The sequence below is a fragment of the Dermacentor variabilis genome, chromosome 6 (genome assembly GCF_050947875.1).
Source record: "Dermacentor variabilis isolate Ectoservices chromosome 6, ASM5094787v1, whole genome shotgun sequence".
Classification (NCBI taxonomy): domain Eukaryota; kingdom Metazoa; phylum Arthropoda; class Arachnida; order Ixodida; family Ixodidae; genus Dermacentor; species Dermacentor variabilis.
Genome location: NC_134573.1, coordinates 50,253,560 through 50,397,738, shown reverse-complemented (window position 1 = coordinate 50,397,738; position 144,179 = coordinate 50,253,560). Strand labels below are relative to the sequence as shown.

At 46.8% G+C, this 144,179-nt stretch overlaps 1 protein-coding gene across 4 annotated transcripts; it reads right to left on the bottom strand.

The window, feature by feature from the left end:
* Window positions 1-50,261: 50,261 nt before the first annotated feature.
* On the bottom strand, window positions 50,262-94,682 carry LOC142584790 (decapping and exoribonuclease protein-like). 4 transcript variants are annotated; one of them, XM_075695054.1, is made up of 6 exons: window positions 94,176-94,675; window positions 83,158-83,291; window positions 66,208-66,430; window positions 63,432-63,567; window positions 55,417-55,502; window positions 50,262-50,575 (listed from the first exon to the last, which is right to left on the bottom strand). In XM_075695054.1, the coding sequence occupies exons 1-6, from the start codon at window positions 94,493-94,495 to the stop codon at window positions 50,455-50,457; spliced, it is 1,020 nt and encodes a 339-aa protein (XP_075551169.1). In that variant the 5' UTR covers window positions 94,496-94,675; the 3' UTR covers window positions 50,262-50,454. The 4 variants fall into 4 exon arrangements, with proteins under 4 accessions (XP_075551169.1, XP_075551168.1, XP_075551171.1 ...); XM_075695053.1 differs by having other exon boundaries at window positions 83,158-83,387; window positions 94,176-94,673; XM_075695056.1 differs by lacking the exon at window positions 63,432-63,567 and having other exon boundaries at window positions 83,158-83,387; window positions 94,176-94,682.
* Between the last annotated feature and the right edge of the window lie 49,497 nt (window positions 94,683-144,179).

The window sequence follows — 144,179 nt, the reverse complement described above, 5'->3', positions numbered from 1 at the left end:
TAGTACGAGCATCCTTGTAGCACATCCTTCCCTGTATTAGAAGGGTCTTGTTGCTTACTGCTTAGTTGGTGTTATGCATTGTCCACTTCTATGGTGTTGATGCCCAAGATCTCTACAAAACAGAACCTCTTTGGTACAGTCTTGTGGCTGCTTGTGTTCTCCCTTAGCCAGAGGCATGAAGGGGGGTTCACGGTCACTGACCAAGTCTGATGTATAACCCGACGTTTAGGAACTGCATACGGGTTCCTTGTTCACTGAGTTGGACAGGAAATCGTCGTCACTTGTGTAGCCAGCACGTGATGTAACGAACATGCGTGAATGGCAGGCATAGTCCCTGGTGTCCGGTTCATCGTAGCTGGCGCCGATTGAATGATTAGCGATTCTAGCAGCAGCCGGGATGACATGTTCTTTTCTTTGGCAACAACAGTGGCATTGTCCCAGTCAATATTGTGACTGTGTTCCTGCGCATGCTCGGCAAATAATAGTCGTGTGACTAATATTTCTTCGATCACGTTTTTTTCTCTTTTCCATGCCTGACCAGACGAACTTCCATCGAACAGTTGAGCAAGCGGCAGGGGCACTGGTTGTGTCCTGTTTGAGATGAATGGTCCTTTTTTCCGTGTCTATCCACTATGACCTGGGCTTATCTCCTGGCTGCTGAAGCGTTACTGCATTTTCCAGGTCAACTACTCGGACATTAATGTCCGGATGCAAATTGGGTAGATCTTGCATGCCATGCCCAACATCAGAGTAAGTTTTCTGTTTGTGCCAGCACTTTTGCTCATGTGCTTTCATTTTCCTCCGGTCCGGGAGTTGTGGAAAGAAGCTGTCTGCAGTAGCTGGAAGTGTAGTCCTAAGCCATCGGCTCGTAAGCATTTGCACTAGCAAGAAGCTATTTTTCAGAAGGCTCAGTCTATAATCGTGTGCCTTGTAGACATCACCTGACGTCTCAAGGGAGTTCTTGGATAAGTTTACAGTGGCTTCTGTGAGATCATCGCGCTGTTGGTAGTGTGGACTGCATGCCATTTGTTGGAATTCTTATGAATTCTGCGAACAGCGAGCTGCGTCCTTTTGCAAGCTACAGTTTGTTGCGGTTCACGACCACTACACTATTGCAGGCCTTGTGAAAACAATGAGGCATTGAGTCGCAACCACAGGTCCTGTCAAACTAGCTAGTACTAGCTCAGGATACCCTTACTAGTATTTTGTGATGACGAGCCACCGCACCCCTCCAATAGAAAATATGTCCATTGTGAACTTCTGTAACAGCTTTTCTCAGAATCCCAGTTGCAGGAGTGTCACCCTTCTCTTAGCCCTGTGGTGCTAGCATGTATGACTTGACTTGAAGACGGTTGCTGTTTGTATGTATTTATGATGCAGTACTTTGTCGTCTTGCTAGGCATTTATTGATTCCAAAGTGGCCTTCAAGTGAGAAGCGCTGGGTGGGTGAGCTCCTGTAGCTTCTTGGGCGCGATGGTTTTGTTGCCAAAATATCAACATGTCTTGGACTACATCGTCCTTGTGAAGCCAGATTTCTTTCAGACTTTGCAACACCTTGTCCAGCTCTTTCGAGTGAAGATGCGAAGTTGGCAGCAGCATTAATCTAGCACTTGTTTTTCTTCAGTTCTTGTAAAGAAGGTGGGGAGAGGCAGCATGCATAGCCTTCAATCTTGGTAGGCCCTTCTGGTGCCTGTTATTCTCCTTCACATGAGAACTTGACAGTGTATCAGCTAAGGGAAAGCCTTTGCCTAAGAGTTACATTATGCCTCATAATGTATCAATCATGTATGCATTTTATGATTTGGGAAACAAATTGTTGTCCCATTTATAGAATTTATCTCAAGCTTGCCAGAAATAAAGCACTTCTTTCTGTATCTAGGCATAGCCAGGCATTCTGTCTCTGCAAAATATCTTGAGGCGTATCTAGTAACATGTTGCCCATCGTCTTGCTTTTGGCTGAGCACAGCAACTAGACCACAGCACAAAGCATCAGCTGTGATTAGCAGCTGGTTTCTCATCTTGAGGAGTACCAGCCAAGCACTGGATCTGAAGAAAGTATTTCTGTCCATATTGAGAATTCTTGAACCTGTGTGGGTTTCAGATAAACCATGCTTTGAAAACTGCATGCTGGACAATGGGTGTAGTGTTTCTCATGTTAGGAGCGAATAAACCTAGATAGGTGGTCATGCCCATTAGCAGCTGTAGTTCTGGAGGATGGTCTTGGCATGTCTGTGACAGCTTTGAGCTTGTTTTCGTTCACGATATGCCCCAAGTAGGATATTACTTTGATGCCAAACTTGCATTTCTCTTTGTTGATGGCAGCTCTTGCACAGTGGGTGCCCTCAAATGTACTGCAGAGTTCGTTGTGTTGCTGTTTAGTTGAGCACCAACTGATAACCTCGACCATATGACAAGCAACACATATAAGTTCTGGATGAATATCATTCATATACCATTGTATTTGATTGGGGCACGCCAGATACCAAATCGCATGAGCAGTTAAAGCGAAACCAACGGAATGGTGCTGTAAAGGTGGTCAAGAACTTTCCGTCATTTCTCAGGGATTTGCCAAAACCCTGAATTTGGGCATCAATTTTTTATACACCAAGCTATGACTCGTAGTATCTGAAGGGTATGCTCTACTGCAGCAATTGGATATGATACTCATAGAACTTGCTGGTTCAGTTTTTGTGTAATCCACAAAAGTGTGGAGTGCTCCTGGTGGCTTCATCACCACTACCATAAGCGTGCGCCAAGGAGTTGGCTCTCTCATAGCTGTCGTAAAACCAATCTTAAACCTGGAGAAGTTTGGCTTTCGTCTTCTATAAAAGTAGCCATACAAAACTGTGAAATATTAGTCCAAAGGACACAGGCTTGAGTTTCAACATTGTCATGCAAGCTGCGCAAATTATTTGAGGATGCGGCTTTGAATCTCCTCAACCATTAACATTCTCAAACTGTAAGCGCTTGACTTCACCTTCACAATCACCTCTGTGACCTAGTTAGCAAATTTATTTGGAAATAGCAGCATTCTGCCTGATACGCGAGATGGAACTTGACGTTGTGCTAGTCGCTTTACAGACTTACCACAGTAACTTGGAGATCACCACCGGCACGCCGGGACAAACGCATATAACGCGTCAGAGCACTAAGAAACTCCTCCCCCGTAGTGCCTAGGCAGTCATATATTCAAGAAGCAAAAGCCCCTATATCTTCTCTCGCGTATGCTCTTATACATGTGCACAAACGTCCGGCGCCTCCGAAAGTTCCGCACGCTGCTGTACTTACTAGCAATTGTAATATCGCTGCCCGGCCCGCAGCCATCGGCGATGTGTACGGAGTCCACAGAGTGAAAGAGCAACTAACGATCGCCAGCTCACTCTCGAGCACCATATACGGAGGAACACGGAATAACGCAGGAGGGAGGGATGGAGGGCGGCTTCGACTCCGCCAACATGGGCATAGTTCGCATGGTCGCACGCGCTGTGTCTTAAAAGGGATCTGCAGACAGCTCATACTTTTGCGCGCGCTGTGTTCTCGACGCACTTGCGTTGATGCAATAGACCGCACGGTCACTTTGCTGGGTGCTGCTGCCGCGCTTCCTCACACCAGTGTTTTCACAGCGACTTTCGGTGCTCATTGAGTGTGATGTGTTCATGTTTGCTTGTGCGCGCTGACACCATGCTTGTTAATTCAGTTAGTAAGCAAATGTTTTCAAGTTTATATGGCCGATAAAGCTATTATCCTTAATTTGTATAGCTGTCCAACCAATCTGCTATTGAAATCGATGCTTCACTTTTCGGGCGAAACTGATACTTTTTTTATGTATATAGCAACTGACGCCATAAATACCTCTGCGTTTCCCGCGCCGACGAAGGTCTCTCCTCATACGGTGAAGGCGTCACCACTTTGTCCTTGTAGACATTAACTCAACGGAGTTGCTAATGAGTTACAGTTACCTTATTTCTGCGCACTGCATCTTGATTTCATTCGCGATGCCACGTAATTGGCTCACGCAGGTACCTCTTTTGAACGGCACCATCTATATAATCGCGGCTTTCTCCTTGCATATGAAAATGACCAACCTGGAGTCTCATACCCCGGACAGCCAACCTCTCGAGAGTGCGTCACGCACGGCTGTGACCACGACGTGTTCACCATGGGGGCTAGACATGTCCCGCGGTGAAGTGCGTCCACCGCCGAACCTTCGCAACCACCACTGGCCATCTTGTACCCCAACTTGCCACACTTGCGCTTCGACGCGTCCTGCCTGACCCTATATGCTCCGCCGCGATGTGTGCGCGCACTGGCGAAGGGCTCCTGTAAGAGAAATGTTGTTTATCTCAACGCGATCAAAGTATTGCATTCGCCTCTCGATGGTAACGAACAAAGGCGATTAGCTCAAGCAAGTCAGGCAGTTTAATGCTCTTGCACTTGGACCCAACCTTTACAGCGCGCCTACTTTAAGCTGCAGCACTTATTCCTTCATTATTATTTTAAAATCTAATTCTCTCTCTGTGCACGTCATGAAGTATTCCGTTGTCACTGCTCAATCTTCGTCTGCATTACTTGAGCTGCCCGCCTTCTAGACAAAGACCTCAGCTTTCATTCTGCTTCACAACAAGGAATCAATGTTCGATTCGAAGCACTGCGAAGTGATAGTTGCAGTTTCGTTTTACGTGTGTGCATGTGTGCGCGTGTGTGCGAGCAGAGTGCATGCGCTAACATGAGAAAGGAGAAAGACGGAAAGAGAACAGAATGCCTAGTACTCAGAATCTCGTGCACCGCCGAAGGAAGAAGAACGGCATAGAATACGATTTGGTGTTTGTCCCACCCGTAACAATTCCTTGTGCCACTGCCACCCATTGTACTAAAGAATGAATACCTGTCCGCAAATGACAAATTCATCAGTGAGAGCATACTAGTCGCACGGCTCCTCTCGAACTTTCTGCATCATGTTAAGTTTGGTGGTGACAATCACATGGAAATACATGGTATGCCAGCACAATTGATAGCATAAAAATAGATTCGTTCACATAAACCGCACTGACACCCTCGTTTTGTTGTGATAGCACTTATATGGACACTCCAAGCCAATTTCCACCATCGCAGTAATGTTCGGTGTCGAGTCCAAGTGCGATAACATCGTGGTCACGCGCCGCATGCTGTAGGTATAGCCAACTAGAAGGCTTTCTAGTGGCGCGACCGAAGCGCGCTCCGGTTGTGTAATGCCCCAACCACTGGCACGCGTCGGCAAGCTTCGGCGCGCGCCGACAAGCGAATGCTTCGCTTCGCGTTGGTCGGAGGAAGAGGACACGCAACCACTGGACAGAAGCTCTGACGCGCGCCGAAGCTCGCTCCTTGGCTGCGGAGCACTGTTGCTGGACTATTTTGTCTTCATCCGTCAAAGCCCGGCCTAAAACAGCCTGCTGTAAACTAAGCTTGAAACAACAAGTTGGTGATCTCTATGCGCTTTTAGATGTAAAAAACACTTTTGAATAATGAATATACGCCTGCCGTAACAGCTTGTTTTTATTTTTGAAGTAAAAATAGTGCACAAAATATCGACATCAGCGCTCGCGCGTCTGCCTGCAAGATCGCTTTGCAAACACCTGCACGACGATGCCATATCATATAAAAACTATTGTACCATTTCATTTTTTCGTAGCTCATTACACAGCCAACTATGTAAGAATTAGGCGTGCAAAGTATCACTGAAAAAATCTGTGTTGGAAATATTGTCACGTAGTAGTGACGGTAAATAAATAGTGCAGACTCAATCACAACGATACCGGTGAGCAATGTCGGCAATCGTCGAAAATCTCACCTGCGGGTCAAGCGCATCGGTTTGCATACATCAGTCGTCGAAAGTTGCACCCTATTCGCTGGTGCCCGCGCGCCTTCCTGAAACTAGTATACAATTCGTGTCGCGTATGCAATCAGATTAACAGGGTTCGTCGACAACAGACAGAACCATCGATAACATTCGAGAAACTTCCGATACGTTCAGGCGCATCCTGCACGAAGCGATAACGTTTAACATATTTTAGCCGGTGAAATACGGTAACCAGATACAGATAAAGCATCCGTGTCAATATAATAATGCTTGTTGGTGCATGAAATAAACGTGAAAAAGTGGGTTGAAAATCAGCAACAAGGAATTGAAACACTTGTAGCACTCACAAAAAAAAAAATCTAGAATAGCTAAGATTTATGCAATTCGTAGCTTGTCTCCCCTCCCCCTCCCCCCCCCCGATTCTTGATTCTGTAAAATCTAGCCCATGGAGCACCTCTATTATTCTAGCTTGATTTGATGCATTAACACCGCATCCGGAGACCTTCACATTGAGTGTATTGCTACAAAACATTTTCACAGTGTAAGGGCCATTTTCTATTGTAACTGGTTTCCACATGTCAAGTTTGTCTTTCTTTACATTAATGAAATGGCATACCGTCAGATAATACAAGCTTGAGAATTGGAGGGTTTTAATAGGGGTCTTTCGTTGCCCTTTGCCAAGTCGTACTATTGAAGCACTTATTCGAATGTATGGGAGCAGCTCATTTGTATAGTATAAGAAATATATAAACAGGTTATTTTCATAATTTATACACTTCGTCAGCACAAAAAAAAATCGCAGTTTGTTTTTCAGTCTGCTATGAAGTTTTGACTGAGAAAGATATATTCAATTTGTTCTGCGAGGCACACAATAATTGCTGTAGCATATTATTTTATTGCACAACACTGGATACAGTAGCCAGCCATTATTCAAACTCAGAAGAAATTAATAACAATGCATATGATCAGGCACATAGCATATTATTCATGCCCTTTTTTTATTTGCACAAAAGCTACTGCACTGAAATAGTATACTAGTACATGCTTAAAAAGCACTATTTTATACTACGATAATAATCAATCCTTCAAATGTTTATTGTAGTTCCCAGGAACAGCTAGAGAGCCTTTGTACTGGTGTACTTAACGAGCGCTATGTGAGACAAAATGTACAGAAAACATGAATGTCGTAGACAAAAAAAATGCAAGATAGAGAAACAAATAAGGAAAAAAGGAAACGAGAAAAAGTAAAAGGGAGTTAACCCTACGTGATTATCTACAGATACACAAAACACAGGAAATGAACTCTGAAGTATGTTTTGGAGTCGAGTCTTACACAGCACAATCTTGCAACAAGGCCAGGCAACGAATGTGGAATGCTACCTGGTATACTGTTGCGGCACGAATAAATGCATGAAGCTTTATGATGAAGCTTTAGGGAATGTATAATGTTATGGACCACCTTATACAGGAACAAAAGGTGTGATTAATTAAGTCTTGAATCTAGAGGTGCGAGTTGAAGTATATTTGAGAAGGCTCAACTGTGGTCGCCAGAATGGCAAAAGTGGTGTTTTAAGATAGATATCAATTTATTCTGGATGCGTTCAATGAGATCAGAATTAGACTTGCGCGTTGCACCCCCTCCTACAGAGGCATACTCTAGTAGTTGGTGGCATACAGCAGAATTTCAGAAACACAATAAGCGAATGAAAATCATGCAATATATGGCATGCAATTCTAAGAGCGTAAAGGGCTTGTTGTGTAATTATCTATGTGAAGAGAAGCTTAGTATTTTGTCGAAGTACACACCAAGATCTTTCATTTCATCGACTATAAGGAGTGGAGCATCACGTAGGGTGTATCAAAATTTCACAAGGTGCGTTTTCTGCATATAACTTAATGCCATAGTAGTGGAAGCATTTAAGAGTACTTATTGTTGCAGCACCAGTTTGAGAGTGAAAAAATTTCTTTTTGGAAGTCGATGCAGTGGTGAACACTGTTGACAGTCTCAAATAGTTTTAAGTTGTCGGCACACAAAGTCATGCTGTTCATTTATTAAAATGCTCTTAGCACTAACAGAAAGCAAGGAATCCAATATCGATTCAAACACTTTTGCAGCACTTCAGAGGATAGATATAGGTCGGCAGTTACTAAGTGCACATCTAGCACCTGATTTGTGCATGGGCAATGTCCATGCTACCTTCCGAGTGCTAGAAAAGGTACTAGAATTTAGGGAACTATTGAAGATGTTTATGAGAACGGGGAACAAGTATGCTTCCGCACGTCTTAACCCTTTCAGATGCCACTTTATCCCGTTGATTGAAAAGTTGCTTTCACCACATCTCTTGCACCTTCAGAATCGTAGAAAGTGTACAGCTGCAGAAAATATTAAGAATTTTCAATTGTTTAGCGAATTTTGTCAAGTTTACAAAATTTCGACTCCATGCGAAAGCTCACTACAGGAACACAAAATATGAGAACATGTACTATTTCATGTTTTGAAAAGCTTGAAAAGCACTTATCCAGCCACTTGAAAATTAGGCCTGGAACATGACATTGTAAAGAACAATGAAAGAAGTGAACCCGCTACATACAACATACTGACACAGTAAAAACAGCATGCCGTCTACCTTCCCACTCATTTTGCTAAAACATTCTGCACGTTATTCAACATTGCAGCACAGTTTCAATTATGAGTGTTTCAAGATGCATGAAATACATTTTAAATACCATTACTTTCATCGGTGCTTTTGCTATTGATGCACTCTCCTGCTGTGCACAATTGTATAGACAGTGTCTCAAAGTGTTAAGCTCTGCGGAAGAAATACCATCAGCACCACAAGAAAGGGAAAGTTTAAGGCACTTCATACACTTGAGAACAAGGTTTTCATTGACTGATAGCGTACACACTGTGCAAGATTGAGAAGGAAGGTTACTTGAGTCATCTTTCACACCATATACAAACATAAATGTTCTGAAAAGGCATCAGCAGCGTTCGAGACAACACCACTCTTTTCATGAAGAAGATGTACATCTTTGGCACTGTCTTTAGAAGAGTGACAGCACATGAAGCTCCAGAAATATTTTGAATTATGCGTCACGCTGGCTTCAACACAATCAATGTGGTCGTAGTGGTGATCCTAATAATATTAATAATAATAATAATAATAATAACCTTAATGGTAATTTGGCACTCTAGACTAAAAAAAAGGCTGATGCCTGTATGTTAGAGCATCTGATAACCAGCCATTTAGAGCAGGAATTTGCAGGATGCAGAAGACACCTCCTTCTCCTCCATGTGCACACACACGCACACACTTGCTCAATCACACAGCACGGCACACACGCACACATTCGACGGGCGCACAACACACAGGAGTGCCGATTCCGTCTGGTTCCAAGGAAGGAGAATCCAAATGGCCAAAGGGGGTGAAGAGAAAACTCTATGCCAGATATAATCATGGAGTTGGGGTGTCGGGCCACAGAGGCACGATGAGGGCTCGGGCTGTGCTGACCACTTGTTTAGACAAACTGAAGAAAGATTAGTGCTGTTCAGAGAGCCATCAAGCATCCTGCAGTATAGACTAGTGCAATGTTGCGCTGGTATTGCAGGGTGTGCTACTTGAAGGGTTTGAGGCAATCCTCATAGGCTGGCATGAGCTTGTGACAACCGAAAAGACGGGAGTAGAGGGTGTGTTGTCCAGCACTGAACAAGCTTAAATTTGTTAGCGTCGCGAGTTTGGTACGGGAACTATACTGATGAGCAATACTCAAGTTGTGACAGAATGATAGAAGCGTAGAGTGCTCGGAAAACCTTACGTCATCAGGGAAGGGAGACACGGGACACAAACCCAAGAATGGGCCGAGGCTTCGATACAGTGCTGGTGACCTGCGGAGAAGTTGAGAGAAGAGCTGAATGTTGCACCCAGAATGGGTAGGGCCCGAACCGTATTTATAGAGATGCCTCCAAGGAGGTAGGTTGGACGTGCAGCAGTTTTGTTGTGGCTGATACTCATGGCAGCACTTTTTGCAGTGCTACTACAAAGTTTGTTATTGTAGGTCCAGTCGTTCACCTTTACGGAATGTATTTATTGCAAGAACATATGCTGTGCATCAGCACATTGTTGCTGTGGAAGTGTTAATTTGTTAATCAAACACATTATGTGCAGATGCATTAACTTGGTTTTGAGTAGATCTTTGTCCCGACTACAATTTATAGTATCGCAGCAAGAAACATTTTAGTAGAAGCTGAACGGATTCCAGCAGTTTAAGCTTACCGACTGCACTCACACAATGCACTCGCACCATCTACACTTTCCATAAACAAAAAATTAGATAAAAAATCAATTACAGTTTCACTGACTCAGTACTTGCTGCTTCTGAAGCATGCATCAAAGCAATTATGGTATACGCTGCTACATGCATAGGTCTTGCATGATGCAGGTCCTGCTATGCACTGCACATGGGGCACACGTTGCAAACAGATTCATTTTTGCACTGCTCAAGTATAAGGACACACTGACTCAAACATGACGGCGTTGTCATATCTGCTTCAGTGCGTCAGTGTTCTTGATTTCTACATGAGCGATTTATCTCCAACTAGCCCGAAAGACAGATGCACTTGAAATAAGTGAGTGAACGACCACCAGGGCGTCCACTAAATTGACATATCCAAATTCCCTGAGATTTCCAGGTTTTCCCTGAGTGATGCAGAACTATGTTTTATGTCAAGACGGGCTGAAACCATATCGCCCGATGCTGTCTCTCTTTAGTAAGCAGATGAAAAAAGTTTTAAAAAAAGACTTAATCCAATTTGAATGCTAAGGAGTACTGTTTATGCCATTCAAAAAGAGTATAGAAGGGAAGGGTTAGTAAAATGTACAGCAAATAAAATGCCTTAAAGAATGGCAAATCCAGTCGGGCATTCTCAAATACGAATAAAAAGGATATGCATATAGAGGCAAACATTTTCGAATATGAGCTACTTATATCAACTTATAGCAAGCTCAGTGGTGTCAGGCCCGAACTTTGTCACAATTGAGATTCTCTCTCAAAAGCTCGTATCATCATCATCATCATCATCATCATCATCAGCCTAGTTACGCCCACTGCAGGGCAAAGGCTTCTCCCATACTTCTCCAACTACCCCGGTCATGTACTAATTGTGGCCATGTTGTCCCTGCAAACGTCTTAATGTCATCCGCCCACATAACTTTCTGCCGCCCCCTGCTACGCTTCCCTTCCCTTGGAATCCAGTCCGTCACCCTTAATGACCATCGGTTATCTTCCCTCCTGATTACATGTCCGGCCCATGCCCATTTCTTTTTCTTGATTTCAACTAAGATGTCATTTACCCGCGTTTGTTGCCTCACTTAATGTGCTCTTTTCTTATCCCTTAACGTTACACCCATCATTCTTCTTTCCATAGCTCGTTGCGTCGTCCTCAATTTCAGCAGAACCCTTTTCGTAAGCCTCCAGGTTTCTGCCCCATATGTGAGTACTGGTAACACACAGCTGTTATACACTTTCCTTTTGAGGGATAGTGGCAACCTGCTGTTCATGATTTGAGAATGCCTGCCAAACGCACCCCAGCCCATTCTTATTCTTTTGGTTATTTCAGTGTCATGATCCGGATCCGTGGTCACTCCCTGCCCTAAGTAGATGTATTCCCTTACCACTTCCAGTGCATCCCTACCTATCGTAAACTGCCGTTTTCTTCCGAGACTGTTAAAGATTACTTTAGTTTTCTGCAGATTAATTTTCAGACCCACCCTTCTGCTTTCCCTCTCCAGGTCAGTGAGCATGCATTGCAATTGGTCTCCTGAGTTACTAAGCAAGGCAATATCATCAGCGAATCGCAAGTTGCTAAGGTATTCTCCATCAACTTTTATCCCCAATTCTTCCCACTCCAGGTCTCTGAATACCTCCTGTAAACATGCTGTGAATAGCATTGGAGAGATCGTATCTCCCTGTCTGACGCCTTTCTTTATTGGGATTTTGTTGCTTTCTTTGTGGAGGACTACGGTGGCTGTGGAGCCGCTATAGACATCTTCCAGTATTTTTACATATGGCTCATCTACACCCTGATTCCGTAATGCCTCCATGACTGCTGAGGTTTCGACCGAATCAAACGCTTTCTCGTAATCAATGAAAGCTATATATAAGGGTTGGTTATATTCTGCACATTTCTCTATCACTTGATTGATAGTGTGAATATGGTCTATTGCTGAGTAGCCTTTACGGAATCCTGCCTGGTCCTTTGGTTGACAGAAGTCTAAGGTGTTCCTGATTCTATTTGCTATTACCTTAGTAAATACTTTGTAGGCAACGGACAGTAAGCTGATCGGTCTATAATTTTTCAAGTCTTTGGCGTCCCCTTTCTTATGGATTAGGATTATGTTAGCGTTCTTCCAAGATTCCGGTACGCTCGAAGTTATGAGGCATTGCGTATACAGGGTGGACAGTTTCTCTAGAACAATCCGACTACCATCCTTCAACAAATCTGCTGTTACCTGATCCTCCCCAGCTGCCTTCCCCCTTTGCATAGCTCCTAAGGCTTTCTTTACTTCTTCTGGCGTTACCTGTGGGATTTCGAATTCCTCTAGGCTATTCTCTCTTCCACTATCGTCGTGGGTGCCACTGGTACTGTGTAAATCTCTATAGAACTCCTCACCCATTTGAACTATCCCATCCATATTAGTAACGATATTGCCGGCTTTGTCTCTTAACGCACACATCTGATTCTTGCCTATTCCTAGTTTCTTCTTCACTGTTTTTAGGCTTCCTCCGTTCCTGAGAGCCTGTTCAATTATATCCATATTATAGTACCTGATGTCCGCTGTCTTACGCTTGTTGATTAACTAAGAAAGTTCTGCCAGTTCTATTCTAGCTTTAGGGTTAGAGGCTTTCATACATTGGCGTTTCTTGATCAGATGTTTCGTTTCCTGCGATAGCTTACTGTCTTCCTGTCTAACGGAGTTACCACCGACTTCTATTGCGCACTCCTTAATGATGCCCATGAGATTATCGTTCATTGCTTCAACACTAAGGTACTCTTCCTGAGTTAAAGCCGAATACCTGTTCTGTAGCTTGATCCGGAATTCCTCTAGTTCCCCTCTTACCGCTAACTCATTGATTGGCTTCTTGTGTACCAGTTTCTTCCGTTCCCTCCTCAAGTCTAGGCTAATTCGAGTTCTTACCATCCTATGGTCACTGCAGCGTACCTTGCCGAGCACGTCTACATCTTGTATGATGCCAGGGTTCGCGCAGAGTATGAAGTCGATTTCATTTCTAGTCTCACCATTCGGGCTCCTCCACGTCCACTTTCGGCTAACCCGCTTGCGGAGAAGGTATTCATTATCCGCATATTATTCTGTTCTGCAAACTCTACTAATAACTATCCTCTGCTATTCCTAGAGCCCATGCCATATTCCCCCACTGACTTGTCTCCAGCCTGCTTCTTGCCTACCCTGGCATTGAAGTCGCCCATCAGTATAGTGTATTTTGTTTTGAATTTACCCATCACCGATTCCACGTCTTCATAAAAGCTTTCGACTTCCTGGTCATCATGACTGCATGTAGGGGCATAGACTTGTACCACCTTCAATTTGTACCTCTTATTAAGTTTCACAACAAAACCTGCCACCCTCTCGTTAATGCTATAGAATTCCTGTATGTTACCAGCTATTTCCTTATTAATCAGGTATCCGACTCCTAGTTCTCGTCTCTCCGCTAAGCCCCGGTAGCACAGTACGTGCCCGCTTTTTAGCACTGTATATGCTTCTTTTGTCCTCCTAACCTCACTGAGCCCTATTATATCCCATTTACTACCCTCTAATTCCTCCAATAACACTGCTAGACTCGCCTCACTAGATAACGTTCTAACGTTAAACGTTGCCAGGTTCAGATTCCAATGGCGGCCAGTCCGGAGCCTGGTATTCTTAGCACCCTCTGCTGCGTCACAGATCTGACTACCGCCGTGGTCAGTTGCGTCGCGTCTGCTGGGGACTGAGGGCCGGGGTTTGATTGTTGTATTCATATAGGAGGTTGTGGCCAACTACTGCACCAGGGTGGCCAATCCTGCTCTGGTGAGAGAGTGCGTTACCGGTTCTGGTCACCAGGATCAGGCCGCACTCCAGGCCTGTTTGTGTAATTTTCTCAACACACGGGTTTTTTTTATTTTCCAGTGGAGAATTGCGCGGCACCGGGATTTGAACCACGGTCCTCTTGCACGGGAGGCGGGTACTCTACTGTCCCCGCAGGAGTTAAATTAAAAAATAAATTATGGGGTTTTACGTGACAAAACCACTTTCTGATAATGAGGCACGCCGTAGTGGAGGACTCCGGAAATTTCGACCACCTGGGGTTCTTTAACGTGCACCTAATTCTAAGTACACGGGTGTTTTCGCATTTCGCCCCCATCAAAATGCGGCCGCCGTGGCCGGGATCCGATCCCGCGACCTCGTGCTCAGCAGTCTAACACCATAGCCACTGAGCAACCACGGCGGGTCCCGCAGGAGTTGTACGCCTCATTTAACCTACAGTGGTGCCCTATTTGATCAGTCAAGGTGGACCAATCTGAGCTCGGTTATACCGCACGGATGGCACTCGGCTAGAGAACCTGGTATTTATGACCTGCACATGTGTGGCCATACATAATTGAGGATATATATAATTTTTAGGAGGGTTCCCGTACAGTGATAAAATAAAGGAAAAGACATTAAAAGGAAAGAAAAAAGAAAAAAAAGGGGGGGGAAGGAACATAATAGGTGATTTGAACTCGTGACCCTTGGATGTTGCCCGGAAAGATAGCTCAGTCGGTTGGTTCGTCAGGCCCCAGGTTACTTTCAAGCGCCATAGCTCCTGCTCCGAGCCTCATACTTACGTGAAAAGGGACTGATGATGTCCGCGATAGTCGAGGAAAGCATACTTTTTTTGGAAAATGGCCGCCCGAGGAGAAGAGCGAACTCGAGCGGCTTTAGAGACTAGGAAAACTGCCTTAAAATATTTAGACTTGAGGGAAAGCTTCGTTAACAAACCATAACACTGCAATCAGCACTCGAATACGACGAGAGAAATTATTGAGACGTGGAAAATTCCCTTGAAATAAATATGGTTTGCGAGACAAATGCTTGTAAGTATTGAACCTCTTAAAAGATGAGGGGGAATAAGCGCTCACCGAGAGGGCATCGTCCGCATGAGACCACCACCAGGCACCTTACTGAGACGTGGAGGGCTGTGCGGCCGGAACAAAGCCTCCCTTCTCCGCCGGCCAAGAGGGCCAAAAGCTCGTAAGTCAACCTCAACTGTCCTGACATACTCTCAGCCCGTGCACGACGCCTCAGTGTTGCGTTTCACTGCTTTAAAGAGTTGATTTTGGTTTGGATGAGGGACACCTGCATCTCAGCATCAGCCAACACTGTTTTTTGAGCTCAAGCTCCTTCAAAACGGCGGCAGCATGCTTCTTTTCCCGTTCATTCCTCAATGCGTAGGTGCTTTCTGTTCTTGTCCTCCTTCCGCCACTCGCTCGCCCCACAGACCATTTGGAGCATCTTCTTGCTCAGTTGCATAGTCCACGTCCGATTTTTCAAACAGCCTAGGGTCCGCGAAAACGTCCGAAAAATCGGCCAGTTGGAAAAAATAAATGCGCGTCATTTACTGCCCGTAAGGGCTCGAACCGCCCCAGGCACATTCGAAAACGGTCTGAATGCCTGTCGGTACACGTATCAGGCATATCGGCGCTCGTACTGTGACAGGAAACACCAGGTGAACGCGTGTATAATTAAGGAACACATACTGCGTCCCGTGGCAACAGCCCCTTCCCACGCTTGTTATGCTTCACTGCAATACTTTTGCGTATGCTTTCGCAAGTAACATTGCTGTGCAGAGGCAAAGCTGACTTTCGGGAAAAGGCATTATGCGACGCACCGTGCTTTCCAAGCTTTTAAGCCAATCGCGAGAACCACAAAGGCGGAGTCCGTGCTATTGTTGACAGCAGCGAATTCTTTCAATAAAAAACACGGCACCCAACGGCAAGAAGCTTCATAGCGAACGTCGAAGCAGCTAGGCCTAGCGTTGCCGCAGTGGTGGCTACGGTTGCCAGCGGACTGCGTGCGAGAGCGCCGGTTCAAGGCGGCGAGGTTAATAAAAATGGCAGCAGTAGTGGCTTTGATTAATGCAGTTTCGAACCTGCGGTCACGGCAAAACGTTCGGAAAATTGGACGGTGAAAAGTTCTTGCGTCCGAAATTTCAGACGTTCTGATACATTGAATCTATGAGGTGCGTGGTGGTGCCGCGAAGCCGCCCAAATTATCGGGAATCCGGACAGTCGGTCACTGACTGGGCACTGGCAACTTTACAGCCGACGACAGCGCGTCAAAGACGACTCATTACGATTCCTGTCTGTTACTCGGGCCAGTATTCGTGACTTTCGACCCTTTCAATAAAATTACAGCTAATTTTCCCTGATAGAGGCACAAATTCCCTGAGTGTTCCCTGAGTTTTTCCAGACTACTCAATATCCCTGAGCATTCCCGGTTTTCCCGGTTGGTAGACACCCTGAGCACAGTGACCTTGTAGTGAACTGGATTCACAAGCCGAATAGAAGAGCGCAGTGTTAGCTGAAACGGGCGGCACGGAAGTACTTCCCATAGTTCGGCTACTAGTGTCTTTCGCTTTTGGAAGTTATCTTTGCCACTGGAAACAGCGCAGAGCTTGCCCGTTAAACTTGAGTCACCCGACACCACACGAAACACGGCGCGGCTGACCACCCAAGTTCCACACGGTTCGTTCACCACGTCACACATCACACGAAGTCTGGAGTGCCATATTTTAAATCACTGCAGCACCAAACGTACCTGAAAATTCATTTCCTTCGACAGATTTTCTCAGCTTGGTTCGTTCACTCGGCAGTTACGAACTCAATGGACGTGCTAGGGCTACGCGTAACGTAAACATCAGTGATAGGCGAGTGCTGATTATCCAGACTTCGGAGCTCGTGAACATGTTTCCATTCGGTTTGAGCATAACAAAATACACATACAGCAAGCACAGACGTCGCGGCAATCGTGATTCGGTTGGCTGTTTTAGCATACGATCGTACCGAGCCCGGCGGAACCCAGTGGGCAGGTTGGATTAGTCGGCGTCGTTCGAAGTCACTGCGGATCCACGTCACACTGCCACAACCCACGGTCGTCGGTCGGTCGGTCGTGTCGTTGTCGGGCTACTATTACAACACTGCCTTTCAGGAACACTGTCGCGCGCATCGTGCGTCCAAAGAACTCGGACGATCATTGGTGCCGGCGCCTTCGCATGGGCGGTCATCATAGGCATAGCAGCCGGAGGATTCACAGCCTCCGATTGGTTGACGCTTGCGACGCGTCGCAGCCTCTCATTGGTACAGGCCAGCGCAGCTTCGCCGCGTGTCGGCAAGCTTCTAGCATTGGCAGTAGACATAAGGGAGTTTTAGAATAGGGGCCCCAATAGTTTGGGGCCCCAAAGAGCTTTGCGGGGGTTAGCGTTGGGGTACGTAGGAGTAAAGAGTTTAAAAATTGGGTTTGACGTTTGCGGATAGCGTCTTGCGCTGACAGCGCCACTACGGCGTCAAAGAAAAACTATTAGAAATATTTAAATGGAATAGTAATTTTTACTTGAGTGTATTCGCGTTTAAGTACAATTTAGAGGTTATTCTCTGTAAGCAGCCAACAATTAGTTACGCTTAGTTTTGAGCAAACCAATTTTACTAGCCTTCACCAGCCAAGCTTAGCCGTGTTAGGCCTACGAGCCATAAAATCCACAATCGAATTCAAAATCAGCGGCGTCTAATGAGTCAATCTTAATAACACACGCTAATTGAGAGAAAGCGATAACCGCACTCACTTCTCCTAGCTTGCGAACTTCACGCGTTACCGCGAATCGAACCCAGTTTTGTGCTAGGTTAGACCCGTCACTTTGTTGGGTGCCGCCATGTTTGCCGACGCAAAGCTTTTGGGGCCGCTATTTGGGCTTCCGCTAAATCGGTGAAATAGCGTTCCCAACGCAAAACCCAAACGGAGTTTGCGTCTTGCGCATGCGCAGTGGCGTCGACGCTATTTCTTTGGGGCCCCAAAACGTTCGGGGCCCCTATTCTAAAACTCTCTATAATTGCTGCGCGTCGTCACGCTTCGGCGTGTTTCTCAGCAACGCTTTTGACGCTTTGGCGCGTGCCGAAGCTTTCCGACGCGTGCCAGTGGTTGGGGCATAAGGTCGCTGTGAATGTTCGCCTTAGTTAAACTCATGCGTGCATTTTTTTCGTTTGGTTGAAGTGCGTGCTTGCTCGACTTCTCTGGGGTCTACTCTGTGGTTGTGTATCTGTTACATTGCAATGTTGTGCTGTTGGCTCTCACCCGGGCCGCTTCCGGAGAACGCCTGCTTTGGGAAGGTGGTGGCCGGACGCTGTTCGGCGAAAAAGGGAACGGCAGGGGTTTCCGCGAACTGGACCTGGCGGGCGCCATAAATTGTGCAGCGAGCCACTGTATTGGCATCTGGAGAAGGGAGTCTATGGGGAATGTTTGGGTTGAGCAGTGGCCACCGCCAGTGCGAGTTACACAGCCCAGACAGCGGGTCCTGCGGCTGGGGGTGAGAATGTGCGCGGCTGAGTGGCCAGTGTGGTTGAGATTTGAGAGACGACGGATTGATCTTGTCGGGTGCCCGATCGGAGCGACGGACTGCTCAGAGGCCTTTGCTCAGCTGCATTCGTAAATACGAACCCGTTTTCTTTGTTTAGTATATACTGATATATGTTCCAGTGTGGTCTGAGACTTGAGAGACGACTAACCAATCTCGTCAGGTGCCCAAACGGAGCGATGGACTGCTCTGAGGCCTTTGCTGAGCCGCATTCGTAAATGCAAACCCGTTTTCCTTGTTTAGTATATACTGATATGTTCCAGTGCGGCCTGAGACTCGAGAGACAAAGAACCGATCTCATCAAGTGCCCGATCGGAGCGACAGACTGCTCCGAGGCCTTTGCTCAGCCACATTCGTTAATGTGAACTCGTTTCCTTGTTTATTATATACTCAGTGTAACAAGTAATGTTTGCCTGTAAATAAATTCAGTTGAAATTGTTGGCATCCAGCATCTTTAGTCCCAGAATACCGAAGCAGAGAACAGTGCAGCGGCTTAGGAAAAGCCGAGAACGAACGAAAACGCGAAGAACCCGGCGGAGGAAGAAAAACTTTACTCTTGGCTGGCCCCTGTCCAAGCTTGTGGCGAAAGTAGTGGCGGCGCTGTCATCGCCCACTCTTCCCATTTAGTTTGCTCTGTGGCACAGCTGACATGCCTTTTTCCGTGAAGTGGGCTTGTTTATGCTGGCGAGACGGCTGAAAAAGCATCTAAACCATTGTTATGCACCAGGTTGCACAACTGGATATGCGCATGTGCAAAGAAGTTGTAAGTTATATCTTTTAATGCCCCGAAAGAGGAAGAACGACGACTTCTTTGGGAATATAATCTCAATTGGCTTGACAACTTAAGCCGCTTGATGCGAGTTACACCTTGAACTGCATTTTATTTCGAGAGGCTACATGCATACCATCAATGGTGCTGAAGTTTGAATGCCAAGGGGAACGTCAATGCTTGCCCCTTATGCAGTTCTGACGATTTTGCACAACCTGCCTGCATATTTGACACGAGAAACTCCGGAGCCGCAAAGCAGCGTTAATTGCTATTAATTGCCTTACCTATTACAATCTTGCCAAGGGCGTCATTGGATCAAACGTTCAAGAGTAAGTTGTAAGCTCGCTTTTGACAGCTGTAGACCAGACGGCTACATCATACAAGCAGCAGCAGTCGATTGACTTGTTGCTTGAAGAGGGAGATATTGAAAAAGCCAAAGGCTGGCTTGATAGCAGCTCTCCCACTGTGCTGGACCGCCCATACATACTTACTTATTATGTGGCAGGCTTTGTCGGAAGGAAGCATGTACTGAAAACAAAGTGTAGTGCATGCATGAACCAGCTCCTGCTGCCTGCCTCAGATGGAAAGTCCTTAAATGCTGCCGTTTTCAAGAAATCTTGCGACTTCACTGGTCTTCTTTACCCTTACCTGAAGCTTTTCGTGTTTATCGGTGAACACGAACACATTTTCACTCGCTGCTTTAGCAAGAGTTAGCTACAACCAACAGCACTGGTGGTGTTGGTTGTGGTGCACATTGCAAGGTATTAACCATGAAGTTGATCGGTTTTTTTACGTTTTCACACGAATGCGCTTCTACATCACGGGTCTGCATAAGTCTCATGATGAGAAATGAAGTGCACAGCTGCAACTGAAGTCGATTATAAATGGCTGCAGTGTCATAAATGCATGCTGCAATTCTTGTGCCTATTCTAACGTGCTGCGCTAATTTTTAAATTATTCTGCAAATAACAAACTGTCTTCGAACAATGTAAATAACATGTGCTTTTGTTCCCACGTCTGATGACCGCAAGCTGGGAGAAATGGGAAACGAGATGTGTACACTATAGTGTTGTATTTCTTAAACGCCACCCGTAAACCTAGAGCAGTGTATGAACACATTCGAGTAGCATATTGGCAAAAAGAATTATCTATTGAAATATAGTTTATCTGGTCGCATCTGCGACAAGTTGTCATAACTGGGCAGCGGTGACAGCAAAGTAGCAGGTCGTAAAAGCTGGCAGAGAGTGATCATGCAATGGATACCTACTCAGTACACATGGAAGTGAGCTGCAGTTTTTAGCATGTGGACATGGAAATTTAAAGTCACGCTATAATTTTATTGATCGAATAGTGTTTTACACGCCAGCCCGGCCAGTTACGTGCACGGAACTTCTAAAATGAAGGGATGGTACAGTGTGCACCTATTCAGTCATTTTGCACAGAGAACAGAAAACATGAGGAAAAGAATGGGTGTAAGGAAATGTGATAGAATGTCTGGTGGGTGACGCGGCAACGCATTCATACTACCGCGACAACTTGGTCACATTTAAGTTGCGCGCCTATCGTATTGGACACTGTGCACGCCGTACCGTGTTGTTCAGCAGCAACAGGCAGAGATCTTCATGGCATGTGTAGCCAGTTGGACCCGGCTCACATGCGCCACGCACACAAGGTATCACGCGGGAAGAAATAAGCCAATTTGAGGCCAGCTTTAGAATACGACTGCCGGGGATTTCTTCATGACTGCAGTGACTTTTAGTTGTGGGCACAGGTTCGCCCTTAATAAATGCCGTTGGAAGGAAAAAACCAGTCAAAAAACACAAAGGACAAGAAGAGAGATTGTTGTTGTGTGAACCTCTCTTCTTGTCCTGTGTATTTTTTTACTGGTTTTTTCCGTCAACTATGTACCAACTGGCCCGGATTTCAACACTTCTGCTAAATATCGCTGCTTTGTTAACCTGTGTTCCTCAACATCATTACATTTCTGGGGGAGGTGTGAGGTATAAGTCGAAGCCCCACGAACGAAAGTCAGCGTAGCCCCGACAACCAGCGAGTCCATACCGTGGAACTGACACCTGTACACCAGCGGACCAGCCGCCATCTTCGAGGTGACTCACCCGAATTTGGCCCTCTTCTCTTCACGCCAAGAGGAACTCAGACAACGGACGCGGCCACAATAACTAGCCGGGTAGCACCGGCACAGCAGGTCGCAAGCCAACCTCGCATGCCCCCTAGCATTCCATGGCGACCGGTTTGAAGTCGTGGAAGACTGGTTGGAACTGTTCGAGAGAGTGGTGAGCGTTAATGAATGGAATAAGAGACAAGCTCTGTAGCTTATATTTCGCTTTGGAGGACTTCGCAAAACGTGGTTTGAAAACCACGAACCCTCTTTGTCCTCTTGGGAGGAATTTCGACGACAACTGCTAGCAACATATGCGAGCACGGATCGAAAAGAGAAGGCGCAAATTGCACTTCAAGCTAAGAACCAGCTCACAAACGAGAATGTGGCGATGTACCTCGAGGACACGTCCCGCCTATTCAAGCGTGCTGATTCAAACATGAGTGAAGATAAGAAGCTGCGCCATCTCATGCGTGGAGTAAAGCAGGAACTCTTCGCAGTTCTCGTCCGCGACCCACCACGCACAGTCGCCGAGTTCAGATACGAAGCAATTACCATCGAAAAGACACTGGAACAGCGGGCTCGGCAATAAAACCATGAGGCAAGCTGTGCACCTGCTTATGTCTTCTCTGGAGGCGTGTCGAACGACCTTGAAGCCCTGCCGGAGCTCATCCAGTCAATGATCAGGGAACAATTCAACAAGTTGCAGACACCTCAGACTCCAACTGCACTATCTATCGTCGACGTTGTCCGGGACGAACTGAGGCACGTCATACGCCGAAATACTCAGGCAAACCGTGGTACACAGTAGTGGAGCAGTTGTGATGACCGTTCCCTACCCGCTGACAGTACGCTGTGCACTGTAAAATAATTTACACTCTAAAAAGTGACAAAGGGTGTAAATGTGTCTATAACTCACACCCTTCGGGTGTCCATTATATAGATAGCACCCTAAAGGTGCGAGTTATAGACACATTTACACCATTTTTCACTTTTAAGGGTGTAAATTATTTTACAGTGTGCACCTCGTTTTATGGAACAAAGGCCCCGGAAAAGTGACGTCTCGCGTGACCATGAGTGCAGGCCTGTGTTTTCACTGCGGAGAAGCGGGTAACCTGTATAGGTTCCGCCCGTACCGCCAAGCTGGATTAAGGGGTTTCCCTTAAGTGCACCATGCCCCCGAAACGGTGAACGGCCAGCAGAAATCGAAGAATACTTGTCCACGCGCCAAAGCCCCATTACTCTTCGCCAACATAAACCATGGTCAGCATCACCCATGCGCTACCGATCACCTAGCCCACGCGCGTCTCCAAGATTGCCTAGGCATCGTTCACTAAGCCCATACCAGGAAAACTGAAGCAAGCAACCTGTGGAGGTGAGGTCACTGATAACCAGAGTTACAAAGATCCTCAACACGGTTCCAGTGCGATGATGAGATAATTTCACTAAACAGGCGCAGGAACGAAATCATTACATCAGATTTGTGGTTGATAATAGACGGATGCGAGCTGAATGCCTTAGTCCACACCGCCGCTGATTATTTAGTAATAAGCTTCAAGATGGCGAAGCAACTGAAAAAAGTTGACGTAGTGGACTGGACCGCAGATACGCACAGCAGGCAGTCCACCATAAAACGCCCCTTGGACAATGCACCGCAAGACTTACAATAAAAGGCTTTACTTACGTTCCTGATTTTATTGTACTGCCAGAATGTTCACGGGAGCTTATATTGGGAATGGATTTTCTACAAGCTAACGGTGCCATAATTAATCTACGTAGGTCCAGTGTGTCCTTCTCGACAAAACAAGCTATACCTGTCGAAGCATCGGAGGAGCGACATCTTGCTGCACTGCGTGTCGTTGATGATAATGTAACTGTGCCGCCACGCTGCAGTATAATCGTTCTTGTGGAGAATGAAACATTCTATGACCGCGAAGGCATAGCGGATGAAAACATAGAGCTCCTTTTCAACCAAGTTATTTGCGTGGCTCGAGGTCTTGTTCACTTAAGAGGTGACGCAGGTCTTGAAATCGCAAAATATGCAAAAAGAATGCCAATTTTTGAAAATCGCGATTTTGAAGTCTTCATTGTCCAAAGTATTACCCCACAAAATAGTATTGCTCAATTCCTTCTCGAAGTATTAAAGAAACAGCAATTTGTAAGCATCGGTGGGCTGGAATTGAAGGCCCAGCTCGAAAATGTGCCCTAATTTCAACCCGCCAAAGCTCTGGACGATGCAGGGTGATCACCGCCATCTCGGTTTCGTTTGACAGCTGGTTTCCCATATTTTATTTCGGTGCCTTTCAGCATGACGAAGGCATTCTGTGAGCGACAGCATTGGTGACGTTTTCGAGGGATGAAATTCGGAAAGAATAATGCTGATTGGGCAAAGCGCACGCTTCTCCAAGGCGCAGCCCTCCGATCGGCCCTGGCGCGCGCCTCCTCTCCTTCACGAGCCGGCGCGGCCGCGTGCTGACGGCGTGGTGCCTTCGCGTTGTCTGCGTGCGCCCAAGGCTTCTTTTTGTTGTGCAGTCTTTCGTGCCCCACAGCTTTTTCTCGCATTGTTTCTGTAAGTATTTTCATTGTTAATTCGCTCCCTTTTAGCTCGCACATTCGTTACTACATTTATTAGCCAGGCTGCCGTGCCGTGCGTACATGCGTGCGTTTTTATGCCATTATTCTAATGGGACGGGACTCGCGTTTGAAATCAAGCACGCAGAAAGCGGTCCGCAAAAGGATACATGCTTGGAACAAGATAACTGTATCGTCAAAAAAAAAACTACAGCAGCTTCGGTGTCATTGCAAGCCACAGTACCACCTATCGATGCCGCTGCGCCGGGCTCACTGGGAATGGCCACTTTGGTGTTCTCACAAGCCGCAGTACCGCAGTCCCGCGATCCCCTGGGGCTGCTGCGCCAAACTCATCCCGGATCGTCAAATTTGGTGTTACTGCAAGCTATCGTACCACGGATCGACGCCGCTGTTCTAAGCTCCTCGAGAACTTCGGTGTTGCCGCAAGCCACGGCACTGCGGGTTGACGCGGCTGATTCAAGCTCCTCGAGACCGTCAACTTCGGCATCGCCAGTGGGCACAGCTGGACCAAGCTCGCGTGCGCATCCCATCGAAACGTTGTTTTACACGGAGGGTGAGTGTGCAGAGCACAAAGAACGTGTAGACAACATGAAGTATTCCTTGACAAAAAAGTGTGCGACTTCGCGGAAGTTCGAGCTTTTAGGCATCGGCGCGGTGAGTGACAACGACGATGGCGGCACGGAGTACGTCATTGTCGGCATGAAAGTTTCGCAGATGCTTTTCGCGTCCACAACGTGCAGCAAGTGTGGGATGGCTCCTATTGGGCTCAAGAAGTACTATGAGAAATAGTACGGCCTAGCGGTGAGGCTACTGCTCACGTGCTTGAGTTGCGATTTCGCGGAGCGGTGTTTTTCATCGCCACGAGTCACTGGAGCATCAAACATCACGCCCTTTGAGGTCAACCTCAGGGTAATGAAAGGCATACAAAGCATAGGAAAAGGAGTGACAGCCCTTGTGGACTTTTGTGCCACCCTGAACCTCTCCCATCGGGGCCTTCACCAGAAGACCTTCAGGGGACACATGGAATCCATGGTGCGAGCTTGCCAGACAGTAGCCATCGCCACAGAGGCAGCAGGCGTGGAAGTAGTCAGAATCCTCTACAAGGACTTCCTCAACCCTGTAGGAAACGTGGACGTCATTTTTGATGGCACCTGGAAAACCCATGGCCACAATTCTAACATAGCTGTGGGGTGCATTATTGAACTTTACACAGGCCTGGTGACGGACCATGTTGTTCTTTCTCGGTATTGCCGTGGCTGCCAAGGAGCACCTGACCCCGATGATGATGGCTACGGTGACTGGGCTATGACCCACAAGTGTCCATCGCATAAAACCAAGCCACCACCGCACAAAAAAACCTTCTGCCAAGGTTTATTCGCAATGCACTAGAGGCAGCCTTTGCAAGGCTAGGTGACCAGGCCCTCTAACAGTGCTGCAGTAATGGCACGATAGAAAATGCCATTGAGTGCCTGCACTCTGTAATCTGGACCCAAAGCTCCAAAAACAGACACGACTCATTGCTGGCTGTGGAAAGGGGTGTTGCTGAAGCAGTGTCACGCTACAATCAGGGAATGACGCTAACCAGCAAGGCTGTTGCAGTGCAGCTTGGCTATAGTCCTGGAAGCTCCCTAATTTGAAGGAGCCTTGAAAAGGACAAACAAAGGCTTTACAGGTCTAAGAAAGGTCACGAAGAGACTGAAAAGATGAAGAGAATGGCCAAGAAGCACAAGCCTGACAAGACTCAAGACTACTGCCCAGGTCTTGTGCGAACTTGTGACAGCATTCAAGAACTTGAAAGTGACTTGCTGGGTGTTTTTCTTTTCGTCAAGTGCCTTTGCCCTATTTTATTTATTTATTTATTTATTTCACAATACTGTCAATCCTGATAGGGATTATTGCAGGAGTGGGCACATGGTCATCAAAAAAGTACAATATCAGGAAACACTGAACAAACAAGGAGTTAGCATAGAAAAACATGGACACTTACATTTATTGAGTAACACACTGGTCTTCACACAATTGTTCTTGCAAAAAGATAAAAATAAAAATAAATAAAACGCTAAGTTGTGATTGCGATTGCTTCTTTTAGATGATTTGTAAATGTTTCTAATGCGGGCTGGGCAGTAATAGCAGGGTTTAAGCAGTTCCACTCTCGCACAGTTCGCAGAAAGAATGAAAAGTAAAAAGTATTGTTGCTACAAAGAAATTCCTCTAGTGTGAAAGCGTGCTTATGCCGAGTCGGTCTAGTGTGTTTGTACTTTAGATAGGCAGCGGGATCCAACTTCAGCGCACTGTGTAATACCAAGTATAGGAACTTTAATCGTTGAACCTTAGCTCGAATTTCGAGGGTAGCGAGACCGGCGCAAGAGAGAAGTTCGATTGGTGAATCTGTGCATTTAAAACGATTATAGATAAATCGGGCAGCTTTTCTTTGTATGCGTTCCAGCGTATGAATGTGGGTTTTGGAATGTGGAAACCATACTATGTTGGCATATCCGAGTGCCGGTCTGATAAGGCTGACGTAAGCAAGCTGCTTTGTCCGGCTGGTGGAATGCGATAAGGTACGTTTGAGGTAGAACAGTTTGTTCAAGGCTTTTTTAGCTACATGCTGTATGTGCGCATTCCAGCTGAGGTTGGATGAGATGATTACGCCTAAGTATTTATACTGGGTGACGCTTTGTAGAATAGTGCCGTTGAAACCGTACGGGAACTGCAGACTTTATTTTTTGTTTGTGACCGACATGCAGACAGTTTTGTCGGAATTTATCACCATTTGGCAGTCGCACACCACTGCACTACCTTATTTAGGGAATTGTTCAGTTTTGCTTGATCTTCGTGGTTACGCACAGTATGATAAAGAATGCAGTCGTCTGCAACGAGGCAAATGGTGACGTCGGCTTGGTTTGTTATATCATCTATATATAATAAGAACAGAAGTGGGGCCAGAGCAGAGCCCTGGGGAACGCCGAACAAAACAGGGACAGCATCAGAAAGGTGATCATTGTATTCTACGTATTGGGAGCGGTTTGACAGAAAGTCATTGATCCAACCAACAAGAGGGCTGTTACCAAGTAGGCGGTTAAGTTTGTGAAGCAATTTAACATGAAAAATGTGGTATCCTGTTAGCTTCTGGTTTTGGTTTTGGGTCGTTTACGTCAGGGCGCCACTCAGTGCCAAACGCTGTAAGTTGCCTCCTGCTTTCCCTCGGATAAATAAAAGAGCTGTGAAGAAGAAGACGCGCCTCGCGGCACAGCCGCATCGCCAACGCGCGGCTCGTCTCGCCTCGCGCTGTTGATTGCTGGCGTCCGTTTGGACAGTGTTTCGGGCTGCTTCGCCGTTCCCGGTTGCTGTGCCTTTACATTAGGAGCCGCCAATAAACCTTTTCTCAATTGGTGGAGGTGCTGGGACTCAAACCCCGTCGCTTGAAACCCTGGAGCTGAGATCAAGAACGCTACCACCCGCCATGACCGACAGCTCCTCCCAAACGGCACCGACGCCACAGTCCATCACCTGCACCGGCGTTCCACGACAACGGGACCCCAAGGTCTTCAGCGGTGCAGACGACGAAGACGTAGAAGACTGGTTTGCGTCATATGAACGGGTGAGCGCACACAACAAGTGGGATGATCCAGCCAAGTTAACTCACGTCATCTTTTACCTGGCTGGTGTTGCCCAACTGTGGTTTCACAACCACGAAAGTGACGTGCCCACATGGTCAGTCTTCAAGACAACCTTTACGGAAGTGTTCGGCCGACCCGCTGTTCGCAAGCTGCGTGCCGAACAGCGCTTGCGCGCCCGAGCACAGCAGACGGCGGAAACGTTCACAAGCTACATAGAAGACGTCGTGGACCTTTGTAAACGAGTCAACGCCGCAATGCCCGAAGCTGAGCGAATTCGCCATATCCTGAAAGGCATCGATGACGGCGCATTCCAGATGCTCCAAGCCAGGAATCCGCGCACTGTGTCTGAAGTTGTCAGCCTGTGCCAAAGTTACGATGAGTTAAGGAAGCAACGCGCTTCGACTCGGAGTCCTTTGGGAAGCGACGAGTTGTTGGCGAGCCTTGACAACTTGTACGACCCATCCTCATTCTTTCAGCGGGTCAAGGACTTTGTGCGTGAGGAAGTTGCCCGCCAACTTTATTTAGTCCCCTTCACTCAGGAGCCCACCTCCCGTCTTCCAAACTCGCTCCGCACCCTCATTTCCGAAGAGGTCGCCCAAGTTGTCCCTTCCGCACACCATCAGCCGCCTGCAGCCGCGAATCTCAACTCTACGCGGGCAGTGCAGCCTGTCGCTATGCCTCTCACCTATGCGCAGCCAGTCCTGCCTGTGGCCGCGCCTCTTACGTACGCGCAGGCAGTACGCAGGCCTCCACCGGCGTCTTTCACGACCCAGTCCCAACCGCTGCCACCGGAAGCCCATGCTACATCTTGGACCGCACCGCGCGCTAATCCTTGGCGAACACCTGACAATCGACCCATCTGTTATTCTTGCTGCACTCCCGGACACGTCGCCCGATATTGCCGCCGTCGTCCTCAAGCGTTCGGCGACGCCTCGCGGCCCTTCCAGTACGGCAGCCTGCCATTTCGCCAATACGCCGCTCCTTCCCCCCAACCGTATGCTCGTGCTGACATCCCAGAATTTCCTTCGCGTCGCTCGCCATCCCCTCGCCGACGCTCGTTCTCCCCAATGCGTCGGCGACCCGCACCACCTGACCAGGAAAACTGAACGTCGCAGTTCAAGAGGCAAGAACTGCGCCCCATTCGAACTGTCAAAGTCCTCGCGCCTCTCCTGCTAACGTGGTCGAAATTTGTGTAGAAGGTGTTCCAGCATTCGCTCTTGTGGATACCGGCGCAGCCGTTTCTGTGATAGCCGCCAAACTGTGCCGTTCGCTGCGCAAGGTGACCACGCCGCTTTCTGGACTGTCGCTTCGTACGGCAAGCGCGCAGCACGTCACTCCGCACACAGCCTGTACTGTGCGTGTGCTTATTAACGGCATTATTTACATCGTCGAGTGTATTGTTCTTCCCACCTGCTCGCATGACGTCATCCTCGGATGGGACTTCTTATCCAGTCATAAAGCCGTGATCGACTGCGCACGCGCCGAAGTTGAATTTGCCCCTTGTGACGCACCCTTGGACGAAGATTGCGACCGCCCTTCTAAACTTTCCGTGCGCGAGGACACAGATATTCCACCTGGCTCCTTCGCCCTCGTACCCGTCTTTTGCGATGCCATCGCTGATGCAACGGTCCTCTTCACGCCGTCCGACGTCTTCATGGGCCGTAAATCTCTCCCACTACCCTTCGCGACGCTTGACATGGCTGGCGCTGCAGCAATATATACTTTTACAATCCCCTCTGTGCGCCTATTACGTTGCTCGTTGGTGAATGCCTTGGCTTCGTGGAACTCCTCGACTCTTCGTCTTTGGTTGACGTCCCTGGAGACTCTTTTGACGTCGACCCCGGCCAACCATCTTCGATGTCCGCGCTTGAGGAAACGTCCAGGGTTGCGTTCATGAATGTCATCGCCGATACCCTCACACCTGCCGAACGCGCCGACCTTCTTGATCTCCTGCACAAATTTAGAAGTTCATTCGACGTTTCACAACCTCACCTGGGCCGCACGTCGGAAGTGCAGCACTACATTGACACCGGTTCACATCAGCCGTTACGTCAACGACCATATCGCGTCTCTGCCGAAGAGCGTCGTGTCATTACCACCCAAGTCGAAGATATGCTGCGCCGTGATGTTATTCAACCTTCGCACAGTCCCTGGGCATCTCCTGTCGTTCTCGTTCGCAAGAAGGACGGGTCTATTCGCTTTTGCGTCGACTACCGTCGGTTAAATGAGGTAACGCGCAAAGACGTCTATCCTTTGCCGCGCATCGATGACGCCCTCGACAGTCTTCAGGGAGCAGAATTCTTCTCGTCCCTTGACTTGCGTTCAGGGTACTGGCAGGTCCCGATGGCTGCGGCCGATCGCCAGAAAACCGCATTCATTACGCCTGACGGTTTATATGAATTTAAGGTGATGCCTTTCGGGCTTTGTAACGCCCCTGCCACCTTTGAACGACTCATGGACAACACGCTGCGTGGCCTCAAGTGGTCTATATGTCTGTGTTACCTCGACGATGTCGTGGTTTTCTCGCCTGATTTTCCTACTCCCCTGCTCCGCCTCAGACAAGTTTTGACCTGTCTAACGAACGCTGGCCTTCAACTCAACCTCAGGAAGTGCCGCTTCGCCGCGCGAGAGCTCACCATTTTAGGCCACGTTGTGTCCAAGCACGGCGTTCTACCCGATCCTGCAAAACTTCGAGCAGTCGCCGAGTTTCCGAAGCCTCAGACCATCAAAGAACTTCGAAGCTTCGTGGGCCTATGCTCATATTTCCGGCGCTTTGTTCGAAATTTCGCATCGATCATGGCGCCATTGACTCAGCTTCTACGCGGTGACGCCGCCCTCTCCTGCTGGTCCCCTGCATGTGACTCCGCCTTTGCTACGCTGCGTCGTCTTCTCATCTCCCCACCTATTCTTCGCCATTTCGACCCGTCAGCTGCAACTGAAGTACATACAGATGCCAGCGGGGTCGGTCTCGGCGCCGTACTCGCCCAACGAAAGGCGGGCTACCCCGAATATGTAGTCGCCTATGCGAGTCGCACACTGACGAAGCCTGAGGCCAATTACAGCGTGACCGAAAAAGAGTGCTTGGCTTTAGTATGGGCACTTGGCAAGTTCCGACCATATCTGTACGGGCGCCCATTCGACTTGGTCACAGATCACCATGCGCTTTGTTGGCTCGCCAACTTGAAAGATCCCACTGGCCGCCTAGCCCGTTGGGCACTACGCATCCAGGAGTACGATATTCGCGTCGTATACCGCAGTGGACGCACACACTCCGACGCAGATGCCTTGTCTCGTTCACCTTTACCTCCAGACTCGGCCTGCGCAACAACTTCCGCACATTCCGTATCATCTCTCGACATGGACTCCTTTGCAACCGCACAGCGTCGTGACCCGTGGATCGCTTCTCTTTTCGACTATCTTTCTGGATCGTCGACCATCCCTGTATCCCGAACCCTTCGACGCCAAGCAGTTCATTTTGCCATTCGTGACCAGCTGCTGCACCGACGCAATTACACTCCTGAAGGTCGTCGGTGGCTTCTGGTGGTTCCCCGCAGCTTAAGGTCTCAAATATGTGCCGCTTTCCACAACGATCCGCAGTGTGGCCATGCCGGAGTCTTCAAGACGTACGAACGAATTCGCCACCGCTACTACTGGCGCGGCATGTACAATTTTGTTCACAAGTTTGTTCGGTGCTGTCTTGACTGTCAACGCCGCAAATCGCCGCCTTTACGCCCATCTGGTGCCTTGCAGCCGCTCCCGTGCCCTGCCACACCCTTCGATCGCGTCGGCATCGACCTATACGGCCCGCTTCCTATGACACCAGACGGCAATCGGTGGATCGTAGTTGCTATTGATCATTTGACACGCTACGCCGAAACTGCTGCTTTACCAAGTGCTACCGCGCGGGATGTAGCCTCTTTCGTCCTACATCGCTTCGTGCTTCGACACGGCGCACCTCGGGAACTCCTCAGCGATCGAGGTCGCGCCTTCCTCTCCGAAGTCGTCGAAAGTTTGCTTTCGGAATGTCATATTATTCATCGGACAAGCACGGCATACCATCCACAGACTAACGGGCTCACAGAGCGATTTAACCGCACACTTGGTGATATGCTCTCTATGTACGTGGCATCTGATCATGGTAACTGGGACCGCATTCTTCCATTCGTCACGTTCGCGTACAACACCGCGATCCAGGCCACTACGGGATTTTCACCTTTCTTCCTCCTGTATGGCCGCGAGCCTACGCATACCATCGACACTCTCCTTCCATACCGTCCTGACGCCTCCGAGTGTCTACCTGTTTCCGAAGTCGCCCGACAAGCCGAAGAATGCCGCCAGCTAGCGCGCTCCTTTACAGCAGAGCAACAGCAGCGCCAGAAAGAAAACCGCATCGACACGCATCCCAACATGACCTACGCTCCAGGCGTTCTTGTGTGGTTGTCGGTCCCTTTCCAAACGCCGGGGCTTTCCTCGAAACTCGTCCCAAAATTCGAAGGGCCTTACCGAGTCTCGGAGCAAACATCCCCGGTGAATTTTCTCATTGAGCCCCTGTCACCACCTGAAGACTTGCGCCGGCGTGGACGTGACATTGTCCACGTCTCGCGTCTCAAGCCCTACCACGACCCTCTGCCTCCCGATTCTTAAGGTGCCAGGATGGCTCTTTTTGTCCGGGGGGAGATTGTGAAGAAGAAGACGCGCCTCGCGGCACAGCCGCATCGCCAACGCGCGGCTCGTCTCGCCTCGCGCTGTTGATTGCTGGCGTCCGTTTGGACAGTGTTTCGGGCTGCTTCGCCGTTCCCGGTTGCTGTGCCTTTACATTAGGAGCCGCCAATAAACCTTTTCTCAGAGCATTCTTTGTCTGGTCCCCGACTGAAGCACTCCGGCTCTTTCTTGCGGCGCTGCGCGTCCCGGCCGTTTAGGCCTCATGCTGTAGATCCTCCGTCCGGCCGCCCCGTCGAAGCTACAACAAACTAGCGACGAGGTAAACCATTACTCTGCTTCCTACGTGACTTTGCCGTACTACTTCAGCTCCTCCTCCTGCTTCAGGCAAGCAAGACACCGCAACTACGTCTCCTCCGTCAACCGCAACTCCTCCGCCTTTGTTTTTGGTGCCCGGCATGGCGTTCGTACCCCCATGCCGCCTTTCCTGCCGCTACCCGGTACTCCTGCGGTACCGTGGCTCAACTGGGAACGGTACTTTTGCACGTTTCTCGAGGCAACCGGAGGCGAGGCACTACAAGACAAGAGGAAGAAGGCCATTTGACTGAGTAACTTAGGCTTCGAGGGGCAGCGTCTCTACTACGACCTCGCGTCGCAGACGGACCAGACGGGTACTACGTTCGAAGAAATTCTCCGCATCTTCGACCAGCACTACGAAGAATGCACCAATCCCGTGGTGCACCGCATTATCTTCCGGGAAAGGAAGCAACTATCCGGAGAAACCTTTCAGGACTTCGTCACCGTGCTACAAAGGCTAGCGCCTGTTTGTGCGTTCGGCGCTTGGCATGACCAGTCTCTTCGCGACCAAATCCTCCAAGACGCCGCATCAAAAAGAGTACGAGAATGGCTACTATACGAAGGATCGTCCCTCACGCTCAAGAAAGCAGAGGAAATCGGACGAAGCGTGGAGCAAGTTGACAAGGAACTTCAAGTCTTCAGCAGCTCGTCTGCTCAGCGCGTCTTGATGCAACGCCAAGATGACGTCGCCAGCCATCTCCTTCCTCACGCGGGCGCGCAAGGTGGCGATCAACGGCGTGGCGGACAGTCGCATCCTCGAGCGGCCGGCCAACGTGACGCCCGGCCCGAACTCGGCGAAGACAGTCGAGAATTCGCACCCCATTGTTGCCGATGTGGTTCACCCCACCACATCGCATCTGATCCAGGCTGTCCAGCCAAGCACGTTTCCTGCCGTGCGTGCGGAAAAGTACGACATTTCGCTTCAGTTTGCCGTTTGAGGAACCGAAAGCATCGACAGTCCCCTGCTCGTACAGTTTGATTTCGCTACATGCCAAGAAGTGTCAAGAGTTCCAGCTGACCCAAGCGTTCAATTTCCGTCTCTTCCGCATAACGCTCCCTCGGAGTTTGCCCAGTCATACCCGGGACAATCGGAACTTGTAAATGACTTCATCCACGACGTTCATCTTTGAACTTCAATGCAACCAGTCTAGGCGAAACTGCGTCCTCAACCTTGGGTTCTCCGTGAGCAAGTCTGCACTGCAAACGGTATTTCGCCGCTGGAAAACAAAGTTCAGTCAGTTGTTGAGGCACCGCAGCCAACTAACAAGAAGTCGCGGAATTCATTTCTCGGTGTCATGCGATACTACGCTAAACCGATCCCGCAGTACGATGAATTGGTAGAGGCGCTTAGGAAACTGCTAAAGCAAGGACAACCGTTTGTCTGGGATCAGGATACCGAGTATAGCTTCCAGACTATTAAGAAAGTGATTGCATGCGAATTTGGCTCTCACACCAAAAGTGTTAAGACGTACGTGGACCGTCGTCGTGCATCGAAATGCCCTCAATTTCGTCCACGAGATCTTGACCGAGTACGTAACTCGAGAAAGTCCGGTCCTAAATACTCGGGTCCAGTTAAGATTTACCGTAGGGTAGGTCGCAATACTTTCATGCTTGAAAATGGCAAATAATGGAATGCATCCAAACTTGTGAAATGCCCTGCACTACAGGATTTTCTTGGAATATTCACTGCAAAGACACTCCAGTGACTACCCTTCCCTTGATGATTGTCTCCCACCTTTTCTTCCAGTTACTACTGGTATAGGGATACATTACGTTTCTTGTAGCGTAATCGTGCTGTACGCACATCATTACTACGGTGCTGACCGCCATACGAATTTGTCTGTCATGCCAAAAGAGCTTTTTTAAACATTAAAAGTCCTTAGCATTCTTACGGGGGGACTATGGAGTGTAAAGTGCTTTTACGCACAATGTCCAATCCACGACCGCCACAGAGACTGTCTCCAGTCAGGCTCAGGGAAAATGAGCCACCCATCAGTGCTTTCCCCGCACACAGATGTTTGTACTGTCTACTTTTGTACTTTATGAATTTTTTTTCATGTGTGATCTGTGTGTGCAAGGCTGCATCTCATCGTCTTCCGAAGACTGGTACTGAAACTCTACAGAACTGGAGTGCAATAGTTCATATTCAGTTTTCATGTGCGTTTTTCTTAAATGAGGAAGCTAAAGATGTCATGTTCTATTGTGTAAAGATGTCATCACTAAACATGCGTGTTACAGTGCTAACATGTGTTCTTTGACTCATGACTTACTTTTGTTGCGAGGTGAGCGAGTAGAGCATTTTTCCTTTCAAGGGAGAGGTGATGTGTTATCCTGTGTTAGCTTCTGGTTTCGGTTTTGGGTAGTTTACGTCAGGGCGCCACTCAGCGCCAAACGCTGTAAGTTGCCTCCTGCTTCCCCTCGGAGAAATAAAAGAGCATTCTTTGTCTGGTCCCCGACTGAAGCAGTCTGGCTTTCTTGCGGCGCTGCGCGCCCCGGCCGTTTAGGCCTCATGCTGTAAATCCTCCGTCCGACCGCCCCGTCGAAGCTACAACAAGAAACACTATCAAATGCTTCAGAGAAATCCATAAAGATTATGTCTACCTGTAGTTGCTCATTGATGTTTTGAGTTAAGTCGTGAAGGGTTACCACGAGTTGGGTGACTGTTGACAAACTGTTTCGAAAACCGAGCTGGTTTGAATGGATTAAATTGTTTGATTCCGTGAATTCTGTTAAGTGTTTCAAGATTATGTGCTCTAGTATTTTGCAGCATGTGCAAGTTAAAGAAATTGGCCGTTGGTTAGACAGGCAAGATGTGTCACCTGATTTTGGTATGGGAATTATTTTTGCAACCTTCCACTCTGCAGGAAGGTTAAGTCGTGAAGGGTTTCCACGAGATGGGTGACTGTTGATATACCATTTCGAAAACCGTGCTGGTTTGAATGAAAGGTTTGATAGTTTCCATGAATTGATTTCAGTAAATTTGGTGTTCTTGTGCTCAGCAACACCTGGGCATGTTGTTAGAGCCCAGAGGTTTTCCACTTGTTCAATGGACAAAAGAGCTAGTGGCAGTAAAACATTTAATGCAATTTTCTTAACTTTCTTTTTTTCGTCAAGTGCTTTTTCCTTACAGAAGTTTTGATGATGTGTACATCAACCAATTTCAGTGAACTAGGTATCATTTTTTTTAGTAATATCTCTGCTATTTCCTAAAGCTTTCCGTTTTTGTTAAATGTGAGTTTATTAGTTAGATCAAATGTAGGCGAATTACTGCCACATTGTTCTTTTTTCCGTACTTTGCTATTTATTTGTGATATTCACAATTATTTTATTGGTATTTGCTTAGCTTTACGATATGCAGTGGGCTTTTGGAAATGCCTACATATTCTTAAAAACTTTATTTTAATGAGAAATTATTAAAAACGTCCATAAGAAATGACCTAATTAGGAGTATTGTATTTTGTCGTATCTTTTTTTCAAGTGAGATATTTTACATATAAACACATATTTGAAATCAGCATTCTACCAATATACCTCCACACAAAATTTAAGGAACGTATTGACACGTGTACTTGTCTTTATCGGGCGACACGTTTCACCGCCTAACAAATGTTATGGCACAGCGCAGGACGCGCCTGCATGTATCGGAAGTTTCTGGAATGTTATCGATGCTTCCATCCGCTGTCTGTGACCGAACCTTGTGTAATCTGATTGCACGTGTGTGCGACGCGAATAATGTAGAACTTTGTGGAAGGCACGCAGGTCCCAGCAATTACTCTGGAACATTCGACGACTGATGCATAAAAGCCGACGCGCTCCACCTGCTGATCAGATTTTGATGACCGCCAAATGTGTTTACCACTACGTTAAGTGACACACTTAACAGGCTACACTTCATTAAGTGTCGCCTGTTTTTGAGGGCACAATTTCGCTCAATAAAACGCTCGTTTCTTTAATCACAGTTTTGCTGCCTTCTTAACCGTCACTACCACGTGACATCTGGTGGAGGTGCTAGTGCGTTCATGTATCGAACGCTCCCGCAAAGCTGCGATCCAAGCCTGAAGCCCGAGGACAAAACCAACATCGCCCAAGACCAGCGGGCTAGCCGCAGACTGCAAGGACTGCCCCCAGAGCACGGACTTCTACCTGAGACGACAAAGATCGTGGTCAAAACAACTGCAATGGCTGCCCCAGCGTCCCGCCGTTATCCTACAACAACCTCGGGACCGACCGACCTTCCATGGCGCAGCGACTGAAGACCCGGAATCCTGGCTGGAGACCTACGAACAAATCACGACTTTCAACAGCTGGGACTCCGACGACAAGCTGTGGCATGTATACTTTGCCTCAGAAGATGCCGCCAGAACGTGGTTTGAGCACTGGGAGTCGACCTTCACAACATGGGACTTGTTCCGTAGCGGCTTCCTGCGCACCTTTACGAGCATCGTGCGCAGGGAAAGGGTCGAAGCCATGCTAGACGCCCGAGTGCCGCTACCTAAAGAGAACGTTGCCATATTTACGGAAGAAATGAACCATCTGTTCCGCCACGCCAACCCGGATATGCCTGAAGAGAAGAAAGTCCGCCTTCTCATGCAGGGTGTCAAGGAAGAACTTTTCAGCGCGATGATACGAAGCCCACCGAAGACCGTAGAAGAGTTCCCTCGCAAGGCCACCAGCACCGAGAAGACACTCGAAATGCGGAACCGGCAATTCAACCGCCGCACAACCTCTACCAATTACGCAGGAATTCTATCACTGGCCACCGACAATCTGCGCGAGACTATCAGAGCGGCCGTACGTGAAGAGCTGCAGAGATTGTACCCCAGGTCGCAGCCTCAAGTAGCCTCAATCGCCGAAATTGTCAAAGACGAGCTTGAGCGATCGCTTGGAGTTCCTGAGCTGCAACCTGAATCACCGCAGCCCCAGCCGGAAGCGATGACCTACGCCGCCGTCGCCTGCCATCAAGGCCACCCTCCACGACCACGCCAGGGCCCTATAACGCCGCGATTCCGTCGTCCACCGCCGCCACCGCCAGCCCGCCTGCTCATCACTCAGCGCCGCTACGCGAGGAAGACGGACATTTGGCACGCTCCTGACCACCGCCCGCTCTGTTACCACTACAGAGAACCGGGTCATGTCTACCGCCAATGCCCATACCGGAAGATGGGACTGCGAGGGTTCGCCGTGAACGCGCTGCTACCACAACTTGGCGAACGACCTCGCGATATCGCTGACTACCTCGCCACCACTGAGTGGAGCCCTCGACGACCGTCCTGTTCGCCGTCACCAGGGCGCTAACAGTCGCCACAGTGCCAACTATACACTGGCCCAGCCCGGGGCCGGTCTGCGAGCCCACATCCGGAAAACTAAAAGCAGCAACCGATGGAGGTGCGGTTGCTGTTCGTCGAACTGACGAAGATTCTCCGCCGCCGCCGAAGACGCCAAAGAAAATACCTCGACGACATAACGACACGCCAACGTCGCGACGAAGCAAAGAATACGCCGACGAAAGACGACGCCACGTATCAGCCACAGGCCAACGCAACGCAGCTGCGATCCGACGCCAAGACCTAACTGTAATGCAAGACAAAGAACCACCGACCTCGACGTGCTTCTCGACAGCCACGCAGTCATCGCCTTAGTATACACAGGAGCCGATTACTCCGTCATGAGTGGACCCATCGCCGCCCAGTTGAAGAAAGATGAGACTGCATGGGAAGGCCCTCAAAATGCGACTGCTGGAGGACACCTCATCACGCCGACTGGAATCTGCACGGCAAGAATTACTGTTCATGACCGGACTTACCCTGCCACCTTCGTTATCCTCCAACAGCGTTCACGAGACGTCATTCTCGGCATGGACTTCCTGAACCAACACGGCGCAATCATAGACCTGAAGTCAAAGTCGATAACGCAGTCGGAAAATAGCGATACCGCCGGGGAGCTCTCGTAGTCACCATGCCTTAAGTGTGCTCAAAAGTCAAGTCAGCATCCCGCCTCGCTCCAGCATTGTCATTTCCTTCGGAACCAAAACACCACCCGACGTAGAAGGCGTTATCGAGGGTGACGAAGGTCTACTGCTAGACCGTGAAAGTTGCGTCGCAAGAGCGATCGCTTGACTGCATGGAGGAAAAACTGAAGTGTTGCTGACAAACTTCAGCCAGGAGTTCAAGCACATCAGCAAGGGCACGACGATCGTGTACATCGAAGAAATCCTGGAAACCAGTAATGCGCTTGTCCTCTCTGATTCCGCCGCATCTACCCCAATAACCATGGTTCCCAAATCAGACTACGACTTTAATCAGCTTCCCGAAAGAGCAAGCAACAACAGCTCAGAAGTCTGCTCCTACTATACAAAGGCTGCTTTTCGACGTCATTTAGGATTCGACAAATACCAGCCACAAAGCATTGCATAATCACCGAGGAGTGCGCTCGACCACTCCGCCAGAGCCCTTACCGAGTTTCGCCGCGAGAATGTGAAGCTATAAGAGAACAAGTCGACGAAATGCTGCACGACGACATCATCCAGCCCCTGTTGTCTTGGAGAAGAAAAAGGATGAAACCTTACGTTTCTGCATCAATTATCGTCGACTAAACAAGATCACAAAGAAGGATATAACCCCCTACCACGGACAGACGATGCATTCAAAATACTTCTTGTCGATGGAACTCAAGTCTGGCTACTGGCAAATAGAAGTCGACGAGAGAGATCGCGAAAAGACCGCTTTCATCACGCCAGACGGCCTCTACGAGTTCCAGGTCATGACATTTGGACTGTGCTCGGCGCCTGCAACGTTTCAGCGCATCATGGGCACAGTGTTAGCAGGATTGAAGTGGCAGACGTGTCTTGTTACTTGGATGATGTCATCGTCTTCGCCGGAAATTTCGACGATCACCTTAGGCGGCTTGCGACAGTACTAGAGGCCATCAAGTCATCAGGGCTCACTCTGAAGCCAGAAAAGTGTCGCTTCGCTTACGATAAGCTTCTGTTCCTAGACCACGTCATCAGCAAGTCTGGAGTCCAGCCCGGCCCGCAGAAGACAGCTGCCATCGCAAAGTTTCCGCAGCTCATCGACAACAAGGCAGTGCGTAGATTCCTTGGCATGCGTGCCTACTAGAGGCGCTTTGTCAATGACTTTCCACGCATCATTGAGCCGCTAACACATCTAACCAAATGTTATATCGAGTTCAAGTGGGAAACACCACAGGCCGACGCGTTTTAAGAACTCAGGCGACGCATGCAGTCGCCACCTGTACTTGCGCACTTCGACGAGTACGCAGATACCGAAATCCACACGGACGCCAGTAGCCTAGGCCTCGATGCCGTCCTAGTCCAGAGAAAAGATGAACATGAACACGTGATAGCTTACGCTAGCCGGTCGTTGTCAAAAGCGGAAGGCGATTATTCGACAACCGAAAAGGAATGCCTCGCCATCGCTTGGGCTACAGCGAAATTTCGCCCTTACCTATATGGCAGGCCATTCAAAGTTGTCAGCGACCATCACACCTTGTGCTGGCTAGCGAATTTAAAGGATCCTTCAGAATGGCTGGCGCGGTGGAGCATAAGACAAAGAATATGACATCACTGTAACCTATAAGTCTGGACGAAAACACTCTGATGCCAATTGCCTATCACATGCCCCCATTGACTCGCCGCCGCAAAGTGACGAAGATGACGACGCCTTCCTTGGCATTTTAAGCACGGAAGACTTCGCTGAACAGCAAAGAGCAGACCCGGAGTTGAAAAACCTCGTCGAGTATTTGGAAGGGCACACCAACGTTGTCCCTAGGGCATTTAAGTGAGGAGTGTGTTCGTTCTCGCTTCAAAACAACCTACTTGTAAAGAAGAACTTCTCACCAGTGCACGCCAACAACCTTCTTGTTGTCCCGTCAGGACTGCGTCCAGAAGTATGGCACGCCCTACATGGCGATCCGACCGCTGGACACCTCGGATTTTTCCGTACGCTATCGAGGATACAGGAAAGGCATTGTTGGCTGCGCCTGGCCGCCGCCGTCGCCTGTTATGTAAGAACATGCCGAGACTGTCAGAGACACAAGACACCACCGACAAGGCCAGCGGGATTACTACAGCCAGTCGAGCCTCCTTGCCGACCATTCCAGCAGATCGGGATGGACTTATTGGGACCCTTTCCGACATCAACAACCGGAAATAAGTAGATCGTCGTGGCGACGGACTACCTCACCCGATTCGCTGAAACTAAAGCACTGCCGAAAGGTAGCACAGCTGAAATTCTTTGTCGAAAACATCCTGCTGTGACATGGCTCCCCAGAAGTCCTCATCATCGACAGAGGAACGGCCTTTACAGCGGAGCTCACCCAGGCCATTCTTTCTGCAATACAGTCAGACAAGGCGCAGGAGGACAACGGCCTACCACCCACAGACGAATGGTCTTATGGAGAGTCTGAATAAGACCCTCGCCAACATGTTAGCAATGTACGTCGACGTCGAACACAAGACTTGGGATGCCGTCCTGCTGAACGTAACCGTCGCTTACAACACGGCGGTGCAAGATACAACACAGATCACGCCGTTGAAGCTCGTTCACGGCAGGAACCTGACGACGACGCTCGACGCCATGCTGCCGCACGTCACTGAGGAGGAGAATCTTGACGTCGCTACCTATCTCCAGCGCGCCGAAGAAGCCCGACAGCTCGCCCGCCTGTAGATAAAGAACCAGCAGAGGACCGACAGTCGACACTACAACCTCCAACAACGCTTCGTCGAGTACCAGCCCGGCGACCATGTTTGGTTATGAACCCCGACACGCTGACTCAGTGAGAAACTACTGCAACGCTATTTCGGAGCCTACAAGGTCATCCGACGTATCGGCGCGCTGGACAACGAGGTTGTGCCAGGCGGCGTTTCACATTTACGGCGGCGCCGCGCACGATCTGAAGTGGTCCACGTGGTGCGTCTTAAACCCTGTTACGGACGCTGACGAACTTCGTTATTTTGTTGTTTTCTTTGCTGCGAGTGCTTTTCTTTATTACTTTCGTTTGTTTGCAGCATCGGGTTGATGCTTTTTAAGAAGGGGGTATTGACACGTGTACTTGTCTTTATCGGGCGACACGTTTCATGCCTAACAAATTTTACCGCACAGCACAGGACGCGCCTGCATGTATCTGAAGTTTCTAGAATGTTATCGATGCTTCCATCCACTGTCTGTGACTGAACCTTGTGTGATCGCATCTGTGCGCGATGCGAATAATGTGGAACTTTGTAGAAGGCACGCGGGTCCCAGCGATTACTCTGGAACATTCGACAACTGATGTATAAAAGCCGATGCGCTTGACCTGCTGATCAGATTTCAGCGACCGGCGATCGTGTTCGCCGCTACCGTTGTTCTGTGAGTGTAGCCTGTTTTTGAAGGCACAAGTTCGCCCAATAAAATGCTCGTTTCTTTAATCACAGTTTTGCTGCCTTCTTAACCGTCACTACCATGTGACAGTATGCGAAAAATAAGAAAAAAAATTTTCAGGACCCTCATCTCCCCTTAAGCAATGGCCATGCAAATGTCGCACTTATGAATTTCGGAAATGAATTCCAACAGATCGCACAAGGAACAGCTATTGCCTATTTCCACGAGTTCTGTGTAGCGACCAAATTATGAAGCCTAACGACAACATCAACTGCTCTGCCAGGAACATGCAGTGTCGACAGATCAATTACTGTCAACCTGAGACTCCTGGAAGCCCAAAAGAAACAGATATGCCCTGATAAAAAATTTTTCTGACTGCTTCTCCACTTCCTCGAAGGTACGGCGCACGTCTGTTGCAAAGTACAGAATGATAACAGGGGACGCCACAAGACTGGTATGCCAGCACCCGTATCAAGTGTTGCCAAAAGAAAGGGAGATCATCAAGAAGCAAGAGAGGAGATGCTTTCAGATGATGTTATTGAGCTTTCCAGCAGTCCATGGGTGTCTCCTGTAGTGCTCGTTAAGAAAAAGGATAATACACTTCGATTCTGCGCTGACTACCGTAAATTGAACAGCGTAACTAAGCGGAATGTATACCCCCTCCCGCGTATCGACAATACGTTAGATCAGCTCTAATGTGCAAAGTTTTTCTCCTCCCTGGATCTCAAGAGTGGATATTGGCAAATAGAGGTGGATGAGCAGAACCATGAAAATACAACATTTGTAACCCCTGATGGCTTCTACGAATTTAAAGCGCTTCCATTCAGCCTCTGTTCCGTGCCCGCAACGTTCCAGCGAATGATGGACACTGTGCTCGCAGGATTGAAATGGCATTCATGCTTAGTGTATTTGGATGACGTGGTCGTATTTTCCACAACATTTGACCAACATCTAGAGCGCCTGCGACTAGTATCAGAAGCTATTTGCGCAGCAGACTTGACAATTCAGCTGGAAAAAATGTAAATTCAGCTTCGATGAACTTTGGTTTCTCGGACATGTCATCAGTACTGAAGGCGTTCAGCCAGATTCCGTAAAGACAGCAGCTGTTGCGAGGTTCCTGACACTCACAGCCAAAAAGTCAGGTGACGATTCTTGGGTTTATGCGCATGCTGCAGAAGATTTGTAGAAAACTTTTCAAAGATTGCTGAGCCCCTTACAATACTAACAAGAGAAGATGAACCTTTCATGTGGAAAAGCGAACAACAAGACACCTTTGACGAGTTAAGGAAATGCCTGCAAGCTTCTCCAATGGTTGCCCATTTTGATGAGACAACTGACACTGAAGTTCCTACCGAGGTTAGTAACGTCAACCTCGGTGCCATACTAGCGCAGCGGAAGAATGGCCAGGAGAAAGTAATAGCTTATGCCAGCCGTAAGCTCTTGAAAGCAGAGGCAAACTACTCAGCAACTGAGAAAGAGCGTCTTGCAGTCATTTGGGCAATATGTAAATTTTGACCCTACCTCTAGGTAGACCATTCAGAGCACCTGCGAGCGTGCTCACAAGCAATAATGGTACCGTTTCCTGTAACAGCTCCATTTGCGTATGGCACTGAAGTAATCAGCCAAGCGGTTTCAATATACTTCAGGCACCTTCCATTAGCAAGCACATCCATGCTGATGCGCTTTCCTTACGGACAGCTGAACAACTATAGCTGAAGTACAGTGAACTTGCTAAACCAACACTGTTCCTAGCTTCAAACTGATACACGAGGCACGCCATTTCTTCGTTCTGTGCACGTATCTGGACGTTTTCTTGTTTCCTTCTGAAGTACTGGCTGGCGAGTTTCTCGTAAGAAACCCCATTCAGTATAATGCTGCACCGCTGCAGGATGCAGTGTGGCCGGCAGCATTTGTCAAGAGTGGTCAACTCCAGCGCCGCCGAATCATTCCACGCTGAAAGGTGCGCTATCAGGAAGCCGCTCACGCCACTAGAAAGTCTTCTAGTTCACTGTACTGTAGGTGCGAGTGAAAGCACGCGAGAGTGAGGATGGCAGCTTAAAGGAGGAAGACAGGGAGGTATGCGCCGTGATCTATTGCACGCAAGGCAGCAGGAGGAGAAGAAGGAGGGTTCTACTTGGGCGGTGGCTGTGTATGGCACGGCTGAATGCGGACACGCGGAGCCTATCTTAAAGGTGATCTGCGCTGGGCACTGTCTAGGTGCACCAACGGTTGAGAGCTTCCTGTGCCCCCAGATCTTGCCGTTTAGTTCACGCTCAATTAAGGAGCAGTACAAAGATCAATTCGCTCGATGCTGCTGCGGCTCTTACTCACGCCTAGGGAACTGCATGGGCTTGGTTTTCCGGCCCGGGAAATATATACTTTACTAGTGGATTGTACCAGATGTGTCAGCCTTACCTTCTCGGGGTCTAATCATCTGCAGTGTATGAGCAATCAAGACAGCATTCTTCGTTTCCCCCATGGGAACATCAGTGATCTGGCCCACTGACTGTGCTGTTTCCTGTTGGTACGCGGGCATTTAACTTGATCGTACGATCTGGTCCTTTGAGGTCATTTACCCGCGCATATATCTGCATATATACAAAGAGGCGAATTCACGAGCATATAGCATAAAATAAAAGCACAAGTAGAAAGAGACAACCCTTGATTTAGATAAAATAACATAATTGTATCGAGAGTTGTAACAATACAATCAATAACGCGGTAACAAAGAAATAGTTTGAAGAGCATTTTTTTTTGTGCAATTTATTTTTGCTTACACGGAAACTATGTTGGTTCTTGTCGAAGGGCAAAAAAAGATCAGAACTTCATCTGCCTGATCGGAGTCAAAGATGCAGGTCGGAGAGTGCTCAGCGCGCTCTCCGACCTGCAGCTTAAGAGGCAGAGGCTGTACCCACCAAATGTTCGAAGATATTACAACACTACAGGCACGAGCGTCAGGTGTACGCTCCACCGCCCCCAAAACTCGGCACAGAAAAAAAGCATGATCCTCAGACACCTGCAAAGTAACACGTACAATCATGGAATGATAATGCACTACCTCTACCAGACGCTCCAAGGCTACCTCTGCCCACTCTCCAATGTACCCGACACCCTGGCACACTTACTACTGGAATGCCCGTGGCATGAGGGCAGCGAAATGCAACTGGAAATGGACCGAAACTGAGCACCACAAGCAATCAAACGCGACCTAGTCGAAACGTGAGAGACCAAGCTCGCCCTCAGGGAACTGGAAAACCAACAACTCGTTGCCATCAGAGTGATATCGGGCCTCGCTCGGGACACTGGGCCTCTTCTATTTTTGGAGTTCTGGCAGCCAGACGTCAGCCAGCTGGGTTCCTGTCCTGATAGGAAGTCCCGTGGGCTGGGATCCCAAGACAACCCGGAGCTGCCCAAAGTTTGTACAATCGAACGCCGGACGGACAGCTGGCCAAATGTAATTCTACCAGCATGGCAGTGCCCGGCGAGGCTGGCACGTGCTCGGCATAGTTGGCCCATTTATGCAGTGCCAGCATGAAATATATAGTTGCATTCAGCAATACGATGACTTTCGCGAGATTTCGCGTGACTGGGCACAGGACGCACACTGGGCCAACCTCGCCTTGCACAGCGTAACACACGGCCTCTGACACATCTGATGCCAAGACGTGAAATCGCGCGTCAGTGATTGTATGCTCGAAAGTGACTGTTTGAGGATCCCAGCTTGCAACGATCACATCGCCCGCCAGCGACATTGATGAGTTGGCATTGTGTTGTCACTTGAAAAGACATGAAAAAGCAGGATATTGGATGCGTCTTATAGTACACATAAAATTTCGTACTAACCTGCTTGCGCTTCAATTTCATGAAGTTTGTTTCAGTTGATGGTGCTTCTCATTTTGGTGATGAGCTGGAGATGTGGCTGGCACATGAAAATGCACATCGCCTGCGACAAGCGAAAACTTTCACACGAAAAACAATATTGATTGTGACCATGAGACCAATGAGCTAATGTACATGTGCCTATTACTCAACTATTGCATTCTTAGCGTCAACAGGCTGCAGTTCGAACAGATCGGTTTCTAGCTGCCACCCCAGCATACGATGGACAGACAGAGTGAACACGGGCTAGCTGCAACGCCTTCGCGATAACTGCAAGAAAAGTAGATATCACCGCAAACATACGCGAGATATGTAAAAAGGAACACCACTAGAGAAAGACGAACCAAAAATGTACAGCAATGTGTGTGAATAAGCATCTAGAACTTGCACGGAACACGATGCAGATCACATGCACGAATCAGAGCATGGCGCACTGATCACCACTGGAAAGAAGCCTTCATGGGACACGCACACACACACCACCGCTCGTATCGCACCGCCTCGCAATGCGGAAAGGTGCGTCAGCACCTAATAGGATAATGCCAGCAAGAAATCCAAAGACAACCGTAGCCAGCTGGCTGAGTGAGGTAATGTTAAGTCTTCAAGCGCCAGTGTTCCAATCTGTCAAGTCACCACAAAGATGGCGGCAAGTGCTCGCCTCTTTTGTCCTCTGCTAGCCAGAGACGTCCAGAGAGCAGCCAAACCAAAATAATCCTGGCTGGTTCTGGCCGCCCGAGGGTAGACAGGAGTAGAAAATCGCAGAGGCCCACTGTTTTCGTTCAATAAACGTTTCCTTCTCTCTCTTTCATCTGTATTTCTACTGTATTTTCCTTGCTAAGGTATAGTAAGAGCCAGCTCTTTCCACGTGTCGTTTAAGCTTGGCAAAGAATGCCTTAGTCTATGCAATCCACAATGTTCACGCATGCTCCAACGCACAACTTAGGCCTTTTAACGAGCGGGCCCGAGCGCAGCCCGGGCTTGCTGATTCAAACTGCTCCAGACGCTTTGGACACGGGCTTTCGGGTTGGCCTGTGCAATGCTTGTCACACCGTCATTTTGACAGGAAGTGTCCACCGTAATTGAGTGGGATGTGTTTATGTTAACCTGGGCACGTGTGACACCGTACCTGTTAATTTAGAAAACGAGTTTATACAACGATAAAGCTACTATCCTTACTTTGTATAGCTGTGTATTTAGCAATGAGCTTACCAAAATGCATTTATAAATTCAAATGCATATGGCAAACAGTGGTGGGTGCAGACTACATTGCAGACTAGGGGCTGCTGTTAAGACCGTAACAGGAGCATTTACCTTCTATCTCGTTGGCTCGTGTCTTTACTGCAAGTTGCACAATAACCCTCTCTCATGAAAAAAGTTATTTTATTTGTCACTGTGTCAATTTCATTTCAATTTGCGCTCAAGGGTAGCGCGAGCCTGTGTACAAAAACATTTTTCAACAATGTCTGTTTAGCTGACGACCGCTACTGTATATTTCTTTTTTTATTTAATACAATGCTTTGGTATAGCCACGCATTTCGACATTTCAAATAAATGGTGTTAAGCAATTTAGGAGCAAATGTAAATTTTGCACATCAAATTGTAGACATCTCACCAGTTCGTAGAGCAGAAAGTTTTTCCTAATTTATTACAGATGGAGTGAAAATAAAGAATCTTCTCAGAAAACAGGGTTGTGTTAATGATAACTGCCCTCTGATTGGTACTTAATTCGTAAAGCTATTTGCCTAATGTTTCAGGGTAGGTGACTTTCATTTTGTTCTTATATAACAAGCGGGCTGCCATGTCCAACTCTAAAGCATACATGCTTCAGCTAGCTCCATATTAAATTTCATGCATACGTGAACCATTATATGAATAAACATAATAAATATACAGAAAGAAACGTGCTTTGACATACATCTATTAGCGTGGAGATATCGCAAATTCTATTGCCATTTCTTCACTCAAAAATTAAGACAGCTCAGCAAACTTCATAGAAGCCAGTTTTCACAAGTGTAAGAAAAATGAAACAGCTGTTACGATGCTGGTACACATTACTAATGCAAATCTCAACAGTGAGGCATTAATCATTCATAGAGTTTGTGAGAAAGTAAAAAGAACCGTACTTGCTACCTCCAAGTTGTCACAGTGTCATCACACATGGCGTCGAAATAATGTGCGTTTGATTTTGATATTTTCATTGCTCATTTCCCCATGACATGTTCCTGCTGGTATTTCTCCTCGTTCTGGTATTGAGAAGCCACACTAGTGCGCCTATATACCCGCACGCCTACATTGTTGGCCTTGTTATTGTTTGCAGCCATAAGTGAAAGGTGACATTCTCATGTCGCACACAAAAACAGTGCCAGAACTATGCACCGTATCCAAACGCAAGCAATATCAAATACTCAAATAAATAAAAGCAGCAATGTCCCACCGTGTGAGAAACTGATACACGACGCGATGAACAGAAAACAAAAGTCGCGCATGGAACCATGTCCGGACCGTCCAATTGCCGATTGCGTTTCCCTTCCATTTTCACATCACATGCATGTGCAACTGACTTGGAAAATTTCAAACCGACACTTCGAAACAAAAATTCGATGCAAGTGGAAGCACCACAGTTCTCTCTAGTTGTACGAACAGCCCAGTGGCAGGAGCTGCGATTTTTCTCAAGCACTGCCTTTTCTTGCAGACGCAACAAATCTGGGGCATAATACTGAAATGCAAGGCTGCTTTAGAGGCATGACTGGACAAACCAGCAGTTTTATAGTGACTGCAAAGAGAGGTTCTGCATAGGTTTCGATTTTAAAACAGTGTGCCTCATATGAATGCCACAAAGACCAAGATCAGAGGCCTGAAAATTCACTGGTGTGCCTTTTTTGACCCGTGGAAGACAAGTTAAGTTCGCGGTTCGTTATCCACTCGACAATGAGGACGGCTGTTTGTAGGTCTTATGCGCATCCAGCCTGACCATGCAGCGAAACACTTCTTCCCCAAAACCTTAATAGATTGTCGCTGAGGTATGTCTACACTGGACATCCTACTACAGCTCAAGAAATATATTGTGGTTGGTCCCAGTAAAGGTCATACCAGAGCAATTCTAGCGCTGGACCTCAAGGCAGCCTTCGACATCTCATACGACATCATTCTAACAAATTTTTCCTCCTAACGATACGGAAAACGCACCTACGATTATGTCTGGACCATTTTATCAGAATGAGTGGCCACCATCGGCTTAGGAGAATCTCGGCCAGAGATCATAAAAACTTTTGACGGAGGCACAGCAGAGGGTTCAGCTCTCTCACCGACCCTGCTCCACGTGGCCATGGCAAACCTGCCACAGCTGCTAGTCACAATGCATCGGAAGAGGCAACGTAAGGTTCCACTTAATTTTTAAGGCTGTTCCAAATAGAATCACAGAGTAACTTCTGAAAATTCAACAAACACAACCTAAAACAGACATTTGGCAACAAATCAGCTCCATCAACATGGAAACGTGGAATTAGACGAAATATAACACGCACCTTTTATGCCCTTCAGATTGGGCACTGGCGTTTCTTGGTACACAGACACTACTACTCACAGCAGATACAGAATAGCCTATTCGAAAACTATATAGAATTCGTGAGTACGTAAGGTGCTTTTAACATCACACACGTTTACCAGCAGCATCTCCTTAACTTCGACACAGGCTCGTTGAAAATCACTAGGTGGCTGTGTAAACAGCCGACCCCTAAAAAATGAGTGATTTTCAGAACTTGTATTCTGTGCGCGGCATCTACCGCATGACGTTACATGATCACATTCGCACTTTCTTAATGCGCTGTTCCCAAACGACTATTACCATTCATAATTTACGCCATCCATGCAAAGCGGTAACAAAATCTGATGTGCACAACATACAGGGAAGGGAACGATGAACCCTGTGACGTAGCGTTTCTTGCCAGTTGGTGTCAACCTTCCTGCACAACATTTTCCTGGTACTACAGTCACTTGAAACTGCAGAAAGTTCGCAAATGATTAGTCTATTGCTACGTGCAACAGTCGTTATGGCAGTGCGAGTGTGAAAGCGAGAATGCCTCTGTGACATAATAAACAAATAGTTGCTCTAGGCAGCTTATATTCAAAGCTTACCATCTTGACTGCTACGTTCGTTTCAAGAATAGAAATTTGCCCAACTATGCAGGCACTTAAAATGTTTATTATTTTTATGTTTGCTTCTGAGAAATGGTATGATGATGAATGAAATCATTTCTACAGATTATACTTCCGTCAAAAAACATTCACAATTTTCTAAAAGCTGACGGTTTGGTAATTAAACGATGACATTTTAAGATAAGACTTTTCGTTCAAACATTCCAAAAAAGAACAATTGTGCAAGAATGACAGAAACTACAGACACAAATATCCTCGTATTTTAATATAAAGTACAAAAATTTTTGTTTGGTGCAATGAAACCTTCACTAAATACTTATGAGGTATGTGAGTAGAATAGAGTCTCTTCATTTTCTGGAAGGTTGCCTTTAGTACGCTATCATCAAAAACAGATCACATAAATAGCGAGAGGTGCAACTGAAGCAAACATTTCAACAGTCTTCAAACGCCTCCAGGAACCAGTCCGGCAGACGGTAAAGCTTTGCAGGATTTGTCAGGTGCTTGCAGATGATCTCTCGGGATGACGGCACGTACTCGAAATGGTAGACAGTCCTGCGGGCAAGAAAACAAGAAAACACGGTATTGCCACTCCGAGCCACAGGCATGTACATGCGCACAGACAGAAGAGATGGCCTCTACTGAACCACAAATGACGAGGTGCCTCTGCTTGTGTCCTCCTAAAAGCGCTAACATGCATGTATCGATGCGCGCGGCCAACCGCGCCGCCCGGAGGAGAATGCGCACCCCTCCCTACACTCACCCAGGAGCATTGCGCGTGACAGATATGGTGCGCTTCCTTTCGTGCGCGAGATTGAGCCGTGATAGCCGGCACACCCTCGCACGCTTTCACTTGCACATACAATATACGACGCGCAGCGACGATTTTGTCGCATTTGGACTTTATATGAAACCTCACGGCGACGGTGACACCAGTGGCAGAAATGCATTGCAGTGTCCATATAATTGGAATAAAAAAAAGATCAGGATGGTGTGATGATTGTCAGCAGCAGTTTATTCAAGAAACGCTGAATATAACAGATTCCTGTGTGAAGAAAACTGCTGTATCAAGGCATGTTCGGTAAATAGTAAACATGGCAAATGAAATCATCGAGGGGTGGAAGAACGGGTGGAAAGAGTGAGCTACGTGCGAATAAACGCTGCTACAAAAGCTGTTCCGTCCCTGGCGAAGAGAAGTGCCCTTGTCAAAAGGTTCGCTCTGGTGATATTCTATGTTAGACAAGTGTTAATAACTATTTTAGCTGCTTATTAAGTGAAAAATTAGATGTGTTCTTGATGCAAACCACTTCATTTGACAACGTTGACAAGTGTGCGATGACACAGAGGATTAAACACATGTATTTGGTCTGTAAGACAAAGCATAGTGTGTGAAGATAAGGGATACCACATTTTAAAAAAATAATGTGCTCGGCTACATGCAAGATAAGAAATTAAAATTCTCACTAGTCATTATCAAAGAATGCGATACATTATGCATGTATAAGAATGCTCGGCGAAAATGCAAGTTGTAATCGCAGTGGTGGGAATAGCCAAGCGCGCTTTACAGCAAATATTGCAGAACGACCCGGAGCAATTTGTAGCAGTGAACAATTACTCTGAATGGTTATTGGTTCGATACTATCCCTACGCATCAAAATGGCTCTAAAGTACCAGCACGAACAATGGCAAATAAAAATAATCCACGCACGTGATCATTCACGAATAACTTACAACCATCACGCAGACACACTGAGTCAATCAGCACACTCGAAAAAAGAAAGTACCGCGCATCGCCAGTGCACAAAAGCAAGCACACAAAAGGCACAAAGACGTACAGCATTAAAGTCACATGGTATGTAGGATGGTTGCTTGATCAATTTTATGTTAGATCGAAAGATGTCTAGCTAATAAATTCAGCGACCTACAAATGTGCTACACTAAGAGCACACACAGATAAACGTGACAACACACAGCACAGACGCCAAATCAGCCAATTGAGGCGTGTACTTGTTTGTCTTTATCGGGTGACACATTTCACTGCCTAACAAATGTTATCGCACAGCGCAGGACACGCCTGCATGTATCGGAAGTTTCTGGAATGTTACCATTGCTTCCATCCGCTCTCTGTGACCGAACATTGTGTAATCTGATCGCGTGTATGCGCGATGCGAATAATGTAGAACTTTGTGGAAGGCACGGGGGTCCCAGCGATTACTCTGGAACATTCGACGACTGATGTATAAGAGCCGACGCGCTTGACCCGCTGATCAGGTTTTGACGATTGCCGACTGTGTTCGCCGTTGTCGCTGTTCTTTAAGTGTAGCCTGTTTTTGTGGGCACAGGTTCGCCCAATAAAGGTTAGTTTCGTATTTCACAGTATTGCTACTGTGTTCTTCATACGTCACTCCATGTGACAATATGCAGGGGGTAACTTCTAGTTTCCTGAGCGCACCGTGACACAACCGCCTCGCTGAACAAACGAAATGCGCGTCATGGGCTTATGAGCACCTATCCCACAAAGGCCACGACGCCAGTATGAAGCAGGAATGCGGGGACACGTCAACAATGCATAATAGGCCGATTGGCCATTATTATAGGCCAGCAGAACTTCACCCTAAACGATTCTGACAAAAAGTTTCCTAATGGCTTATCCGAAACATGCATGACCGCGCACTGCGTTGGATTAGCTCAGTAACCCTTCAGCTCATTTAGTGTTATGTACGGCAGGAGATGAACTGCACTCGTAGCATTAGGTGGTGGCGTACCCCACCTGGCGTTGACCCCAACTTATTTTCACCAAGACCTCCAAGATTACACGGCTCATTCCGGCGCAACTTTTGAGCAGATTCTCTCTCCCGCAGCATGGATATAACGGCTTTAAGGGAATGTACATTGGAGCAATTGTAGCAGAATGCCCATCAGTGCAATCGCTTTTAAAATGCGTGTGTGGAATAAAAACAGGGTAGTGAAAGGCAGCCTCTGAAACACGAACCGAAGCGCAGAAGCACGCCAGGCCATATCTGCGGTGCCAATCAGGAGTGGTATACTAGATACTGCTGTCCTGCGGAAATGCCTTTGTAGGCCAAACTGGCAGATGCCTGAACGATCGCCTGAGGGAGCACCAATGAAATTTAGAGAACAGTGAAGACATGCACTCAGTACAGCACTGCAGTTCCTTCAAGAAGTGTTCGCCGCATGTTGAGAGTGCGAAGATATTAGGTAGGGGCAAAGACCAGACTGCACGAGATCTACTGGAAGCCTTCCATATAAAAAGAAAGGGCAGTGATTGCGTTTGAGATACGTCACTATTGTTATATAATTCAGAATGTGACCTTTTTTTTTAGCAAGAAGATAAGATGTACTTTGTGGGGTGTTGGGATGGCGCCCATTCTTTGTCTCTCGACGTAGCTTTTGTATTCAACTTCTTTTCATGGAATAAAATCAGTTGTGAGTGAGTGCAGCGATTGTCTATGTCTGTCAGCGTTCCTTTCTTTTCTGGATGTTCTTTGATGCTGCTGTTATGCATGCGATATTACCCTGCTTATCTTTTCAGTGCATACATCTTGGTTTGTCCTATGCCAAGTTTCCTTCTTACTGCTTTCAGACTGCGTCCATTTTTTATGGATTCTTCAGTCTTTCTCACGTTGTAATTTCGAATGTCCCTTGTTTTAACCTTGTTGATCAGTTTTGACAATTCTGTGTATTCTATCTTATCTCTTGAGTTGGACACCTTCATTCCTTGTCATTTCTTTATTAGGTCCTTTGTTACTTGGGAAAGCTTGCCTACTGGTTGTTTTGGTGCCTTGCCTTCCAGTTCAATTGCTGCCCCTGAAGCCAGCCTAGTTACGGTTTCATTCATTACCTCTATGTCATCTTCATCTCTCTGTTCTAAGGCTGCATATTTGTTTGCAAGTACCAGCCTGAATTTGTCTGCTTTTACCCTTACTGCCTCTAGGTTGACCTGTTTCTTTTTGATCAATTTTACTCTTCTTCTCTTCACATTGAGGTGAATCCTAGCCCTTATTAACCTATGATCACTGCACTTTACCCTATCACTTCTACATGTTGGACTATGCTGGGATCGGCAGAAAGTATGAAATCAATTTCATTTCTTGTTTAATCATTGTTTCATCATTAGGGCTTTTCCACATCTACTTTCTGTTGCTATGCTTCCTGAAAAAAAGTGTTCATTATTCACAGCTCATTCCTTTTTTGGGAATTCTGCCAGCATCTCTCCTCTAGCGTTCTTAGAATCGATGCTGTAGTTCCCAATTGCTTGTTCACTAGCTTGCTTTTTCCCCACTTTTGCATTGAAGTTGCCCATTACTACAGTATACTAGCTTGTACTTTTCTCATCACTAATTCAACATCTTCATAAAATTGATCTACTTCATCATCATCGTGACTGGATGTTGGAGCACAGGTTTGTACTACCTTTAGTCTATCTCTCTTATTAAGTTTGATTACGACTACTGCTACCTTATCGTTAAAGCTGTAAAATTCATCAATGATGCCCGCTATAGCCTTATGAATTAGGAATCCTACCCCGTATTGCTTATCTGGGAGACGTCTATAGCGGAGGACATGACCATTAGTGAGCACTGTATAAGCTTCACCAGTTCTAACTTCACTAAGGCCAATGATGTCCCTAACAATGTCTGATGGTTCCTCAAAGAGTCCTGCTAAGCTAGCCTCGCTCAACAGAGTTCGGCTGTTAAAGGTTGACACAGTCAGCTTTCAATGGCGGCCTGTCCAGACCCAGAGATTTTTAGCACCCTCTGCTGCGTTACAGGTCTGACTGCCGTCTTGGTCAGGTACTCCGCAGCTGCTGAGGACTGAAGGCCATGGGTTAATTGTAGAAATCATGAGGGAGGGAGTGGCCAAATACTGCACCAGGGAGGCCAATTGCTGTTCTGGTGAGGGAGTGTCTTTGTTGAAGCTTAGTGGGCCTTCCTAATTTGGTTGTACCTGGATTAGTACAGACCAACTCGCTCTTTACATATTTTGCCGGTGTCAGGCATCCCTCCAAGCCTGCAGATGTAGTGCACTGGAGGAGGTGAAATTCAAGCTCACCACGTCAAAAAAAAAAAAAGAAGCATTCGAACTTTCGACTATGGCAATCGAACATCCGACATTGCTCAGTCAAATTCCCGTAGGTGGCGAGGCTACTTTATTGCCAAAAAGTACAGCCCAGAGGGGCCTACATGCCCAAGAGATCCATTGTTGACTTATCTGCCCTCTCCAGGTTTTGCTGATCGTCATAGGTCGCATCTTCATAAGGACCAACCTTAGTATAGACCATCAACGTTTGACAAGGAACAAACAAAGAAGGTAAAATAAATAACGAGACTCGAAGAACAAGATAAGGAGAAATAAAAGATAGGAAATTGTCTGACCTTCCGTCATTCCCTTCGACGTGTTCTTTGATAAAGGAAAGCAGCTGGTTGCAGAATAGCATGCACACATCCTCCGACCACAGTCCCTGTAATCAAAATGGGAAAAACTGAAATATTGCAGCAGATGCTTTACACTGTACAGAGCTATCAAATGAGAGAAGTTATATAAGAATACCTTTGAGTAAAGCAACATCACGATTGGAACACAGGGCGCATTTTCCAAGCTATTTTGTGTGATCATTCTATGCGACGTTAAACAAATACTTCATCTCCATACCAAGAATTCTGCTCTCCGTTCACAGCTTATCATGACAGCTCGATAGAGTTGAGATAGACGCAGATGTAGTTTACAAGTGACGTTGGCACTAATAAAGCATAAGGATGCAGAATGTGGAGCCTCAACAGTTATCTCAAAATGTTTCCACTTGTGGAAGCCTCTACAAATTGACGCAGTACAGGGTGGAGCACTGCATGATATCGGCCCTATCCGAAAACCCGGGCCCAGCCCCGCCCACGGGCCGGGTCGGGTAAAGTAGTGTTCACAGCGGGCTTGGGCCGGGCCCGGGCCTGAAGCTCCGGGCTTCGGGTGGGGGCCAGGTTTGAGGCAGCGGGCTCAGGTCGGGCTGGGCTTGTTCTTTGGTACACTCTTAATGTGGTTCCACATAGGCTGTGCATACATATACTTTCTAGATGTTTTTTTTTTCTTGAACGGGTGTTGTTCTAATGTGGAATAAGCCCCTTGGAGAAGTCTTTTCTGGACCACCGGATTTGTTGTGCTTGTTGCTGCTTCGTTTATGTGGGACTGGCGCGAAGTAAATGAATCAGCCGCTCGTTCTACTAATTTTTTTCCCGTCACTGCGAGAATGTTCTAGTAAATCTCACTATTTCTGTTTCTGCTTTTATTTGCATTGAATATTATTTTATATTCAAATATTATTATATAATCGCAGCAATAAATGTGATATGGCATCTATATTTCTTATTTATTGTCGCAACAGCGATGACAGGCTTCCAAAGCGAGGAATATCCATAAAGGCTGGCGCTGTTCACAAAAATGAAAGTTCTGCGTGGAGTCTAATGACTTAAGATTCAGCAGAACAAGCATTTCTTTTCCAATGCTTTATTGTGGCACCCAGTTGTTGTGTTACACTAAGTGGACACACAGAACTTCCTTCCGAGTGTGCCCGAAGAGAGAGAGAGAGAGGGAACCCTTTAATGAAAGGCAGGGATTTTAACCGACGTGCAGACATTGCTGACATGCTACTCTATATGGAGAAGGGAACTGGGGAAAGAAAGAAATGAGAGAGGCACAAGAAAAAAGGAATAAGTAAAAAAAATGGGCACTGAGTTTTCTGACTCATCGGCAATGGCGTGCTATGGTAAAGTCCTTCAGTGAATGCACCGTCCCACAATGAGGTGACAGAATTTGCTGCATGATAGGCACATGAGGGTGACAGAGCAGAACTAAAGTTTGTTGAGTTGACCAATGTTTTCTCAGTATGTGAATAAAAAGTTCATTGCACGCCTCTGTTGTGTGAGGCAGGCTAAAGGGCCTAAGGCACAGTCAAATGAGAAAGGTCTCTGTGTAAGCGAATGCACGCAATGTTCATAGAATGCACGATCGTCGACATACGCTCGACATTCAAACAGAATATGCTCCACGGTTTCAGCTGAGCCACAGTTGTTGCAGTGTGGACTTGTCAGTTGATCAAAGTGTACCGCAAGCCGTTTCTATAAGCGGTGTTCAGACGAAGACAACGATATAGATTTTCCAAATGGAGAGGAATGTTTGATGGGAGTCTGGATCTGAGATTTGGGTCGATTAAGTAAAGGAAAGGGTATTGCTTGGTTGGCAAGATCCACAGCTGATCCTTTTCTTCAGAAGCAAATCTTTTAGCTAGTTGGGAAGCATGAGATCTAGTAAAATAAATCCACTTATAGTTTTGGCGTTGAAGACCTTTGCGTGCCGCTTCATCTGCTTTTTTGTTGGCCAGAATACCACAAAGAGCAGGTATCCATTGAAATTTGATACAGTGGCCTGATGTAAAGGCCACTGTATCAAAGTGATGCAAGTACGCAATGTTGAAAGGAACAGGCTGATGATTGTTTTTTTTAACAGATTGCACAATGTTTGTAGTGCTCCTTTAGAGTCAGTGAAAATCTCCCATTGATCAGGCGCTCGGCGCAGTATATAGAGGACAGCTTCTTTTATGCCGTGAAGCTCTGCTGTCATTGAGGATATCCTCCGCTGCAGCCAATAAGAAAGCATTTGTCCTGTTGAGGGCACGTAAAGACCACAGGAGGAAGTCTCTTGAGTGGTTGAGGCATTAGTGTGGATGTAGGTGTGCTGAGTATATTTCTCAGCTAAATAGAGGAGAGTAGTCTGCAGCTGCGCGCCCTGTGGTATGCGAGTCTTTGTACCATTTACACCGCTACAAACTGCTGTATATCTAGAGGGGAAAGTGTCTAGGGAGGAAAAGTCTGAGGCAGTAATTTCTGTGGCTGAATAATCAGAGGAAGGTGCAAGATTTGTACAGCATGGCCAAAGCCAAACTTACTGTGGGTTATGCGGACGTGGTACATGAAGTTGTTTACATGAAGTAGTTTTTTTTACCTGAGGTGACCAAGAGAGATTTCTGTCTATCACAATTCAAGGAATCGCTGAGACCGTACGTACGGCAGCAGTTATCCACTCACTAAGAGCAGATATTTGGTCATTTTTTTTCTAGTGAAAGCCACGGCTGTGCTTTTTTTTCTGGTGAGAGATGAAGACCTCAGGGAGCTAAATACATGGAGAGCTTCAGTAATGCTTTTTGAAGTCGTTGTTGGGTGATATAGCGCGAACTTGATGTGCCCCAGACGCAGATATCATCGCCATAGATTGCGATGTGTACTCCTCGCGGCAGGTTTCTTGTTATGTGTATCAGGGTGAGATTGAATAGGAGCGGGCTGAGCACACCCTGGGGTACGCCCTCCTCCACTGTGCAAGATTCTATAGGTCCGTTTGGAGTACTTATAAATGCTTTCCGCTCTGTTAAATAGTTTTCTATCCACTTGTATAGCTTTCCTCCGAGGCCAAGGCTAGCCAAAGCTGCGAGAATGGCGTGGTGAAAAAGGAAGTCAAAAGCTTCCTTGTGTCAAGGAAAACTGCCGTCGGGATGCACCCAGCATGAATGTCCTCTTCAAGTGAAGAGACGAGGGCGATGACATTATCAATAGTAGACTTGTTTTGGCAGAAGCTGTTAATTTCTTGGGGAAACTTATTGTGGCTTTCAAGGAACTATGTAATACGTTAGTAGATCATCCACTCCATAAGCTTGCCTACACACCTCAGTAGTGCAATGGGCCAGAAAGACGCGTAGCTTGTTGGCTGCTTGAAAGGCTTCAGAATCGGCACGATTTTTGCCAGCTTCCATTCTGTTGTGACTTCACCAGACATACACAAAGAATTATAATATTCCAGGAGTCACAATCGGGAGGTGTGGGGCCACTTTGCGATGGCTTTATAGCTTATTTCATCCTGGCCCGGAGATGTGTGTCTGCTTGATTCAGAATTAGCAGTGGTAAGCTCTTCAATTGTGAAAGGCAGATCCAACTTTGGCACTGCCGCCTGTGGGATACCACACTGACTATCTGTGGAGAAAATGAAAGGCTTTGAACCTGCTGACAGTAGTCTGCAGTATTCATCTGAGATTTCTTTGAGGGAATTTCGTTAATGCAGAGAGAGAACAGCAAATGGGTGAAGCTGTTGGGGTGGCGTGCGCATACCTCTAAGGATTGGCCAAATTTTGGCTACAGGTTGACGCACATACAATGTGGAACAGAAGTCGCGCCATCTTTGCCGACTACGTTTATCGTAGTATCGCCAGATACCGACGTTGTGCCCGTCGACAGGCACGGAGGTCTTCAAGGCATTTACTTTCAGCTTGCCTGCGACTGGCACACAATCTTTCAAATTCCTCGTCATTTGGCAGTAAGCTGACTTCTTTAGTGGAAATTCAGGTGCATTTCCTCAGATAACGAGCCATTGCCGTAAGTAATTCCTTGTCCTGGGTTGCAGCAGTAATTCCCTTGCCTGCAGCGTCCTTGCATGCGTCCCAATCTGTAGATTTTGTAAGGAATTTTCATGGTGACAACTGCAAACAGACAGCTGATATAAGAATTGGGTAATGGTCACTCCGGCATGTTTCCAAGTCGGTGCACCAGGTAAAGTTTCGGGCAACTGGACCTGTTACGTACTTGTCAATGCTGCTGGTAGTTTTGGGGCCTCTGAGGTATGTTATACTGCCGTCATTTAGAGGTTCAATTGTATAGTTTGAAAGAAGCTCTGCGGGCTTGGCTCCTCGTGCATGTGTTTGAGCTGCCCCAAATTTCATTGTGACCATTAACCCTTTGAGGGTCAATGACGTATATATAAGGCGCCACAAACAAGCCCAAAATGGTCGATTCCGTATACTTACAGCGCCCTCTGTACGTTTAAAAAGCGCGCCTATTTCCTAACTTTTTCTTTTTTGGCATGTACTGCCACTATGTGGGAATACAGGGAATTTTTTTCTCGTGCCTCCCTCTCTCAGTTTTCGTTCCATAGTTTGTTTTAGAGCTAGTTTGCTCCCGCACAGCTATATACTACCGCTCGAGCATTGGCACGCGTGCAGGCGGGCGGCCGTTTGGATCGCTTTAATCGCTCAAATGTTTACTAATCGCTCAAAAGGCGACCGCTTGTTTCTCACTTGTTTAGTGCTCACAGGGGTGCGCATAGGAAGGATGCCGCCGTGCATGCGTTTCCGTTTCTTTTCCTTTTCTTTTTTAAACTCGCAAAAACTAATTGCCCCAGCTGGTTGGTGATAAGATGAAGATTAGCGGAAGTTTGTCACACATGTTGCTTTTTTTGATGGGCACATAACCAAACAGTTTTCTTGAATGCGCGCATCTACACAGTTCGATTACACTATGGACGTACGTATTAGTGTAAGAGCGGGAACATTTGAGACTTGCGAAATATTCTCCTGTGCGGATTTTCAAAGCCTTGAACTGTGTGCATAAATATGCATCACATTTTTAATTCTCATAAGTTTATTTCCTTTTTTTGTTGTTGTTATTCATGAATGAAGAGTGCATATATACCAACGCAAACGATTTTTTTCCCACTGTATGGTCACCCCAGAAAAATTACGGTAAATTTTTAAAAAAAATAAGTTCACCGATGTTTCGTGACGTTGACGCAGTCATTGTTCACAGCAAACGCCAGAACAACGACTTGCTGCACTGTCTTGTGCTGTCTGTATAAACAGAGGCAGTGGAGTATGGCTGAGGCAAGCAAAGGACGCATCATCACGTGATAAAACATGGCGGCGGCCACAACAATGCGGTAAAAGGATTCTAAACAAATGTACTGGCACATCGGTGAGGCAGCATCATTTTCATTGTCTCGCAGGAGTCTATGCCCCATCTAGGAAATCTACTGTATTTACTCGCATAATGATCGCACTCGCGTAATGATCGCACCCCTGGATTTTGTTGTCAAAATTACTTTTTTTTTATTTCCCGTGTAATGATCGCACCCCGAACTTGCCGCAGCGATATGTCATGTGCCAAGTCTAGCTAATAATGATCACGCTTACCATCTGTCGAATGCTATGCGAGCAACTCTTCAAGACAAACCAAGCGGTCTGCACGCATCAAACATTCTTAAGTAGATGCCCGATTTCATTACTTTCATCACTTTCCGCACTTCCATGACAAAAAGAGGTTACAACCAAACATGCCTTTATTATGTGTAGGCTTTATAAAGGTTGTGGTCAACAACAACAAAAAAGGCACCTTTCGAGTCTTCTCGTCTGCACTTGTGGGTGCGCAACAAATCGCAAGCGACAACGATAGCGTGCCAATCTGTTTCTGTCCCCTCAAAGTGGACATGGCTATGTTATTGCCGCAAACTTACCGGTATTACCATTATTCATTACTGATACGGAAGAAACTGTTTCAATGCACGTAATGTACTCACGAGAAGAAAAAAAAATCGCATTCGGTGCGTTCGGCTTGCTCCGCCGGCCGCCATTATTGTTTTGGTGTCCCACACTACATAAAGCGGCAGCCACCTATTTGTTGACCTATTGTCATCCCGCAGCAAACACAGGAGGAAAAAAAATTATTTTCGCGGGAAAGTTAAAGGGAAGCTGAAAGGTTTTCCAGAAAAAATGAGTGAACATCTGTACATAATGGTTTTCAACCCTCCGAATTCAAATATCGTATCGAAATTGAGCGAAAGAAAGCGCAAATATATTTTATTTCGACGAAAAGTGCAGCAGCGCACACGCCCAGCTCGCGCGTCTCATTTCCGCCTGTGATTGGTCGGGCGCCTCGTAACGTCAACACTAGTGTTCGTCCGAACCGACCGCTGCCGCTACACATGAAGCGCGGTGCCAGGTAGTTTGGTGCTGTTTTTCTGAGACGGTAATGGAAAATTTAGAGAGACTGCGTTTTTCTGAGGAGTTCGGCGTTACTCCCTACATGTACGAGCCGATTGCGAAGAGCCGGCCTCTCGAAGAAGCAAACGATGCTGGTGCGAGCAGTGCTTTTGACGCGAACAAAAGCGAAGTCTTGGGATCTCCTCGTGTTGTAAATGCTCTTCGGTGAGTATGTTTTTCGCAAAGCGATCTAGTGATCTCGCCGATCTTTCGCCGATCTAGTGAGCTCGTTTCCGGTCAAACAACTGTAGTGTTGTGTTCCTGCATGCCTCCTCGTGGAACGTAAGCGGGGATGCGATCATCGGCATCTGTACGCTGTCCAAAGCTGTCGGCAATCTACAAAGACAGTTTAAACGCGTGAAAAGCTTCCCGGTTCATGCAGTATGTGTAGTGACCTTTATCTGTGAGCCATCCGCACACTACTCGTAACCGAAGTCGTAAAGGCGGCGAATTCCGTCGGCTACGTGAGACGGTCGGTTTCTCGCTGTGCGCGAGAGAAGGGGGGAGCGTAGCGTCCTGGCGTGCACCAGCTTTCCAGCACATGCAAACTCTACATTTGCACTGCGTTATGGTAGCTGCATGCAGGCTGTTTTACAACACACGTGCAAATAGAAAAGTTGCGGCGCTTTGCGACGAAACCTCCGTCAAGGGCGGGAGATAAACATGCACCTTCTGTTCAGCGTGCTAACACGAAGGAGCTCGCAGTAAATCAAAATCCAGGTTTGGGCGAGTTCGTGTATTCATAAGGCCTTCCAACACCAGTTATCATCAGTCAGTCCACACTCGTGCCGTCTTTGCTTTTGTTGCTCCGATCTTTTCGCGCTTGTGGGAAGTAATGGAAGACAACATCGTCGCGATCGCTGGTGTTCGTGCAACCGTAGGCTGCACAGAAAGCCGGCATGATCGACCCACCACTTCAGTTGATGCTGCGCACATTGACTACCACTCTACATACACGCAGACGCGCCAGCAAAGGAATGCAGGGTCAATCGAAGCAGATTACGATGGCACGCACGCAGAAACAAGCACGGTCAGGCACGGTCGTGGAGGCTGCGAAGGAACGGAGCACTAGTGTTGAAGTCACAACACCGCGGTTTCCGGTCTCTGCTCGCATCGTCAGCATCAGCAGCAGCGCACCGCATTCGACGGGGGGCGGAGCTACAGCGCAATTTTAACCGACAATTACGTCGCTCCTAATCGAAAAAAGAAAAACCAAAATTTTACCTACATGGTTTATAAGGTTCCCGCATCCGTATATGAGCGTCTTATTGAATTCGACAGACTCTTCAGCTTCCCTTTAACCCGCGTAATGATTGCACCCCGAATTTGTGTCAATTTTTGTGAGAGAAAAGTGCGATCATTATGCAAGTAAATACAGTATTACAAATATAGACTCACTGACCAATTTAGCTGTCTTCATAGGGTCACCTACGGTGAATTCAACGTGGCACACTGTGTTAGGACAAACATGTGTCACAGCCACTATTCAATTGTCGAAGTATGCATTGTGCTCCCACAGAATTGCGTCTGAAGCCGCACCTAACTTACCTCTGCCATGTCTGGCATGTTGATGACGTCAAACTGCTGTATGCGCACCACAATGCCATTATCGTCACGGAAGCCGCACAATCCCTTCGGGACGCCTCCTAGGCGCGATTGGGCCCACCAGCGCCGCAACTTGCACCTGCGACGGCAGCGATGCCAATAAATGGACAAGTTTTTGATAGCTAACATTCGGTTAGGTTTTGTTAAACTTGCGACCTCACTGCGTGTATAAGCACAGTGCAATAAAATAAGTAGGACACGCAAATGAAAAATTGTAGTAGCAAAAAATAAAATCAATTACTAGACATTATCCACAAGAGAATTGCCGTCTAAGGCTTTGTGATTGTGGAAATACACATTGCTAACTGAAGTGAGTAGGACGTTCATTGCCATAGGGGAAACGTTGTTGATTAACGTCTAATTTTTCATCATGGGGGGAGGGGGGAGCACAATTTATCATATATAAAAACGGGTTACTGCTGCACTTGATTAACTGGTGAGGTAGTTATTGTCACATTCTGCGAAAACAGGCGACTTCTAGTTGAAGCGTCGAGCATGCGTCTCTAACCGTCGAATGAGCACATGAAAAACTGAAGCGCCCGCACATGGATCAGAGGGTCTTTATCTGCTTCTTCAGTGGCGTCCGTCAAACCAGCCGCCGGCGCATGGCACGTGGACTGGCGTATTTTCTTCTGCTTTCTAAAGTTGTGGCGCCTGTTGCAAAGTGCGACATTATTCTCTCCCCTCGGAAGGGCATTGATTCGATGCTAAAAGCAGTACACAAACTACAGGATGAACGTAGAAGTACACGTGCAAAGAAACATGCACACGAACGCTTGCTGACGCGTAGTATGGTAAAGTCACTAAGGCATTAATGGATTGCCTGCGACAAACAAACAAAACAGAAAGAATGACATGGTCTAAAAACTATGGTGGCTATGGAGTGTGGTATAGTTTCAGCCGCACAACATGCACATTCTCGAATAGTGACTTTCGACAACGAGTTAGTTGGCTTCCATCTATAATAACTTCGTAATTCACGTCACTCACTCACCGTAGCACTTTGTACAGTGAAAGGTACTGGCTGAGAATTTTCGCAGTTAGGCCCTTTGCAGCGGCCTATCCGACAAAATTCCAGACCAGAACCTGATCTCCCGGTTGGTACTCGACTTGTCAATGGCGGAGGTTGTAGTGTGGTGTGTTGATGCACTGTTGTTTATATTCGAGCGAGCCAGTTGGCGTGCTTCCTCGGCATGCTGCACAAGGAGCTCGGCGTTATTTTATTTCATGGTAACGTATCCCCTGCCATCCAGTTATTGGATCTTGCCATTCCACGCCGGAGTTGGCCGAGGTTGATGCAGACTTAGAAAAATTGAAGGTTTATTCACATTATGTACAGGAATCGATAAAGGCAGAATAACAGCATAAAGTCATCCTTACGGCTGTTTTCAAAATTGGACACTGAGGCCCACGGCAAAAAGAATGTCTCTCTCTTTCTGATGGTTCTCGGGCTTATAACCCCTTCAGTCCATCGGGGTCACGTCATTTTCAGCCAATTGTCGAGCCCATGCAGGTATCGTCATTTTCATCCAATCGTAGGGCCCATGTGAGTGGCGTCATGCTCGGCCAATAAGGACACTCCATGGGCTTTGCTCTCCGATGGCTGCATCCGTCCGGCCTTGCCTCCTAGCCTAGCAGAGAGATCAACCTTGAGCGACCTTCCAGTGCTGCAAAGCAGCTTTTCTCAGGACTAGGGTCCACCACGTCAAACCGTGCCAGCCAGCTGTTACACTTTTTTGTCTAACCCAACAATAGACACAACCCCGCACGTCTTTCTGCGACGTGACTCTATCAAGCTACCATTGACTCCTTCGTTTGGATTTTAAAGATATGTTAAATGCGCTCTACGCGTACGCATTTGAAGAAAGCTGACTCCTAATTAATGGATTGGCAACTTTTTCATTCTCACAAGGAGTACAAAGCTGATCATTTCGCAGTGTTTTGTGTTCACAGTGAAGCATAAGAATGCATGTATTTCTTGGTACTGGCTTTCTGTAAGCTCTGCTTTATTGTATTTAGTGTCATCTCACATTTACGTTGTCCGTCTATCTCCAGTTGCACTTTCGTTTGGATTGGCGTGAAGTGAAAACTTTAAAGATTTACTTGAGACAAAGAAGAGACAGAGTTGTCCGACTTCGTGAAACCAGCATATATTGAACATTAACTCTGCATTACTCCCTCCAGTCATCCCTAAGCCTCCGGTATTCTAGGGGAGGTCCTTATATTGACCGTCCATCTCTTCTTTCTCCACGCTTCTCGGGAAGCCAGTATCCCTCGGCTTGGGGGTGATTGCCCCCTGCTCTTTCTGAGAACTGAGGCAGTTTCCCGGACTAAGACGCCAACACAACCACTCCACAAACCTGCATTTACTTTTGAATAAAAGCTAGTTGACTCTCCCTTGGCCACCTCGCTCTCCTTTCTGCCAGGAACAACACAGCGACAATGCCCCCTGTCTTTGCCACCCTTCCCCGCAATGCAGTTGTGCAAGAGCTCAGGCACGACAGCACCATCCCCCCCCCCCCCTCCACTGGCCTTTACCCGTAACTCAGTTGCCAGAGATCATGCAACCTTTACCACGGCACATTTCTTCACCTTCCTTTGCCCTAATTCCGACTACCAATGATCTACCACCGGCCAAGTACGAAAACAGTGAAAAAGGGAAAGAAAGCTGTTCGCTATGAAAAGCAAAAATATTCAGTTCAATGCAGTAGACACTCACTCGTAGAAATTGCGGTGCTGCGACTCCGTGGTTAACGTGCGGTTTGTCTTAAACTCCACGTAGCCAGCCGTGGAACCCAGCTTGCATTCAACTGAGGGGTCGACTGCTTTCACTTCGCCACCCATCACGATAGAGTGCGATCCAAGCTGGCAGTGGAGGACAGTGTTGTATCCATCGCCTTCCCTGAGTAGCTCGTCTTCCTTGGGGTCAACCCCTGGCTCGGCTGCGTAGACCCAAAACATGTGGTTATGGTTAACTAGACCATTAATCGCCTGCTTCTATATCTTCAAACTTGAAAAAAAAAATTTGAGAAAACAAAAAAAAAAATTTCTACTTTCAGTACAAAAATTTTTTCAACATAAAGTACAGAAACTCTGCCATTGTAGAAAAAGACTTGATTTCAGTCAATGCCAAAAGACTACAGTTTTCATAATTTCGACAGAACTGGGCCCTTATTCACAAGATGCTTTCAGGCAAAAATTGCTCACAAGAGAGAAATGCAGCTAATGTCGAAGCTGGACATACTATTAGCGAAGGTGGCCAGCCAATGGCAAAAAGCACTTACGAATGCAGAGGTTTCTGAATTCGGCATCTCATCTTTATAAGGTAAAGTGAAAATTTTCTCATCAGCACTCTGAGTGAAATAACTTATTACATTACTAACCACGATTGACATTGGCGCATACTTTTCGCCTACCACGTAACTCTAGGCAGAGAAATCTGATGTACGTGAGTAATCAGTCTTAATTTCTGAAAAACGATTCGGCTGCTCTCCAAGCCAGCCATGTCACTAAGAATGTGACTATATATGAGTGGCATTCATAAAGCTGGTAATGCCATGAAGGAATACAGATTAAGCAATGTAAATTGGGCAAGAGTTTAATTTTATCCCACACTCGAGTTAACCCACTGCACCATTTGTTCAAGTCCCACGTGCATCAATAAGCCCTACAGGCTCCACCAGTGCATCAATTTCTGGTTCGTCATCAGGCAAATGGTCCTCCACTCCGTTCATGGTCGTGCAAACATGCCCGACCGGACTGATGATTGATTGATTGATTCTTTATTGGTTTATCAGGCTCTTCATGAGGTGGTTTCCGAGCCAAAAATAGCCTAGTGATAATTCATGACATCTGTGAAGGAGTGAAAAATGACAATGAGGCACTGACCGAAGAAAACAAGTTCTGCAGAGATGAAAATAAGAAACTTAGTAAACAAGTGTGCGATCTCGAACAATATTTGCGACTCAATAAGGTTGAGCTGCGAGGCACGACGATGTGATGGGAGGTGAAGGGAAAAGCCATTCAAGGATGGCTTGAGGGAATCCTTCGCCCCCATACTGGCAAAGACAACAGCAGAGGCACACACATTTTGTTCACATGGTCGTACACTTTCATAAAACCATCATATTAAACACAACACTGTCATACACTTTGACAAAACCATAAAATTAAACACATCATTAGTTACTTTGCTTGCACCAATGCACAATGACAAGAAGGAATATCTTCAGTTTGGCCTAGTTGGTATTTACTGCATATCATATTGACCGCAAATAAGACGGGGACAGAGGGAGAGAACACATAAACAGCACGGGCAGTTTATGTGTTCTCTCCCTCTGTCCCCGTCTTACTTGCAGTCAATATGATAAGAAGACAGAATATGCTGAGCAGGGACATTGCCGCCATACACTGTGACCAGCTGCACATGAATCTGCTTGGCATTGGGTTCTTTCAAATGCTTAGAAAACAATTCACTGCTCGCATTTTGATTAACTTTCCAGAAGAATGCTGCCATGTTGGCTTGATGTCTTTGTGCGCTCCACGGTACTATATACGACCAGACATACCTTATTCCAATGAAATTCCAGAGACGTGCGCTCATTTTCAAGCTTTTCGTGTGCCCCTAACTGTTAGGAAAATAACTGTGCCAATAACATAAACTTTATGAATGTCCCCATACACTGGTGGACCTGTTCCCTGAATGTCTCGCGTAGTGCCGCATTGCTCGCTGCTTGTTATACGTTCTATTAAGCGTGGTTATACCCTATTATCTTCCAGTAGTCTTATCGCCAGCATTTAGCACTTTCGTAGTCTTTCTAAAGATATGTAATAATAATACTAATATAAAGATATGATAATATTTATATCCCATTTCTATTCGGGTTGATGGAAGGCGGGAGACTAAAAAGCGTGAAACGCTCCATGTGTTTCTCGCCCTCTCTACAGCAAGCAACAGCACAGAACATCATACACTTTACATACGTAGTAACAGAAATCTTTTACTGATATTAAACAATCACTGAAATGTATTAGGAGACACTCCATTAAGCGTCGTACATATCATATGCGCCTGCACAAAAAAAGAAACATAACAAAAGTTCAAAAAATTTCAGCAACAAGTAAAATAAAAATCATAAGAGATAGCACTTTAATGTGCAACATAAACTCAACAAGAGAACTGAGAATTGTGGCAAGCTTGTTTATATGCAGCGTTCATTGCCAAAGCCTGACATTTACTACTACTTCCTGTCACACGGTGACAAATACATAACTGCGTAGAAATACATCTGAAATGTTCGTATGAGAAATGTTCAAGTTAATAAGTTCATTTCAAAGCATTTTGAACCGGTAACTAAGAAACTCGTAACCGTAATTTAACCAAAAAGTAGGCGACAGCCAGAGTGTTTTCAGATGGAACGGGGCACAGCGATTCGAAAGAGCATAAAGAAAATAGCTTTTATATAGAATCTAGCGACTGATATTTTTCTGTTATTGTACAAAAGCTCATAAGCACGTAAACTCAACACATATATAATTTTGTGGTCGTTAAACGAGTGTAAGGTTGTATGCCTGTAAGGTGTATTAAAAACAATACTGTTGTCTCTGCGTTGTACCACAGCTTTGCGCATGCACAGTACATTTCCTTTCCTTCTCCCTGCTCCAACTTCCCTTCCAACTTTGGGGATACCCCAAAAGAAATGCGTTTTATGTTCAAGCTGTCTGTGCCTCACAACTACTTCGGCCCATGCGCCGTGGCTATGCTACAGTCTACCCAGTCTGTTTGCTGACGGTATGGATACAAATATGTTAAAACGGGTGTAAGGACACTCATTTTGATATTGAATATAGCAACTGCATTTTTTTTTTATGTCATTGCAGAAAGCTTGTAAGCATATAAATTAAATACATATATATTTTTTGGTCGTTAAACAAGAGTGTTGTTGTGTGTCTGTAGGTGAATTTTAAACAAAACGAATTATTCTTTTTTTTTTGTAGGACAGTATTTGTTCTAGGTTTGTAACGGCAGTGGTCGCTGACTCTGATGGACAGCAATTTGGAGAAGATCAGGAAAACTTTACTTACCAACTACTTTTCCTAAAAACCAATAATAAATTACAACACCAATAATTTGAGAGCCTTTCACGGCGATATGATTTATATGTTTTTTCCGCAACATATGCTCTGAAATAAACACTTTTAGTGATTTAAAATCAGTACTCCTTCCACAATTTCTCGCTTGTACCTTAAGTTGACAGAACAGTGTCACATTTATTAAAATTTTCTGGGGCGAAAACACATTGCCTCAAGGAGGGTGTGTTGGGAGGCTAGTTGGTAACATTTTTTTTGTGAACTTGAACTGCGCTAGGGACGAGACACTGAGGCAGATGAAGACCATCCACCTCAATGTCTCGTGCCTAGCACATTTCAGTTCACAAAAAACATTGCCTCAGATTTTTTAGCTAGAACTCAACTATGCTGAACATAATTTTGTCGCACCATGCTTCCTGTTCTCTGAGCAAATTACTCCGCTGCCCTGCTAAGTTATTAAAGCTATCGCTTTCAAAGAATACAGCGGTATTGTCTGCATAAACTATGAACCAAGCATTGTTTTGATATACCAAAATATGTAACATTCATTTTCTGTAAAATGTCCGAACAAGCAAACAAAAAATTTCATTGACACTACAGAAGTGGGAAGCAAGAAAATTCACAGGGTCTCTTACATCATCCCTAAGGCGCCTTGGAGAAAGCGTAAGTCATTATCATCATCACCATCAGCCTGTTCTATGTCCACTGCAGGATGAAGGCCTCTCCCTGCGATCTCCAATTACCCCAATCCTGCACCAACCGATTTCAACTAGCGCCCGTGAATTCCCCGATTTCATCGCTCCACCTTGTCTTCTGCCGTCTTTGACAGCATTTCTTTTCCCTTGGTACCCATTCTGTAACCCTAATGGTCCAACGGTTATCTAACCGGCGCATAACATGACCTGCCAGGCTTAATTTCTTTCTCTTAATGTCAATTAGAATATCAGCTACACCTGTTTGCTCTCTGATCCAAACCGCTCTCTTTCTGTCTCTTAATATTATGCCTAGCAATCTTCGTTCCATCGCTCTTTGTGCAGTCCTTAACTTGTTCTCAAGCTTCTTTGTCAGTCTCCAAGTCTCTGCCCCTTATGTCAGCACTGGTAAAATGCACTGATTGTACACATTCCTTTTCAATGATAATGGTAAGCTTCCAGTCAGGAGCTGACAATGTCTGCCGTATGCAATCCAACCCATTTTTATTCTTCTATGAATTTCCTTCACATGATCAGGGTTCCCTGTGATTAATTGACCTAGGTAAACATACTCCTTCACAGACTCTAGAGGCTGACTGGAGATCTTGAACTCTTGTTCCCTTGCCCGGCTAGTCATCATTATCTTTATTTTCTGCATATTAATCTTCAACCCCACTCTCACCCTCTCTGCTAAGGTCCTCAATCATTTGTTGTAATTCATCTGCATTGTTGCTGAACAGCACAATGTCATTGGCAAACTGAAGGTTGCTGAGATATTCGCCGTTGATACTTACTCCTAAGCCTTCCCAGTTTAATAGCTTGAATACTTCTTCCAAGCAAGCAGTGAATAGCATTGGAGACATTGTGTCTCCCTGTCTGACCCCTTTCTTTATAGGTGTCTTCCTGCTTTCCTTGTGTAGAATTAAGGTAGCTGTGGAACCTCAGTAGATATTTTCCAAGGTATTGAAGTAAGCGGTCTGTACTCCTTGATTATGTAATGCCTCTATGACTGCTGGTATCTCTACTGAATCAAATGCCTTTTCGGAATCTATGAAAGCCATATAGAGAGGCTTATTGTATGCTGCGGATTTCTTGATAACCTGATTCATGACATGGATGTGATCCATTGTAGAGTATCCTTGCCTGAAGTCAGCCTGTTCCCTTGGCTGACAAAAGTCCAGTGTTGCCCTTATACTATTCAATATTATTTTGGTAAATAGGTTATATAATACTCGGAGTAAGCTATTGGGCCTATAAATTTTCAATTCTTTAACGTCTCCCTTTTTGTGGATTAGTACAATACTTGCATTCTTCCAGTTTTCTGGGACCCTTGCAGTCGATAGACACTTCGTATAAGGAGCCACCAGTTTTCCAAGCAATATGTCTCCTCCATCTTTGACAAAATTGACTGTTATTCCATCTTCTCCTGCCGCTTTTCCCCGTTTCATGTCTTACAAGGCCCTTCTGACCTCACCTCTAGTTATAGGAGAACTTTCTGTATTCTGTTCATTATCGTTCTGAATGGAACTCTTAAGTGCTCTGGGTACTGTCCAGGTCCAGGTATAGAATTCTTCCTCTGCTTTTACTATATCTTTGCGATTGCTGATGATACCACCCTGCTTATCTTTCAGTGCATACATCTTGGTTTGTCCTATGTCAAGTTTCCTTCTCACTGATTTCAGGCTGCGTCAATTTTTTACGGCTTCTTCAGTCTTTTTCACGTTATAGTTTCGAATATAAATTATTTTTGCTTTGTTGATGAGTTTTGACAGTTCTGCGAATTTTATCTTATCCCTTGAGTTGGACACTTTTATTCTTTGTTTCTTCTTTATTAGGTCCTCAATCTATATCACTGACTTGAAAGTCAGCACGAGGAATGTCGGTAGAGTCAGTTTAAGTTAATTTAGTATATCTCAAATGCCTGAAAACATGCTTAAATTATCCGTTGTACTGGATTTCGCTGATCGCGGCAGGTGCACAGCACAGCATTCCTCAATGGTTCTAACATTGTGGTTTTGGAGTCTCCCGTACACAAGTGGCTATGAACGCGGCTAGATACATGATATATTGTTGGCAAAATTGAGCAGCACTTAAAGGTAGTGTGGAAAAAAAAATAAGAAAATGGAAAAAAACTTTCAGCGCTTATCACGAATTCACTAGTCGCATATGGAGGCAGGTGCACCAAACAGTTCAGTGTGGATACATTAAATACAAACAGATAACGTAGACATCTCTCTTAATTCGCTTAGTCAACCCTGCTCATTCGCATACAGTCAAACCCGGCTATATCGAACTCGCAAAAAAACGCCCATCAGTTCGATATAGAGCATAATTCTATATAAGGCTGCTAAATAATTGGATGTCATAAAAGCACACACCATTTATAAAATCATTTTATTGGTGAAACTAGCTTAGTTTCGCACGAAGTAGTCCTGCATTTTCTTCTGCTTGGGCAATTTCGCTGCCTGCGACGCATGCACTTTTCCACATGGTCAGCGTCGGAGCAGCTGAGGCCGCAACCTTCCGCATTCGCGCAGAAGCACCGACTAGCGCGAGCGCACCAATCACTTCGGAGGATGTGGGCCAAGGACCGGTGTTGCTTTCCTCATTGTGCCCACTTTCACTTGTGCTCCGTACGATGTCGGCAATGTAGTCTTTGTTTTCGGGCTCTCCTGTGGTCGCGACACCATCATTTGCGCTCACAAACTCGTCCACCGTTGATTCGTCAACAGCTTCCGGAAATTCAGACAGCTCGCTCCGAACTTCAGAAACATTGGCAATGGCTTCTTCGCATTCATCAGGATCACCGAGCACGCGAAAGTCGGCACGGCTGAAGCAATTTCAGATGAACCACTCGCACACAGCCCTGTGTACGCGTCGGGCGCCACGGGCACCGGGTCGCGAGTTTGGCCGCTTTAGCCAAAGTCTCCCCCTTCAAGATCGTGCTGAGAGTGCTCCTCGGAATCTTGTACGCTGCGGGGACATCTGACTTCTCATCGCGTTCCATCCTATTTATGATTTCGAGATTCACGACAAAAGGCGAATTTTGCCGCTTCATCACGGCAACATTGCGGGAGACGGCCTACAAGGCGCACACACAATGAACCAGAAAAGCAGCGAGACAACTTGCACTTCCACCATCCTGCACGACGAGGGCACAAGAGCCTCTGATTGGCTGTCTGAGCAAGCGCTGCGGGCGGGCCAGGATCATTTTTTGCAGGGGGGTGTCGACGGCTCGTCCGAGGCAGGGCGGTCACGGTAGGGAGAGTGGTTGGATGGAGCCGCGCCGCCGGGTTTCTCTGCCACCGCGAGGGAAAGCCAACTTCCGGGGGCACTTTCTGCCGCTTGACGTTCGATATATCGGGAGTCGCTGCTTTTTTTGTTCGATGTAAGCGTAATTTTAGCTATATATACTCATTGTAACTATACCGTGTCCAGAAATTGTTCAATATATAGAATAATTCGATGTAAACGGGTTCGATATAGTCGGTTTCGACTGTACTCATCTTCTGAATTTACATATTCATCCTCTTAATTCGCTTCGTATACTTCCCTTAGTGATCCCTCTCCAATCCAAAGGTCGAGGGTTCAACTCCCATTCAAGGTCGTGGGTACGAGTGCGTTAATTAAATGTGCCTTAATTAACATCGCCTTCAATTACACCAAAAGTCGTGGTTTAGAGTACCATAATTAGTTCTATCTTAATAACCAGGGTGTCTACCAAGTTGACATTTCCAAATTTCCTGAGTTTTCCAGGTTTTCCATGAGTGCCTTCGCAAAATTCCCTGAGTGACCCAGAACTTTCTTTTATGTCAAGACGCCACGTCACCCAATGCTGTCACTTTCTAGCAGGGATGTTAAAGAATAAAAAAAAAACGACTTAACCAAGTCTGCATAGTAAGGAGTAGCATATATTTTATTCCAAAAAGAAAACAGGAAGGGAGGGTTAGCAAAATGAACAGCAAATAAATTATCTTAAAAATATGGTTAAACCCATTGCAAATCGAGTCAAGCATTCTCAAATACAAATAAAAAGGAGATGCATACAGAAGCAAATATTTCCAAATATGAGCTATTTTTATAAACTGATAGCAAGCTCACTGGTATGAGGCCTGAACTTTGTCACAAGTGAGATTCTCTCTTAGCAGCTGGAAAGTCAACCTCAACTGTCGTGACATACACTCAGCCCGTGCACAACACCTCACTGTTGCATTTCACTGTGTTAAGGAGTTCATTTTGGTTTGGATGAGGGGCACCTGCATCTTGGCGTCAGTCAACACTTTGTTTATTGAGCTCAAGTTCCTTCAAAGAAGCGGCGGCACGCTTCCTTTCCCGTTCCTTCCTTAATGTGTAGGTCGTTCCTGTTCTCAGTCTACTTCCGCCAGGCGTTCACCCTATGGACCGTTTGAAGCATCCTCTTAGTCAGTTTTACAGTCATCGTCCTATTTTTGGGGCTCCCTATGGGCCACGGAAACGTCCGAAAAATTGGGTACTTCGAAAAAGTGAAGGCATGTCTTTTACTGCCCTTACGGGCTCAAATCGCCACAGGCACATTCGGAAAAGCTCTGAAGGCCTACCAGCACACTTATTAGGCATATCATTGTTCCTACTGTGACAAGAGATGATGGGTACATGTGCGTATAATTAAGGAATACATACTGTGTCCCGTCACAATTCACGCTTCCCACACTTATGCTTCACAGAGATACATTCGCGTATGCTTCACAGCTTAATGTTGCTGAACTGAGGCGAAGCTGACTTTCGTGAGCCGGCATTATACAATGCACCGTGGTTTACCGAGCTTCGAAGCCAATCGCAAGGACCATAAAGGCGGAGTCAGTGCCATTGCTGATAGGGGTGAATTCTTTCAATAAAGACGCGGCACCCAACGGCAAGTAACTTAATAGCGAACGCCGGAGCAGCTGGGTCTAGCGTTGCCACATTGCTGGCTACGGCTGCCAGCGGATCTGCGTGCGAGTGCGCCGGTTCAAGGCGGCGAGGTAATGAAAATGGCAGCGGTGGTGGCTTTGATTAATGCCGTTTCAGGCCTGCTGTCACGGCAAAAAATCCCGAAAATCGAAGGGCAAAGGGTTCTTGCGTCCAAAATTTTAGAGATGTTCTTATTGACTCTACGGGGTACGTGGTGGTGCCGCAAAGCCATCCGAAAAGCCGGCCATTGTCTGTACACTGGCAACTCATCCAGCTGACAACATGGCGTCAAAGACGAATGGTTGTGATTGTCTCAGTTGCTCGAGCCAGCATCACCGCAACTTTCGTTTACTTTCAATAAAATTACAGCTAATTTTCCATTACAGCTAATTTTCCCTGATAGAAGCAGAAATTCCCTGTTTTTCCTCAGTATTTCCAGACTACTCAATATCCCTGACAATTCCCGGTTTCTAGACAGTGCAAATAACATGTGCCTTAATTAACATCACCTTAATTACCACCAGAGGTCTAGGGTTCGACCGCCACCAAAGGGTGAGGGTTCGACTCCGACCAACAGTCGTGGGTTCAAGTGCCTTAACCCTATCCTGATTAACTGCCTGAAACACCGTCACCTTCATTAACACCAAAGGTCGTTGGTTCGACTCCCACCAAAAGTGGTGGATTCAAATGCCTTAACTCTATCTTAATTAACTTTGCCTTGATTAAGACAAAGGTCACGGGTTCAACTCCCGCAAATGATAGTGGTTTGATTCCCACCAAAGGTTGAGGCTTCATTGCCTTTCAGGTAACTTTCGTGTCTTCCACATGTATTTGCTCAAGGTTAACTGGCCGATAAGACACATAGGCTTTCACCTTAAAAATATTCTGCCAGTAGGAACGCATACTTTCTTTACACAGAAAGAAAATTTACTATCTACTTATGAAGAATATTGGAATGAATCTCACAGAGCTTGTCATTTAAATGTGTAATTGCAGTTGCCTCTAATAACAGGTAGTAGTGCATAAATTTGGGTGAGTAAAGTGTTGACAGTGCATAAAACAGCGCCAAAGCTACATGGACAACAGAAAATGAAACACTACGCCGACTGGCTAGCGTAGCGGTAAGAACTGCTCCAAAATTCAAGCTGCAGCACAAGTTTTGCTGCCAGCCCAGACTGGAGAAACATAAATGACAAATCAGTAATACACGATGCATAGGAAGGTATGCAACAACTGAATATTGGAACAAAACACTTCAGAAACACAATTATGCAGATTCAACACGCAAGTTGGAATCTAGGTGAAGCAAATCTGTATATATATCCTGTACATCTAACAGGTATATGATTCTATACAACGTGCAACCTCATGCAATGTTTATCTTTATCCACCACAAAGGTCTCAACACGAATACTATCTTGCCATTTTTTATGTTTAGCCCTACACCCTTCACAAGTTATACCGAAAAAAAAATTCGGGCAGATGCAGAGTGTGAGGTGGCAGATGCACAGATGCAGGCGTTGCAGTCTTCACCGAAAAAAATGTGACGCTTCCTCTGTTAATGTGACAGGTGAAAAGCAACTGTTGGCTATTCAGCAGACTGGGGCCAAACTTGTAGAATGAGCATAAGGTGTGTCGTATAGACCGTTTTTTCGTAGGCGCCGCCATATTGTGAACGCAGTGGCGCCGCCTATGAGCAGCGCCATACTGGCTTGGGTGAAAGCGGTCTTTTGCATGGCAGGTATACGCTAGGTGGCAGGTTCTGGCGTTTGTTTTCGCGGTCGTGCGGTCTGTTTAGTATGACGTGCGTCTTCTACGTGGTGAACGGTTCTGTGAGACGTGCTGAAGTGGTTTAAGGCGTCATGGCCGGAATTTCTGCTGGCGTTGAGGTGGACAGAACACGCAGCGCGATGTGTGCGCGCATATTCGAGTCTACAATCAGCCTCGGAGATCAATTGTGTATTTCTGAATGTTCCAATCACTAATGCGACCTTATTGCAGTATTATCCTCTATTTCTGAGCTGCGATTTAGGAGCCATTAAACATACGCGACGATCGTAACAGCCTGAGTGTGGGTAACGTTCTGCTACGATAGGAGCTGTGATGTTATACTTTGACAAGCGTTCAAACTGTTCGCTGCAGGTTACATCGCGTGACTACTTGGTTCGATGGATGAGGTTTCCGCCCCTGAATAAAATAGTTTTGGCAAGTGATAGCAGTATACCTTACATCCTGAATTACGCTTGTCCAGCAAAGGGACTGTTTACGAACTGCGCGAGCGTCCTAAGCAGTGGTAGGTGCTGGACATTATATATATCTTTGTTCTATATATACCGCATGGTCCAAGCATACCGCATCAGCGGTTATATATTTATAAACGTTGTGCGGCGTGACCATGCGAGGCCCTATTGTGGCGCTAGCCCGTTTTCTCTCGCTTTTTCAAGAAAGAGGATGATAACCGAATTTCTTTTTCGGTTGTGTTCGTTCCGTTCTCTACGACGCACTCACACCGTATTACGGAAATTTTCTCCTCGAAAATAGGCATCGCATTCTTTTTATGCGATACCTCATATATTATGGCTGTATGCAGGCAAAAAAGGCAATGCCGAAGCGCACAGCTTACACATGTATCGTGCTCGTTCACCAACCGCAGTGATCGCTGTGTTGAGCAGCGCCATCGGCCTCATGCAGGAAGGCTACCGTAGACATATGGTAATTTGAAGCCTACTAGACTTGAAATGCGCGAGAACGATGCCGGTGCATCACAAATATTTGATTGCGCCTGCCGCTTAGATGTTTCGTGGTATCCTTAAGTTGGCCGTGCACGAGCATGCGCTCTTATACTTTATGTTTTACTCCCTATGCCAAGCGATCAGATATTGAGCAGATTTACCATTTCATGCTGCTAATACAGAGACATCTGTTTTCTTTGTTGAATTAAAACCGATATAAGCAAAATAGTTCACATAACATGCACACACCGCGACTGATAATGTGCGTACACCGCGGCTGAAAAAACTCGTCACATTTTTGCGCCCCCAAAAGATATTTCTGCCTACTGTAGTTACTGATGCACCGAAAGGTTTTCCTGACAACCTTATATGAACGGACATGGCGTAAATTTCACAAAGTACCATCTAAAACATCTCAACATCGTTCCGCAGCACGCGACAGCAATACTTTCAAGGAGCGCCGTGCCGGATCGCCCAAGCCAGAGAGGAGAAAAGGCTCTCCGCGCGCCCTATCCTCCTCGCCCGATGAAACAATCTATAGGCTTTAAAGGGACACTGAAACGATTTTGACGATTTTCTACAAACGTACTGAGTCGTTATAGTAGGTCCTTCTGATCATTAATTGACACATCTAAGTGCTCCACATAAAGCGTGTAATTTATTATAAGGTTTTAAAAATGCACATCGCTGCCAACTGCAGCACACTACTCGGCGAAATCTTAAGCTGCCCCTACCCATATGACGGAAATCACCCATATGTCGTCAGTGGGGCGAGCTATTCGATTGGCTGACCAGGGCGCGTGATCGATAATTTTTCCAACTTTATGGCAAAAAAATGATGTTCGTAATAGTTAGAATGTTAACTTGTTTTTATAAAAAGAAAGTGACATAAAGAGAATGCACAAGAACAATTTTTCAGTACACTTAAGCACTTCCGGCACAGAGCAAATGTCATCTGCTTGTGTTACAACGTGCTCCGTTCTTGACGAGAGCTCCGCTGTCAGTGTCGGCCTGTCTTTTCGTGAGCGCTATGGTTCGACTTTGTTGCGTTGTGGACTGCAAACGTAGCAACTGGCAATATGTCAAGCTGTGACATCCTATCCCTCTGCAAGGCAGCAGATGAGCGGACTGGCTGCAGCGCGTCGGACTGCTGCTATCCGACCGGCGCCAGGCTTTGCGCGTTTGCGGCTGTCACTTTACAACGGAAAATTACTAATGCAATAGCGTTTTGCGAGTTTCGTATTAGGGTAAACGCAAGCGCAAGGGGACAGGGCCTGGCTGTTTGACCGTGTCATTCCACGGGGTGAGCACAAACGCAAATGAGGTCTGCACAATGCAGCCACCTGGTGGCATAGAGCTCAACCACACAGAGTAGCAGTAACAAAACGTATTCTTTTTTGCTGGTGGTGTAAATTTTTCGCAGGAGTGTTATCATCAACACATTGTGTTTGTAGAAGTTTAAAATGTTTTCCACTTGGTTAGAGCAATATTAGCTCTTTGTTTGGCTGGTTAAGCTCTGCGCCAACAAGTGGCTGGACCGTGCAGACCGATCAGGCCGCTCACGTACGTCTACGCTAAAGTTCCTTTATCAGCTTGAGTTTATGCCTACAGCCATCTGCCGAAAAACCCAGCTTGCCTGTGGTTACCGGAATACCAGACACGGTCGGCGCTACAGCAGAATGCTCGCAATGAACGCTGCTTTGATAGCTCTCGCTTGGGGTCGACAGCCAAGCGGCTAGCGGAGAGTAAAGCCCCTGCATCTACGCGCCACGCGGAAACGTGTATGGAGGGGCTTTAGCGGAGAGGTCTCGCGCGGGCGTATAACATGTATAACAAGTATAACATGTCGAGATTAAAATCAAAGACAATTGTTTTGTCGCTGTACACTGAAGTAGTTGTGCGTGTACAGGGCTGTATCCAGGACTTTATTTTGTGGGGGATTTGTGTGCATAACGGCTGCCATTTTGAAAGCTTTATACTGGCTTATTCTCGTGTGTTAAGAATAACTAGAGGGTACATTTAAATTAGTAGTACCTAAATGAGTAAAAAAAAAGATCTTGTCCTAAGCTTAAATTCTGGTTACGGCAACAAATAAAAGTTTGGACTAAAACAACACCGAAGCAGGGGACACCACAGCCTGTGTTTCATAAATGAAAACTAACTGCCTTTGCCCTGCTGTTACCACGCAGCATGCCTGCATACTGGAAGCTCTGAGCAAAATATTTTTCCACGGTCAGCACAATGGGTTTTTCGCTGCAGTTTCGAGCACTAGATGAAATTTCTATATAGATGCATGCATACACTTATCGCAATGATGATGGTAGACATAATTAATTTTATTTGCAATTTGATGTGTGTGCAGATCCATTATTTGTGCCCATGTTAAGTGCTTCGCAAAGTTCTATTTGTTTTTAACGAGATACCGATCCCTGTTGACCAATGGCTCCCGACACAATAGAGAGGTTTAGCTTGTCCGGTATTTGGGTAAATGCAGGCGAACAGGGCGTTGGGGTGGAGGCGTAAACGGGAGCAGCCTGCATGGTGCAGTCACATGGTGGCACAAAGCTCAAACAGACAAAAACAGCTAATACTGCAGTAACCAAGTGTATTGTACTTTACTGCGGGCGTAAATTTTTGGCAGCAACACGATTATGCCAGTGCGTGTGTATGTGTGTTGGGTGCTCAGATTAGCGGAGGCAAGGAACGCATGTTTTGACAGCTCGAGAACGGAAGGTCAACTAGCTTTTAGTGAAAAGTAAAATCAGGTATGCCGATCTATTCGAAGAGGTGGATGTTACTTGCACAAACAAACAATTTAGCTGCATAATTACTAATTAACAAAAATTCATTAAGTTTTTAACTAATTATCTTATGGCTCATATTGCAATTTACAAATTCTAGCCATGGAGTTCGCAAGGCAGATCCATTTGAAACGAATTCTCAGGATGACACCAGTTTAGATATATTAATTCCCGAACTTTGCGGAGAAATGCACTGGAGTTCCAGTTACTTTCTTAAAGGGCCCCCGAAATGGTTCAGACAAATTTTGTAGATGAGTAGGGTACAGCTAAAGCTAATCATTCGCACCACAGTTTGTGTGAAATGTCTCATATTAAAAGAACTATGCACGACTACAAGTTACCCTCCTCCATAGTCATGCATTTTCTCCTCAACTTGTTCGCCGAGTGATCGGGGCTAAGCTCCGCCTTCACTGGCTCTGCGTCAATGGCAAATCGTGTCATCGACTGCCGGTTCTCTAGGAGCGAGCATGCAAAGACTCTCCAAACTCTCCGCTAGCTGCTTGGCAGTTCACCCCAAGCGAGAGCTATCGAAGTAGCGTACATTGTGAGCATTCTGTCACAGCACTGAATGTGTCTGGTATTCCGGTAACCACAGGAGAGCTGGGCATTTCGACGGAACGGTGGGAGCATAAGCTCAAGCTGATGAAGGAACTTTGGCGTAGATGTATGTGAGCTGCCTGATCGGTCTCCAAGCCGTTGGTGCAGAGCTTAACCAGCCAAACAAAGAGCTAATATTGCTCTAACCAAGTGTAAAACATTTTAAACGTTTACAAAAACAATGTGTTGATGATTACACCCCTGTGAAAAATTTGCACCAGGAGCAAAGAAAAAGACATTTCGTTACTGCCACTTAGTGTCGTTTAGCTCTGTGCCACCAGGTGGCTGCATCGTGCAGACCTCATTTGCGTTTGTGCTCACCCCGTGGAATGACACGGTCAAACAGCCAGGCCCTGTCCCCTTGCGCTTGCGTTTACCCTAATACGAAACTCCTAAAACGCTATTGCATTAGTAATTTTCCATTGTAAAGTGACAGCGGCAAACGCATAAAGCCTGGCGCCGGTCGGATAGCAGCAGTCCGATGCGTTGCAGCCAGTCCGCTCATCTGCTGCCTTGCAGAGGGACAGGATGTCGCAGCTTGACATCGCTACGTTTGCAGTCCACAATGCAACAAAGTCTAATCATAGTGCTCACGAAAAAAACTCAAACCGACACTGACTGCGGAGCTCTCATCAAAATGGAGCACGATGTAACACAAGCAGACGATGCTTGCTGTATAGTGGAAGTGCTTAAGTGTAGTGAGAAATTGTTCTTGTGCATTCTCTTTCTGTTACTTTCTTTTTATAGAAACAAATTAACTAACATTCCAACTATTACAAACATTATTTGTTCACCATAAAGGTGGAAAAATTATCGATGACGCACCCTGGGCAGCCAATCGGATAGCTCGCCCTACTGATGTCAATTGGGTTATTTACGTCATATGGGTAGGGGTGGCTGAAAATTCCGCCAAGCAGTGTGCTGCGATCGGCAGCCATGTACATCTTCAAAACCTTATAATAAATTACCCGCTTTACGCGGAGCACTTAGATGCATCAATTAATGTTCAGAAGGACCTACTCAACGACTCAGTATGTTTGTACAAAATCGTCAAAATCGTTTCAGGGTCCCTTCTACAAAACATCATTTTATCCATTGAAGCACAAAAGTAATTGGAACACCTATGCATTTCTCATCAAAGTTCGGGAATTAAGATCTCTAAATGGTGTCATCCTGAGAATTCATTCCAAATGGATCAACCTTGTGAACTCCACGACTAGAATTTGTGAATTGCAATATGAGTCATAAGGTAATTAGTGAAAAAGCTAATGAGTGATTTTTTGTTAGTCGATTATGTATTTTAATTTTTGTACAAGCAGTGTTCGCCGCTTCGAATAGACCACCTCATCAACACGAATTGTGCTATCTGCCCCAGGCAACCTTCAAGAATTTTTGAAAGTGTTCGCTGAAACACCTTGTATATACGTATATTATGTGACCAGTTTCCCGCATTTCCCATAAACTCTTTTCTACTGTACTTTGACACTCCTAATGCTAATGCACTTATTACATGTGAGCTCACCGGCTGTTTGTTTAGCATGCCAGGAGTTGCCATTCTTTGTCGGCAAATCTCAAGTGAGGTATATTGTTTGTTTGAGATAATAAATATAAAAGCAAATCAGAGGTCTACACCTATTAACCAGTTGGAATCTAAGCACCCCCTGCCTAGTGTTTCTTTTTGCATTTTTTTCTTTCCCTGGTTTTCTGTTGTGCCAATATTAAACAAAACAACAAGGAGGTAGAATTGAGACCAAGACATGCTTATCCCAAGGCACATGTAGACAACTGAAGTCTTCCTTATTATTACTAGTGGATGCATAGCACTCACTTGAGGTCATGCTACGGTGGAACCTGCTGCCCCAGTACGTCATACGATCCAATTTCCAGTCACCTCTCTCTTTGAGGGATCGATGTACCTCCTCCATTGTAGGATGCTCATGGAGGTACACGATGCCTTTGTGTCTGCATGCCACCAGCCGCCAGCCTTTATTCTCCTCGTACGGCGTGCACATAACGATTGTCAACGTGCTCCGTCGACAGATAAAATCCGTGCATATGCTGCGTAGAAAGGAGACGTGAATACATTGCCACACATACTTGTTTATCTTTCCTGGTTATTGTCTTTCACCGGCTATTCAAACTCGTCGCTCAGTGCAAGATGCGCCTTTCTGTACCAGAAGTTTCTCAAATGTTATCGCTGGTTCTATCTATTGTTTACATTGTCACCGAGCATTGTTTAATTAGATTGCGTGCACGACGAGAGTAGTCAGGCACAGTGCGCGTCACCTTTGTGCAGAGGGCGGGAACCGCGACCGGAAATCTGGGGGCTTTTGCTCCTTGAATATATGACTCTGCCTAAACACTATGGACGAGGTTTCTTAGCGCATGTTGTATGTGTTTGTCCCCTAGGCATTCCGGCACTGCAGAGTAGGGTAGAGTTTGTTTACGCTCCGATGCATGGTGAAGCAGTGGGCACGGACACCCCATTTGGTGATTACTGTGTCTGAAGGTACGCAGGATAGACTTTCTCATGCTTGCGGTGCTGGTGCTGCGTCAGTCATGCTGGATTAAACCTTTCTTGCCCCTTACGGTGCTCTACCTTCAAAAAACCATCACTGCTTTCTCCGGGGAAGCAGTAGGGGCAATAGTACAGGCCCGGCCTTCTCTCTTGGTGCTGTATCTTCACTCTTGGCAAGCTTTTCATATGCTGTTGTCTGCGACTTTTCAGGCGCAATTTTGAGTGGTCCCCTTCGAGCAAAATAAAACGCAGAGCGCCTTGGGAACCACGGTTGAATACCACTGCCTGATATCACGCCGTGAGGATTATTGGCTTTGCATCTCACCAACGGTAGGTTAGATATACCCAGGTGAAGATATTCAACTGGAATCCAACTGGTTCCAACTGGCATTGACTGGGACCAACTGGTTCCAGTACAAAACCAACTGGTCCCAGTTACAGGCCAACCGGTCCCAGTTAGAAACCAACTGGGATGCAACTGGTTCCAGTTGGGATCCAACTGGAACCATCACCTGTTGTACTGGAAGCAAATGGTCCCAGTTGGGATACAACTGGAACCTGAATCAGCTGTACTGGAAGCAAGTGCTTCCATTTGGATTCCAAATGGACCAATTGTATAGTAGCAACTGGTAGTAGTCGGGATCCAAGTGATATCTTGACAAGTACTCGTGCAACTGTTAACATAAAAAAGATTAGTTAAGTGATATAATGCTGCAACGAGTGCAACATTAGAGATGGGTTTTATCCGACACAAGATCTATTTATACGGACAACTGAATCATGCAGGATACTGTTGCGCCAATGCGAAACAAATTGCCTTGACACGTACGCGTGCTTTAGTTTCAGCACACTAAATTTGTGAAAGTTGGCAATCGTTAGTTGTCCAATGAGGCATTGGTTTGTCTCATGACATTACGCTGTGCACCTGACTGACACAGTGGTGTTATGGTAATGTTGCACCAAGTTTGTTCCGCTGACGTTGTCGTCTAGCTAAGTGCTAGTGAGCTGAATGGTATTTGGTGGAAACAGCTGGTGTTTGCAGCACAGCGATTACTTCCCTACGACAAAAAAGAAAAGCAAATGCTCCGCAATACAAAGAGCTACATAATGCACGTTTACTAGAGTGAACTTCGCAACCATGACCACAACAAGCACCATTTAAAAAAAAAAACATTAGTTGCGTATCTTGTCATGATCGGCTCAAACCTCTATGGCTCAAACAACAATGATAATACATAGCAATAAATTGAAATTACATCAAATAAAAGCACAATAAAATTGCTACATCACATAAACAGCACAATTTTTATCAACAGCGAGAAATTACATCACAAAGTACATCCTGTCTATTCATCGAACGAGGTTGAATCCAGCAACCATTGACGACGTCCTCTTCCTTTGCTCTTTTTATTCTGCCAAATAAAAATTTGCAGCATTGACTGAGCACATAATATATTTGGAGGCGGCAAAGGTGTCATATTATGCTTATTAGTAATCGTACAAGCCAACACTGCAAACTAACCTAAGAGTGGTTGCGGGAGAAGATGCATTGGAAGATTGTTCTTATAGCTTGAAAAAATCAGCACTGATTAAAAGTGATAAAGGTAATGCCCTCAAGATAATTATGCTGTACATCCGATAAAATGCTGCAAGAAATGTTTACCGTAAGAAATGCCCCTTAAAATATGCAAAATATATGCAATGTGCCCACTCGAAGTAGAACAAATGCACACAATTGATAAAGGTAAAGCACTCAGTGTGCATGCAAATAAATTTTGTTATTAAAGTTTTTGTGTTTGGCTAAACGGGGTAGTTTCCCTAAATTAGCTTTAAAATCACTGAATATTGATATAACGCAGCACAACTGTCAAAACTGAATTACGCAATTTGCTTTTATATCCCAGGTTTCCTAGCTGCCTTATTCCCGAACATGAGTAAACCGTTAGCGGATCATCGAAGTGCAATTTCTAGTGCACCACCAAATATTATGCATAATTATGCAGTTTCACAACCCATCAGGTTCTCTTCTTATTAATAGCCTCAATTTAATCTAACGTTGTCCGCAACTACTATCAGTTTACGTTAGATACTACCGGTCTCCACCAATTTACCTTTGCATTCAGAATAAGTTAGAATGTGTATTACAAGGCAACATATCATGGCTTTTCACGGTTTCCATGCACATGTTGTTTGATATTGTGTAACGTTTCAATGTGTTGTTAATTTAAATGCATCCCCGCACCCTTGGGAAGACCTTCAGGGAAATCAACAATAAGTATACCTTCCACTTATTTTGGTTGAAAAAGTTGTTATATACAAATGGTGAAGACAACATAAATGTTATGTTTTTCTTTATGCACATATTGCGCTGTTGTTTCTAGCGTAAGGCTGGCATCTCGCTCTGAAGTTAATAAATAATTGCCTTATGCATACTTTGTATTCATCCAAGGGTTTCTGAAACAAGTATTTATATGAGGTAAGACTGTAGGAAGAAATTACACTGAAAAAAAAATGAGGGGCGACCAACTTGTTTGATGTGAAGGAAATCCGATAGCATTCGTCAATACCTTTTCTTCCTTTGTGCTACCGTTCTGCAGCCTTGGAGTACCAGTGACCACTACCGCTGCTTGTGACTTCACTAAGGTACTATCCTTAGTACAACCCAATCCCTGTCCCCTGTTGCTGAAGTGTCATCAGCAAGTTTCTATCGCCGGTGTTTACCTATAGTCAGTGAGTCATTATAGCCGTTCCTTCCTTCCAGCCGGTCTGTTAGCAGGTGAAAGGTGGGGAGAATGAAATACCCCTAAACTAAACGCCACCTGCTTCACTTGACAGGTGGAGGCTGACACCTAGGCCAGTCAGTTTTAGACTTCTAGCACCGCTAATACTCCCAGGTTAAAGGAAAAATGCCATTGAAACAATAGGTACATGAAAGGCAGAGCACACCGACCAATTTTTTTTTTTCAGTGCGATAGCATTACTTGCCTCGCTGAGCGAAAAGACACGCATGTGTGTGTGTGTGTGTGTGTGTGTGTGTGTGTGTGTGTGTGTGTGTGTGTGTGTGTGTGTGTGTGTGTGTGTGTGTGTGTGTGTGTGTGTGTGTGTGTGTGTGTGTGTGTGTGTGTGTGTGTGTGTGTGTGTGTGTGTGTGTGTGTGTGTGTGTGTGTGTGTGTGTGTGTGTGTGTGTGTGTGTGTGTGTGTGTGTGTGTGTGTGTGCGCGCGCGCGCGCGCGCGTGGCTGTGGCGACATTTGGGGGTACCAAAAACGATGGCAGATAGGCTGGCTCTCTGCTGCCCAGAGGAGTTTCTGCCGGCCAAAGAGGCTGCCCACTTGCTAGTCAGCTGCCTACCTGCTTGCCAGCCAGCCAGAACATTAAGAGAAGGATGCATGATTTGGAGAATGGCCCGTCACCGGCTGGCCACAGAAGGCAGGGGGGGGGCGGCCCCGGGGCACTGCCCACTGGCCAGGAGGCCACATGCCTGCCTGCCAGAAGATTGCAGCGAGGATGCATTATTTGGACACGAGGTGCAGCCCGTCACTGGTGGGCGAGGGGGTAGAGCACAAGGCTGCACCGCGGCAGCTATGTAGGGCCATTGTTGTCTTGCTCAAGAAAGCAACTGCGGGGCATGAAACTGCTGGTTTATGAGCCAAGAATAAAATAAAATTCATTATATTAATGAACCTAAATAAATTATTAAAATAAACTTGTGGCAATTAAGAGTAATGCTTTCCCGCTCACACACGCCAGCAGCCTGAAGTGTCCCCACGATCCTTTTATTTCGCTTCAGTCAAGTGTTGTAATCGTTGGCCTCCCGTGGAAAACATTTTGCAGTGGATTATACAGTTAAGTTGGCCAAGAAACAACATTTACAAAAAGAAACCTACATTATGAATTTGTTTTTATACCGACATGATAGAGAAACAGAAATGCAGCACTAAAAGGTTAAGAAGAAACACTCCTGTTGCTTTACTAGTTCGAACCGGAACTGAATGATGCTCGGGAACCAAACCCAGAACAAAACCCAAAATGCTAAAAACCGAACCCGAACTGAACCCGAAAATATTCCAGTTTGACACCCTGGACTCTGCACATTAAGTTTGCAGAAATGGAAGAGCTGTGTAACAGCATGATCGACGAAGAAGTTGCTCAGCGAGAGGCTTTCAACAGACACAGAGAGACGGAGTGAACAATGACCGACCGACTCGTGGACGTAAACGCTGACTCCGACATCCTCGGTGTGGTCGGTGAACGAACGGTTATGCAGCAGGCAGCAGGAATCTGCGATTTCTGATTGCTAACATGTTTATTTGCCTTGTTTGATGCATTATATAAACTGACTTTTGCTTAGATATGTGGATTTATTGGAGACATACGTATATTTAAATATCTTGCTGTGAAGTTTTCTGTATACATGCCGTAAACTTTGTTTCCAGTGACACTTTTTTGCTATTTACGAAGTTGTATCTTTGCACTTCTATTGTATATATTTTGCAGAACTCCTGCATTCTATATGTGCTCTCTGTTGGTACTATAATTTCGGTGCTATTACTCACAATACAAGACTGCGGTGACAGCTGCTACTGTGAAATACATTGAAACGAAGGACAGCATAATTGAGATTTTTCCCTTATCATTGCATCTGTAAAAATGTAAACAAGATTCTTGAACAAAGTTTCATCAAAATTACTTGTCCTCAACTAGTTCATTTCATGGCCTTTACGTGTTTCATATCAGCTGCATGCACTGCTTTTCTTGTTTTTAACTGATATAGTTCTCAAGTTCGTGTGATATTTCCTTTACATATTAAATAGACAAAAACATGGAAACATTGATATCAGTTATTTCTGGCACAATATTTGGGAACCCGCCGTGGTTGCTCAGTGGCTATGGTGCTGGGCTGCTGAGCACGAGGTCGCGGGAACGAATCCCGGCCACGGCGGCCGCATTTCGATGGGGGCGAAATGCGAAAACACCCGTGTGCTTAGATTTAGCGCACGGTAAAGAACCCCAGGTAGTCGAAATTTCCGGAGTCCTCCACTACGGCGTGCCTCATAATCAGAAAGTGGTTTTGGCACATAAAACCCCATAATCTAATATTTGGGACATACGAATATATTCTTTTATGAAAAAATACGTATTTTACTTGTCTTGACAGTATGTAGCATTCAAGAATTAGTTTGCAGCATCCTCTTTGGAAATGGCAATGCAGTCATTATTCATGTATTTAACCCTTTGACAGTCAATGACGTAAATACATGGCGCCGCGAACAAATCCGAAAATGGTCGATGCCGTATATTTATGGCGCTATCTGTACGTTTAAAAAGCGCGCCAATTTATTAACTTTTTTCTTTTCTGTGATGTGCTGCCACTATGTGGGGATGCAGAGAATTTTTTCACGCGCCTCCCTCTCTCGATTTTCGTTGCATGGTTTGTTTTAGCACTAGTTTGCTCCCGCACGTCTAAATGCTACCACTCGCGCATTGGCACGCAGGCAGGTGGGCAGCCGTTTGGATTTTGTTTCGCGGGCGGTTTCGGCTTTTTGCGCTTGCGAAACTGATGGCTATCTCCTTCCTAATCGCTCAAAGGGCGACCGCTTGTTTCTCGCTCGTTTAGTGCTCACAGGGGTGCGCATAGGAAGGATGCCGTCGTGCATGTGTTTCCGTTTCTTTTCTTCTTTTTTAAGACTCGCGAAAACTAATTACCCTAGCTGGTTGGCAATAAGATGAAGATTAGCGGAAGTTTGTCACACGTGTTGCTTTTTTTTATGGGCACACAACCAAGCAGTTTTCTTGAGTGCATACACTTACGCAGTAAGATTACGCTATGGACGTACGTATAATTGTAAGAGCAGGAACATTTGACACTTGCAAAACATTCTCATGTGTGGATTTTCAAAGCTTTGAACTATGTGCATAAAAATGCATCAAATTTTTATTTTGATAAGTTTATTTCCTTTTTTATTGTTGTTATTCATGAATGAAGATTGCATATATACCAACGCAAAATATATTTTTTCTCACTTTATTGTCACCCTACAAAAATTGCGGTAAATTTTTTTCGAAATAAGTCCCTAAGAAGAATTGGAATCTGCAATAAAAAATCGACCCTGGCCAGTAGCATATCGTGAAAAAATCCACCTTCAAAGGGTTAACCCTCAACAAATTCTATAATGAGGCTGAGCTGCAACGCAGCCTCCCCACCCCCTGCTCCCCCGAACGAATTTTCTGGCTACGCCACTGGCAGCAGGCTCAGGGTGACGATGCTAAAGCGGCTGCTGCAAGATGTCCAGCTGTCCAGATGTGCCCCGACCTCGTGCCGACCAAAGTCTACTTGCAGCGAATGAGGATGAGGAATTCAGGGCAATTCGAGATCGTGCGAGAAATCATTTATCACCTGACCAAGCTCGACTGTAAATCAATCCTGCAAGTCTTCTTTACCGTAGCAGCCAGTTGTGGCAAGACGTTCGTGTTGCGTACCATCATGGACGTTTACAAATGCTACTTCCTAAGTAAAAAACGGGATGTGACATCAACTCCTTCCTTGCCTGTCTTGGTCCCCGTGCTAATCAGAACCGCTCAAGATTTGAATGAGTCCCAACCATGTACCGATGAAGGGAATACAATCTTCTCTACTTTTTCTTCATCATCACGATGCCCGGCTTCGTTGTAGTTTCCTGATTCTTGCAGTGAAGACCCTCATCACCCTGTCGAGATCACTGCGCAAGCTGCCTTCAAACTCGTATCTGGCAAGAATACGGACAGGGGTCTCAGGTTGAGCGATGCCAATTCCTTCCACTGCATCTTCAAAGATGTGAAGTGTATCATCATCAATAAGATCAGTTTGATATCGACAGACCCGCTCGTGCTGATTGATTGGCAACTTTGCATCATCTCCCTGAAGTACATGAAACCCTTCAGCATGAGCACCAGAAAGAGTGCGCATAGCTCAGGAGCCACAAGCAATAACACAAATTTTGTCTGGATGGGATCGGTTTTCGCAAGGCGCCGCAGCGTCACCTGGCCGCGACCTCAGGCAGCTTCTGCCGATCAAGGCAGCTGAGCTGTACAGGCAATCTAATTTGCACCAAGGTATCTTCGATACGGAAAGTATGCCGTGGCATACTTTCTGTATCCCAGTTTAAGAATGTGCACCAGAGCGACGTGCGGTTTGCAACCATACTTACCAATATCAGGGATGCGAGGGGGCTCACTCCGCCGGAGGTGCCTCTCATGGAAAGCAGCTTTGTGACCACTGAAGAAGCCCCACAGAAGTGCCCACTCGGAGTGCTTCTTCTACGCGAACAAAGAAGCTGAGGCCTATAACATCACGACCGCCTAAGCTTGTACCGAATACGCGATCCACTGCTCGGCCGCAGACAACATTTGTGGCCACAGGTCCAACAAGAAGTATGTGCACGCCAAAGCCAGAGCCACCACCCTGTCCAAAGTTGACATGGGTAACTTGAACAACAAGATCCTCCTGTGCATGGGGAAGCCCTACATGGTCATAGGTAACATTGATGTGTCCAAGAGACTCCTCAATAGCAGTGTGCGGATCCTCAAGCACGTGCAAAGGGACACCAACAACAACCCGCTGCGCTTATGGATTGAATTTCCCACAGGTGTGGATGCAGCAGTCCTGCTGAATGGAGGAAGCTACTGAGTGAACAATCCTGTCATCTGCAGTAATTGGGTTCTCATCAAACTCATCACTATCGGCTGCCACTTGAAGGGAAAGGGGCTGGGACACATAACCTTCAGGTGCAAGCAATTCCCTGTGGTCCAGGTGGGCACCACAACCATTTTAAGTCCCAAGGTGGCACCTACAATTTGGTTGTGGTCCATTACTCAGAAGCGCAAATCCAGAAGCTTGTGTACGTCACTCTTAACAGGGTTACCACAATCGACACGCTGTATCTGACAAAGAAGGACAACGACCATCGCTTCTATCATGTCAACTACAACCCGGATCACGCTTTTGCCGATGAATTCAAGAGATACGGCAAGCATTGTCTCCGCACCATCAGTGCCGAGTGCAACAAGATGCTGGTCGAGTACTTTGTCACCATCGGCTGTGTCAACTTGCGCTCCCTCGGTGCACACTGCGCAGGCGTTGCCAAGGATTACGTTGTCAGAAACTACCGTACTGTGTTTCACCTAGACATGGATGGACCTGAAGTCCCCCTACGAAGTGGGTGAGTATTGCTACAACAGCACGGCCAAGTGGACCGACAACCACACTGCCGGTGTGGCCATTTACGTTAAACGCGAAGTGCAGGCGGAGGACGCCTTGCTCGCCCAACTGGTCTACGAGTACGAGGAAAATTTGTGCTGTGCTGCTAGGTAGTGTGCGGGTTGTGTGTGTTACATCGCGCCCTGAATACAGCAGCAGATCTTGTTGTGAGAGAGCTGCAGCCCTGGATTAGAAGGGAGGCATTGATACTTGTCGGAGATTTCAATGAGAAAATCCGGGTATCCAGACATTTTCCACAGATGCTACACGTGTGCGCTGGTTAGGAGATATGAACTCCTTTCAATTCAATTTTAACCAACTGCAATACATGTATAGATTTGGCCTTCTGTAATCAGGACACGGTAAGTACTGTAGTTGCCATTTCACGGACCACAAGGCGATGCTTCTTGCGGTCAGATAGAAGAAGCTGGTTGAAGAATAGCAAGTACAAGAGGAAGAAGAATAACGAGAGGGATCAATGTAAGAATTGGCGAATAGAGAGGAGATGCCTACATTGATGCTCTGGCACTTTTTGGCCATAGCTGGTCCTTGCGCCATTAAACACCACACATCAATCACGGTGATGCTCATACGGGTCTAGGTGATAACATCACTCTGCTTTTCCAGCCTCCTGAAGAGGGTGGAAAACTTTAGCCCATGTATGTCACGCAAGAACAGAAAATTGCACGAATTCGCAATGACTCCTACTACGATGAGTGAAAGTGACAGTGCGGTGCATGTGTGTGTTTGCGTAGCGAGTGAGATACACAGCAGATGTTACCGCCGAAGGAATAGGGGTGAAAGGCACTTTGTGTGTGCACAAACAGTGGAGTAATGTAGAATGTGAACATCACGTGTGAAAACAAACAACGACAACAAAGCTGTACTGTGCACAAATAAATGTTATGCCATAAGAATTGCGTTATGTCAGTCAAGAGCATGGCAAAAGAATGAGAATGTGATGCGAAAGCATCCTCCAAGTTTTTGAAAACCTCCTTGGCGTCGATCAATGAGAGAGAGGATGCGCTGCCGTGCGACATACAGCAAAGTGCTAAGAGCAAGAAGGGAGTGTACGCGCTGAGTGCGAGCGCCACTAAGAACGACTATGTGCACTCTTCGTGAAACGACCAACAAGGGGGAGCGCTAGACATGACGAGCGTGCACACAAAGCGCGAGCACCAGAGAGAGTGCACGCAGCTCAAGAGCCACAAGCAATAACACGAATTTTGTCTGGACGGAGTTGGTTTTCGCAAGGCACCGCAGCGTCTCCTGGCTGAGGCTGCCTTGGCTATAACGCTTTCAGTCCGAATATGTGACTTTATCAGTTGGCTAACAAATCTATTGAAATTATATGATTGGGCGGTATGCCATGAAATGGACTTACTTTCTCTAAATAATGGTAAACGGCCTTACTGTTTCTGTCCTGTAACATGTCAGTTGTCAACAGTTAAAGCTTGGAAAAAATTATACCTCGATACTCTATATAAGCAACGAATGGACTTGAAGTGAAGATGTAATTGAAAAGTATGAATGAGAAGTTTGCCGGGATTTCAGCTGTTGCATCATTTGGGTCCCTAACAGTCTTCTTGAGGCAGAACACCTGATAAATGGAGGAATGCGAAAAATGACACATCGCAAACTCTAACGAGACTTTAACAGCACAAGCAAGCGTGCAAAAAAACGCTTAAATGGAGCATAGTTTGTCTTCACAACACTACAGCTGGCACAACAACAACAAAAAAAAACAGCATCATAAAAAAAGCAAGAATCACGAGGTTATCATTAATTACCCCGGCCAGACGCTCGCTATGAATTACAGATTTTACAGATTTGAATCTGCAGAAGCAGCAGTCCAACGCAACCAACCAAGCACTGTAGCACGCAACAGGCTTACAAACAGGTAGTTGTGGTGAAGTGCACGAGTGTACCCAAGCTCAACAGTAAAACATTCACAAATTTCGGTGGCCTACGGGATACGAGTACTAAAGAATACAGAAGCGAAAAGCAATGAGCCCGCAAGCAGGTCAGTTGCCATCCATGGCTATTACACACTCGGGATCACTTAGCACACGGACGGGCAAACACGACACCCACCTCTTCGTTTCCAACGGTGGCGCCAGCTCGTCCGATGAACATATCCCCACCTTGTCTTTGTTAAGAATAACCCAGCGGAGTAGAGTTTCTCTACGTGCCACGCTCTCCCATTTTATGCGCACGGCCTTCTCGTATCCGGTGTTCAGATTCAGCATGGGACGCCACGGGATTCGCGCACGCAGGAACCTCTTTGCAACGGCACCATCGACGTACTCGTACTGTTCTCCTTCTGCTTGCGTAGTGAAGTGGCCGATCTCGCACGGCGCGCAGTATTTGGGACAGTCTCCATGCCGCCACGAAAGAGCCTCGCGCACGGTCATGGCCGCTACATGTTCACCGGCGGGAACAATACACAGCTCGTGGCACTGTGCGTCCACCGAGCTGCCGCAACCGCCTCCCGAGTCCCCCACGCAAAGTTTCGTTACTCCTGAACCTCCACTACAGAAGGTGCATCCGCGGTCAGTGCCACTGATCTCCACGCTAAAGTGTACTACCCTACGATCTAGTGAAACCAACTGCGCTCTCCCGCTGAGACACCGCGTGTGGAAAAAATTTGCGAGAGCGCTGCGACCGAACTAAGTAGGGGTGGAGACACGCTTGGCGACATATTCAACGTAATTTCGTTGCGGGCGCTGAGACTGATTGCATGCGTACGCTCTTATAATGGTGTTTTGTTTCAACTGCAAATCTATATTGAAACCTCTTCGCAATGTATACATATTTGACGCATGGGTTATATAACATGACGTTTTGAATTTTGCGGTCGTTGTGAAGTGCATCGTCTGCTATCGAGCGCGCGTCCGTGGCGCGGACGCTGGCGGACACCCAGTTTTTCTCGCAGTCTATGCAGTAAAATTTTTTTATGGTTTTACCATGTTTTGTGCGCCCATGATTCTCGCAGGCTGGTACCAAATGTAATTTTAGCCAGATGAATTGCTATTTTAAAGTAGCACGTAATTTTTGCCACAAAAGCCGCCTATATACAAAAGAAAGTTTTATTAATATCGCGTCATTTTGTTGGTGGAACATCGATCAGGGACAATGATCAAATAAAAGAATATTATAGTCAAATAACCTAGGTTTATTGACTGCGTGGCGCGAAGAGATGCAGATGAGCAATGCACTTCTAGGTAAATCTAAGGGTCCATATACATATATATCAAAGACATGCATGTAAGAGAAAAATCAAATATTCCAAATGCACTAATTGAAAAAGTGAAAACTCCCGACCGAATAAACTTGTTTCTTTCAAAAGCTGCGCCCCCGCCCCAGGTGAACCGGCCAACTTTCCGAGAAAAGGAATCAAGGCAATTATTGGACGTTAATATGAAAACAGTGTTAGGGCAAATATATTGCATATGTACTCAGACTGAACCGGGGAGACTGGGAAGTCTTCACCAATGTAATCTCCGTGCCTTGTCTGGCATCTCCTTCAACGTGCTAGCCGGCGAAATGAAGCAGAAACATATAGCCTAATCGAATGTTATTTCCTATTCAGATCGTATTCCGCTTCAGAATTCACAATTAAAAATGACCGAATAGCCGTTTCCGTTCGAATGTAACGCATAACAACTATTTTGAGGTCTCGAAGCTGATGGGCCCATGGAAGTGAGGACTCTTATTCCGAATGATTGTGCTGCTGGATAGTCGTCGCTGCTGCGTAGAGGCCCACCAGTTCCAGAGAGAATTAACGCACTAGTGCCACTCAGTACCGCTGAACAAGTTCACAGCTGTCATTCAATATAAAGGCCTCGTTTTTAGCAGCTTGTATATCGGCTTACTTGATTCAGGCAAGGATTTTTTTTACAGTATCGCCATGTCTGCAACCCATTAAAACTGTGTGCCCAATGTGGTACTACACTTACCTTCTTCAATGAACACAGCAGCAACGTGTATTTTAGGCATGCGGTTCCTTTAACGGATTCATTATTGTTCTTAGGATAGTGCACCGGATAACTGAAAGTAGCCGTTTATAATACAGAAGCTGCTTAGTTGAGCGGAGGTACAGTTTGGAACGTCATTAAACTTAGTTACTAAATATCAGATAAGCGCAACATGTTTTTCTCAGAAATCTGACTTGAGAATAATTTCTTTCATTTACGCCCCTGAAAAATCCGAAGAATGCAGATACCTCCCTTTTTTTAGTATTTCTTAATTTAAAAAATTCTACCGTTTTACGTCTAGTGGTATGATTATGAAACACCCTCTTCAGTTCTCATACCTAAGTTTCTTTAACGTGCACCTAAACAGAAGTACACGAGTGTTTTTCATTTCGTTTCCATCGAATTCCGAGACCTGGTTTGAACCCGTGAGCTCGAGTTTAGCAGCGCAACGCCATATCTACTATGCAGCCACTAACTAGGCTACCGCGCCGCCTTTTTTTCTTCGTTGTTGTTAAGCATGGACTGGACAAAAAATTTCGCATGGCTTACGGGTCAAAGATTAGCACATATATAGGCTACCTACAACTGTTCTCGGCGCCCGAGGTCCGACCGCAATAAGATATCTCGCACCAATTACTACGCATTGTAGTACTCGAGGAATTTTGGAAACATGAATTAGATGTTGCACTGCAGTTTTCTTCTCTTTTTTTGTATAAAAATACTGCTCATAAATCTGAGTACAGGGCGCGGGATAGGGCAGATATGTTTTCTTTGATGTGGCGAGCAGGAAGTTTACAAATGTTTTTCCGTCGGCGTTTCGCGCGCAAAGATACACACGAGAGATACAGGCTGCTTGAAGAATAAGCAAAATATTTGTTCTCTAATGGGAACCGTACAATAACATAGTAGATTGACAACCGACACTGCAGCCGCCGTGCACGCACAATCACCAAGCGGCATTTGAAAAATAAAATAAAGAATATATAGAAAGGCACCTACTCCTAAGGCACAAATACATTTTATTTGAGCGGCCTGAACGAATATACCAGTGCGCAAAGTAGTACGAATGACCCTTCCGAGAAGTATCGCCAGCAGTTTCCAGCGGCGCGACCTTGATGCGGCCCAGGCCACTTCGATCGCAGCGCCGCCACATTATTTTTATCGTCGCGCGCCTCACTGCAAAGCCTGCGTCGCTCCAGCCGAATACGCCACTGAAGCCTACTCTACTACAATCTAATCCACGCACACCGGTGAGGCAGCGCTACAAGCGTGAACATCTAGTGTCCCTGTAAATCCATATACAGGAACGCTAACGGGTCCTATCAGATCCGGCACAGCAGCGGCGCGCCGTCGTCAGATGGGAAGAGGACTTGGCACCTGGAGGTGCCGCGTCCCAGAGCTTTCATGTACTCAACACAGCATCATTCGGTACACTGACCCCGGCGCTCGGCCTCTACCCGGGCTGACTGGGCCGGGGGCTTTGGTTCGGGCCAACGATCCTTCCCGGACAAGGGGGCTGCTGTGGTGTAGCACAACTGAGTTAATACACAGCATACAAACAGACATGTCGGTCTTACAGGACGCAAGCCTGACTGACCCTTGGACTGCTTTGACACAAAAAAGGCCAAGGTATACAACCATGGAGACCATGATCAAAACCCACCCTCGGAGCAGCAAGACCACAAGAGGGTGCGCCACGACCGGTTCCGGCTCTGGGTTCCACTGAGCCACACCCCGTGGATCGACTGGCACACACGGCCGAGTCGAGCGACCTTAAATAGAGGCATGCATCATAACTTAATGGAGAGCTTTCCACCTGACTCATCAGAAATCACGGCAGGACGAGCCCACACTTCGAGAAACTTTTTGCCGCCCAAGCGATGCCGCTCCCGGTTGATATGGAACCAGACCTCCTTCCATGCTTTCACAAGCACTTCGTGAAGGCCCGTCGCCCGTCGCCCTAAAACCGCACCATGGCGTGCCAACTAAACTTGGTATGAGCACTCGACAAGAAGCACGAACTGGTTGATCGTCCGTTTAGGCAAAGGGTGCAAAAATCGAACTGTCTGATATGGAACACCTGGGAGCTTAAAGAGACTAGCAATCATTTGGAGAAGAGCTGCAGGAAGCAAACACTGCGTAAAGATATGAACCGTGTCCTTACGACCGCTACAAAAAGGGCACACTCCAAGAGCCGGGATGGCTGTGAAGGGCCTGTAACTCAATGGCAGGCACCCTTGCGCCAGGCCGTACATGAACATAGCTCGCCTAGCTTCGAGGAAACTAGCCGTAATCAGCTTGCAGCTTTGCCTGTGGATGGACAGATCTCACCTTTGGCAATGCGGGGGGAGACCTGGGGCGATCAGTTCTTGGATTGGAGTTGAAATTACGTCGATGCCAAGATGAACCTTGCGCAGGCTTACCAGAGAATTGGCAGCCGCCGCATAAATGGGGGACGGGGAACCTGAGCGAGGCACACAGTGGGAAAATGTGCTCTGCGAGAACAAGCGGGGTCTGGTGCTGAGAAAAAAGGAAGTAAAGCTTCGAGTCAGGGGCATATCCGAGTTAAGAGCGTCCTGGGCCCCCCTGACGTGTAGTGCAGTAGCCACGATGCCCAGGTCGGGAATGCCGTGTCCTGCCTTATCCTTGGCCAAGTTGATCACCTGCCAAGCTACACAACCAGTTGTCCGTTTCCATAGGAAGCGAAACAGGACCCTATTCCAAGATAAGCTTGGTTCGGGTTGGAACAGGAGACACACACGCCCCATACGTCAGGAAGGAAAACAGAAGTGAGCGAACAATTCTCGCTCGAGCAGTCAATGGGCATGACAACGCGCTGAATTCCTGAATCCTGGTTTCAAGATTCTCCTTAGCCTGCTGCCAGTTTTCAGGAGAGAGACCGCCTGGTTCTAACTGGAAACCTAGATTGCGCACCGCGTATTCACAGGGAGACAGGAAACGGGCTGGGGACTTGACGGAGTGGAGTTCAAGTAGATGGCTGCACTTTTCGACCTATTCAACATAGCACCGCTTGCCCTGCAGTAACTGTCCACGACATCCAAGAATCCAAGACGATGCAAGCTGATGCCTCATTAGGGATGACAATGGACATGTCATCAGCGCAGGCAAAGAGTGCAACCGGAGGGGAACCTGGTGGGAGTAGGAACCTGTCAATTCTACTGTCACAGTACAACCACTGCAGAAGCGTTTGAAAAGCGAGTACGTAGAGGGCAGGTGATAGAGGGTCCCCCTGCCGTACACCACGTTCCACAGTGAATGCCTTCGAGACGCGATTTTGTATGAGAACAGCAGAAGTCGGTCGAGAATACAAAGCTTGGACCATCTGCCGAAAACCCCCACTAAAACCAACCTCTTCCAAAACACGGAAAAGGTACCTGTGGCTAAATATATCGAAAGCCTCCTCCTGATCGAAGGAGCACAGAATACCTGGAAGTTTTCCAGTATTTACCCACAAGAGAAGGTCCCTCACTGCTAAATCGTGAAACTGAGTGGAGCGCCCCTGGACACAACATGCCTGGTATGGACACAAAACAGTGTTGAGTACTGGCGCGGGTCGCATACACAGACACTTTGCTATGAGCTTGTAATCGCAGTTCAGAAGTGTGATTGGACGCCATGCTCTTAGGTCGGAGCTTCTCGACTGATTCTTACAAGGAGAGTGATTAGCCCCTCTCGTTGAGGCACTGACAAAGTCCCTTCATTGAGTAGCCTGTTCATCAATGATGTGAACGGCTTCGCTAACTATGTCCAAAACTTCATATAAAATTCGACTGTCAGACCATCGGATCCTGGACTGTGATTATGCTTCACAGACTTCAAGGCTGAAAATAGTTAAGTGGGGTTTAATGGCGCAAAAGCGGCTAAGGCTATGCTGCACCAAACACGAGGTGTTTTAAAATCCAGTTTATGAAGGAAAAGGCTGTGTTAATAATCTATATTTTACGTAAAAAGCCAGTGTCATCTAGAAATTTACGGACGTCACATAATGGGACTAGCGGATCATCACCTAAAATTAGAGCAGGGTGTAGAAGTATGTGTAGTTGACATAATTTGTGCAAAAATGCTCGTCTGTGTGTTTCAATATGCGTACCTGTCAGTAATATGTGCATAACTGTTAGTGGCTCTTGACATTTCTCGCATGTTGGTGTGTTTTCTTTCGCAAGTAAATAATTGTGTGTGAGGTGTGTGTGCCCAATGCGTAGTCGTCATAAAACTACTTCGATGAACCGCTCCTGATGATAACATGACTTACACTCGCCAACTATGCGCTTAGTGAGACGTAGCTTGTTGTCGGTACAACGGTGCCATTCGCGTTGCCATTTTTCCGTTAAGGCTTTTCTAATCGCACGGATGCTATCTTTGTATGGAAGTGTGTTTGTTATCTCTTTGTACGCTGCCATCGATGCACATCTATCGGCTGCTTCGTTACCTGGTATCCCAACATGACTTGGTACCCAGCAGAAGCGGATTGATCTCCCGTATTTGTTAAGCGCGACCATGTTTAGTATGTCCCCTAACAGGGGTTCACACTCAGATTTCAGATTTAGAGCTTTCAGTGTATATGACTGAGGCGTACCTGAAATGTTCTATTAGACATAAAATCAGCTAGGCAATTCAGCATTTTACCACGGACGCCGAGGTCTGCCAGGTCTCGTAAAATTCCATATCTCCATGTGGTATCATAGGCTTTTTCTAAAGCGAAGGAAACTGCAAGACAGCGTTGTTTGTGTAAAAATGCATATGGAATTTCATGTTCTAGACGGACAAGGTGGTCAGTAGTTGAACAACTCTTTTTATATCCCCACTGGTGGGGGTCTACGAGGTTTCTTGATTCTAAAATAAATGAGTCTTATATTGGTAATGCTTTCATATGATTTTGCCAAACAGCTTGTGAGGGCAATGGGTCTGTAGCTGCTTGCGGATGTTGGGGATTTACCGGCTTTTAGAAATGGAACTACTATTGCTTTCTTCCACTCTTCGGGCATTATACCAGATTTCCAGATTATGTTGAAAAATTTAAGGAGAGCATCTACAGATGCCTGGGATGGATGAGCCAGCATGGCGTAGTGAATACGGTCGTGACCTGGCGCTGTGTTTTTCCCTGCACAAAGGACTCTGTTTATTTCTTGTTGTGTGAGGGGGGAATTGTACGGTTCATTTGACGCGCCAGTAGTGGGCAGCTTCTGTTTTTCAGCAGACTGTTTGTACTGTAAAAATTCCTTTGTTTAATTCCCTGAACTGGATACATCACAGAAATGCTCGCCAAGTATACCTGCCTGTTCTTGTATTGTTGTTTGTGTGTCTGGACTTGTAAGTAACGCTATTGTGTAAGATGAGTAATCTCCCCGAAACTTTCCAACCTGTTCCCACATGCGTTAAGATGTGATTGGGCTGTTTATGGAGGATACGTATTTCTTCCACGATAATTTTCTGCCTGCCTTCTGATATATCGTGCCTTGGCCTTGGCCTGTTTAAAGTATAAAAGGTTGGTATAGGTGGGGTGTCTTCGTAGCATACCCAAGGTGCTATTTTGAAGCTTTTTTGTTTCTGTGCACTCAGGAGACCACCAGGGGAAACTTCTTTTGCGCACAATACTGGATGTTTGAGGTACTGCCTTTTCTGCCGCTGAAATTAAAACTGTAGTGAACTTCTCATTGACTTCATTTACACTGAGTTTCCAGAGCTCACTGGTGCTCTGGGCCTCTCGCTGTTATGCATTTTTTTACGTTCTTGCCATTTTCGTGAGAGTCACTTCATCAAGGATGAGCAAGATGTTCCCACGACCACCTGAACAAGGTCAGTCGTCCACTTCATTACTCATTTTTGGACGACGTGCCTTTGGAAGCTCGGACCAGCTCGATTCCTGGGAGAGCTCAACGCCAGAAGCCACGGACTCTGACAGCGAATACACCGTAGGCATGGGCCACCGTATGAAGAAGATGCGCCGTATGTCGACTGAGGCGACTTCATCGCATCAGAGTGAGCAAGAATCCTTCATGGTTTCTTACGTGCCGCTCTCAACGTCGCACAGCATGAACTCCCTCAGCAGGCAGTTTCTAACCGAATATTTTGGAAGTGTGGCACCTGGGCAAATTAACGAGATCAGGATCAACGCTCGAACGAACATCCTGACAATAGATATGAAAAATTGCGCAATACTTGAGAAGTTAAAGACCATTCAACAATTAAGCGCAATGCCCGTCCGCTCTTTTGTTAATTACGGGAAGGAGACAACAACTGGAGTGATTTCCGACGTGGAAATTGAAATCAAGCATGCGGACCTCAAGAGGTCATCGGTGCACATTCTTGAGATTCACCGCTTGGGGCATTCCCGATGTATCAAGTTAATATTTGCTTCTTCGACATACCAGCGTCTGTCAAAGTGGGCTACGTTATACACCGAGTACGACCATTCGTTCCGAGGCCTATTCAGTGCTGGAAATGTCACAAGATAGGACACGTGAGCGCTGTTTGCAGACGCAAAGCCACCTGCTCCCGTTGCGGCGGAGAGCATGATACCACCGACTGTGAGGCGTCCTCATTTAGATGTCCTAACTGTACTGGCTCTCACGAAGCGACTTCGAAGGAATGCCCGAAGATGAAAGAAGAGGTTCGTATTCTTCGAAAAATGGCAAGAGACCAATCTTCACGCAAAGAGGCTGCTCAATCTGTTCTCCAAAGTTACCAACACTCGCTACAGAAGTATCACAAAACCATTTCAGAACTATCTAGCGTAGAATAGGTACCACGACTACCTCCGCCTGTGCGTGCATCGAGGACGGTAACGGCGTCTACTGATAATTCAAGGTCGACGAGAGCACGCGGCAAACATTCACTTCCGCCGGCTGATACAGACACGGAATGGCCTTTGCTGCCCTCTAGGCCCACGGCCATGCCAGCGGGCACTAGTGGTCCTCTGCGCCATGAAGCCAAGAATTATAGGGCCAATAAAACCGGTGATACTACGGGCAAGCAAGGAGATGAACCCAATGAGAAGGAGAGTGTACAAAAAATGCTGAAGGACCTATTAGAGTCAATGCGCGTGATTCTCGGATGCCTCTAGACTCTGGCCGCTAAAAGTGCCCTACAAGTGCTCGCCGTGCTACAGCCGCTAATCGCAGCTCTTTATATGCTATAAAGATTTTGTTTAGCGCTTGTACTGTTCACGCAGGGCAGGCCCACACACCAGCTTCGTCCTAGCGCCTCTATTTTTAAAGGGCCCCTGAAACGGTTCGGACAAATTTTGTAGACGCGTAGGGTACAGCTTAAGTAGAACATTCGCACCACAATTTAAGTGAAGCGTTACGTATTAATGGAGCTACAAGCGATTAGAAGCTACCCTCCTCCCTAGCCATGCTTTTCCTCCTCAACTCGTTCGCCGAGCGAGTGGGGCTAAGCTCCGCCTTCACTGGTTCAGCGTCACGATGCGACGTCACATCGTCCACTTCCGGTTGTTTTGGAGCCCGCCCCCGCCCGCGCGAGACCTCTCCGCTAGCCGCTTGGCCGTTGACCCCAAGCGAGAGCTATCGAAGCAGCGTGCGTTGCGAGCATTCTGTCGTAGCGCCGAACGTGTCTTGTATTCCGGTAACCACAGGCAAGCTGGTCATTTCGGCAAATGCCTGTAGGCATAAACTCAAGCTGATGAAGGAACTTTAGCGTAGACGTACGTGAGCGGCCTGATCGGTCTGCACGGTCCATACACTTGTTGGTGCAGCGCTTAACCAGCCAAACAAAGCGCTAATATTGCTCTAACCAAGTTTAAAACATTTTAAACATTTATAAAAACAGCGTGTTCATGATTACACTCCTGCGAAAAATACACACCAGCAGCAAAGAAGAATACACTTCGTTGCTGCTACTGTGTATGGTTGAGCTCTGTGCCACCAGGTGGCTGCACCGTGCAGACCATTCGCATTTGCCCTTCTGCTCATCTCATGGCTCATCCCGTTACGGCAAAGTCAAGCGGCCAGACTCTGTCCCCTTGCGCTTGCGTTTTCCCTAATACCGGACTCGGGAAACGCTATTGCGTTAGTAATCTTCCGGTGTAAAGTGACGGCCACAAGCGCGCAAATCCTGGCGCCGATCGGATAGCGGCAGCCCGATGCGCAGCAGCCAGTTCGCTCGTACGATGCCTTGCAGAGGGACACGATGTCGCAGCTTGACATATTGCCAGTCGCTACGTTTGCAGTCCACAAGGCAACAAAGTCAAATCATAGTGCTTGCGAAAAGACTGAGACCGACTCTGACCGCGGAGCTCTCTTCAAAATGGAGTACGTTGTAACACAAGCAGACGACACATGCTGTGTGCCGGAAGTGCTTAAGTGTACTGAAAAATTATTCTTGTGCATTCTCTTTATGTTACTTTCTTTTCATAAAAACAAATTAACTAACATTCCAACTATTACGAAGATCATTTGTTTACCATAAAGTTGGAAAAATTATCGATCACGCGCCCTTGTCAGCCAATCGGATAGCTCGCCCCACTGACGTCGTATGGGTGATTTCGGTCATATGGGTAGGGGCGGCTTAAAATTCCGCCGAGCAGTGCGCTGCGATCGGCAGCGATGTGCATATTTAAAACCTAATAATAAATTACACGCTTTACGCGGAGCACTTAGATGTGTCAATTAATGATCAGAAGGACCTACTCTAACGACTCAATACGTTTGTAGAAAATCGTCAAAAGCGTTTCAGGGTCCCTTTAAGTTCACTTGAATGAGTGACTACAGACTTGGTAGGAAACCTGGTAGTGGCTTCATGGATGATTTGTGAATGTTTATCATCAGAGTGTTGAACTTGCTTTCATCTTTGCGCATCCCTCTTGCTATGTCATCACCATCCCTCATCACACATTTATGTCCCCGTTCCCCCTCCCCCTGTGCAGAGTAGCAGGCTAGAGCGCCTTAGCTCAGGCCGACCTCTCTGCCTTCTTTCAATTAAATTATCTCTACTTCGTCAAGTTTTGCATGTTTCATAAAAAGGGGCCAGTCGGCAAGATGTATTTTCCAGCGACGTGGCTTAGAGTTTATGGTAGGTAATGTGGATGATAGTTTAATAAATGCTGGCAAATGATCACTTCCATATGAAGTGTCGAGGACTTCCCACTTAAAATCGCTAAAGACAGACAGTGAGCAGAAGGCTAAATCTAGGCAGCTAAATTTGCGTGTGCTTGGTGAAAAATATGCTGGTGAAACCGGGTTTAAAAGACATATGCTGTTAGACAAAATAAAATGTTGGATTACTTGCCCTCTTTGGTCTGTTCTATTGCTCTCCCAGAGGGTACAATGGGCATTAAATTCTCCTACTAAAATAAAAGGCTTCGGCAACTGGTGTATTAGATTTTCCAGTTGTCTAGTAGTAAAGTTAACAGATGGTGATGTTTTTATATGATAGAACGGCGGCGGCGACAGCCTCGAAAGAAGTATTCAACGGAACATTTCGTGTAGGGATGCCGCCTTGAACGACTATGGCGACTCCTCCTGACAAACGGCTAGAGTGTTCGCGGTCCCTTCGGACAACGGTGAAACCTTTGAGAATGTTACTATATTTTGGACCAAGATTCGTTTCTTGAGGACACACTGCAACTGGCGAAAAAGTGTTGATAATGTCTTTGATGTCACCTATTTTGTGTATAAGACCTCTGCAATTCCAGTGTACAATGAAAGTCATGGTTGTAAAATGAAAAATGTGTTGATGTTTGCCAGCTTAAAAGTTAAAGGTGACATGCGATATGGGACAGTACACGTTCAATGGGCGGTAACCGTTCAGGTTACCTGTCCCTTTTTCTGTATAGTTATAAGGACCTTGTCCTTCTTGGAGCGCTCAGAAGAGCGCTGTTCTTTTGGCGTCAATGGCGCCGGAGTTTTGGTATCGACCTTCATCGTCTTCTCTGAGGCACTGGATGATCGAGAGCCAGGCGCCGAGACACGCGCCTCGGGCCTTGGCGTTCTGTTCAGTCTTGGGACCTGCGGAACAGCTGTCTGCAGGGCCGTCTTGGATGATGGTGGAGTAGCACTAGCTGCTGCCACCGAGGGGGCAGATGGAGTTGCTACAGGACCACTGACTGTGACCTCTGTAGACTCCTGAGACCGATGTGGTGCTGCCCCCTGCCGCGCCACATTGGCATAGCTTATTTGAGGTAAAAGTGAAAGCCTCTTCCTTGCTTCGAAAAATGATATCTTCTCTTTTAGTGTGAGAGCAATCACTTCTTTCTCCTTCTTCCAACAGGGACATGATCTTGAATACGCTGGATGATCCCCTTCGCAGTTCACACAACGTGGGGGAGCGTTACAGTTATCAGATGGGTGATCATTGGTGCTGCATTTCGCGCATGCTTCTTTGCCTCTACATGATTGTGATGCGTGGCCGAACCTCTGGCACTTAAAACACCGCCTTGGGTTCAGTATATATGGCCTGACATTTATCTTTAGGTATCCTGCGTTGAGAGAGGTGGGGAGAATGCTAGTACCAAATGTGAGGATCACATCTTTGGTGGGTAGTTGTTCTTTTTTGCACTTTGATCACATTTTGTTCTTGGAAACCCTCAAGGAGTTCCTCGTCACTCAAGCTGAGAAAATCTTCCTGTGAAATAACGCCCCTGCAAGTGTTTAGGGAGCGATGGGCAGAAATTGTGACTTTGATTTCACCAATACTGGCGAGTTCAGACAGCTTTGCCACTTGTTCTTTTTTTCTCAGATCTATAAGCAGGTCTCCACTGGTCCTTTTCGAGGCTTTATACTCTTTGCCAATTTTTTCTATCAGGCATTTCGCCACCAAGAAAGGCGATAGCCTAAGCATACTTAGCGTTCCTTCACTATGCATGACGTGGTAACGTGGAAAGTTGTCTAGATTGGTTCGGAGGGCAAATTGAAAAGGTGCATTGGTGCGGCCTCTTTTCAGAGGCCGATCTGGAACTCGCGGGAGAGCTTCTGTCATAACATGGTATAAAATTCGGCGGCGGCGGTACCCACCACCGAGCCCAACAACGGGACGCTACAAGTTCTGAGCAATCTGCACACGCCAGCTATGCACCGCCTCTATAACCTAATGTATATAACCAAGACTGGATATACTACACACGGTTAACCCTTGCCGCCAGGAAATTCGGAAGTAAGAAGAAGTGAAAAGAAGACAGGAAAGATGAAAAGGCTAGAGAGAAAGTCGAAGATTGAAGAGGAGGACAGGAAAGGGCGACTGCCGATTTCCTCCATGTGGGTCAGTCTGGAGGTGCCGTCTATGTGAAGCCGAGGACAAAGAGGTGTGTTGCCTCCGCCGGAGGGCCATAACGGTCGAAACACTCAGCATCGGCTCAACCTCCAGGATCCCCCTTTCCCCAGACACGGCTAAGCCGCGCACGGCTACACGCGGGAGGTTCCAAACCTCGTGTGCTCGGGTACGTGGTGTCGCAACACATCAAACGCCTGCTGACGCAGACGCCCCTGCGGGGGAAGGCTGAAAATAGCTCGTCCTCGTCTATGGCTGAGTCACAGACTTCCGGCGGCTCAGCTGGTGAAACAAATGGAAAGACAGCTGGAGAGGCAACTGGTTCGGCATACAACGTCTTGTAAAACTGCCTCGCCAGTGCAAGAACTCCATCTGGTGAATTGACTATGCTTCCACCACTTGAATCTACTAGGTAAAAGAGAGTTGTGCTGTTCGTTGAAAGTCATCGTGAATGTTCCTAACGTAGACAATCGTCTCGAGATGAAATCTGTTGAACTGATTTTTCGAACAGTTTGCCTTTCGGCTTATATGTGTCCAAGTAAAAGCTTGGATGCCGTCCGCACGATGTAATTATACTGGTGACTTAAGTAACTGGTAGTTCATGTGCTAAGGCGCTGCACTACCAGTACGACACGTTGATTTTCGTTATCGTTTTTCTTAGATTTGCGGATGAAATCTCTGGAATGCCACTGTTGTGGACGTTCCCATAGTTTTCCTCATCCTCGCAAGATCTACGCTTTCGATGATTGTTGAAGCGACAGCTGTGGGTGTTTCGTTGTATGTTCTTATTGTGGTTATTCTTACTACCTCCCTATAATAATACCCTACAATCATGTAGGTTGCTCAAAAACAAAAACAAACCCACTTCGGTGGCTTAGCGGCTAGGGTGTTGCGCTGCTATGCCCGAGGTCGCGGGATAAAATTCCGGCTGCAGCGGCCGCACTTGAATGGGGTTGAAATGCAAAAACACCCGTGTCCAATGCATTGGAGGAACGTTCAGGGCTGGATTAAGGGGGGGGGGATTTGTACAAGGAACTCTATGCGTATGTGAACGCGTGCTTTGGCGCTATTAACAGACAGACGCGGCGCGCGTCTATAAAAGGCAGTTGATCGCGGGATGCGATTCAGCCCCGAGCCGCCGATTAAACTTGCATAAGCCCGCCCGCTGAGGAGCTCTCGGGGGACGCACCAGTCTCGGCCAGCCACGGACCATCCAGGCAGCGTGCGCCAGTCATCGGGACGGCCACCGTTGGACGCCTGAGGTCGCGTCGGACTGACGCGACCTCAGGCCCGGTGAACAATTAGCGTCCATTCGTGCGAAAATTCTCGGTCGGAAGCATCAAAGTGGTGCGTCTAAACGAAAGTCGAAGTTAGAAAGAGAAGGGCGTGAAAAGAAGCTACCAAAGATTACAAAGTACCTACTGAATGCAGCTTCCGCGGAGCAGTATGATCGCTCTACCCAGAGTACATGTCAAACTCCCAATAGTACCGACTGTGCTTCTGTGGAGGACTTGCCAACTCCATCATCATGGTTTCCTGGCAAGAAGCAAGGTTTGACTCATCTTGGTTGTCTGGATCCTGTGAAAACGATGCCAACCTCGGTCGTCCATATTTCTGAGCAACCAACGCTAACCGAGCCCTGTCCTGCTCCTTAGTCAGCAACGTCTACGCTACTCGGCCGGGCCCCTGCCCCAGAGCTCCAGGTATCCGGTCCGCCACGCCCGATTTCTACTACTGCTGATCAACAGGTGCCAAACCTCCCCGATGAGCCTCCTTCTACTGACGAGCGCCAGGAAACAACACTCCAAGACACGAGCTTTCCTGTTAGTTTGGCTTCAAATAATCATGTTCCCAGCCACAAAGTGTGCCTCGAGAGGACGAATGGGACGGCTTCTCGTTGCGGCAACAGAGAAGTAGGCACCCCCGCAGCAAGAGGTACGTTGCGAGATTCTCCGAAGTGACCCTGCTAAGTGGCCCAACGTTATTACTGACAGCTTTCGGAATGTATGCCTTGAGAAAGGGCCATTGTATTTTCAAAATCGAGCAGAAAATTTTCCGTCTTTCGAAAGGCAATACAAAACTCAGAAACGCTATATGTCACCTTATCTTTTCGTGCGAAAGGCTATAAATGGGAAGGCGTACGAGCGACACTGGTTAATGTTAAGAAAACGGTGACACTAGGAACGAAGTGCACTTTCTCTTCAAGAAAATGACAAAACTAGAGACTGCATTCATGGTGATTTGCTGGAGTGAAATCCTGAAGCGCTTTGACAAAACGAGCGCAGTACTTCAGAAACCAGGCCTAGACATTTCGACTGCTGTAGACCTGCTGAGCTCTCTAGAAGGCTTTGTTAATTCCTTGCGACCTCTCTTTGATACCTTCGAAGAGAGAGCACGCACGTTAAGGTACCAATCAATGTTAACAGGATAAGGTAAAAGCATCGTTTTGAGTAAGCACCCGGACGGAAAAAGCGATAGTGCGTTACAAGGTAGAAAAAAGTTTATCGTAGAGACCTACAATGTTGTACTTGACAGTCTAGGCTCTGCTTTGCGAGTGTGAAAGGCTGTCTACACTGAACTCTGCGAAAGGTTCGTATTCTTAAAATTGCTGGCAGAAGCTGGGAACGAGGCCTCTCTGGCACAGCAGGCTCACAAGTTGGTGAAAACCTAAAAAATGATTTGGGGCCAGCATTCTCCGCTGAAATGATTCAGTATGTGAACTTTCTTCACAACTATGTTTGCCAGGACACGATTCCCCCGGGCATAAAGAAGTTGCTGCACGAAATAAAGCTTATTGATGTGTTTCCGAACATTTCTATTGCTTTGCGAATGTACTTAAGCATACCCGTGGCAAACTGTGAGACCGAACGATCGTTTTCCAAGTTGTCGCTCATAAAAAATCGGAGCCTCCTTGACGACAAGGTGAACTCGCTTGGTATCATGTCCGTTGAAAGTGACCTCCTCCGCGATCTATTCTTCGAACAGACTATATCTGATTTCGCCAAAGCGAAGGTGCCAAAGATGCCATTTTAAAAGAGGACTGTTTGCGCTGTACATGAATAGTTCCAATAAGTTCGTTGTGTCGCCTCCCAGCCTCCACGTTGCCAATGAAACGCCGAGCAGTGTAATTCAAGATACGAAAATTTTCGTTGTTCGTCTCTGTGTTCTTCTTGTGATATTTAGCGGGCTTTAAAGAACTGTATTTTTTTTTTTTTTTTATAGTGCCCCGTTTATTTGGTGTCGTCCTTTCTTGTCTTACCTTTAACGAAAATACTTTCAAATAATGTTTTGTAATTACAGTTGGTAATTTTCATCTGTATTCTAGTGCATTTTATGTTGTTTGTATTGCCTTAAGTATTGTATATATCTATTGCATATTTATAGAGTAACGTGTATAACGATTACTGCTGTTTGATGCCTGAATTTTAATAAAGAATGCTTTGGATAAAAGCATGCGTCTCCTCACGGGGTCAAACTTAGTGATGCAAACAAAGCCTAGCTTCAGAAGGATTGACATCTGAGCTGTATTGTCTTTTCTACGCTCTTGTTCGTCTTGAGTGCACTAAACTTTTCCTTAAAGCCCAGCTTTTGCTGAAAACAGAATGCAGATTAATCACAAAGTGAACATATGTGTTGGCGTTTACAACAGCACGGGTTTCAAACAAGTGTTGTTGTTTTACATATAATAATACCAGTAATAATAATCCCGTTGATCGCACTTCGTTCTTTTTAATTTGTTAGAATTAAAATGAAACATGGAATATTTCCAGTAGCGTAGCGGGCAACAGGGGGCGCGGGGTGAGTATATGGAAAGGGGGCCTGCATGCGCATTAGCCCAGGGCCCCCATTTTTCTTAATCCGGCACTGGTTACGTTAAAGGTTTCCTGGTGGTCAAATTTATTCCGGAATCCCCGAATACAATGTACCTCATAATTAAATCGTGGTTTCGCCTTGTAATGCCTCAGAATGCAAATGAATAAAAAGGTCTGGCATCGCAGTTTTACGAGTTCAGAAGGTGCATTGTCTATCCCACATAAGTATTTCCACATGTCAGTGAAACATCGCACATCACAAGCATTTATTATTACGGTATGCGATAATTATGCAATTATACAAGTGAGGTCGAATTGATTAGACGCCCTTCACAAGAAATTCACCGACAATTACGATAATCCTTAATGTGAAATTTGAGCGCAACTCTATACGTATTTTTATTTCGCGATATTTTGGCTAGCGCGGACAATCTGTCTCGTGCGGCATGCTGCCAACGGAGCGAAGTGTGCCGCGACTGCCTCGCTAATCAAAATATTGTGAGAGGCAGTGCGTGGGAGACACGTGGGCGCAATTCACAGCAACCGCCGCAGACATACCTCCGCTCATGCAGCACTTTGTTTCCACACAGACGACGCGCGCTTCTCTGGTGTCATCTTGTAGTCATGGTCGTCGCCAAGCCTGCTTTCCGCCGCACTACGCTTTCCTTCACACGCCTTCGCCATACGCTCCTCGTCCGCTTTCCGTCTCATGGTTTCACTGCACCGTCCTCCACCACTTTCCTCCTCGCACTCTCTTAGCTATCGCCGTCTTTCAGCTCCCGCTGAGCTCCGGGTTCGATTTCATCCTTCGCTGAGCCCCGTCGTTCGGTTACGGCGAAAAACACCGACGCTAGCCGCAGGAACGCGCGCCCAACAGTTGTGCTCTAAATGAAGTTCTTCTTGAGGTATCATATAGTCAGCCGGACTTGTCTTGATTGTGTGCCAACTTCAACCAGGTGTCCAACTGCTGCTATTCTTGCCTTGCAGGTAAAGTATCACCATCATTTTGGGTGCACGCATTTGTGCAAGCGACCACTTTCTGCCCGTTCTGCAGACGGACATTTTGGCAGAATAGCGCATTCTACTCGACTTTTACCGAGGAGCTGTATACGGCTAGTGTGCCATAGAATGTTCATATCCGCTCGCAAAAACTATCATCAATGGCTCATAACCCCGTAAGGAAGCAAAAAATGCAATGGCCCATAGCCCCGTAAGGCAGAGGGCACAAGCAATCAGCTAAGGGAAGCGAACAGTGTTTACATTATTTCTAATCACGCATAGAACATACAGAAGAGCATGTCGAAAACTCTCATCGATCGCTCATACCCCCGTAGGCAATGTCTCATAGCCCTGTAAGCAAGATTGCTTCCGGGGTGCCTGGGGGCCTACAAATGCCTCATTGACACTTTGATGCTTAGGACATTACTCCTCGAATTCTATAATTAATTGCAATTGTGGAATGAAATTTCAGGAACGAAAGAATTAATAGCGGCTACTCCACTGTACTGGAAACAGTATGCACTAGATTTTCTTCGAGTAATGGAACAGCCTTTTCTTTAAGTCTTGGTGATTAATAGTTGGGGCAGCCTATATAATTCACTCAGTAACCGAATGAGGCGAAGCCAGATTCACTCGAAGTTAGAATCAACAGCAGTCATGCGCAGGAGCGCTTTTACTTGGACTCACAGAAAACTAAAAAAAATAAAAAGACATGCTGCAGTTTCTCCGGAAGAGCGAAGCAGTATTAGTGATCACGAAGTATACGACAATTATGCGAAGGAAGATTATATTACCGAGAGACGCCAGATTCTTGGTGGTGGAAGAAAACTCAGGCTGTGAAATTGAACTGTCTCCTACTATGAGGTGCTGTAAATTTTTTATACAAGGTCATCACTTAAGTAAAGAATTCTTCGAGGTCACACGAAGTATTTTACACACACACACACACACACACACACACACACATATATATATATATATATATATATATATATATATATATATATATATATATATATATATATATATATACATGGCGTTCGGAAAGCTGGTCGGGTTCCAGCCCCCCCTCCCCCTGATAAAATGAAAACTTTCCGCCTATGGAAAAAGGAGCAGTTCACGCGTTTCGTGTTGGAGAGATGTCGCTTTCCATGCCGCACCGATCAGGCCTAATCGACCATTCATTTCCTACTACCCCTGCATTGTAGGAAATCCGCATCGCTGTTCCTGGAAGAATTTTATTCAACCGTTTCACTAACTATTTGCTTCATATTCGTTTGAATATGTACTCGTAACGTTATCAAACATTCCATGAACTCAGCGGGAAGCTCTGCAAGTGCCTAAAGATATCACCTCCTTTCCACTTCTACACTCATTTTACTCGTTTTCGGCCTTAAGAAACACGACAGGCATACAGTAATCTAGTGGCTTGTGTGGTGAAAGACAGCAACGGCAGACGCGGCACGACGCGCGAAATAAGAGGACACGCCCGAGGTTTGGCGGAAGAGAAAGCGGAAGACACAAGTGGGCGGGAAGCTCACTCGTGCCGGGCCATTTATAATTTACTATTTGACACAAAAATACGGGCTTATTAATATTTCCTAGTTTCCATAATTGCTTTACTTCTCTTTCAATTTAGAAAATTCAAGTAAAAACAATTTCACAGTCAAAGTATTATTAATTTTATTATTCGAAATTTAACCTGCTAATGTTTAAGTAGATCCTTTACTTTATGCATTTCAGTAACGTTCTCGTTACTAGGAGTTCCAATCGGTCTGCCGAAGTGAACGGACGTGTCGTCGGCGCGCTCCGCATCCACCCAGACTACGCGACCTTCACCGACCGCCCTTGACCGCCCTTGCCCGGACCACATTCGCCGGGAGTCGTATGGGAAGCGGCTTTCTCGCCGTTTCCCACCGACCACCTTTTCTTCCCGGGACTTTGTTGCCGCTCCCCGCGCCTCTACAGCTCTGAAGCAGTTCCAACGCGGCTGCCCCTGCCGAGGCCATAGCTGCCTTGGCGTGTTTTCTACGCCATGAAACAAGAGTGCCAAGCGACCAGCTCTTCCGAGGCCCATGTTCTAAACGGGCGTGCAAAGGGCCTTCGACCAATTCACCGCTCTGCTTCGATGGAGCATTTATCTACCGCAACGTCATTTTCCAACAAGCAGAAGACGCAATCGGCGGCGGAGAACGCCGACGCGCGTTCCTCGACAACAACGAAGACGCCCGAGGTGGATACCGCGGGAGTGGCCGCCGATCCCATCGTCGCCGATTTTCCCTCCCAACAGCGAGAGGTGGACACTCCGACCGGGGAAAGGATGGAGGAAGATGCTGCCCCGAACATTTACGACGACAAAACTGACGACGACACAGGTGGCTGTTGGAAGACAGTCATACATAAGCCACGCATCCGTCAAACGCGCGCTAAGACGCAACCCTCCGAGAGCATCTTGGGCATTCCGGACGCCTCCCAGCCTACCGTACGCAAGCGCATTCGGAATCAGAACCTGCCTCAACTTCCTTTGCACGATGAAAAGATAATTCTGCGGCCTCACGGAGGACTTTGTCTCGATAAGTGGCCGCGCCCAGAACTCGCCAGTGCTCTATGGCGTGCAGCCGGCTTGACAACCGAGGATCGTCAGGACATCATATTCCGACTGCGACCTCAGCAGAACTTGGCACTCATCAGCACACCCCAGTCACACGTAGCCGACGCATTGTACAAGGTGAGGGAGCTGAACCTTGGTCAGCGGGTCTATCCCATCACGACATATTTTGCGGCCCCAGACAACTCATGCAAGGGAATTGTTCCTGGCCTTTTGCCCGGTACATCGTCATCCAAGCTAGTCAATGAGCTTGTGGCTCCTGGAACTCAAATACTTCAAGCACGAATGATGGGTCAAACCAACGTTGCGTTGGTAACATTTGAAGGACTTAAAGTGCCTCGCTACGTGCGTTTCTATGGTGCCGAACTCCGCTGCTACCCCCATCGACCCCGCCAACTGGTTTCCAAGATATGTCACAAGCTCGGCCATTGGGCTGATTACTGTCCTACGCCGCACGTGGTCATTTGCGCGACGTGTGGGACTGACAACCCCACCCCGTCACATCCGTGCACCCCACACTGCAGATCCTGTGACGGGACCCACCCTACAGCGGATCCAAACTGCCCGCGGCGTGCTAGGCAGACACTGAACAAAGCTTGGGTGCGGAAAGCTCTCGAGAAAGAGCAGCGTGAACTCCAACCCTCCAACGACCCGACCACTACCACAGATACGGCGAAGACCCGAACGTCGTGCGCCCCAACGAAGGAGACAAGAAAAGTCCGGTCGGAGACCCGTTAGAGATCCCGTCGCAAGTTCCGGACCCGCTCCAAGTCTCGGTCCCGATCCCGCGAGGCATCGGTGCGCCTCCCAGAGAAGCGCCCTCCTTCCCCATCTTCCCGACAATCCTACAAGAAGGCCCTGCCGACCAACGCCCCAGCCAAAGTGACCCTGGTCCCTTCAGGGGTGCAGCGGACCCCGGAGAAGAAAACAGCAATGGAGGCGCCTCGGGAGGTAGGTCGGGCGAAGGGTACCCCACAGCTCGTTCCGCCCAGTAAATCTCTCCCTACCCCTTCCTCTATTACCAATTCGTTACCAAATCCCGATCCTCTAATAGAAATAGCCCGCCTACGTCGTGACATGGAGGCGCGCTGTGAGCATCTACAAAAACAAATGGACGCGCTGGTGGCAGACATGAGCACTTGTATGCAGGCGGCTCTGGACAGGATAGAACGCCAAATGGAGGCCTTTCAAATAGGGATTACGGAGCAAGTGAAATCATGTATAGAGTGCAATTTCGCACGCATGCAAGTTCCTGAGTTTAGCGGTAACAACGAAAGCGCGCTTTCCGACCAAGGCTCTCGGCCGCAACCTTCAAATGAGGGCACCCGGCGCCCGCATCGCTATGCACGACCGCCTGCTTCCTCTCGCGATGATGATGGCGCCGCGTAACGCGGAGCAACTAGTGGTGTGGCAGTGGAATCGTAGGGGATTCCGCCGAAAACGAGGTTCCCTACAGCAGTATATCGCCACATCCACGAACCCTCCCGATGTCATCCTCTTACAGGAAGTCAATTGCACCCCTTCTTTATCCGGCTACAGCACGCTCTCGGGTGTCTCTCCTCTTGTGGGAGCCTTAGTTTCGAAACATGTTACATGTCGCATGCATACCACTAACACTGACATTCCTCACCAAATATTGGAAATATTTACGCAAGGTAAACGCAGCGAGAGTCTGTTTATACTCAATGCATACAGTCCCCCCCGTTCGCGAACGCACTGTTTTCAGCACCTACTAACAGAATTTGGTAGGTTTGGACGGGTTTGTGTGGTGGCCGGCGGCTTTAACGCTCCGCATACTGCATGGGGTTACGTTAAATCGCAGGCTAAAGGGACCCGCTTATGAAATGCCATCTGTAACATGAGATACACACTCCTTACCGTCCGAGAGCACACCACTCGGATGGGCAACAACGTATCTCGTGACACCTGCCCTGACCTTACCTTCGTGCGCAATACTGGCCCAGTCGTTGCGCACGGGCCTTTAGAGGAGCACCTTGGTAGTGACTACTACATTGTGGCGACCACCTTGTCATTACGGGGTGCGCGCAGGCCCGAGCGAAATGTGCGTATAACGGATTGGGCGAAATTCAGGGAACGTCGCCAGGACCCACCTGAGCGCCAAGGGTACGAACGCTGGCTTCACTCTCTCGCACAAGATCTAGAGGCCACCACAAGCACACTGCGCACCACAACCGTGACACCAGACATAGACCCGCATTTACTTCATCTTTGGAACGCCCGCAGAGGGTTGACACGACGATGGAAACGACAACGCCTCAACCGCAAATTTAGGAAACGTATAGATCAAATTACACGGGAATCTCAGGGGTATGCAGAGATCCTTACGAGGAATAACTGGCGAGGATTTTGCGATCGCCTCTCAGGCACATTGAGCACAGCAAAAACGTGGTCGATTCTTCGCTCACTCACAGATCCCACCACAACAAAGGGAAAAACATTTCAACAGCTGCACATCCGAATGCACCAGTACAGGAACGATGTCTCGACACTCCTCAGAGAGCTAGAGAAGCATTTCATATCCACAGGCCCGCCGCCGCAGTACCCTGACTATCCTTATGTAGGTGAGGCTAACGAATTGCTCGATGCGGACATCACATCTGACGAGGTGCGGGTGGTCCTACAAGACCTACGCCGCAACACGGCACCGGGAGCCGACCACATCCGATTCGCCACCCTTCGTAACCTCAGTGATGCGGATATTAACCACCTCACCCATATCTTCAATGATTGCTGGCTCAAGGGCATGCTTCCCCAAGCATGGCGCCACGCCGACATCACACTGATCCCCAAACCGGGCAAGCCTGTTAAGGTTGAAAACTTACGACCCATTTCCCTAACATCCTGCAGTGGTAAGCTCATGGAGCATGTACTCTTGCGGCGTCTGCAGCCCTTCCTCGAAGAAAAATCATTCTTTTCTAACTCTCAATTCCGATATCGGGCTCATCTGTCTGCCAAAGATGTGCTTTTACAATTGCGGGAGGAAGTCATAGAACCTCCGTCGTCCGCCCAAACGAGAGCACTCATCACCTTAGACCTAAAAGGTGCATTCGATAATGTTGAACATGACCTCATCCTTCGCAATGTTGCACATTCACACTGTGGAATTCGTATGTACAACTATATCCGCGCATTTCTTTGAGATCGCACAGCCACCGTAGGAATGGGACCGCATCGATCCGGTACGATTCGCCTTGTAGGACGTGGGACACCCCAGGGCTCAGTTCTTTCCCCTACTTTATTCAATATCGCGCTCGCAGGGCTCCCCCAACTACTCGACCAGATCCCTGATGTCGCCCACGCTATTTATGCGGACGACATTACTATCTGGTCGACACGGGGTTCCGACGGAGCCATCCAGGACCGACTGCAGCAAGTAGTCGATACAGTTTCCGAGTACGCGAGAAAATGCGGCTTAAGATGTGCTCCGGAAAAGTCGAAGCTCATAATCATTCGCCCCCGGAGCCATTCCTCTACTCCCCCTATCACTGTGCACGTGGATGGCACACCGATACCACAGGTTAATCATGCTCGTATCCTCGGCCTACACATCCAAGCGGATGGCAGATCAAGCTACACTGTTTCCCTTCTATCCAGACAGATTGAGCTAATTATGGCCATGATCCGGAGGGTCTCCAACTGGCGCTCGGGCCTTCGAGAAGAGGACCTGCTGCGCTTGGTGGAGGCATGCGTGATCAGCCGCCTTACATACAATCACCCATTTCCGCGGTTGACCCAAGCGCAACAACTTCGCATAGACGCAATGATTCGCAAAGCGACGAAGCTGGCCCATGGCCTCCCGAACCATACTTCCACAAACCGTCTCCTTAACTTAGGGACACATAACACACTAGGCGAGCTGCTAGAGGCACATTGGGTCAGCCATCGCCAGCGCCTCCTACTCACTACTACTGGCCGCCATCTTCCCACACGGCTAGGATACTCTGTCCCACCCCTTGAGTCTGAAACCCGTCCAACGATCTTGTCGTCAGCGATACGCCAAGCACTAAGTATTCATCCATTGCCACGTAATAAGCACCCCGAGCATGACAAAGGGCGGCGCAAAGCCCGTGTACGATACATTGGCCGCATGCTTGCAAAAATCCCGGAAACACACACTTTATACACGGACACATCACGCACTCAAGAGGGCTGTACCTCGGTAGTTTTGGATGGCACCGAATCCCTGAGAGACTCTGCTGCAATGCGCGGAACAAATGCCGCTTACGGAGAAATTCTCGGTGTTGCTCTTGCAATTCGATACGCCATCCGTGTTCCTGAGGAAGTGTATATATTGACGGACTCGCAACAGGCATGCCGGGCGTTCCTATCAGGACATGGCATCCCGAGAGCGGCGCACCAACTTTTCAAACAGATCCCGCAAAATACACCAACCACACCTCCCCGCATCCACTTACTCTGGACCCCTGGTCATACCTCGCTGCCGGGTAACGAACGCGCACATGCGGTTGCCCGAGGAATTTCCCTCCGGGCGACTCGGCGTGGTGAGGCGACTAGTTCAGAGTGGGGGGATCCCTTGCTCCGTTATAAAGACATACTCCATCATTATACACGCATTCGTCGCACCCACGCCGCACCACCGCCGTCCTTCTCGCGGGAGGAAGCAGTGGCATTAATTACGCCAGTTACAAACCGCAACTTTTCCTAATCTTGTCTCTCTCAATAAATTCTACCCACACTGTTATGCAGATCGTTGCCCTGGCTGTGGCAGCTCGCCCACAATCTTCCACGTCACGACTGAGTGCACTGCAAACCTCTTTCCTCCCTTGCCAACTCTCCTTAACCCCCTACGCAACAAAGAGCTGTGGGACGATGCCCTCCGCGACGGACCTCCCGAGGTCCTCCGAGCAGTGATACAACGGGCTCGAAACATCGCCGGAATCATCTTAGGGACCCTGGACTGAGGGTTCCTCCCACACTGCTCTCGCCATTCAAATATTATTAATAAAAATGTTTTACTCTCTCTCTCGTTACTACTCCGATCAAAGCAAGGCTGGCTACCGTATTAAACACTACTGTATCTCATTCAGTAACAGTTCACTTCTCCTCTTGAATTAATAATTTCCCTTTTTTCGTGTTATTTATTTATTAACTTATTTATTTCATTTTTCAATCATATTACCAGCCGATTTTACCAGCCTGTCCCCCATAGTGGGTTTTTCCCGTTAATCGAGGCACCATCATCATCATCAGCTGCGGGGACGAAGGCGGATCGAACGAGCCCATGAGGTTCATGAACGAGTCCCGAGAGGGCTACCCGAGGTTTACCGCAGGGCAGCCTCCTGAAGGGCCATCGAGCCATGTTCCTGCCGTGTCCTGCCCCTGGCGGGTTCTGGTGCTCTCCGAGTTCCCGTCCTCTCGGAGTTCCAGCACTACCAGAAATCCCACGGCAGCGGCTTGTCGCCGTGTTACCGCCACTGGCTACCCAATCCAAGCCGTCTCCGCCGCGTACCGCATTCCGACGAAGATTGCAACCACACGTGAACAAACTCAATTGCGCCGTACGCCACGGCACCCGGATTTCGCGCTAGTGAGCAATGGACAGGAACTGTGCAGTGTGCCGCGTCGTAGGATTCCACGCATTAGAAGACAGTCCTGTGCTAATTTTGTGTGTTGTACAAGAGTGCAGTGTTAATTATATGTCCAACTGTGCAACCTGTCCGGCTGTATAGCCTTCGAGTCCTCCTCACGGCAGCTCGTACGTCAACAAACGTGACGGTCCACATTATTACCTTGCATCTTGGAACAATCCTTGCTCAAGTAGAAAAAGGTAGCCTGACCGCTACAAGACTCATATAATCACTGCTACGAGGCTTTAGCCTGGAAACTTCGTTCGTAACAAGGATTTGTAAAGAGGGAAATAGTGCATAAAAAGGAAGACGTAATTTCGAAGAGGCGTAGGACCGTTTGATATTTTCCAGTAATTGATAACATTTCTACTAAGCTCCTTTTATTAAGAATAAGAAAACCACTTTAATCCAGTCAACGCTTAGAACAAAACCGTTGTAGAAAAGTGTGCGAAACAATGAATGAGGAGTATGTAGTCAAGCAGAAAGCTGGGAAGTCTAGAAACTATATCGACCATCTATATTGTTTCCAATAATTACGAAAATGCGTTGGATTTAGTACAGATCATATTAGCCCAGATGCAACCATTGCATTTAGGGCGTAGAACAATCGTATGTCAACGTCGTTAAGCCCAGCGCAAGTCACATCTTATAATGTATGTAAACTGGCCTGCCTACCTATTTTGCTTACGAAGGCCATGAACCTCTTGCAGCTGAGGAGACTTTCTATGCAAACCACACAAGTTGAGCCTTTTGCCACTACGAGTGTATCGCTTGACATGAAGGTGTTTCTTAGTTGCGCTATTTGTTTTGCTGCTTCTATGGGTTCATTATTGTGCATAACCCGTGAGGGATTTCCTTAAGTTCCTCTAAGACGAAGAAATTTGGCATGTCAAATATCGTGGCGGGCAAGGGAAGCGCCATTGCAAATAGGTTGCATTTGTGCCCGCTTTCTAAGAACTTTATTTTCGTTGTGGTGCAGCTGCTTAAAGATGTTGCAACTTCGCAAAGAAATACTTTGGTTGTTAGAAATAACGCTCGTTTCGAGGATCGAGAGTGAACTGCAGAAGTGTGACGGATCCCATATTCGAGGAATTTCGCCAAGTCATTGCTGCAACCGTCATACCAACGAAAATAATGACAATCACGCAGGTGTAACAAATGTTTTTATTTTTATGCCTGCCTCGTCAATGAATATTACGAGTTCTGTTGGCATTAATTTACCCATTACCTGAATTACAGTAATTACCTGAAATATTTCAATCTTTATAGAGCGCTGTCATTAAACGGTAAAATTTGCAATAATTAGCCCTATAAAACATTATTAAAAACAGCTGCAATTTTGCAAGAACGACATGATGTAAACAAAATACTTCGGATCTTCCATAGGACAATGTGCTACCGTCTTACATCTTCACCAAGTAGAGCGTCTTGCGGGGCACCTAGAAAATATCAAACCCTTTGTGTTGTAAAAAATGCTTTAAAAGAACAGCTGTCGTAAAATCATCGCGTGAGGTGCGATTAGAAGAGCAGCTGATGTGGACACTTCAATATCCTTTGAACGCCTCCAGGAACCAATCTGGCAGCCCGTAAAGGTTCCCGGGATCTGTCAGGCGCTTGCAGACAACTTCGCCTGAAGTACGAACGTACTCGGAAATGTAGGCGTTCCTGCGGGTCAGAAAACACTCAGCCTGCTGACAGCAGCGAATGAATATTATGTACATCCAAGTTCACCCTAAAAAAAGAATACGTCTCTAGCGCAACACAAATAAGACACCCATGCCTGCTGTCTTCCGAAAGCGGTGACACCCTCTCGATAAAGCATATCGCTATAACACACATTCTAGTAACAGACTGTCTGCGCACTATTATATGGGTAACATGATCTCCTCCGAAGGTAATCACTTTAGATAAAAACTAAATGTATTTTGAGTGTCCTGCCCCGTTCATATTGGCATTCAAGAAATACGAGTAATTATATTACATTTTTTGCACTTGGCCTACATATTTCTTCTGAAATTTGCGGTTTCATGAAGTGAAGAGCAATGAACCGGTCCATCCCCTACAAAAGCTACAATCAAATATAGCAAAAAGCTTGACTGCTCATTTTCACTTCCACGGCTTGCTAGTCAAGTCATTCAACCACATTATGAGCTTAGCTTCATGAACCAAGTAAGCCGTTTCACATACTCAGGGCACCTCTCAAAGCTCATGGTTTTAGTGGCAACGTGGTCGGTTAACAAAACGGATGGATCAGGACGGAATAATATGGGCTTTAAAGACAAGATGGCACGTCGTACCTTATAAGCACACCGTTTCCCACATTCTGGAAACTATATCCTGGAAATATAGAGTTCATATGGTGCTTTGTACACCTGTGCTATTGTTCTGGCTGAATAGAAAGGAAAGTGACAGAAAAAAAAAGAATCGTGTCACTGCCCAATCAAGAACTGTACTTCTGTTTTGGAGAAACGCACTATCCTGCATACAACTACTTTAAAATGGTATGGAAGTCAGCGAACAGACAGCGACACAAATCGGTGCGCATTCCACCATGTTTTAAAGTTGTGTGCAAGATAGCGGGTTTATCCGAGACAATATTTGATCAACTCGCTAGAATTCCAGCGTTACTTGAAATAACACAAAACCGCTTCAATGTTTTGTACCACGCCAGTTATTTATTCAATTCTTTTAAACTAAGATAAGGTTTATAGAGAAAGAAAGGCAGGTGCCTCAATATGAGGCTCACCTCTGCACTTCACTAGAATAAAGTGGCATTTAAACACTGTTAAACAAATAGAATGAACTCATCATAACGGACTTCGTCTCACAAATCACATGATGCAAAAATTTTTGTAAAGCTTGAAGAATTAGTGATGTTGTTGCATCGACGTGTCACTTTGTCTTTTTGTCAAGGTATAGCCGCCCTACAAGCTGCACAGGGGCGAAGCCAAGATGCATCTCCCTATACCCAACTGCGCTGCTCTGAATTTTCTCCCCTCCGGAATGCATTCAGGCACCCTTCGTCAAAGTGCAGAGAAAGGGCTCATCGCAGAAACCCGTGGCGGCGGCAATAGACTAAGCTACGCAAAACGCGGCTGACATCTCGGAGGCCACGTGCAGCAAAAGCAGCCGGCAGTGCTAAGATGAAATTATTTTCGGTCTATTTAAGATCACAGACACACATATGTTTCAATTATTAGACTTAAATATAGCAATTATGTGTTACTGAGGATGTTTTTGCGATCACTAAATCAGCCAATAGAGCTTGTCTGTTAGCTATTTTCGATGACACTGCATGATACGGCGGAAGCGAGTGCAATATTTTGCCGCGTTTCATGCGATACTGTAATTTACCTGCTGCAGGCCGTGCAGTAACACTTGACTCACATGTTTACAGCAGCCTCTAAGACAGTTTGCAAGCCATGGAAATCGCCAAATGGAAGGACACGTGTCTCTCTTGCTCCTCAGTTGTGCTTTTAGAAAAGCACACCACTATCTGGCTATTTCAATCGGTATTTACACCACATCGTGACAGAAATGTTTCTCTACTTGTTTTCTCTCATTGCAGACATTCCTAGCAAATGCGCTTACGATGTACTAATGCGTGTCATTGAGCAATAAGTCAATAGTTGTAGCTCAGCGCTGCATACATGGCCCGATTTTGCTCGTTTATGTTTTTGGCATGTATGTGCCGTGGTTATAACTAGGCATTCAGTAGTACGCAGAACAAAGGTGATGATGCTTAGTTCTACAGTGTATATGACAAAATGCGGTGGAGAAGGACTACCTAGGCGTAATTTTTAAGAAAGAAATATGTGCTTACATCTTCGTCAGAAAATATCGCCATAACTGCTATCGCACACATTATCAATAAAGGGCGGATATGTTGTTCGTAATAATTTTGTAGCACGTGCGTACGTTCCTGTAAGACACCACGTCGCGATCATCTTCTTCGAAGCCCTAGCTGACGAGGCTCAGAAGCATAACGCTTGGGCACATTACATTTATTGCTCAATTATGACTGGTAATTTTGTCACAACGATGAAAATACCTTAAATATATAACTTATTACTAAATGCAGAATATGTAGTGGTGTAAGGTCAATGGGAATTTCACAGACCTTCCATTTTTCTCTTCAAAATGCCGTTTGATGAGGGAGCAGCTGGTCGTAGAATTTCATGCATATGTCTTCCGACCGCTTTCCGTATAATCAAAAACAAAAAGAAGGACGCAGCACAATCAGCATTTCAATAAACCTAGCCGCCACGAGAATAAAACGAATTACCGTGAAATTAAGTTCGAGTAAAAATATCTGAAATGAGAAATCAAGCATTTTGCCAACTTGCGTTCGAAGATTTGTTTAGGATCAGTTTCACTATTTAAGATATTCACATTGCTTATGTATTATTCCAACTAAGAGAGCATCTACCAACCGGTCGCACCTCAAATTGCTGCTCCTAAAACCCCCTCCGTAAACATGCCACCACCGCTTGTGCTAAGTATCGCCAACTTTTCATGAGCGCCGCTGTTACGATTATTGTTTCAAACCAATTCTGCCTCCGCAATTCCGCTTCCGGGGATCACGTTTCGGGTTCTGTTTTTGTCATTTCACTTTTCTTGAATTTTCGCGTGCTGCACGCTCGCACCTATACGCAGCAGTGACGACGCTTGCATTTGAAATCAGAAACTGGGACTACGTAAGTTCCGCTTGACGCCGGAAGCTGATGGGCTGAGCGAGGGAGAAGCTCGGAGGAGGAGGAGAGTATTTTGTCCGTACTTAATCTACTTAGCGAAAACGTGTACGGATAGTCTTTAGTTGCCCTTAATATGCTACGTCATCGGTCGCCACTTTCTTTCTGACAAATTAATTCGCAGTTCAGGCTTTCAACGACTTTTCATATTGACAGTCACGAACCATAACAGCAAGGTCCAGAAGGTTAAATATGAGCAGCAGTGTCAATGTTTTTCTACTTGTTACTGTCCTCTCGCCAGGAACTGCAGGCTGGTCGCACAGTCGAAGGAAAGACCAATACTGGTTCTGGGAAAGAAAATTTAAGGGGACTGACAGGACTGACAACTCAGGACTGACAACTGGCCGGACTGAGACGTTGGTAGAAGTTAAATGACTATGATTTAGACTAATATAATACAGCACGTTCGCGATTTAAGTAGTAATTGTAATTTTGAAGTGCCAAAGAAAGTTTCAAAAACCAGTAAGTGGCGAGGCCTGGCGGAGAAATCTTGGTACATCGGATGTAGTCTATGCGAATACTCTACAAGAGTCGACTCTTATTAAGTACAACTGAAGTCTTGCTTTAAACTGCAGTTGATATATTATTACATACTTGCGCTTAATTCTATGCTTCCGAAATCAAAAGCGCACGCATGGCTACGGAAATACGCCGAGTTGCCTATCACGTATGCCTTACAAAAATGGTTGTTAAATTTCCATTGTTGATCTGTTGTACTCTCATTGATTCAATGGGAACTCCACAAAATTTCATCATTCATTTAGCCAGCACAATGGTAGTTCGCCATTTCCATTGATAACTACACAGTAATTTTTATGATGAAATAATATTGATTTTCCTTTGTGAAATGCCAACAACTGGAGCGAGTGAGAGGTGACATAAAATTTACAGGAAAAACACTGTAAAATTCGTGTATTTAAGCTATAACACGAAATAGTGTAATTAAGCTGGCCAGAGCTTGAACCAATTATTAATTGTTGCACTAGCAGTTGTATGTTCCAGTGCAGAATAAAGGCGACTCAACGATAATGCACTCTTTCCGTATTGACCCACTGCAGCCCCAAAAGCACTGTCTCCGGGGTGGTTCATCATCATCATCATCAGCCTAGTTACGCCCACCGCAGGGCAAAGGCCTCTCCCATACTTCTCCAACTACCCCGGTCATGTACTAATTGTGGCCATGTTGTCCCTGCAAACGTCTTAATGTCATCCGCCCACCTAACTTTCTGCCGCCCCCTGCTACGCATCCCTTCCCTTGGAATCCAGTCCGTAACCCTTAGTGACCATCGGTTATCATCCCTCCTCATTACATGTCCGGCCCATGCCCATTTCTTTTTCTTGATTTCAACTAAGATGTCGTTTACCCGCGTTTGTTGCCTCACCCAATCTGCTCTTTTCTTATCCCTTAATGTCACACCCATCATTCTTCTTTCCATAGCTCGTTGCGTCGTCCTCAATTTCAGCAGAACCCTTTTCGTAAGCCTCCAGGTTTCTGCCCCATATGTGAGTACTGGTAACACACAGCTGTTATACACTTTCCTTTTGAGGGATAGTGGCAACCTGCTGTTCATGATTTGAGAATGCCTGCCAAACGCACCCCAGCCCATTCTTATTCTTCTGGTTATTTCAGTCTCATGATCCGGATCCGTGGTCACTACCTGCCCTAAGTAGATGTATTCCCTTACGACTTCCAGTGCTTCGCTACCTATCGTAAACTGCTGTTCTCTTCCGAGACTGTTAAACAATACTTTAGTTTTATGCAGATTAATTTTCAGACCCACCCTTCTGCTTTGCCTCTCCAGGTCAGTGAGCATGCATTGCAATTGGTCTCCTGAGTTACTAAGCAAGGCAATATCATCAGCGAATCGCAAGTTGCTAAGGTATTCTCCATCAACTTTTATCCCCAATTCTTCCCACTCCAGGCCTCTGAATACCTCCTGTAAACATGCTGTGAATAGCATTGGAGATATCGTATCTCCCTGTCTGACGCCTATCTTTATAGGGATTTTGTTGCTTTCTTTGTGGAGGACTACGGTGGCTGTGGAGCCTCTATAGATATCTTCCAGTATTTTTAAATATGGCTCATCTACACCCTGATTCCGTAATGCCTCCATGACTGCTGAGGTTTCGACTGAATCAAACGCTTTCTCGTAATCAATGAAAGCTATATATAAGGGTTGGTTATATTCTGCACATTTCTCTATCACTTGATTGACAGTGTGAATATGGTCTATTGTTGAGTAGCCTTTACGGAATCCTGCCTGGTCCTTTGGTTGACATAAGTTGAAGGTGTTCCTGATTCTATTTGCGATTACCTTAGTAAATACTTTGTAGGCAACGGACAGTAAGCTGATCGGTCTATAATTTTTCAAGTCTTTGGCGTCCCCTTTCTTATGGATTAGGATTATGTTAGCGTTCAACCAAGATTCCGGTACGCTCGACGTTATGAGGCATCGCGTATACAGGATGGCCAGTTTCTCTAGAACAATCTGACCACCATCCTTCAACAAATCTGCTGTTACCTGATCCTCCCCAGCTGCCTTCCCCCTTTGCATAGCTCCTAAGGCTTTCTTTACTTCTTCTGGCGTTACATGTGGGATTTCGAATTCCTCTAGGCTATTCTCTCTTCCACTATCATCGTGGGTGCCACTGGTACTGTATAAATCTCTATAGAACTCCTCAGCCACTTCAACTATCTCATCCATATTAGTAACGATATTGCCGGCTTTGTCTCGTAACGCACACATCTGATTCTTGCCTATTCCTAGTTTCTTCTTCACTGTTTTTAGGCTTCCTCCGTTCCTGAGAGCCTGTTCAGTTCTATCCATATTATAGTTCCTGATGTCCGCTGTCTTAAGCTTGTTGATTAACTTAGAAAGTTCTGCCAGTTCTATTCTAGCTGTAGGGTTAGAGGCTTTCATACATTGGCGTTTCTTGATCAGATCTTTCGTCTCCTGCGATAGCTTACTGGTTTCCTGTCTAACGGAGTTACCACCGACTTCTATTGCGCACTCCTTAATGGTTCCCATGACATAGTCGTTCATTGCTTCAACACTAAGGTCCTCTTCCTGAGTTAAAGCCGAATACCTGTTCTGTAGCTTGATCCGGAATTCCTCTAGTTTCCCTCTTACCGCTAACTCATTGATTGGCTTCTTGTGTACCAGTTTCTTCCGTTCCCTCCTCAAGTCTAGGCTAATTCGAGTTCTTACCATCCTATGGTCACTGCAGCGTACCTTGCCGAGCACGTCTACATCTTGTATGATGCCAGGGTTCGCGCAGAGTATGAAGTCGATTTCATTTCTAGTCTCACCATTCGGGCTCCTCCACGTCCACTTTCGACTAACCCGCTTGCGGAAAAAGGTGTTCATTATCCGCATATTATTCTGTTCTGCAAACTCTACTAATAATTCTCCTCTGCTATTCCTAGAGCCTATGCCATATTCCCCCACTGACTTGTCTCCAGCCTGCTTCTTGCCTACCCTGGCATTGAAGTCGCCCATCAGTATAGTGTATTTTGTTTTGACTTTACCCATCGCCGATTCCACGTCTTCATAAAAGCTTTCGACTTCCTGGTCATCATGACTGCATGTAGGGGCATAGACTTGTACCACCTTCAATTTGTACCTCTTATTAAGTTTCACAACAAGACCTGCCACCCTCTCGTTAATGCTATAGAATTCCTGTATGTTACCAGCTATTTCCTTATTAATCAGGAATCCGACTCCTAGTTCTCGTCTCTCCGCTAAGCCCCGGTAACACAGTACATGCCCGCTTTTTAGCACTGTATATGCTTCTTTTGTCCTCCTAACCTCACTGAGCCCTATTATATCCCATTTACTAACCTCTAATTCCTCCAATAACACTGCTAGACTCGCCTCACTAGATAGCGTTCTAACGTTAAACGTTGCCAGGTTCAGATTCCAATGGCGGCCTGTCCGCTATCCACGCTATGCGTGCCACCCCCGCACGTGTTTAAGCTTTTTCCTAGACGCTAGAGCTATACAATGTCCGCGCAACCTTGAGCGATCGGAAAGCGCGTTTTCCACCCTTAGCCGGCTAAGAGGGGAGACTTCGTTCCGGCCGCGAAGCTCTCTACATCTCAGTAAGGTGCCTGGGGTGGTCTCGTGCTGACGATGCCTTCTCGCTGAGCGCATATTTCCCCCCTCATCTTTTAAGAGATTCAATACATACAAGCATTTGTCTCGCAAACCAGATTTATTTCAAGGGAATTTTCCACGTCTCAATAATTTCTCTCGTCGTATACGAGTGCTGATTGCCGTGTTATAGTTTGTTAACGAAGCTTCCCCTCAAGTCTAAATATTTTAAGGCAGTTTTCCTAGTCTCTAAAGCCGCTCGAGTTCACGCTGCTCCTCTGGCGGCCATCTTTCCAAGAAATTATGCCTTCCAACAACTCAGAATGCCGGTGACAACTTCACGTTTGATCCATTCTGGATATTGTAAATAGTAAGCAGCTACTTTTGCTTACATGATCGGCCATGACATTGAAATTGCTGATACAACGGAAAGCATTGCACCGGATGCACGTATATAGAGCTGTGTATGTTGAGTGAGATAAGAGCTGCACTATAGGCATCGCAGACAGTTTTAATTGGAGGCAAACTTGGCAAGTGCGCCTCGAATGATAAATTGTTTTGTCTAAACCGAAACAGCGCGAATTGGTAGGCTGCATGAAAGAGAGACACTCTTATTGAATGACAGGAAGTTATTCGGCATATCATCAGTCCCTTTCCACATAAGTATGAGGCTCGGAGCAGGAGCTTTGGCGCTTGAATGTAACCGTTGGCTTGACGAACCAACCGACTGAGCTGCCTTTCCGGGCAACATTGAAGGATCACGAGTTCAAATCACATGTTATGTTCCTTTTTTTTCTTTCTTTTAATGTATTTTCCTTCCTTTTATCACTGTACGGAAACCCTCCTAAAAAAAATTATATATCCTCAATTATGTGTGGCCACACATGTGCAGGTCATAAATACCAGGTTCTCTAGCCGAGTGCCATCCATGCGGTATAACCGAGCTCAGATTGGTCCACCTTGACTGATCAAATAGGGCACCACTGTAGGTTAAATGAGGCGTACAACTCCTGCGGGACCCGCCGTGGTTGCTCAGTGGTTATGGTGTTAGACTGCTGAGCACGAGGTCGCGGGATCGGACCCCGGCCACGGCGGCCGCATTTCGATGGGGGCGAAATGCGAAAACACCCGTGTACTTAGAATTAGGTGCACGTTAAAGAACCCCAGGTGGTCGAAATTTTCGGAGTCCTCCACTACGGCGTGCATAATCAGAAAGTAGTTTTTGCCACGCAGAACACCATAATTCAATTTTTAATTTAACTCCTGCGGGGACGGTAGAGTATCCGTCTCCAGTGCAAGAGGACCGTGATTCAAATCCCGGTGCCGCGCAATCCTCCACCGGAAAATACAAGAAAAGAACCGTGTGTTGAGAAGATTGCACAAACAGGCCTGGAGTGCGGCCTGATCCCGGTGACCATAACCGGTAACGCACTCTCTCACCAGAGCAGGATTGGCCACCCTGGTGCAGTACTTGGCCACAACCTCCTATATGAATACAACAATCAAACCCCGGCCCTCAGTCCCCAGCAGCCGCGAAGCAACTGACCACGGCGACGGTCAGATCTGTGACGCTGCAGAGGGTGCTAAGAATACCTGGCTCCGGACAGGGGTGGTTCACCTTGCTTTAATTAACGTGGCTATGGCAATGTACACTATAAGTGCAATGAAAGACCCGAGAAAGACTGAGTACAGGTGTCGCAGTGTAAAGCTAGAACATTGTACTGCCAAGGAGAGAAGACGTACATCTCATTGTGCAACGTATACATAGAAGTTGGCTGGGCAGTGTACAGCATGGCCACATTGGCTGAGGCAAAATAGTACACGATAGCCAAATAAAAGCTCTGCTTATTGGTGTGTACAAATTGTGCGCATTGAAATTATCGAGAACAGCTGGCATAATGCAGGTCTTTACAGCTCTCGAAACTGTCACGAAGGTGTCAATATAGTGAAGCCAAATTGCATGTCTGTATAATTACTCCTATAGGAACAAATGGTCTTCCCAGTACTTTGTTGTAGAAGTCGTGCAATTTTATTCTAAAACATACACCAAGTCACATGTAGTATTCGTCCTACTTCTGTGTCCTTGTTCTTCACTCTACCTTTATCACGGAAATGTACCAACTAGCCCAAATGTCAACCTTGCCGAAGTTCTATCATTTTTTTTAAATGACAGGAAGCCGTGGGTGGACCTCTAAGTAAATTTTTATGCATGTATTGCTACATACGGGTGCGAGAAGGAGGGGGGATGGGTGGAGGTGGTTACGTCCCCCTATCCCCCGCCTTGCAAGAAAACACTGATAGCTTTGTCCATGTTTATTTCTCTCTGCCCACGTGTAGCCTTGCGATGTAAGCACAAACTTACGCTTTCCACTGTCCACGAACTAAGCACTCAGCGCGTCTTTTATTGAGCTAATGCCCGTCATAAGTTATCGTGGCAAGCGTCAGCAGACGTAGCTTCATGCCTTCCTCAATACATGCAGAAGCACACAGAATACTGACAGGTAACCGGTTTTTGAATTTTTGTTGCGAGCCTACCGGTACGTCAATGCCCGGATCCTGCTAGTGCTTACCAAATTCCTTACCAAAATGTCTATTACACGGCATCGCAAGATACCACACCGATACAGAGCCTACGGAAAGGCGACCTCGCGTAAATTTTCACTATTACATTACGGCAAGGTATGCAACAAAATACAGTGTAAGCGCATTTACACCTACCGATTGGAAGAGGTCATGCGGCCAACTACAATGATGATGATATTTATTGGCATCAAACATTTTTGATACAGGGCGGAGACAAATAGTCATCTAGTCTGCTTATTTATTCAGGTTTTACATCTACAAATGGCGACCGAGACGGGACTCATGGAGACTCATGCTGGCACAAGCAAGCGCTACCTGCCCGTTGCCACTATAAAACCACTGTCGGTTGGTGCCGTTAACCTCTTCTCGCGCCATTTTTGCCGCGTAAGATAACCTTCAGCGCGTTGGTTAAGCAGCTTAGCCTTGTCACTGCATTCGCGCCGCTGAAAAATCGAGCACTCAGTGAATGAGCTAAACCAGTGAATTGCGACCATTTGCGATCGTTCGCTTCGTGACCAACTTCATCGAATTGTGCTCTTCGAGATTGTAAGGATGCGCCGTCACTGGGGAGATCTCGAAGGCCATGCCTCAACGTTAACCCCCTCGATAATAAAGCATTAAGTCAACGCAGACAATTCTCATTTGCGCAACGACGTACTTTATTACACTTTATTTATAGGTGACAGCTTTGAAAAAAAAATTACACGAGTTTTCTCGAAAGAAATATATTTGAAAGTTTTTCACCAAACCTAGCGAAATCTTAGAAAGTTAACAAGCAACGTTGGTATTCTTTTTCTTTATTTTTCTCGGCATGTTTGGTTAGCATGACATTTGTTTTTGCCGCAATTTAGCTTTTTTTCGGAGTCGCCCTGTGCGCGTTGCGTGTGTCGTTAGAATTCCAGCGTGGATCCTCTCTCGGATTTCAGATGGCAGTAGTATTGTTTCGTTGCCGCAATACTGTGGTGTCTGTGGATAGTGAAGCCTTTGTAAAACCGAGCGTCCCTGAGGTGTCGTGTTTAGCCATTCACGCTGCGACATTAGTGTGGCTGCTGCATATTCCTCGAATGTGTTCATCATTCCCAATTCGTGCAGTCGGATCGTGCTTGTGCTTTCAGGCAGGCCGAGTGCTGCTTTACAGGCGATTCTTATGAGCTTGTCCGCATGTTCAATGTCGTTGCGCCGCGTGGTTTGGAAAGGTTAGACGTCGAATGACGAAAGCGTTTATTAGTTACATGGTTTATGATTCGGTCATTCCTTCTCATCATCATCATCATCAGCCTGGTTACGCCCACTGCAGGGCAAAGGCCTCTCCCATACTTCTCCAACAACCCCGGTCATGTACTAATTGTGGCCATGCCGTCCCTGCAAACTTCTTAATCTCATCCGCCCACCTAACTTTCTGCCGCCCCCTGCTACGCTTCCCTTCCCTTGGGATCCAGTCCGTAACCCTTAATGACCATCGGTTATCTTCCCTCCTCATTACATGTCCTGCCCATGCCCATTTCTTTTTCTTGATTTCAACTAAGATGTCATTAACTCGCGTTTGTTCCCTCACCCAATCTGCTCTTTTCTTATCCCTTAACGTTACACCTATCATTCTTCTTTCCATAGCTCGTTGTGTCGTCCTCAATTTGAGTAGAACCCTTTTCGTAAGCCTCCAGGTTTCTGCCCCGTAGGTGAGTACTGGTAAGACACAGCTATTATATACTTTTCTCTTGAGGGATAACGGCAACCTGCTGTTCATGATTTGGGACTGCCTGCCAAACGCACTCCAGCCCATTCTTATTCTTCTGATTATTTCCGTCTCATGATCCGGATCCGCCGTCACTACCTGCCCTAAGTAGATGTAGTCCCTTACGACTTCCAGTGCCTCGCTGCCTATTGTAAATTGCTGTTCTCTCCCGAGACTGTTAAGCATTACTTTAGTTTTCTGCATATTAATTTTTAGACCCACTCTTCTGCTTTGCCTCTCCAGGTCAGTGAGCCTGCATTGCAATTGGTCCCCTGGGTTACTAAGCAAGGCAATATCATCAGCGAATCGCAAGTTACTAAGGTATTCTCCATTAACTTTTATCCCCAATTCTTCCCAATCCAGGTCTCTGAATACCTCCTGTAAACATGCTGTGAATAGCATTGGAGAGATCGTATCTCCCTGTCTGACGCCTTTCTTTATTGGGATTTTGTTGCTTGCTTTATGGAGGACTACGGTGGCTGTGGAGCCGCTATAGATATCTTCCAGTATTTTTACATATGGCTCATCTACACCCTGATTCCGTAATGCCTCCATGACTGCTGAGGTTTCGACTGAATCAAACGCTTTCTCGTAATCTATGAAAGCTATATATAAGGGTTGGTTATATTCTGCACATTTCTCTATCACTTGATTGATAGTGTGAATATGGTCTATTGTTGAGTACCCTTTACGGAATCCTGCCTGGTCCTTTGGTTGACAGAAGTCTAAGGTGTTCCTGATTCTATTTGCAATTACCTTAGTAAATACTTTGTAGGCAACGGACAGTAAGCTGATCGGTCTAAAATTTTTCAAGTCTTTGGCGTCCCCTTTCTTATGAATTAGGATTATGTTAGCGTTCTTCCAAGATTCCGGTACGCTCGAGGTCATGAGGCATTGCGTATACAGGGTGGCCAGTTTCTCTAGAACAATCTGTCCACCATCCTTCAACAAATCTGCTGTTACCTGATCCTCCCCAGCTGCCTTCCCCCTTTGCATATCTCCTAAGGCTTTCTTTACTTCTTCCGGCATTACCTTCGGGATTTCGAATTCCTCTAGACTATTTTATCTTCCATTATCGTCGTGGGTGCCACTGGTACTGTATAAATCACTATAGAACTCCTCAGCCACTTGAACTATCTCATCCATATTAGTAATGATATTGCCGGCTTTGTCTCTTAACGCATACATCTGATTCTTGCCAATTCCTAGTTTCTTCTTCACTGTTTTTAGGCTTCCTCCGCTCCTGAGAGCATGTTCAATTCTATCCATATTATACTTCCTTATGTCAGCTGTCTTACGCTTGTTGATTAACTTCGAAAGTTCTGCCAGTTCTATTCTAGCTGTAGGGTTAGATGCTTTCATACATTGGCGTTTCTTGATCAGATCTTTCGTCTCCTGCGATAGTTTGCTGGTATCTTGCCTAGCGGAGTTACCACCGACTTCCGTTGCACACTCCTTAATGATGCCCACAAGATTGTCGTTCATTGCTTCAACACTAAGCTCCTCTTCCTGAGTTAAAGCTGAATACCTGTTCTGTAGCTTGATCTGGAATTCCTCTATTTTCCCTCTTACCGCTAACTCATTGATCGGCTTCTTATGTACCAGTTTCTTCCGTTCCCTCCTCAGGTCTAGGCTAATTCGAGTTCTTACCATCCTATGGTCACTGCAGCGCACCTTGCCGAGCACGTCCACTTCTTGTATGATGCCAGGGTTAGCGCAGAGTATGAGGTCTATTTCACTTCTAGTCTCGCCGTTCGTGCTCCTCCACGTCCACTTTCGGCTATCCCGCTTGCGGAAGAAGGTATTCATTATCCTCATATTATTCTGTTCCGCAAACTCTACTAATAACTCTCCCCTGCTATTCCTAGTGCCTATGCCATATTCCTCTACTGCCTTGTCTCCAGCCTGCTTCTTGCCTACCTTGGCATTAAAGTCGCCCATTAGTATAGTGTATTTAGTTTTCACTCTACCCACCGCCGATTCCACGTCTTCATAGAAGCTTTCGACTTCCTGGTCATCATGACTGGATGTAGGGGCGTAGACCTGTACAATCTTCATTTTGTACCTCTTATTAAGTTTCACAACAAGACCTGCCACCCTCTCGTTAATGCTATAGAATTCCTGTATGTTACCAGCTATATGCTTATTAACCAGGAATCCGACTCCTAGTTCTCTTCTATCCGCTAAGCCCCGGTAGCACAGGACGTGCCCGCTATTTAGCACTGTATATGCTTCTTTTGGCCTCCTAACTTCACTGAGCCCTATTATATCCCATTTACTGCCCTCTAATTCCTCCAATAGCACTGCTACACTCGCCTCACTAGATAACGTTCTAGCGTTAAACGTTGCCAGGTTCATATTCCAATGGCGGCCTGTCCGGAGCCAGTGATTCTTAGCACCCTCTGCTGCGTCGCAGGTCTGACCGCCGGCTGCGTGCAACTCTGCTAATAAGCCGGGTTACGCTCCGAATAGTGCGTCTGAGATTGGAGAGCGCTATGCTGACGGTGCCCGTTTCTTCAATGCACATTCCCAATACGCGCAGGTGGGATGCCGCCTTGATGGGATCTCCCTCCAAGGCGAGCCCATCTGGAGCCCTGGTCACTCGGATATGTCTAGGTTTAATATGAATGTACTCCGATTTCGCTGGGGCGCACCTCATGCCTGCTCGCCTCATATAGCTTTCAACGGTGTTGATGGCCTGTTGAAGCGTGTCCTGTCGGTTTCCGTAGGATCCTTTTCAGGCCCAGAGCGTAATGTCATCGGCATATATGGCGCAGCCAAGTTGCTGGTTCTTCTGTAAGTCTAGGGCCGTTCTACGTAAGCCAATGTTAAAGAGAAGTGGTGACGATATGGCTCCTTGAAGGGTGCCCTTATCTGGTAGGCGATGCAGGGCAGAACGTGTTGAATCCAGGCTTATTTTCGTGGAGTGGCTGCTCAGGAAGTCTTGCACGTAATGAAATACTCTTTCTCCACACCCGACATCTCGTAGTCCTTGTAGTATTGTAGTGTGTGAGATGTTATCAAATACCTTATTGACGTCGAGCGCTAGCAGGATTCTGTCCACACTGCCCGAAGGAGGGTCGAGCACCTCATCTCTTAATAGAAGAAAGACGTCCTGTGCCCAGATTCTCCTGCGGAAACCGAACATGGATTCAGCGAAGAGGGAGTTTCATTCGATGGGAGCTTCCAGTGGGTTTAGAATTACTCGTTCAAAGGCTTGCCCATGCAAGACGTGAGCGATATGGGTCAGAGATGGTTGATCTCGCGCGGCTTTTCTGGTTTTGGTACAAGCACGATGTCTGCCTCCTTCCATTCTCGCGGTAGTCTTCCAATCGGTCGCCAAATCTCTTCATTGAAGAAATAGTCTTAGTGCTTAGGGCTACGTCAGTAAAGTTGGAGCCGTGTTCTTAAAGGTTCGTGCCGCTTCGTAAAGCTCTGAGAAGGTGATGGGGACGTCCATGCTCTAGTTACCCTGTCGTCGTTGTGCTCTCATAACGCGTGAGGATGTCTGGGCAGCGCTGGTGTAGGTGCGTTTTAGGTGTTCGATTAGTTCTTTTTCAGAGCCCTTCTTTGTCCTATGAGTCGTCGCATGACGTTAGACGTCTCGGTGCGCGTGCTAGTTGGATCTAACATGCACCACATTCCTAACTTTCCTCTGATTTCTTGCAGCCCACTTGGCGCAAAGGTTAGAATGAGTTGTTTATTTGGAATGTCTTTGTTTTCCCGTTTGAATAATATTCTTTGAACTTTCGTAAGGTTCTGTTTCTTGAAGCCCTGTAGGAGCTCTTCCTCACTGAAGTTCATAAGGTCATCATCAGAAATCACTCCTCTCATTGGCTTCCTGGATCGATGTGTGGTCACCGAAATTTGCACATCGAATAGGACTAGGCTCGGAAGCTTCCCATAAAGCGTGGAAACGAGGAAGACCGGTTTCCCGACTACCTCGGCCCAAGCCGTCCGGAATTGGACGAAGACTTTACCGCGGGGGAAATTAGGCACGCCATTTTCGCGCTCAAGGGGACGTGTGCGCCAGGTGCCGACAGAATCACCAACAAGATGCTGCGGAACCTTGACGACGGTTCGATCGCATACCTCACCGAGAAGATCAACGAGACGTGGAAAAACGGCAGCGTCCCAGAGCAATTGAAGCCCGCCAACGTCGTCCTGATCCCCAAACCCAGCAAAGCTCCGAACGTGGACAACCTCCGACCGATCTCTCTCACCTCCTGCGTTGGGAAAGTGGCGGAGCATGTCGTCCTCAACAGACTAAACAGATATCTCGAAGAGAACAACATCTATACTCACAACATGATTGGCTTTCGTGCCGGCTTCTCGTCGCAGGACGCCATGAAGGTGATCAAACATCAGATCATCGACGGCAGTACCAGAGACACCAGGGCCCTGCTCGGACTCGACCTCGAGAAAGCGTTTGACAACGTTCGCCACGAATACATTCTGGCCTCCGTGGCAGACCTCGAGCTGGGCCCCAGACTATATAACTACGTCCGTTCGTTCCTGACGGGGAGGAAAGCGAAGCTGCGGATCGGCGACTTTGTCTCCGACGAGGTGCTCCTGGGCCCACGGGGCACGCCGCAAGGCTCGGTCATTTCTCCTGCTCTCTTCAACATCTGCATGATCGGCCTCTCGAGGAATCTGGCCCAAGTTGAACTTATCAAACACACCATCTACGCAGACGACATCACCATCTGGTGCACCGGCGGTTGCGAAGGGCAAGTGGAAAGCGCCATGTAAGAGGCGGTAGACGTCACGGAACAGTACCTGCTACCCACCGGACTCAGATGCTCCCCGACCAAATCTGAGCCTCTCCTTTATAGAAAAGAAAAAGGCCGCAGACCCAAGGGCTGGAAACCGGTCTCGGAAAGTGACATTCCCTTGTTCACTCGGAGCGGTGACCCGGTACCCAGGGCCGACACCATCAGAGTCCTGGGTATGTTTATAGAATCACGCGGTGGCAACGGCACTGCGTTACGCAAGATAATTGCGAAAACCGACAATGCTTTTCGCCTTGTCCGAAGGGTCACGAACAGACATCGTGGCCTCAAGGAGGACAACCTGCTTCGGCTCATCAACGCCTTTGTGCTGTGTCACTTCACCTACACGGTGGTCATGCACAACTGGCTCAGAGCCGAGCGGGAAAAGCTTAATGCCCTCATTAGAATATTCTTCAAGAGAGCCCTCGGGCTGCCCGTCAGAACGCATACAGAGGACCTCCTTCGGCTCGGCATACACAACACCATGGAGGAGATAGCCGAGGCTCAGGAACGGGCCCAGCTAACTCGGCTGTCCACCACGCCGGCCGGCAGGCGTATCCTCGAGGAGATCGGACTCGCACCAACCAAGAACTTGGCTGAAGACACCCAAATCCCCAGAGAAATAGGGGAGAAGATCGTGGTCGCCCCTTTGCCCCGCAACGTTCATCCCGTTCACAACGCAGGTCGTCGCAAGGCAAGAGCATCGAATATACTAAAGCAAGTAAACAGGGACAAAATCGCAGCAAGCTTCGTGGACGCAGCTGCATACCGAGAAGGCAAGGCTTTTGCGGTTTCCGTCGTTGACACGCTGGGCAAAGTTATCAACTGTGCTTCCATCCGGACGACGAACCCAGAAATGGCCGAGCAAGTGGCCATTGCACTCGCCATGCAAGACGGTCGGAGAGACAGGGTGTATAGCGATTCGAAAGCCGCCATCAGGGCATACCAGAAAGGCCGGGTAGCCTGGCAGGTAGTTCAAATTCTGAAAGGCGCCAAACACGGCAACACCTCCATGCACTCGATCCTTTGGTTCCCTGCACACGTCGGGGCGATTCAGGGGGTTCCTCTGAACCTCAACGAGTCTGCCCACAAGGCTGCGCGTGGCTTTACCGACCGCGCTGCCCTCGGATCGGGCGACTCTCTCCCCGGACACAGAGACGCTCCTCTCATACACAATGAAATCACTAAATTCTTCTACTTAGAGAGAAGGGTTTTCCCCCCGCCTCACTCCAAGTTAAGCAGGCCGCAGGCGGTCACACTAAGACTTCTGCAAACGAACTCGTACCCAAATCCGGCGTCCCTTAATAGCATATATCCCGAGATTTATCCAAATTGTTCTTGCGTGGCCTGTGGTGAGGTAGCTACGTTGCCTCATATGCTCTGGGAGTGCGGGTCGCTGGGTCCGAAGTTCACCAAGGAAGAGTGGGACGCGCTCCTGCGAAGTCCCGTCTTTGAGGATCAAATCCTGGCCGTCCAGCGCGCCCGCGATCGGGCCGGCAGACTAGATCTGTCAGTCCCGTCGTGGGATTAGCCAGGTGCGCGTTTTATCGGGCTTTGCTGGACCAAATAAAAGTTTATTCACTCACTCACTCACTCACTCGGAAGCTTTTAATGTTCATTGTGGTACTCAGGCAGGAGTTAGCCGCTAGCCATATATGTAACTTTGTAGCAGGGACAATGTTTCGGTGAGTGATTTCTGAACAGTTAAAGGGTTGCCAAACGTTTTTCAGGGCTTTGGCTGCAAGACATGACAGCGTGCGAAATTTTTCTTGCGCTGAAAGGAAATTCAGCGGTTTCTTCAGTGTGTTCTCTTTTTTAGAGAGGGCGATCAGGCAGTTTAAGAAACGTTGCTGATGCCACATAGGCTAATCGATTTCGGCGCCCACCAGAGAGCCCAACAAGCGTACGCTAGAAGATGTGAAGATTACCTGCAGAGGCTAGCAATGCACCGCCTCTATAACCTAATGTACAGGTTGTCTCACATAACTTGAGCCAAAGTTTTAAAAATAAAAGGCACTGTGGACGCGAGCTGAACCGAATGTATAATGTTGGCACCGGCCTAGAGTTGCTCAGGCATTTTTTTGTTTTCCCCTTAACTACCGGATTAGTTATGTTTCGTTAATCAACTTTTAAAGTATTGGCTGCAGACCCCTGGCGTGACATGCAAAGTTGTAGAGGAGCCTGAGAAACCTCTCAATAAATTGTTTCCAACACGATACATCTCGAGTGGTCCTTTCTTCCGCGTTCCAAAGAAAGCGCGCGTAATGTTAAAAAATATCACGTGACGGGGATGCACTGTTATTATGTTATTATGCTTCATTCAAGCGTGCGATGGATGAACAAGGTCGGCTGCAGCGAGATAGACCCGCGACACTTCTTTGTTTGGTGTAGGTATCTGGGCATGCGGCTTTTATCGCATGACGGCGCAAATGCGTGTTGGTGGCTGAGCGCTACCGAAGCGATAAAGCTTCTAAGGAGACGAAAGAGAACAAGAACATAGCTTTATTTTACAGCGAAGCCGATACAGCAGGTTGTACTGAAGCAAGGAGTGTGTTCATCTTAACGATAAAGAGTATGTAGCTGAGTACGCCTCCCTGAGGTGACCCAGTTTCCTGTAAAAATGGACGCGACAGTGCATTACCTGTTGTCACCCCGAATGGACTATTGGGCAGGTAGCTTTTTATAATGTTTAACATATTGGCCTGATGTCCAACGCGGACAGGTCGTGCAGGATTCCGCAACACCGAGTCGTATGGTACGCCTTTTAGATATCGAGAAACACCGATAAGAATTATTATTTATGTACGTAGGCATCGCGGATATTTGCTTCGATGCGCACGAGATGGTCGGTTGTAGACTGCCCTTCTCTTAAACCGCACCGATATGGCTAAAGAAGTTTGTTTGACTCAAGAAAGTGTAAAAGTCCATGGTTTAGTATTTTTTAAAAGTTTGTAAATGCAACTTGTGAGGGCGATTGCACGGTAATAGTTATTAATGTGGGTTCTTTGCCTCGTTTCAAAATGGGAGCGACAAGGGATTTTTTCTATGTAATAGGAAGGTACCCAGCCAGCCCATATTACATTGAAAAGTGCGAATAGCATTATCTGAGCATCACTGTGGAGATGTTTAATCACGTCGTACATGATTGTGTCATGGTGTTTGTGTTGTCATGGTGTGATTGTATCAGGTGCAGAGTTCTGACATGCAGTCAAGGAGGCTGCCAATTCAGCAATATTAAAATCAGCTTACAAGATTCGCTCTGTCTTCATTTGCGGTCAATGGCATCGCGTTCTGCTATTTCTTTTTGCTTTAGGAATGCCTCGGAATAATAATAGGACCTTGACACGCGCTCAAAGTGTTCGCCAAGAGCGTCAGCTTGGACTTCCAAGCTGTTCCTTTCGTCATTCGCTACGGGCAACGGATGAATTTCTGGTCCCTTTAGTCTTCACAGCCCGTCCAATATTTTAGCCTCTTGACTATATGAATTAGTTACTGAGGTAACTAATTCTAGCTTGCCCTCTTTGCCTGTCGTGGCGTTCTTCTTCCCCGGGATTTAAACTGATTAAATTAAATTAACTTTCGGCCGCAGGACATTTACGCAGTTTGCTCCAAGCTTTATTTTGTCTCCTTCGTGCCTCTGTGCAATCGTCATTCCACCAGGGCATCCGTATTTTGAATAAAGTGCTACTTGTTTGAGGAATGAACTTTTCAGCAGCGTCAATGAGAAAAGCGGCAAACAATGATACAGCACGATATATAGTAAAATTATTTCCAAAATGCCATGATAAATAGGTGGCTTCCTTAAAAGCGTCCCAGTCAGCTGAGGCGAGCTTCCAGCGAGGGACATGCGTCAGCATCTTGCGTCAGCAGAACCAGACGCTTATCGAACCACGCTAGTTAGGTCGCGAAACCTCTCGAGCGATCCTGTATTACGAAGTCTTGTACGATGCGGTGATAAACGAATGCAGCCGTATATCTTTCAAAGGTTGATCGGAGTAGCGGCGCGCATATATTTCATACTTCCGGTATTTCACGGGCTTTTCTTTGGAAAATAAGAACCAGGCACACTTCAGCATAAAATAAATGCCTGCTTCGAAGGTTACTTAAGGTGGCCTACAAATTTATAATTGACATGTTTGCCATTCAAGCAATAATGAAAAAGTTCACTAATAAACAGCAATTCAGTAATTAATATTTCATGATGAAAAAAGTACTGGCTGTAAGTGCACACGAGTGCCTCTACTATGCAGTCAGTACGATTTCTCTAGCGCTCAGGTATATTTTAAAAATCTTCGTCGAAGTCAACTGGGGCACCCGGTATACCCATGGCTGTATATATTACGCAATATTAACCCTTGTTACCTGGAAATTCGAAAGTGACACGAAGAGAATAGAAGTGAATATTGGAGAAACGAAAATATCACAGTGGGGGACAAGAAAAGGCGGCTGCTGATTTCCTCCATATGGGTCATTCCGGAGGTTCCGCCTACGTGAAGCAGATACCAATGAGGTGTATGGTCTCCGCCGAGGGACCTTGCAGGTGCTAACACCTGGCATCGAATCAACCCCCAGGATCCCCAGTTCGCCGGACACGGCTAAGCTACGCATGGCTACACCAGAGAGGGTCCAACTCTCATGTGCTTGGATCCGGGGTATCGCAAGCCACCAAGCGTCTGCTGAAGCAGATCAACCCGCCGTGGTTGCTCAGTGGCTATGGTGTTGGGCTGCTGAGCACGAGGTCGCGGGATCGAATCCCGGCCACGGCGGCCGCATTTCGATGGGAGCGAAATGCGAAAACACCCGTGTGCTTGGATTTAGGTGCACGTTAAAGAACCCCAGGTGGTCAAAATTTCCGGAGTCCTCCACTACGGCGTGCCTCATAATCAGAAAGTGGTTTTGGCACGTAAAACCCCAAATATTATTATTATTGAAGCAGATCATGCGCTGGTCTGTTGATACACCAACAATACTATGTTTTGATGATGCGTAAAAAGAGCTCAAGATATAGACTTGTAGCCACGTACCACCTACTATGATTTAGGAGTCACAGAGCTGTCAGCTCTAAAATATATTTGGCATCTTTTTCTTCATCAAGGAAGCCTATTTACTATAAAAAGTATCCATTGTGCATGTATGCCTTGCGAAGATTAAACGTACATATCTTACGTATTTGCCTATTTTGATGTTTGCAAACGCCTTTGTCTGTTTCATAAATCTATCCCGCGGAGATTCTAACATTGTTCACTTTCACAGCGAAGCCGTATACCTCTACCGTCCAAGGAAATGGACGATCCCGGAGATAGTGCAATGCCGGGCCGATCCGCGGCGGAGGTGAAGCAGGCGTTAAGCACTCCCCATACGCGGGCCGATCCCGAAGATAGTGCAATACCGACCCGATCCGCGGCGGAGGTGAGGCAAGTGTTAAGCACTCACCATACGAGGGCCGATCCCGAAGATAGTACAATACCGGCCCGATCCGCGGTGGAGGTGAAGCCAGCGTTAAGCACTTCCCATACGAGGGCCGATACCGAAGATAGGGCAATACCGGCCCGATCCGCGGTGGAGGTGAGGCAGGTGTTAAGCACTCCCCATACGAGGGCCGATCCCGAAGATAGTACAATACCGGCCCGATCCGAGGTGGAGGTGAAGCCGGCGTTGAGCACTTCCCATACGAGGGCAGATACCGAAGATAGGGCAATACCGGCCCGATCCGCGGTGGAGGTGAAGCCGGCGTTGAGCACTTCCCATACGAGGGCCGATACCGAAGATAGGGCAATACCGGCCCGATCCGCGGCGGAGGTGAAGCCGGCGCTAAGCACTGCCCATACGAGGGCCGATCGCGAAGATAGTGCAATACCGGCCCGATCCGCGGCGGAGGGGAGGCAGGCGTTAAGCACTCCCCATACGAGGGTCGATC

What these genes read in the sequence shown, in the direction of transcription:
- LOC142584790 (XM_075695053.1), bottom strand. Translation starts at nt 94,495, where the DNA reads ATGACCGTGCGCGAGGCTCTTTCGTGGCGGCATGGAGACTGTCCCAAA. An exon ending in ACATGCCAGACATGGCAGAG is followed by an intron (nt 55,503 to 63,431) that starts GTAAGTTAGGTG and finishes TTTTGATTACAG; the next exon opens with GGACTGTGGTCGGAGGATGT. An exon ending in GTCGAAGGGAATGACGGAAG is followed by an intron (nt 50,576 to 55,416) that starts GTCAGACAATTT and finishes TCTTGCCCGCAG; the next exon opens with GACTGTCTACCATTTCGAGT.